This window comes from Tauraco erythrolophus, chromosome 7 (genome assembly GCF_009769465.1).
Source record: "Tauraco erythrolophus isolate bTauEry1 chromosome 7, bTauEry1.pri, whole genome shotgun sequence".
Classification (NCBI taxonomy): Eukaryota; Metazoa; Chordata; class Aves; order Musophagiformes; family Musophagidae; genus Tauraco; species Tauraco erythrolophus.
This window is the reverse complement of record NC_141471.1, coordinates 61,563,766-61,693,846: the sequence shown is the minus strand read 5'-3', so window position 1 is coordinate 61,693,846 and position 130,081 is coordinate 61,563,766. Positions and strand designations below refer to the sequence as shown.

Sequence of the window (130,081 nt, the reverse complement as noted above, 5' to 3'; positions counted from 1 at the left end):
GTATTTTTCAATACTCTTGAGGAATTTTCTTTTTTTTTAAATTATTATTATTATCCCCTCAAATCTCAGTGGGGATTCCTACAAAGTATAAGCTGTGCAGTCCTAGAAGGTCCAGCAAAAGCCTGTGCCTTTGTGTTGCTTGGGGAATGATGCTCCAATGGGATCACATTGCTGAGAACTTGAGATTTCGTAGCAAAGTGAAATCACACGCAGAAGGGAACATTCATAACACACATTCATTTTTAATGAAGACATTAAACACTCAGAGCTTTGTCTCTTCACTTCTGTGCCCAGCCTACTGCCTCTATAATGAGCCCCTCAGCCTTGGAAGAACAGAGATGCCTCAGGGTCTCTCTGCTAGAGAGATTTCAGGTTTTCAGTCTCTTCAACTAAGAAATTATTTGACAGTAATGGATAATAATGAAACTAAACTGCCTGGAAGATTTGAGAATAAATGTTTTTCTGAGTGGGGCTAATGACTATATGGCCTTGATGAGTTTTCTCACCGTACAGAAAGCCCCAAGAAGGACCTCTCGCAGGCTGTGGCAAGCAGGGCAGTGGCCAAGGAGCCGAGGCAAATGAAGCAAGGGATAATGGATCTCTGAAAATGGCCAGAGGGGTTAATACAGCATCACACAAAACATTTCATCTCCTCTCCTTTCTCCGAACAGCAAGGGTCAGAACTACTACATATGCCTCCTGTACTTCCAGGATAGGACATGCAGAGAGGAAACCCATTGGGAAAATAGCAGTGAAGGTATTTCCCTGAAGACTTCCCATGTTCCTAGGTCACAGAATAGAAAGCTCAGAGGCACTTGCTCTGCCATACTTTAAAAGGAGCAGGTCTGGAGAACTGAAAACTAACAATGTGGGATTGGAAGTTGTCTGCTGAGGTCCTGTCCCCAGTCCTTCTATTCGAATAGCCTCAAGAACATCGCAGAAATCTTTCCTCATAGCATCTTTGTTACAGCTGAAAGTGCCATTAACCTCTTTTTACAACTGAAAAACTAGGGAATAAAGTGAAATGCCTGAAATCCCAGAGCCTGATCTGTCCCAGGCTTTCCCCTTGCCCCTGGAACTGCTCCATCGCATATGCGACACACAGACAATCCTGTAAAGTCAAGCCAGACAGGACAGAAAATCGGGAGAGCAATTTGGTTTGAGAAACATCATCCAGACGCTGCATTTATCCTGCCTGAGTCAATGCAAATATTTTTTTCCTTCAGTACCCTCTCCTGCCAGCTCCTCAGTTTTCCAAGGCAATATTCACAGGCTGGAATTTCTGTATGGACATGAAAATGAAACATTACGCTGTGCTGTGATGGCTTTTGGCATAGGCATGCATTGTGTTTGAATCATTGTTTGTGATGTTATTATTTCTGAACTGTGAAATTTTGGTCACCTGACTCTCAGATTAATATATTAACAAGATAAAACTACATACCATAGGGCTTCCTAGATAAAAAGCTCAGCTATGCAAGGGCTTCCTATTATCTTTTTTATCCTTTCCTATGTCAGAGTGAATTGTATCATCTAACTCTTCAGCTAAAACCCCTATTCAATACTTAATGCTCAACAGATAGGATAATATTTATCTTATTTTGGAGTTTAATTTTAGATGAGGTGACATGCCACAGAATGGAGCACAGACACTGCAAAACGTCTCCTGCTGTGTGATAAATGACAGAGTACAACAGAGTAACACAAAGGCAATTAAAAACGGAATATACCCCTGGAAGCTGGCACCCTGTAACCCCATGACTAAGTAGCCAAGCAACCAAGTGAATGCCAATATCCTCAGCTACGTTTATGCAGTACGCTGCTGACATCTAACCATACTTCAGAGCGTGAAGGGGAGCAGTCCAAACGAGGAGAACTTTGGTCCAGTTCTGTGGCAGTGGCTATTTTCCTGTACAACGCAAAGGGACCCCCCCTACACCAGCCTTCCCTTCCTGTGCCATTATGCCACGAAGTCACTCAAGCTCATACGGTGCGGCTGAATAAGTTGAAAGATCTCATCTTAGATGAGATGTCACCCTCCATGCAATAAAGCTTTCAAGCAGCTGCTCATCTTGCAGCATGTGCATAGTCTCATTGGCTTTACTGCCGTAGTGGTGCTGCGTGTCCGCTCGTGCTTCTTTTGCTGGAAGAAGTCCTCTCCGGATATCTCCATTTGCCTGTCTCTTTAGAGGCTGCATGGCCTCAGCAACGTGACCTACTGAGTTCCAGGAGCTGGGACTTTCACCAGCGTGCTTTAAGCCAAGCAATGCACACAACTGTTGTTGGCACTGCCCTCTGGGAGAGATGGTCTATGCTGCAGCTACAGAAGGCAGTGAGATCTGGAGGGCAGATGGATTAAAATAAACCAAAAAAAATAATTTTTAAATGGCTGTGGTGACAGAGCAGGGAAAATGTGGTACCTCCTCCTAGCTTAGACTACGGGGTGGGAAAGACATTTGACAAAGTCCGTTTCAGAAAGACACAAAGAGCTGAGATAGGCCCAACCCCGAGTTTCGTGTCTGTTACCAAGGCATCGTATAGTCTGAACTGTCACAGCATCTAAGTTATCGTGCCAAGGCAGTGAAATTAGTCATAAACCAGAGCACTGTAATTCATGCTGTCAAAGCTATTTTTGTCCCCTTGGAGCTGTTTTTACAGGCTGACATAACTGGACAACAGGTATGACAAGCCTTCACTGCGATGTTATCTTCACCCAGCTAGAGACTTTGTTGTAGGAGAGGATGAAAAACAGGGCTCTGCCGAGCAACGCAGCGTGGAGAAAGCGCACCTAACCTGGGGAAATCAGGAGGCTGTGTTTTTCTTTCTCTGAAGTTAACACCAGTCCCACCAAAGTCACCTCACTGTAAGACTCAAGAACTGTAGTGATGTTTCATGCTGGCGATTTCCTGGAAGCCAGTTAGAAACAGATGACATGAGCAATAGCGGGGAAGAAAGAGAAGGGAGCGGGGGGAGAAGACATATTTCTGATCTGAAATATTCACTCTCAGCAAGCTCCTGCCCTAGACAGCTGGCTGCTGGTTCCACATTCCCCTTCACAATCCCACCTGCAGACCTGAGCACACACAGCTGCACATCTTCAGAGCCACACGGGGCATTAGGTATCAGCATGGTGGGATACATCCATCCCTTTCCCTTATCACCATAGCCCATTCAGCTCATCTTTAGTGAGCCAAGCAACACCCCAAAAGAAGAACAACTTGCCTGTATTGATCATTATTAGTATACTTTACTGGTAACTTTTTCATAGTGCTTCCCACTTTCCAGGCAGACTGACTTCTCATATTGCCTTCGTCATGGAAACGGTTAACATCCAGCCTCATCTCACCAAACGGGCAGCTCTGGCAGAGAAATTAAAACTCAAGCTGTGTGGCCACACAGGGCTACAAGCTCTGCTGCTTGGCACACTAGGCTCTGCCTCAGCAAAGCAGCACCTACATAGGCACAAGACAACCGAACCACATGAAATATTTACATCCTCCTGACTTCAGGCTGGTCTGTGCTAAAAAAGCCTCTGCGAGTCATTCCCAGCTTTGCTCTCAAAAGCAGCAGACAGCTGGGGCTTAAAAAACAAGTTGATTAGGGATGGCCTGTGCTGAGTTAAAAAGACCTGATGCTCAAAAAAGGCAGCAAGTGGTAGCATCCCATGTCATTAAGAGATGCTTTCACCATAGCACCTAACGAGCTGGCACAGCACTGGCTTTCAGTGGGAGCTCCTGGTCTCACTGCAGTTGTGTGATGAGCTTCTCCCAGCACAGGCTGCTGCTTTGTCATCCCTCCCACCGCGTTTAGCCCTGGCTGGGAATAACAGAGGCTGCTATAATATGAACAAGAAAAAAATACCAACCCACTGTGCTGCTGACACCGGGAGAGCTCATTGCCTTGTGGCAAACAAGGCAATAATAATTCTTCCAGTCCTGGTGGGGAGCACCGAAATGTCAAGGCTGGTGGCTGCCCTTTCCCTCTGACATGATAGTTAGCCCCTGGGAAGGAAATAAATTACCGAGCCACTTAGCACCTCATTAGGAGTTAAAACTATATATTCAGCATCTCCAAGTAGGTTTGTTTTTTTTTCCTTTAAAGCAGCTTGGGTGTTTAACAGCAAGAGGTGAAGTCAGCTCTGATGGTATACAGCACCATTTCCTTAAGGAAAGCTTTTCCTTCAAACAACTCCAAATCTCGGGCAAATAATTGTTTCCATTCTCCCTGCTTAGCCGTCCTGGTTTGGGTCTCATAGTCTGTCTGTATTTATAAATAACCTACTTTGTTTACCAATTATTTTAAGCATTTTCAGGAAAGGGAAGGAAGAAAACTCTGGGACTATTGCAATTGCCTGTCTGCCCTCGTTAGCCTAGTAATTATTTCTCTCTAATTCAATTGTTTCTTGTACTTAGTTCAAGATAAGATGACTGCAGCAGCAATAATAGCTTAAGAAGTTCCTCTTCTCTTTTTTTTTTTTTTTTTCCTCTTTTCTCCAAGGCTGTTTGTCCCTGCCTCTGCATCACTCCTCACTCCTAGTTATGATATCCGGGGGGCTTGCTGCTGCGCATCGAATCAGAGCTAAAAATACTTATCCTTTACTTTTTTTGTGGTTTTGATCATTTTTAAACCCAGATCGGTTGGCATTTGCATGGTGGGTGCTTTGTGAAAGCTAAATAAGATTTATCTTATTTTATTCAAGTTAATAAAATCTGCAAACGTGGTGTGACCTATCACTGAAAAAGAAGATACTTTGACATCCAAATCCATGAAGACTCAAAACTGCGTCAAAGCGAACGTTTTGAACTATACGCTGGCTTTTTATGCTCTTTACTGTAGCAATGGAAGTAGGAGGCAGAAACGTAGATCCCATGTGTATGAGTCTTCGTATCGGAGGTATAAATGGCACAAAACGTTCACGTAAGCCTGGAGTTTCTGGGTGGGGACCAGATTTCTTCTGCTTTGGGCTTGGACTTGTACGTGAGCTGAACAGACCACCTTGCCTGCCCTATGTTTTAGGTTGAACATAACCTGCTGTCTTCATGGATATGATGTGACCAGAGGTACAACCACAGCAGCCCCTGCAAGGGAGAGGGCTCAGAGCTCTTCTTCACTGTGGGTTCGCCACCATGTCTCAGCCATCTTCTCCCATAACCCCAAGGCTTTGGCTCGGTTATGAAAACACCGTTGTCATCCACAAAGGGTGTTTTTCTGTCACCTACAGCGTTGCCCAGCTTGAGAGGGTGGCCTTTGTTCTCTGTTCAGCTTCACTGGCACGTTGGATCATCTCCAAAGACTGAGATTCATCCCCCCAATCCATTTGCTAAGGGAGTCTCCGTTCACTGACGGATCCAAGAACAGATTTGGGTTGAAGAAAGGTGACTTTATCCTGCTACTAGGAAGGGATAGGGGGGTGTCTGTGTTTAAATACAGCTCCTCCTTTTTAGAAAAGCAAGTCTCAGTCTATACTTGGTTGATGCAATTGCCTCAGCCAGGGTACGTTGGACCAAACTATTTTAGAATTGTATCTTATCTCAAATATTTTTTTCCTTCAGTACCCTCTCCTGCCAGCTCCTGAGCCCATCAGAACAGCCAGGTGCTGAGATTTCACCTGCAAAGAGCGATGCACCACAGCGGATAGAGCATCAGGGTCCTCAGATCAGCTCCAAAATCGGGAAAACAGCTCTGGTTTCACCCAGACTAGCTGCGTGTAAGGAGCTGCGAACTTTGCTCGAGTTTCTCAAAACGTCCATTTGTTTATCTCGTCCATCAGTGTGACCCTTCTCAGAGAAGCCAGGATGTTTTGGGAACTGTGCAAGATGAAGAAACTTCCTATCTGGTCTCACTGATGTCTCCTGGATGGGATCAACGTGCATTTTGGTGTCCCATCAAGGTTTTCTGATTTGCCAAGTGGCATCTGCCTTACCTGTCATAAGCACTCAGAATCCAAAAAGCTGGAGGAAGAAGAGGAGGAGGAAAAGATAAGGAAAAATCAGGGAAAAAAGAGACTGAGAGGCCTCTCCAGCTCCCAAGAATGAATAAGAACTTGTTTACGAGGATCAGTCTCAGTGCCAAATCTCCCATTAGCCTGCCTCTCCCCAGAGGCTTTTCTGAGGGGCTATTTTTAACTGCCATCTCTGTTATGAATGGGTAACCCATGTCCTCCCGAGCAGTGTTACCAGCCCCACTGAGAGGGGTGTGTAGTGATAGGACAAGGGGCAATGGCTTTAAACTGAAAGAGGGGAGATTTAGATTAGAGATAAGGAAGAAATTTTTTACATTCAGGGTGGCGAGGCACTGGAACAGGTTGCCCAGAGAAGTTGTGGCTGCCTCATCCCTGGAAGTGTTCAAGGCCAGGTTGGATGAGGCTTTGGGCAACCTGGTGTAGTGGAGGGTGTCCCTGCCTGTGGCAGGGGGGTTGGAACTAGACAATATTGAAGGCCCCTTCCAACCCAAACCGTTCTATGATTCTTAAGGGAAGCACTGGACCTTGGTGACATATTGTCGTTGTCCTTCGACGCCACGTTTCCAGAAACAGTTAACATCCAGCATCACAAACGGGAACAGCTTATCTCACACAGGAACAAGAGGGGCAAGCGCCCGCCACTGCCCTTGGCTGGAGGGAGTCAGCACCGTTCAGCTCCTTCCCTTCCGTCCTGCCTTGGAAAACGAAGGAAATTATTCTTCATGTTCTGAAACAGCAAGCCTTGACTTAGATTGCAGGTTTTCCTTCATGCTTGGTGGCAAGCACCCAGGCCCGGCTTGAAGAAGGGAAACTAGCTCCAATGGCAGCAGCCTGTGCCTTTGGAACAGGGAGAGCTGCTTTTCCCCATCTGTCACTGGTGACTTTCTGAATGACCTTGGCATGCGGCGGTGTGACAACTGTTAAGACCTGGCTGATCCGTTTGCTACAGCGATGTCATTTCCAGATTTACTGCAAGGAAAGCAGAGAAGTCCCACATGGTGTCCTTCCCAGAGAGGCGACGACTAAAGCTTAGACCTCCCAAAAGTGGGATTCCTGCTGATTGTCCTGGGTGTGGACTATCTCTACTTAATACGTCCCCAGTTCTCTTTTCGGTGCTGTAGGTTTCATCCTCTCCAACAGCAGCCTGTAGCATCTATAGGACATCCAGCAACGTTGTAGGGCAGCAGGATTGTCCTGCTGGAATGGGTGAACTTGCCTGACCTAATTTCAGATGCCCTTGGGTACGATGGACTGGAAAGTTCGTCTCAGATTCACGCGTTTCTGGGGGCAGAGTAAAAAAAGTAAACAGGGAGAAAAGAACGCAGAGGGAAACGGTACTCGGCCTATGAAGCAAATAATATAAAAATTATTGTGAAACTAGAAGCCTAGAGGGGAAAGAGAGAGAGTCTAATAAAACTCTAACAACCTGTGCCTTGTGGAGAACAGGTCCTGGCTCTCAGATGGAAAAGGGAAGGTTATTTCATCCCTGGATCTTCAACTCTCCTCTAGCTAGAGCACGCTCTCATTCTAGATGAATGGACCAGCATAGAAACCATAAAACATCACAGTTTGAAAGCCAGGTAGGTTTGCAATCCTCTTCAAAAAGCATTTTGAGCAGTTTGTAAAGCCCCAGCTTCCTAAATATCTACTTCCAGTACTGGGATTCTGGTGATGAAACCACGCTGTCACCATCGGCAGCTTCCTCCTTTCTTTTGCTTTATATTTTTAATTAGTCTTCCTGAGACTATTCCCCAGCAACGTTTGCAGTCCTGGGCCAGCCTTCTTCCCCACGGCGTCCTGAGCCAGGGGAAGCTCTGGAGTCCGAGTGACTTCTGGGCTGTTCTTCACCCTCGCTGGGGGATGCAAAGCTCAGCCCGGCAGGTTGTACCGGTGGGAAACTCGGTTATGGGAAGGGAAACCACTTGCCTAAAGCTACATGGGTGACCAGGGACAGAACTGGGTACCAAATCCAGGGCTTTTCAAGTCCAGGTTGGTGCTCTGAAATGGAAGTCGCTTTGGGGAAGCCAGCTGCACGGATCCCTCTGCTTGGGACCCTTCAGCAACGCAGCCCTTCCCATCTCACACCCAGCCCTGGGTCAGCCAGCCCTCGTAGGGATGGAGAGCAACCTCAGAGCTGCTTCTCTCTCCCAAAGCCACAATGTAGCCTCTGGTGATATCTTGGCACAAAGACCTTCTCATTCTCTGGGGTGGAAAAGTAAAATGCTCGTTTACGTTCCTGGGTAGCAGGAAATTCACACGCTGCCAAAGCCACCAGCGTGGTATGGCACCGGGTAACTGGGCAGCCGGCTCCTCTGATGGGAGATGCTCTGGGGCCGTAGCGTGATGTGCCGCTCAGGATGACGTGGTGGCTTTTGGCGAGGCTACAGCGATGGGCTTTAGCAGTTCTCCAAAGCTCCTCCCCTCTGAGGACTGAAGCTGAGGAGAAGAAACCTACTTGTTCTGTTTGAAAACGTCCATTAAATTCCCATTTAAGAATTCCTTTGGAGGTAATTCAGCGTTGTCTGTAAATGTGGATTACTGACTTTGTGAATATTTTATGATTTCTATTAGTCATTTATATTTTTAGAAACATAGACCATAAAAAATTGAAGTCATTTTGCTTCAGTTCTGCCATGCCAGAGGTCTTTTTCTCCAAAATATATCTTGTTACAGCTTTGTATGTCTGATGAAAGAAATTGGAGTGAAGTTAAAAGGGAGATCGGTCCGGTCTCTAACGCTTCCCTGAAATATGAGTCTACCTGGGTGGACGGCAGTGTATAAAGTTTCATTAAGCAGGTAGGAAATTCTCCTCTCCAGATCCCCTCCCAGCACTGACTGTCCTAAAAACCTCCCTTTTCACCCAGTTAATTTCTCCCCGGTTTACCCTTTTCCTAGATAAAGAACTACCTTTCAATTTTAAAGCCATGCTTTGTGCTGCATTATATTTAAAGTCCTCCTAGCTTTTCCAATGACCCACAGTGCTCTGATGGCTAAACGTGTCCTCCTGCAGCCACCCGTAGCCTGGTGCTTGGCCCATGGACTCCTAATGCTGGTCCAGCCCTGGGGATGGAGCGGGACCGCAGCCTGTCTTCCTGCTATGTCGGTGTGATGCCCAGCAAGTCCTACGAGGAGTCCAAAAAGCCAACCTGACCTTAGCTGAGGGCCTGGAGGGGCTGGCTTGTGGCTTGAGGAGCTCAGCAAGGATCTGAAGAGCAGTACTAGGCTCGCTGGGGCCAACGTGATCCATTAGTACTTCTCTCTCCAGCACCTCATCACCCAGATTTTAATGATGAGAAGCTCTGAGCCAAAGGATGACCTGCAGCTGTCAGCTTTTGGGTCAGCTGTGGCTCCGTGAGGATAGCATGGTCCAATACTCAAATACTGTTTATCACATTTTAAAAGATTTTTTTTTTTAATGGGGAGTTATAAAATTCAGCACTGACTTTTTTGTTGTTGTTGTTGCTGCTGCCAAATGTGATTTTTTAAATTTATTGCCCACCCCAGAACCATTCCTGCGTAACTGGGGTTTGGCTGCCCAGAGGTCTTTGGCATCCCAGTGCTCACGATCATCTCAGGCACGGTCGGCGTCACGAGGTCACCGCAGACCTGGCCCCACTAAGTGCACCTCCAACTGCCAGGCTGGCATCCCCCCAAAACGGCACATCGCTCCTGTTCTTGTTAGTGCTTCACCTCCTGAACTTTTACCGTATGGCAGTTTGCAGTGGGAACTGAAAACATGCCTTCCAAGAAGGGAAATAAAAAGTCTCCAACAAACCACTGCTAAAATTGTCCTAAAATTCATTAATTGGAGACCTGAGAAAAGGCTCAGCACAGACCCACGGCAGCGGCAAACTCCATCCCTGCTCCGGCGGCGAATGGAGACCTTTCAGACAGTGACTTGCCAGGGAGGCAGTGGACACTTTTGGCAGGACGTGGCTGTACGTGACCAGTACGTCCTGCGAATTTCCAGCTGGTCTCCAGGTTGTAAATGGAATTTTGGAGCTGCCGTGATTCTCACCCTGAATGTTCCGAAGAGCGGTGCAGCCACGGGTGGGCTGGAACCCATTAAGTCATTTTTCCCCTTATAACACAATTACTCACAGCTGCTAGAAGAGCACATACTTCCAAACGCAGAAAGCTGTGTACCTTCCACCTCACTCCCGTTTTTCCACAGCTTTCTTTCTCTCTTCCAGACCCACATTCTTATTTGAGTTTTGCACAAGTTTCTAAAGCTGACTGAAAGAGCCAGGAGGCCCGTGATGGAAAGTCACCACTTCTTAAGCTCAGCATGTGTAAGGTGAAGGAAGACTCAAACCACTGCCCCTGGAGCACTCCTCTTCCTTTCGTTTGGCACCGGTAGCCCAGTGAAAGTGGCTGGAAGGGAAAATGTTTAACATAGGAAGAAAGGGAAATTAAAAAAAAAAAACATACTGGGTTATAAATTTTTTCTGGCTTTGCCCAATCTGACAGATTCTCTCCTTTTTTAAACTCTTTATGGCTCACACTGTTTTAAAGGGAACCTGATCTACAAACGGTGGAATCGCCATCGATTTTAAGGCTTGTTGTCAGCCCGTAGACCTTAACCTCATGGTGCAGCATGAAGGGATCAAAGACAGCCCAGAGCCAGAAGCAGGTTAAGATTTCCAGCCACACATCTCTCCCTGCTGCACCTCCAAGGACCAGACCCAGAGACATGGGAAGCCCCATGCCGCCGATGTCTTTGCGGTCCGTTTTCCATGAAGCCACATCAAGTGACCTCCCAAGGCAGATATTGGTCCTGTTGTACAACTGCTGCAGCCAGGCAAGAAGTGGGGGAAATAATTTGGTCATTTAACGTCGATGTTATGGGACAGATGCTGTGGGACCAGCCCCGCAGCCCTGAGCCTGTTTTTCAACTCTGTCCCTGCTCTCCTTTTCACATCTTTGTATTCACAAGAGCCAAAGGGCAAGAAAACTACTCTGGGTTTTTTGTTTTGAGTCTCCTTATGCATCCATGAACTAGATTTTACAAATTCTCATACATCTGACAGAAACTACACAAAAATATCTGTGCACTTAATGAGACATCTAAATGCTGCTTTCCCATCAAGGTGCTGAAAAGTATCTGCTGGCTCCCCTGCATTCAAGTTTACTTCCACAATTTGTGCCAAAAAAAAATCTAGTTTCAAGCTACTGAGGTTAGCTGATCAAAGCCACAGGGTCAGTCCTTCCACCCTCTGTCACCGAGATTCTCTGCCAGGAAAGGTCAGTCTGACAACAGAGTTTCTCCATGTTCTTCTTCTTTTCATCATAGTTTCACTGGTGGCCCAAAACATTTGTGTGTCAGCTTTGAATTTGAAAAAAAAACCCAACACAAAATACAAAATAAAACAACTGAAGGGCAACCTCAAGGAGGAACAAAGGCTCAGCTCTCTGGGAAAGTTTTGCCACTTGCATTAAATATGTTTAATTTTATGAATAAAAGTGGTATAACTGTGGAAGAACACTTATTCTATGTGTTTTAGAGCTGCCTAGTTATGGTTTATCTTAACTCCCATCCAAAACAACACAAATTGGAAAAAAGCAGTCCCAATCACATCCCAAAGTAAGCCTACCTAGGTACCTATGCAAGGATGCACGTTGCTTGCCTCTGAAGGTGGAACCTGAGAAACGTACTAAATAAGGTCTAGGAAGAAAGTGCAAAGCTTATGGAATACGGGTGGATGAAAAGGTTTGGATCATATAAGACTTGGGATGAAAGGACACAATAAATGCCCACTTCAGGTCCAAGTCATTGCTTGTGTAAAGTGGCAAAACTCCCCTGGAGCTCAAGCAGCAGCAGCAGCTGCATACACAAGAGGTTTGATCCCGTGGGTCAGCCAGGAAAATTTTAACAGTCATTTTCTAGTTGCAAAAACCAAGGTGTATTTTGTGATTCAGCTGGACATAAAGGCATCCCAGACCACCCTGGTGCTGGGGTGCTTTTCTCTCTCTCTTGGGATGAAGTGGGAGGAAGACGACTCAGCCTCCTGCGATGGTGGGTCTGGCACTGCCCAGGGCTGCAGGTGAACCTTCTCCTTAGGGCATGTTCATTTTGCCCACCTCACTCACCTATGCTTTTGGTTTTGTTTCTTTTTTTAAAGTAAACCAAAGACCTTTCTCATTTTTATCCAATGATTATTAATTCCTTGAATATTTAGTTTTAATTTTCCTTGTTGTTTTGTATTTCATTAAAACCTTCCTTTAATCTTTGAAGATTTTTGTAAAAAAAAAAAAAAAAAAAAAAAATAGCGCTCATCTTATTTTTTTTTGTTTTTAATTAAGCCTGCTCACCTATAGCAGCTCACTTTCCACCCTAGCAAACCCAAATCCTTCTCCTCAACCAGTCCACAATGGCTGTCAGAGATTACCCCGTTTAGGATGATGGAGTGCTCCTTCTCCCTGAGCTTTGGCAGCAAAAAGATCTCACCAGAAACTTTTAGCTCCATGAAGCAGAGACCTTTCTAAATCACTGGAGAGTAAGTTCAAGGACCAAGCCCGTGATGTGGCAAACTGCTGCTGTTACCAGGCTGAAATCTCAAAGCTTTTTCTCTCCAAATCTGTCCGTTGGCATATTTTGGTGTATACTGGATGCATCCCACGCCCCAAGCCCCCATGTGCCATGTGGGACCCCGTGTCCTGCCTGGCACAAGGCTCCGGTGGGACCTATATGCCCTGAAATGTTTGTCCCAAGGCTGTATTTTCCAGATGCATATTCTAACCTTTCCTGTGCCCATGGGACAGTCCTTATTTGCACCTTTCTTTCAATGTGCCTGAAACCTGCACAACGCAAGCAGGAAGCATCTAACGGAGCCGGAGCTGTGCTGACCCCACTAAAACCATCTGGAAAGCCTTGGTCCGGATTCATTGCCTTGCCCTGCTTCAAAGGAGAAAGTACCAGAGGGAACCACCTTCTGTTCCCAATTCCTACATCTGCTCAGCGACCTTAGCGAAGGCATTTCACCTTTTTACTGCCTCTACGTCCACATCTGCAAAGACAAACGATAAAGAAACGCGTGGCGTGGGAACGCGGAATGCTGTCGGAAACTCAAATATCGTGTCGGGGAGGCACAAGCGATATCCATCGGCAAACGAAGGCTGAACAAGAGCTGACTGTCTCTGCGGAACCGTTGTGCTTTGCTTTAGCAGGGAAGTTTGCAGCCCACCCCAGAAAGATATTACACGTCTCCAGTAATATCTGCTTTTCCCAGAAAGATATTACGCGTCTCCAGCAGCAGCCCGGAGCTGCCGCAGGCGGGATGCTCGTATTTCCCTCTCTGCCTGCGTGACCTTTAGAAATAGCACCTGCCAGTGATGGGAAATGGGTGAAGGAGAAACACGTTCAACTCGGAGCACAGGTTTTCATAGCAGCACCCGTAGGGTGACGGACCACGGAAGGGCGACCAGGACAAGCGATAAGAACAGCTGTGCTGTGCACCCACAGCTGGAGAGGCACCTCGAACCTGAGACACCCTCACTGCCTTCCCCGACACGTAGGTCACCGGTGGGGTCTGCCTTGGTTGACAGCTCGTTATAAAAGAGGGCCAGGAACTGGTGAGGGAGCGTTAGCCAGAAATTACCGAGCGGGAAGAGGGAACGTTCGATCACGTGCCAAAGCGGAGGCAGCCTGGGGAGCTGGATTTACAGCTAATAACATCACCTGCTATTAATCCCCTCGCTGCTCAGGGGAGGTTTTAATAGAGAAATCCACCGTGTTGTGGGACTTTCACCCGATGGCTTCTCCGCTGCATCCAACAGCGGCGGATAAAAATAGGAAGGAGGTGTGAGAAAGATAATTAGCACTGTTAACTTTTGCTACAGTCAGCTGGGATGAGTTGTGACTGTTTCCCTCATTTAAAACAACATCTTTCAGGAAAGAAACTTAACTCAAAGCCTGACTAGGGAGAAAAACCAAAAGGATAACCAAACCGTAATGCTTCTGATGTCCTCCAAGCCACGCTCGGGGAATTGCGATGAGCAGCCACGTGGCCCAACGCGTGATTCCCGGTGGTATGATGTGTTTCAGTAGAAGTTATAATGCTTTTGAGAATCCCAGCAGCTACTTTTTTTGCAAGTGAAAGGTCCTCAAGCCTTAGAAAAGCTGCTCTTTAATCACAGGCTCCAGGTTTTCTCTCTTCACCGTAGGGTGCTGTGAGAATTAATTTGGGAAAGTATCTGTCTGGACAGTGCTCAAGCTGCAATGGGCAGAGCAGCTGGATACTGACGGGCTATTTTATTCCAGTGCACCAGAGGAGAAGGATGTCAAGAAATTAATTCCATTTTGCTCTGGCTCAGTACATACCCTTTTAACCAGAAATGCTGGAGATGTTTTAATCCAACAAGAACAACATTTCCCACCAACCAAACAAATCCAATTTCACACTACATGAAAAATTTTGGAAGAAAACTTAAAACACCGTAAGTATTCTCACAAAATACTTTGGGGGGTTTTATTTTGAAAGGAGACATTTTTAAGAAGCAAGAGGTTGCGTGAAAAACTCACATCATCTGTAGTTATTGAATCCAGCAGCGGGTCTGATACAAAACCTTGGAAAAGAGCTTGCCAAATACGTGTATCCTATTATATTCTCAGTTTTCTTGCTAGCACGTTTGAGAAAAGGAAAGTAAGCAATTACTACAGTTGCATTTGACAAACAATACTCTTGAGATGGAAATCAAGCAAACCTGTTTCTGGGCTCTGCATCCTTCTGATGCCGTTTCATAATGCAGGGGAACCGCAGCTTGCGCAATGCTGGCCATGAAACATTAAGACGCACCCAGCGGAAGATTGACTTGTCTCATCTTTCAGCTTTGGCTTCGGGTTAGACGCTAGCAGGAGGAGCTAATTTTCCTGACAAGGCCAGTCTGGAGAGCAAAACTCACTCATTGACAGCAGAAGAAAGCATTGCATTGAAATCTAATCGAGCCACGTGAGCCACGCAGCCCCTTTGCTACTTTTTTTCTGGATGTTAAGTGAAGGCAGCAAGTTTAAAATGAAGAAAAAACAGCGGTCCTTCACGCAGAGCCTTGTCAAGCTGCGTCGCCTCTTGGTGCCTGATGGTGACAAGGTGATGCCCATCAGGTGACAAGGACTCAAGGGATGACTAGATAGCCCGTGAGACGTCAGCTGAGCAGAGCAAGGCAAACTCATCACCGAAACTCAGGCAGCAAGACATAAAGGGTTAAACAGATGACAAAACTGTGTGCACATCAGCCCTGAGTTTATCAGGGGGACAAGAGCTGCCAGGCAGCTGTGGCTCCAGGGGCTGTTCAGGCCGGAGTGACACTGACCGAAAAGACATTTGATTAAATTTTGCCTCGGTGACCTGATTACCTGGCTGCAGCTCAGCCTTTGGCGTCTTATCAGCCTTTCTCGAGCCAGAATGGGAATGCTGACCCGTTGCCAAAAAGCAAAACCGGAGGGGACAGATTGTTTTGGACCGGCATTAAAAAAAAGTTTTATATCTAAAAATGTATATAAATACAGATAATATATAAAAAAGGTATTTAAAATATATAAATAAATAAATGAATATAAAGTCTTAAGCTACCAGATTAAAGAGACCAGGGGGCTTTTGTATTTAATTGAAGCAGTTCTGTATTATGTCAGTGACAAACAGGCAGATGCTGGGTCAGGATTACCCTGTGATTTCCAGTCCAATTTCAATGTTTTACTGGTGCCTTTAGCTGGTAAAGAGATAAAAGCATCAGCCAGGCATTAGGATCCTTCTATGCAGAAGTAGGTATGGGATCAGAACCCAGGTTTGTGACAAAAAAAAAAAAAAAGGAAGGGGAAAAGTTCTCAATCAGAGGGTTTCTTCATAAAGAAATGAAGCTGAGAAAGCAAACGCAATTCAAATCGTAGTGCATACTCTGCTGCAGATACCTACACCCCAGCACAAGCTTCTCCCTCTGTGGGGGAGCCTGGCATGGGGCAGCCCCCGAGCCCCAACTTCAGGCATTGCTGTAAAACTGTTTGGTCAAAATCAAGAATCCAAGTCCCTGGGAAACATCATTTCCGTAGCCCAGAAAGTGAGACTTATGGAAAAACTTTCCGCTTCCTATAGCATCTTACTCTGCACACATCAGGATTAAACTTCCCCTGGGGCTGGCAGCTCTCTGCAGGTGACATTGCTCATACCAGTAAGTTTTTAACCCCAGAGCAGCTCTTAGAGGTATAGGTCATCTTTCTCTTCTGCGTGCTTAGAGCCCTGGCAAAGTTCCCACATCCTACTGTGACACGTGCAATAAATAATAAACCTTAGATTTTTTTTTGAGTAGTAATTTAGTACTGGCTTGGGAGTTTCCCTGGATCCTGTAAAAAGAATTCAAATCCTACTGAATTGGCTGTCCTTTAATTACAAGTGGCTGTCTGCTCCAGCACAGAGCACCCCCACCACGAGGGACAGCCTGGCCCCCACCGCAGGCATCTCTTTGCAGAGTACATGCCCCACGCTGATATTGGGGCCCCTTGTTTCACCTTTTTCTAATATAACTCCTTGTGAACCGACACCAGAGGACATCTGAAAAGCGTGTTCAGCCTGGCTAGTGCTTCCAGGCTTTTTTTCCTTTGCTGTGCTATTTCTTCTTCCCCACACAATGCTTTTAATTTCTCTAATCCCTGGGGATGCTCAGGTGAATGAGGTGTGCTGCCAGAGGACAGACGTCAGTGGGGAAGACTTAAAGCGCCCCACTAAAGTCCCAAATAGATCCTTCCCTCACAAAATGTTTAATGCAATTAGAGACGAGACCTCATCTTCAGAGGCTCCAGAGATAAAGACTTGCAAGTGCCCAGTTTCCTCCAGCACATGCCCTGCAGGGCATCATTCATCCCCAGCCCTGTGCCATTTACTTCACTTACCTACACTACGTTTCACCTCCTGATCTTTGCAAACGTTCTCCAGGATCAAGATAACAGGCTATTTAAAGAGTGACGGACCTGTGGTGCTGGATTTATGGATGCTTGTTTTGCTTGTATCGTTTGTGATCTCTCAAGAGACATTTATCTGTGCACGTCCATAGGTGTGTCTATATATAGCGCTCCGCGTACCTCTGTCTACTCGGCACCCCAATCAGCTGCCTCTTAGAAGCATGGTACACAGATTTGAGGTCCTCATTTTTTTATCCTTCCACCCACATCTTCTTCCTTTCCACTTCACCTACCTTATTCCCCAATTTCTCTCAACCCCTTCATCCCTGCCGAGGCTCCAGGCCATCACCTCTTGCACCCCTTTTCCGTACAACCCCTCGGTGATGATGTCTGCCCAAAAGCAGCTCCCTACACCTGTGGCAGATGCAGCAGCCACGGAAGGAAAGGAAAAACAAAGATATTGCCTCCTGCCAGTTTGCTGCTGCAGCAGCTGACCCACAGCACGGGTTCTTCTTGTGCGTCAGGCCAAGGCGCGGGCTCTCCAGCCTGGTGCAGAAAGCCTAGGGAAAACTACATTTTCCTATTAATTGTTCCCCTGGCGTGTACCAAGCATATATTCTCAGAGAGCCCAACAAAGCAGATCAGACAAGCATGAACTTTAAGCCAAGCCAAAAATACAGTTGAACCAAATAAACTCCCAAACCCAACAACAACATAAGGAACAGTTTGGAATTATTTTTTTTTCCAATTATAACTTTAAAATGCCTTCCCTGATTTTTAATAAAAAAAAACCCACAACACAGATCAACCTGTGTGGGTGGACTAAAGAGAAAGAACATGTTTATTATTGGCAGGCAGCTTTGACTTCGACTAGAGAAGAGCTTGTGTATCTTCTTAACATCTCCCAAAACAGTCCCCACGGGTGCAGAGAAGGGGGGTAGCGAAACAGCTTGGGATCATCTTGCACATGACTCACTCGCCGTTGAATTTCTCCCCTTCCTCCCATGCCAGCGGCGATGGGGACACATGGTCTCTCCTCCTGCCATCGCTTCCCCGTGAACCTCTTCAGGCACTTCCACAGCCACATCCCAGTGGGAAGCAGGGGGTGTAGGAGGGCCTCAGAGCTTCAGCCTTTGCTTCTAAAACTAAAACTTGGCAAGCTTTAAATATGACAGGCCCTCGCTGGCACAGTGCAGCCGGAGCCAGCTGTGCGCTAGAATGATGTCCTGGCACTTGACGGTAACAGATACCAATAAACCGTCCCAGTGGCTCGCTGGGAGAACCAGCATAGCTCGGCAGGGCAGGGGGGGAAAGGTCTGCCTCCTGGCTATAATTAGCGAGTAATTCAGCACCGTAGGAATGAGTCCATGGACCAAAGCAGCTGGTGCCCCCCACGCTATAAGCAGTTCAGAGGTTTTATTTCGGATGAGGTCTGGTCTGGTCCCCTAGACTGGGTGTCCCCACCACAAAGACCAAGAATTGGTCTGAGTCACCCCAGATGGGGCAGGCCTGGTTTTGATGTGCACGTGGGAGGTAGCTTCTGGTTTGGTTTCCTTCCCAGGCGCCTGGGTCACGTATGCCAAGGCACATCCAGTGCTCGCTTCCTGACACACAACTACTCCAGACCACAAAGACCATCTAGTTCCAAGCCCCCTGCCATGGGCAGGGACACCCTCCACTACACCAGGTTGCCCAAAGCCTCATCCAACCTGGCCTCGAACACTTCCAGGGATGGGGCAGCCACAACTTCTCTGGGCAACCTGTGCCAGTGCCTCACCACCCTCAATGTAAAAAATTTCTTCCTTATGCGTGAGGCCAGCTGACATCATTGGTCCAGAGATGGGGATTGTGACAGACCATCACATCCTTAAACTGGAAATGGGAGAAGGAAAAGGAAAAGGCAGGCAGATTGCACCGCTGCATTACAAACCTAGGGCCTGCGATTGACTTTTACCGCGGAAATGTCACGGCTCTGGACAGCCTCGCGCCCGAGGGGACAAACAGACACATCCATCACTGCTTGTGGTGTCGCTTGACCTTTAGGGAGGCTCAAGGGATTTTTATTTCCTTTTTTTTTTTTCTTTTCCCTTCTCCTTGCTTATCTGCATGGGAGAGTTTTAATTAGCTCTGAAATGCCATTAAGAAATAAAGCAGGCCAAGTTCGTCAACGGGGTAAATCTGGAGAGTCAGCAGTGTTGCTCAAGGGGTCAACACTCTCCTTCATGCTTTTTGTGCTCACGTTACGAAATATGTAGAGCAACAAGTAGATGTTTTGCCTGGAAATAGATTTCACCAAGGAAACATTCCCCAGTTTTAGCACCCGTTTGACCTTAGGACAAAACCAGCAGCAGCCGCGGCTTCCCGTCAGCCACAGAGCAAAGCAGAAGCCTGAGCAAATTCTTGTAGTGGTTCGCATAGCTGAGGCCCCAGATGGCCACCGCCATCCCTCTGCTATTAATAAGGACTATTTTGGAACAAACGACCATTTCACAAGCAACCAGTCTATTTATTAGCCTTATTATCGTTACCACCAGCCACAAGGTGTTTCGGGTCCCTCGTGCGTTGCAGATGTAGCCTGACCAAGAGGCACGATGGTGATGAGCTGGCCTCTTCGTGAGGTGTTAGCACTTGGAAAGCTGATGGCACCTGTCTGCCCGCTTGGCTCTGCACAGTGATGACCTGCAGCAGCTATTTTTTGTGCTGTTCAAATTATCTGGGCTAGTCCCCTCAGGTATTGCTGCTTTCCGTCCCGGCGCGCCGTCTGCACACGGAGTTTGATAACTCGGAGTGGCAGAGCTGTTCCCAGCTGAGGCACGCTTCCGTGTACTTGTTGCTTTTTATAGATTAAGCTCGTGCAAAATAATGTATTCTGCATGTTGGAGAATAGAACCACATTAAAAATTAAAAAAATAAAAAAAGAAAAGGGAAAGCAGGAAGGATGATGGGGCAGCATCAGCCTGATACAGTACCCTGAGGGGATTCCCTGCTTGGAAGCCATCCTGAAACTTTTACTCCTTCAACTTGCTGTCACATGAAAAGGAAGCAATGGGTTGTAAGTTTTTTTGCTATGTGCTTTTTTTGCTATATGTTTTTGATGAAATGCTAATGCTGTCATTGACTTCTATTCCCAATTGGGCACCTTCTACAAAAGGGTCTTTTGACCCACCTGCCTCTTTACCAGCATCAGGAGGACAAAGGTAGGACAAAAAGCTTTGGTAGGACAAAGCCCCATTTTCAGATGAGTTTTTCTCCCATCATGGTTCTGCACGGCGAGGGGTGTAACATGGGACAGGCAAAACACATCCCTCGTTCCAGCAACAAGCTCTTCCCAGCCAAGGCGGCCAGAAACGGTTGGTTCCTGGTCCAGTGGCCACTGAGAAGGCACACACCATGGCATGATGTTCCTAATAGCCAGGCTGCTCCAAGCACCCAGCTTCAAAATTTAGCTACAGAAAGCAAAGCAACTCACATACACCCATCTCTTTGTCCTAAAGTCTGCCTACCTATAGATTTTGCAGCATCTATGCAGCCTTTCAGAGTTTTGGGTAGAAGCCAAAATCAGACTTATAATGGAAACTCAACCACAACCTTCGGCGCAGTTTGGCAGCTGTAATCCTATAATAAAACCCAAGGCACACGTGAGTCTGCAGAACAGCACGGTGAATTCTCTATTCCTGTCCACAGTATTTTTAGCGAGCAGGGTAATTTTTAGCTTTTTTTTTTTTTTTTTTTCTTTCTTCCCCCTCCAGTATAAAGACTTTGTCAAAATACAGGCGTTGCTCGCGATGCAAGCAGCAGTCAGTCGATCCGGATAGACACGCTTGACATTTCAAAACAAGAAACGCTCAGCAATCGCACTGCTGGCATGTCGAAAAACCCAAAAATGTGAAACCATCACCCATGGCAAACATTTCCCCATTGGACGTATCACAGAACTGCAATGAGGAAACCGGCGGAGGAGGAGGGAAAAAGTCAGAGTTTATGTTTTGCAGATAGCTTAAGGGAAAGGAATCCTAAATCTTGAGCAAACGTTTGGTTTTGCATTGTGGCAAAACCGTTTGTTTCCTTAACACAGGGTGATTACAATGCGATCTGCATTTTTGTTTAAAAATACTTCTCCCACTGTCTGGGCTGCAGCGTAAACAGGATGCACTGAAATGTCAGCCCATCCGCAGGCTTCGCCGTGGCGGATGCACACAGGGAACCAACGCTCTCACACTCATAAATCTGACCTGCTGCCCCAGAATAGATCTCTGCTGTCCTTACAGAGTCATCGTCATCTAGTTTTTGGTTTGCCTGGCATGAGGGAACGTGGGGACGAGCGACTTGATGGTCAGAGTTAGCAAGACCGAGGACAACAGCTGGAGGATGAGTCTGGGGGATGCACAGCCAGAGCTGAGCTGTGCGGGAGGGGTCTTCAGCGAGGAGCCCAAATCTTGCTGCCCATGTTACCACCCCTCCCCATGCCATCGGATTAAACCCTTCCTGGCTGGCTCCCAGCAGTTACCAGTACCTGGCTGCCCGTTGCAGAGGTAGCTGACACGGGGCTGGTCCATGACTTAGGTGACTCATCACCACAAATGTCACCCAGAGACCAAGACGTTTGTCTTCAGCTGCTATTCATATCAGTACGAACTTAAGAAATTGCTAGGGACTGTCTTCTATGTTGATTTTTCTCCATTAAAAAAAGACAGACAGGAATCCTGCAAACGTCTCAGGCACAAGCACCGTCTATGCCAGCCTCCAGCCAACAGCTAAAACACTGGTAGTTTCCCAGGAATCAAGTAAATTAAAATTTACACAGTGAAATGCTGCTAGTGCTCAATCCAACCCTTTCTCTTCTGCTTTCCTCCATCAAAAGTTGCCCACATATAATCATAGAATGGCTTGGGTTGCAAGCGACCTTAAAGATCATCTAGTCCCATGGGCAGGGACACCCTCCACTAGATCAGGTTGCTCAAAGCCTCATCCAGCCTGGCCTTGAACACTTCCAGGGATGGGGCAGCCACAGCTTCTCTGGGCAACCTGTTCCAGTGCCTCACCACCCTCTGAGTGAAAAATTTCTTCCTTAGATCCAATCTAAATCTGCCCTCTTTCAGTTTAAAGCCATTGCCCCGTGTCCTGTCACTACATGCCCTTGTAAGAAAGCCCCGCTCCAGCTTTCTTGTAGCCCCTTTAGGTACTGGAAGGCTGGTAGAAAGCCTCCCTGGAGCCTTTTCTTCTCCAGACTGAACAACCCCAACTCTGTCAGCCTGTCTTCATAGGAGAGGTTCTTCAGCCCTCGCATCATCTTTGCAGCCTCCTCTGGACCCGCTCCAACAGCTCCATCTTAAAAGATAGACATCTGTGATCTACGAGAAGCCTGTGCTATTATACTATCAATATTCAACAGACTGCCTGTGACCAGGCCACTATCCCTTAGGTGTCACTGGTGTCTGGCCTGCAAGAACTAATGTTTTCCTTGCCATACCCATGAGCTTTGTACAACACATGTTGCACAGTGTAAGCATCTCCCTGTAAAAGCTACTGCAACAAGTCTTCAGTAATAACAATGTTCTCTCTTCCGAGAAAGATCCAGGACAGCCCTGACCCAACACAGCACTTAAGCACACGCTTGTCTTTGAGGGTGCCTGTGGTCACACCAAAAATCAAGAGGACTGCATCTTCTTCAAGGCCTGTCCTTTCAGAGCCACAAGACCTGAAAGTGCAGTGGCCTCCCTACTGATAGGAACTTCGGGATTCCAAAGGTTCCTAATGTGATTTCTTAGAAATAAACATTTCTTGGAGCCCACCTTGATATTAAACACAGCCATACATATACTGACTAATAAGACTTGGGTCAATGAATGCAGTCAAGTGCTGCAGCACTCCAAGACCTTATTGAGAGCATGTGTTACACACAGGTTATCAACCCCCAAACATTCTCCCACATCCCAAAGGTTTGACAAGAACAGCAATAGGTAGCTCTGGTGGGTGCAAGCACACCAAACTGAATTACTCGTTATCCCACAAGCTCATGTGTCTGCAGGGATTCTTAAAACTCTGATGAACAAATTTATTGTCTCCAGTGATGGTGTCCAACCAAGCTAAAACTGTAAAAAAGGTTTGGGAAAGCACATTTCACTCAACTGTCATCTCTTCACAAAAAAAAAAAAAGATTCCCAGAAAACCAGCTGGGGTTTTATGGAAAAGCCATTTGCCCTTACCTAGGCTGCTGGCAAATATTTGTCGACATATCACAACTACGAGGGCTGAGGATGAAACTAATTGCTTAGAAAATTACTCCACAAAATGAATAAAGACATTTGTCTCAACTCGCATATGATCATTCATTCAAGAAGCTTAAACAGCTTCTTGAATGAATGATCTTCTATTTCGTTTGCTTCTTTCTGGTTAATGAATTACCAAATTGGGTTGGTTTTCAGTATGGAGCCAACAACGTGGTCCTTTGAACCAAATCTTGCTCTCAGTATTTTAGAGCAGAAATCAATGGGGAACATAAGGCTACCACTGATTCTCTTACAAGCAGCTGCTTTACAAAATGGGTTTATCACAGAGAAATTCTCGGTGTCTCTCATCTCGAAAGCTGCCTTGCACTCCAGTGGTATGAATATCTGCGTAACAGATCTGTTACATCATCTGCAGCTCAGTTCTGCAGCAAAGGTGGTCTGTAACATACACACTCATCTGCTAAAAAACACAGCACGCGTTGAAGGAGGTGAAGAATTATCAAGGAAACCCTCTTCTCACAGTGGCCAACACGTTTTTGGGGTTTTCTGCCAATAATTTTAGCATGTGTCCTGTATAGATACAGACACCCTGTCATCACCAGAAAGAGATTTATCTGCTTCAGTAAGCCCTGGTGAAGGTTGAGGAAAGCCAGCTGGGATAGCTAGGATGTTTCGGGGTGGGCTGGCAGGTCAGGAAGTACGCTTGGACTTCTGCTGACAGATTTTGGCTGGGCTGGCAGGTGCTAGAAACATAAGATGAGTAGGAGGCAGAAGCGGGCAGGAACGGTTGACCAAGCACAGTGTTTATTTACTGCTTAGAAAAAAGTTACGACAGGGTAGGTAGGCCCAAACACATGAAAACCCCAATTCTCTTCTCTTTAGCTTTCATTAAGACCAAATAAAAATTTTATTACAAACCCCACAACCCAGTCAGAGCTTATGTTGGTGTTACAAGCCCAGGAGCGAGGCCACATTTCTCCCTTCAACCCATCTTGAAGTCTATCTGTACAAGACTTTCAAGATTTACTACATCAGACTGTTGGGTTGAGGCCATCCAAACCCAAGAAATCCAAAGGAAAAGGGAAGGTCTGGACACCAATGCTACACTTACTGCCTGAAACCTGTGCTGCCTCCCAGCAGCGAGGGCTTAGTCCCCACGACCACTCTGGAAGGGCACCAGCTCTTGCTCATCACCCCTGTGTTTCTACCCTCCTGCTTGTGGACCAGTGCTTGAAAATGTGTCCTAAGCCCCATCCCAGAAAGAGCCAGGCATTTACTACTGCTTTTTTTTTTTTCCTGAAGAGATGAGGATGTTTTTATGGTGCAAAAACATCTCGTGGTTTCAGGCAGAGGACAGGCTGCCTCACGACTTCGAGCGCTAGGAGCTGGCAAGGCGGCGAAGAAGAAGCAGTTGGCATCTAACTCGGAGAAATCAGGCTGCCTTTTTCCCTCCTCTCCTCCCACTCTTTCCCTGCACCAGATGTCAACTGGGACACGACGAAGTGCCTGCCACCCTCCCAACTCCCTGGGAAGTGCAGGAAGCTTTTCATCAGCTTCCCAGCACTACCTGCCAGCCGGTCCTCTCCAGCAGAGCCAGCCACCCCGTGCCTGCTGAAAAGGCATCTATGCTTCTACCTCTCCATCCTCCTCCTCCTCTCCCCTCTTTTACTCTCCTGTTTGTTATATATTGGAGAGGTGCCTTTTGGATATGGATAGCAGATATGCAAAGACTGCATTAAAAACATGCTGAATGAAAAATCAAGGCGAGGAGGAATAGCCCCAGAGGAGCTACACCAACAGGGGAATAATAATCATTCCTGATTAAATAAAGCCCAATGAATCTCAGCTTTCCTTTCAAGTAGGCAGGGTCTCCCCTTTTCTCCTTCCTGCTCCAGGCGTTGCGTTGTTGGGCTCGCTTGCTACCAACAGAAACACCATGTGGAAGGCCACCTTCAGAGCATCCCTATCCCACGTGAAAGTGGGCATGTTCAACAAGAGCATTGGGCAACCCACTGCCATGAGAGCCTGGTGTTTATTAGGAAGGTTTGGGCCATACAACGTGCTCTCCATGCTCTTCCAGACATGGAGAGCCTCAGCAGTGGCTCTGTGCAGAGCCCCTCCAGCCCCACACCATCCAGGGCTGAGCTCTTGCCACGCTGCATGGAGACAAGCACCTAAGCCCACCAACCTCAAGCATTCTCATGACCGTGGTGGCCACATATTGCTCGCCACTCTAAGACCAGAAAGGCTCGAATGACTTCCCATGATGACCAGAGATGCCCACAGTGAAGATGGTTTTAAAGGAGTGGTGTTTTTCATTGGCTGAACACCATTTCCATGAAGATCAGCTGGGGTTTTACACCTGACTTTAGTGGGACCAGAGTCGAGTCGACACTTTGTGCTTTCCAAACTCTTTCCTTGAATTTAGAAACGTGCTACCCTTCTGTCTTTACAACCCAAATATGGGGAGCTCTGCACAGCATGGCACTCAGAGGATGGGGTTTTATTCCCTCCCTCCGAGGCAGCACGAGGTTAAACTGCTGAAGTCCTCCGGGACCAAAGCCTAGATCGTAGCTTTGGCTTGTGAACCAGCCCAAACGCAGTACTGGAAACACCAGCAGGAGAAAAGCTGAGTTTGACAGACACTGTGTATGGTCTGTGCCTGAGGAACTTTAGTTTCTTTGTCCTTTTGTCTCAAGGGAACAAACCAGACTTTGTGCACAGCTCTGAAGAGACAAGGGAAGGAAGAATGCAAGCCGAGCACGATGCTGCTCTGCCCACAGGCAGTGCAAAAAAGCCCTAAAAGGCAGAGTGAGGGGAAAAAGTCCATCTCTGAGCTTGTCCAAGATAGGGGGTATGCTAAGAAGCCTCTCAGCGTTTTGTCTAGGTTCCCCACTCGCTCTGGACTAAGCCTGAAGTCCGAGCTTGGAAGGCAACACAGGCTGGGTGAAGAAATATCTTCCCCATCAGATGTCAGACAGCAACACAACTGCGCAGAAGACTCCAGCGCTTTCCCTCCAGGGAAAAACAAAGTTTCCCTGCACTCCACAAACAATTTTTGGAGTTATCTACTACCACACAACCAATCTCCATCTTCTTTGGTCTTTCTTGCCTCCTGGTTCCCACCAGGACGTTGCTGGGACTGAATTACTAAAGAGCACCTCCTGAATATATGGAGGCTGAACTTAGCCTAGGAGACCAAGGCAATGATTTATTCCTTCTTGTTAGAGATTATTCTTACTTTTAAAGATTGTAATTTGTGAAGAGGAAAAAGAAAAAAAAAAATCAGAGCATGATTTTGAGCAGGAATCATGTGCAGGAGGAACGCCTCTCCATCAGCTACAGAGGGGACCTGGGGATGCCCCGTGCCTGATGGCAGCCTGCGAGGAAAACAGTTGCTTGGGAAACATTTGCAGAGGATGGGCGACAGGTAGATTTGCTCATGCATGTAAGGTGTCAAGATCTACCAGCCACAAAACGTATCAGGGCCATCGTGCTGAAAAAAAAAAATCATATACTCTTTGCTCCCAAGAAATTAAAATCCCTGACGAGGAAAAACAGGGAAGGAGGGAGAAAGATGATGCCATTTTGGGGCACGCCCAGCGTAAACACTGCAAAAAGATCAAAGTTTCAGAGGTTGCTTCATGTTTTGAAAAAGCCTCCAGTCGGCTGCCAAATGGAAAACGTAATGCTTTTCCCTTTTCTTACTTTATCCTCACTCCCGGCTACGCTGCGAGATCAGGCGAGGAGCAGATGCACAGAAAAATGAAAACCAGTTGAGAAAACGCATACAAAAATAGCTGCGGCGACCGTTTTGCAATGCAGAGGGCACAGCTGTGTGAAGAAGACATTTCCAGGGCAGCAAAGAAACTCGGACAACTCTGTTAGTTAAGAAGCATCAATACCCTGCCCTACTCTCCTGCTCCTGCCACAGGCCCTCCCGTGGGGCCCGTCAGGCAGAGCAGAGGATGGGGACACGGGAGAGACGAGTTCCATGACCCTTGAACATCAGCCTTCCTGCTTGCTCAGCTTCCCCAGCTGTGAAACGCTCTGCTCCTCTTTTGTAGCGTTTTTGCGGCGTCTCCGAGCTCCACGTGGCTAGTGACTACGGAGGATAACGGTAGTAGCAGTGGTAATATAGGCGGGTCCTCCTTGCAAGAAGGAAGGTGTGTTCCTAAGGTGTGTTCCCATCCACTTCCAGGGATGGGGCATCTACAACTTCTCCGGGCAACTGGAACAGGTGCCCCATCCCTGGAAGCGTTCAAGGCCGGGTTGGATGAGGCTTTGGGCAACCTGGTGTAGTAGAGGGTGTCCCTGCCCATGGCAGGGGGGTTGGAACGAGATGATCTTTGAGGTCCCTTCCAACTCTAAGCATTCTAACTTACTGCTCAGGCAGGGTAGCGCAAGGTTTATGAAATAAGGACTCCTAGAACACTAGCTCCCTGAACCTTGCCATAACACGGGCATCTGGCTTCTCTCTTGCAGCTTTATTCAGCTCAGAAGGGCCTTTGCTCCCCCATGTCATGTTTCCAGATCCAGTATCTCACCACTTCTGATCCAGCCCTTTGGGAAGCACAAGCTGCCCGAACTCAGCCAGCTGCACTTGGAGCAAACCCTCCTGCAGCCAGAGCCAGCAGCCTGGCTTTTCGGGTCTGGCCATCCCCACGCTCTTGGTTATGCCAATCATGTGCCACCTTCTGCAGAGGTGGCACATTTATCTCCTGTACAGCTCATTCATCATCCGCAGCTGACCATTGACTCTGCTTCAGACCAAGGGCAGCAACCTTCCCGGGTCATTGCAAGGAGTCTCACTTCTGTTTGCTATAGGGGACCTCAAGCATGGGTACAAATGAGGTGGGAACTGTGCTCCCTGTGAGCCCGGAGGCCCTGATCATGGCCTGGGCAGCTGCCTCCACGCTCCCTGTCTCAGCCACTGATGGGAAACATGCCCTAACATCATGAGGCTTTGGTTCTGGAGAGAGGGGACATCACGGGCTGGCTCTTGCTGCTGTCTCTGTGGGCACCAGGCCCCCAGGCACATCATGTGTGCCTATCCCTGGAAGTGTTCAAGGCCAGGTTGGATGAGGCTTTGGTCAACCTGGTGTATTGGAGGGTGTCCCTGCCCATGGCAGGGGGGTTGGGACTAGATGATCTTTGAGGTCCCTTCCAACCCAAACCATTCTATGATTCTATGACTTATTTCCCTCCCCACCCTTCTTCTTTAAATCACATCAGTTTTCCCTCTCCAGGAGGCCAGAGGCACTGAAGCAGCACTTTGGGAAGCCACTCGCTTTCCTGCCCCGCTGAAGTAGCAAACCACACAGCGTAGCGCTAGCTGGGCATCGGCGGTTCTGCTCTCCTTGGATGGGGGGTTGCCACACCCGCTTGAGAAACACCCGATTCCTCTTCCCAAATTACATCATGGCTTGTTTTTGCCATAGGATTACACACAGGAAAACTCAACGGGCTGGAATGGCAGCTCCTTTCACCACCGCTGCCACGGAGGAGGTGGCGAGGGGGACAGGTGGGAGCAAAAGTAGAGGTTTGCCCTCAGCAGAGCATGCCCCGTGGTGCTTGCTAGTAAACCCCAACGAAAGCAAACCAGCCTCAGCCTCCCCAAAAGCCGTGCCAGCACGTCGCCCCGTGTGCCATCCCGCGCTCCCTGCCAGGACAGGCTGCGGGGTGGTGCGTGCGTGTCCCCCCGTGGGGCCGGAATTGGATGGATGCACCCCGGCTCCCTCGCTCTTTTCCTAGAAGGGTTTCTAGAAGCCCTTAAACTGGGTTTTGACTGGAATGATCCAGGGCATGATGCGAGAGAGTCAATGAATGGGAGTGAAAGGAGTAAACAAAATCTGCCAAGGCAAAGCCAAGGCAGGAAGACCCAGGCAAAGGGCTCTGTGGGACTTTGGGTGGAGGAAAGAGGAGGGAATAAAAGGAAATCCTCAGATCAGACAATAAAGTGGGATACAAGGCTAGCAAAAAAAATGATTAGCCCGTTGCTGCTAACCCAGCCACAGTTTTCAAAGCAGGAACATGAGTCACCAGCCCCACCAGAGCTGGAACAGAAACCCCAGCTTACCACTTGAGGGGGGGGGGGGGGAAGTGTGTTCTTTTTTTTGGCAAAGCCAAGGGCTCCCATTTGTGGCACACAGAAGGCTGGAGGTCTGGAGACAGGTGCTGCAGGTAGGTGTCTGTGGTTGGGAGGCTGGCAGTGCCATGCCCATGGGTGATAGCCATGCAGCTGCAGGAAGGGATGCTCATGGGGAGTGGGGCCCTCCTGCCAGCTCAGGGCTCACAAACACATCGCTGGGCAACGTGCCAGGCTGGGGCTGTGCTCTGCGTACTGGGGATTTGGTTTTGCTAAGGAAAAAAATAAATCTGGGACTTTTTCTGAGGGTTTTAATGAGGCGAGTGTTCGCGTCGTTTCCTTCTTGCCCCAGCAAGGCACTGCAATCAGAGCTCCCACCCAGCCAGAAGTTTGGGCTATTTCCACAGCTCCCAGTCACGCTGGAGGCTCTGACCCTGCTGCCGGTGGTGTGGGGAGCTCTGTGTGCCCCCTGATGCCCTCAGAGCTGTGCCACAAGAGCCGGCAACACCTCCCAAATTCCTCTTGGCCTATTATAGGCACCTCGAGGCACTTCCAAAGAGCAAAAGGGCCTGTGCAGCTGCTGCTGTGTTTTAGCACATCTGTTAACAAGGTCGTGCCTCTGCTTTTGTGCTGCTCCATGTGGGAATCCCAAAAACGCAGTAGGCGCAACTCTGCAGGTGGCACACAGCCCCGGAGAGGCATCCACGGAGATGCTGCCACCATCCTGCTTCACCGACCCAAAAGGAGCTGAACTGTAAGCAAAGAGTGTCAGGCAGTTGGGGGGGACTTCAGGGGCTTTGGGTTTGTTTCTCCCCTGCCCCTGATCCCGTTGGGATCCCCGAGCTGGAGAGCAGAGCGGTGCTACCTGACGTGGTGGAGAGCAGAAACATGGACTTGCCCCAGCAGGAAGCAAGAGCCTGAGTCCGTGTGTCGTGCAGCCTGGGCTGCTGGGGCGTTCGGTGGGAGATGCACGTGTGGGCGCAGCTTTATTCAAGTGAAGAAGCACGGGGCATCTGAGAAAGGTTTCGTTTCCCTGCGGCGGCTGCCGAGAGACGCACCAAAGGTATTTTTGGGAAGCCCAACATCCCCTTGGCATGCAAATCAGCTGAGCAGCCCAGCAGTGCTCAGAGCAGCCGGTCTTTCGCTTGCCAACCACAGAGTGTAACCCCCAAATCAGGCTGTGTGGCGGGGCTGGGGGGGTGCGGGAGCTGCCGACTCAGCAAGCACATCTCTCCCGGCCGGGGACGTAGGTGTATTGCACCATCACAGCTGCAGGGCTCACAGCCTGGCACAGCCTTCTGGCTTCAGGGGGTTCCCTCTTTAAGCCCAGAACTCATTATCATCAGGTCTCCACTGGTTATAAACCACAAACAAACAGGAGTCTTGTCTGCGTGCTCCCAGAGATGTTGTTCTTAGAATCATAGAATGGTTTGGGTTGGAAGGGACCCTCAAAGATCATCTAGTTCCAACCCCCCTGTCATGGGCAGGGACACCCTCCACTACACCAGGTTGCTCAAAGCCTCATCCAACCTGGCCTTGAACACTTCCAGGGATGGGGCAGCCACAACTTCTCTGGGCAACCTGTTCCAGTGCCTCACCACCCTCAATGTAAAGATTTCTTCCTTATCTCTAATCTAAATCTCCCCTTTTTCAGTTTAAAGCCATTGCCCCTTGTCCTGTCACTACATGCCCTTGTAAAAAGCCCCTCTCCAACTTTCCTGTAGGCCCTTCAGGTACTGGAAGGCTGCAACAAGATCACCCTGGAGCCTTCTCTTCTCCAGGCTGAACAGCCCCAACTCTCTCAGCCTGTCTCCATAGCAGAGGTGCTCCAGCCCTCGGATCATCTTCATGGCCTCCTCTGGACCCACTCCAGCAGCTCCATGTCCTTCTTGTGTTGGGGGACTCCAGAGCTGAACGCAGCACTGCAGGTGGGGTCTCATGAGAGCAGAGTAGAGGGGCAGAATCACCTCCCTGGACCCGCTGGCCACAATTCTTTGGATGCAGGTCAGGATTTTACAGGCTGCTGGGTGAGACAAGAAAGGTGGCAAGACCCAGAGGAAATCAGCCTTGACTTGGCAACAGGGAGAGATGCTCTGGTCCCAGCTCTAGCACAAGCTTGCCCTGCCTGCAAGCACCCAACAGCTCTGTTGCCATCTCTGAAGCAGCCTGATTTAGAATAAAAACGACTGTGCCAGGGCCCCTGGGGACAGGTCACCATTCAGCCTCGTCTCTCCCTGTGACCACAAGGCCAGGCTCTCCTTTTGCCCCACTGCTGCAGGAGGGGCATGGGCACATGGTCCCTGCTGCTGCCTGCACCCAGAGGACGGGCAGGCCAGGGAGACTGACCTTCTTCTTAAAGGTCACCCCAGAAGTCAGCAGAGATACGAAGTTCATTGACTCCTGAAGCAAACAGGATGAAGCTGAGCTCATCTCGCATCACCCCCGGGCGGCCAATGCCCAGGCGGAGGCGAGAGCCAAGAGGCCACCAGCTATTCCCCGACCACATGGCTGTTCAGGTTTGGACAAATGACCCTTCCCAAGGACATGACTGTAAATTGCTTAAACAAATGCAAAGTTCAGACAACTGTAAAGAACTTGTCCCGCTTGCCAAAAAAATTACAAAACGCCAGTGTTTTCCAAAAAACAAGCCTGTGCAGCTCACTTGTGAGAAAAGGTGGGAAGATGCCAGAAGCCAGCAAGCGGGTCAGATGAGGAAAGACTCTCTGGTTCTTGCCCAGACAAGATTTTATGTTTTTTTGGAGGGGAGGGCTGGTTTTGCTATTATTGCTCCTCAGGAAAGACGCGAGGTCACTCGAAGCCCTGTGCTTGTTTGCAGGGAGGGGGACAGCAGAGGCCTCCTGAGCATGGTGGGTGAGGCAATGTTTGGTCACAGCCTCCCCGAGCAGGCTCTGGAGCTGCTCATTTCATCACCCGCTCGGCCAGGAGGTGACTCACCTCAGCAAGGTGGCTTTTGAAGTCCCTTGTCCTCAAATCAGTAGCAACTTCCCATGTCGTGATCCCAAACAGCTTCAGGGAAAGGGAGTAACTTGACCAGCATGTGCCACCAAAACAACTCCTACGTGCCCTTGTCCCCCAGGAGGGTACAGGAGCATCACCTACCACAGCATTAAGCTTTTTGGCCAATGGCCATTGCCAGCTCTGAATAAAAGTCAAACTGCTGCTCCCTCTTCTCTCCTTGAAAGCTGGGCAAGGTGGGGGGCGTTCACTCTGCACAACACCAGAAGCATCTGGTAGTTGTTTCTATTCCAAAAGCAGCTTAAAACCATCACCCAAAACCAGCTTCTGGGAGCTGTACACAAGCCCAGCAAATGAAAACCTCAACAGTGGAGGGGACACAGCCATCAACGCCGACACAGCTCCTTGTCTCCAAAGGCTCAGACTGGTACGAGGATCTTTTGAGCTGAACGCTGCAGGAATACCCTGTGGTTTACTCAAGCACTGTGTAATTCATGGCACGAAGACACAGAAACACCTTCCCCATACAGTCTGTCCAGAGATGAGAGGCAAGGAGCACAGACCAAAACACTGGTGCAGATGACTTGCACCCCAAAATCCCATCTAGGACCCCCTACCCACCCTCAGCCATCCAAATCACTCTGATGGAAGCTGTTCCTTTACTGCTTTACTGGGCTTGGGGGAAGAAAGAAAGGAAGAAAGAAGGCTCCAGAGGACAGAAAGCCACCACAAGTTTGCACAGCCATATGGACCCGTTGAGCTAGGTCATCAGAGCAGACCAACCAGCAGCATCCTGAGTTGAGCCACACAGAAATACACATCCAGGTACACAGCTCCTCACACACCCCTCGCTCAGGAGCGCTGCCAAACACTCCTCCAGCCACGCTGCATTCCTGCGGGTGCTTTGACACATGAAGAAACTTCCCATCCATCCCTAGAAGCTGTTTTCTAAAAAATTATTGTCAGCCCCTCTCACAGTCAAAAAATTGTTGTACTTTACATCTGCCTGCAATGTTTTTTGGCAAGCCACCAAGCATCTCACCACACTTTCCCTCCATCCACCTCTCACCACAGCTGCCCAGACAAACCCTTTTGCTCCCACAGCCCAGGCATGGAGCTGCATGCCAGCTACCCCAAGGCAGGGGGATTTAAAACTTAAACTTACTTCTTCATTTTTCCACCAAGCCCCATAATCTGCTTGTGCTTTGGTTTCCATTGCAGAGGTAACAACCCCCAGGCACGTTTCAGCAGTAAAACATGCTGCATGAGGAGCCTTAACACAACACCTTAGATCCAAAATCCTTCACAAAGAAGCACTTAAAGCAAGAACACAAGCATCTAAAATTTTAGGGCTTAGACTACAGGAAATAAACATGAGAAGCAACAGTTTTGGTCTAAAACCTTCCTTTTCTTTCCCATCTCCATTTGCTGCAGCATGACTTACCTGTCATCCCTGCCTCACGATGGCAAAATACCTCTTCTGAGGTCCTCAGTACAACAGCATGCTGAACAAACTAGAACAACCTCCAACCCTCCCTCCTCACCTGGGAGAGGGTCTTCAGGTCCCTGTATAACCTGACCCCACAATCGGCAGCTGCTGGGGATTAAGTTCCAGCTGATGAGGATCAGCAGTAATTCACAATTACCGTCTCAGAAAGGTGCTGGGAGGGGACACCTGGAGCCAGAAAGCAGCAGGAGAGCACCTTGGCTCCAGAGGAGTGGGGTTGGGTTGGGTTCAATTGGATTGGATTGGATTGGGTTGGGTTGCATTGAGTTGGGTTCGATTGGGTTGGATTGGATTGGGTTGGGTTGGCTTGGATTTGGTTTCTCCTTGCCATAACTCTGCCCATCCCTTCTGCAGCACCTGGAGCAAAGCTCAGCAGGAGGCAAGGTGAGCCTACGCTGCTACATCAATAAAATCAGGTAGATGCCATGGGGAATCATGACTGGTGTTGTGCAGAGATCTGTGTGCTGGGCTGGGAGCAGGGCTGCCATGCTCCCTCCTTGCCCTGCCTGCATGCAGTGATTGCCCTGAGACCCCCCAACCTGCACCAGCCAGGGCTGTGGGTGTGTATCCAGAGCAGCCTTGTCCCCTGCTGAAGGGATGGTGCCCACCAGCTTTGAGGAGGGGCTCAAATGCCCTGTCATGCCAGGGATGGGTTTACGGGGGTTTTCTAACAGGGCAAGGCTCACCCAGGAAGAGAAGGGAGAGGGGAAGGAGACGGGTGCTGGCAGAGGGGGAGGGCAGGGCTTGCTATTGCCTGCCAACTTCTCTGGGCAACAACCTGGGCAGAGATGGCAGGTAGCGCTTTACGCACAGCTTATTCATTGACTGCTCGCCATCCGTAAGCAGCCTAGGTCTGAAGGGCCACCTGCACACCTCCTCCTTGGCAGGTGCCTCCTGGCCCAGCTCGGCCCCAGCCCGTTCGGTTTAACACGCAGGGGAATGGAGGGACATTGCTCGTTGGCTTTCTTGAGAGGCATCAAAATAAACCCAAGGTTCATGAAGCCCCTTGGGGTTTCAATGAGCTCAGACTCTTCCACGGCAAAGCGATGGTCATCTGAGGAAGAGGATGCAACCTGCTGCCTCTCCTTTGGAGAAAGATGAACACCGGCAAGGCCATGGTGGGAAAGATGGGGCTCAGTGTTTTGCTCTTCAGCCTTCGGGATATATTCATAAAGGTATCTCTATTTTTAAGACATCAAGGAGAGCCACTCGAAGCGCTCGGCTTGAACCAGTAGGGAGTTAACATCCCTGCCAAAAATCCCTTCTGTGGGAAAGCAGCCCTCGGCTAAACCCCAGCAGCAAATCGGCTCAGCGTTCCGAAACCCAAGCCGCGTGCCCATCCCACACCACGAGTGCCCGCTGCGAATTTGGGCACCGCTGCCCCGTGCAGACACAACGGGCACAGCGGTGCCTGGGGATGAGGTGCTCCGCAGGGACCCGAAGCTGGGGGTGGATGCTCCCGCCTCTGGCAGCTGCTGCTCCGGGGCACCGGCCCTCGAGATCCCGAATCAGGTCAGTGGAGTTGTAACATCTGGTGGCATCACTGCTTTTCCACGGGGATTAGCCCCAAGCACCGCTCCGACACCGTTGACGTCAATACCCCGAGATGCGGCTTGCGGATGCCAGTGGGTCCAAACATCTGCGCTCTCCCTGCAGCCCCAGGGGCTCGGCAGCTGCTCCGGGGGCCTGGAGAGGAGGATCCCTGCGGCCATCCACCCTGTGCTCCTCTGCCAGCCGTGGCCACAGCGTCCCGAAAGGGCATCGCCCTCCCCGGGGTTGGCTGCGGGGTTGGTCACCTGCGAGAGACAACGGCCGCGTGGGAGGAATCGCTGCAGTGAGTGTGAGCTCCGGGAAACCGGGAGAAACTGCCAGTAATGAGACAATCCCCCAAAAAGGCTGAGAGCTGCCCCAGGAGCTCAGGAATCCCAGCTCAGGCACGGGACGAGGCTGCGGCCAGCGGGGACACCAGCTGCAGAGGCACGTTCCCGTTCACCACGCAGAACCAGGGCCAGCTTTTTATATCCCGCAGAGAAGCACATGGGATCCCTACATAAGCTGCTGTAAGGACATACGGAACGACTTGCTGTTTTGGAGACATCGGACCCAATTAGTGCCTTAAGCAGCGTTAAAGCTCCTCGTTTCTGAGTCAGGAGATACTGATATAAGGCCATCGCGTTTTCCGTGTGGTTTTTATTTCTTTTACGCGCACACAGGGGCAGCGGTAACGCTGCCAGGTGGTCCCTTCTTGGCGTTTTGTGACGCTTTCACCAGTCTGGCTGTGGATTTCAGACCAGTTTAGTTCAGGGTTTTGTCTTTTCCATTGCCACTGGAGCTGCCTGATGGGTGCAGAATAATTCAGGTGGGACAGGACCGTGGGGGGGTGGGTGTCTTTGGTCCGACCTCCAGGTCAGAGCAGGGTGCTCAGGGCTGTATCCAGCTGGGTCTGTAGAACCTCCAGGGATGGAGCATGCACAGCCACTCTGGAGACCTCCCCTGAACTCGCTGCGGCTCATCGACATCCATCATGTACTGGGGGGGACGCAGCACCCACACGTGGTCTAACGAGCAGAGGGAGATAACCCCTTCCCTCCACCTACGGGCTGTGCTCCTGCCCGTAGCAGTGGTTGCTGTTGGCCTCCATCACTGCCAGGGCACGCTGGGGGCTCATCCAGCTCCTGTCCCACCACCCTCAGGCCTTTCCCAGCCAGTCCCTCCCCAGAATCGCTGTCAGGACTGAATCCTTCCCACTTGCAGCACTTGGCACTTGTCCTCGCTGAATTGCATAAGGATCATTCCAGCATTTCTGAAGCCGAGTGTGCCATTTGCCTTTCTCCAGTCACTGGGACCTCCCCCGATCTCCAGAACCTTCCAAAGGTGACCGACGGCACTTTTGCAAAGACACCGGCCAGCCCTCCCCACGCCCTTGGGGAGCTCCAGCTCCAGCTCCCGATCCAGCTCCTCCACATTCCCACCAAATGGGACCACAGCATCCAGCCAGGACTATGGATTACAAATTCTCATGCAGGAAGAGGACGTGGAAGAGGAGATGAAATCATTGAGTAGGAAGGAGCAGGTGTTAAACTCACATGTTTTCTGGCCTTGGAAAATTAAATTTCTAAATAAATGGGACTGTTTGCATGCTTTCTCCGTGCAAGCACGTTTCCATAGCTTCATGTGGATGGGGACTGCCCTTGTAGGTGGAAAGACGGGAAAACATGTCAACCTGGTATTTAGGAAAAACAATGTTAATGGTAAGGGCAGATTTTAAAAGGAAGAGGTTTGAGGCTAATGGAAAACTGATCAAAGAGTAACAGGAATCACATGCCAGGACAACGACCACAAGAAGAGAAGATGAAATAGAAGGTGGAATCATACCCATTGCCCATGACAAACCCCACTACTTGTAAGCACGTCGTGACCTAATAAACTGGCCTCCTCACCCGGATCAGATTAAATCCCCCAGGCTTGCAGGCGTCTGCTGTTGACCGTCTGTCTGTACGGATAGAAATATTTTAGTATCTTTTAAATTAGTGTCACATGTGTCCCTTCCACAATTTCCAGGAATTTCTGGGCTAGCCTTCACTGTCTGCAAGCTACAGAGCTGATCTTTTGTTGTACCAAAATCTTGTGATCTGACTTCATTTTCTGGCTGCTTCTTTCTCCATAATGGGCTTCCTTGGAGTGTTAGTTTCTCTGTGCTTAAAACAACGTGACCTTACCTCTGGCCCTCAATATTAGCCATCAAAGACCCAAACAAGATGACTTCACAGAATATATTTTTTACAGAATATTTTTCTGTTTTTTGTTTTTTTTTTTTTTGTTTTGGGTTTTGTTTTTGTTTGGTTTTTGGGTTTTTTTTAGAGTTCAACCTCACTACATAGATTTTTGCACCGTTCTATGCAGCAGCTCATCATCTTCATCATAAGCAGCTACTCACAGATTCAAAATCTGGAAGCGCTAGACAGAATTGCCCTACAGTCAGAAGGGGATTTGGTTTGGGTTTTTTTTTTTTTTTTTTTGTATGTTTGTTTAAAATCCTTGCGTTTTTGGACATTACCAGCTACCTCGTGCTTCACACCCATGACCGTTTTGCTTTTGCTAGCCAGAGGCATGGAAGAGCTGAACAGGAGAGACCGAGTGTGCCTCAGAAGAACAACAGATGTGAGCTGAAAGTAGAACATAAAAGAATTTAACTGGTGTTCTCTTTGATTAATTAGAAATCACACCATTAAACCACTCTGTCTGAACTCTGGGCCCAACGGCAGCAGCAACGTCCTTGAAATTGCCAACTTGACGCGTCGTTGAAGGCGGCACGAGCGAGGCACATGGAGTCAGGCTCGCTCAGGAGGGACACCCCGCGTGCAATCCGATGCATCCCAATGGCATGGGACCAGAGCTCTGCAACCCTCACCCCAGCAGCAGGACACCTCTCCATACAGGCCAGAGCAGGTCTCAGACGAGGGAGCTGGAGCAGTCCCTGTGCCCAAAGGCTGGAGAAAGCACACGGAGAGCCGAAACGCAGGAGGAACAGCCGTGACCAGGAGCGTGCGAGGGCGGAACGCTGCTCGCCCAGTGCAGCAACTGCCAACTGGCTTTGCCTTGTTATCCCGCTGACCACCAGAGCAACAAGAACCTCAGTATGAGGAGCTTTTGTAGGCACGGTGGGAAGTGGAGATGAGGTAACGGTGGGAAAGGACAGTGGGGAGGTGGAGAAGGGCAGGACAGCATCAGAGGGGCATGAGGCCATGGGGTCTTTTCCCACAGTTGCTGGAGGAAGAAGAGGAGAGACCAGGGCTGGGGAGCTGGGTGGGCTGTGGGGAAGCCAGGCAGGAGACTGGGGAAACAAGGGTGGGAGGAGGAAGAAGGTCCTGGAGGTGAGGTGTCACTAGGCTGCCCTGCAAGGACATGCTGGGATTGGGAAAGCGGAGATGTTTTGCTAAATTGTGCCTTTGAGAAGCCATTAAACCACACCCCCACACACCCTCTTTTGTTCAGGGAAAGCTGTTTTTTCTTGCATCTTTCCCAAACCTATTAAAGCCACCATGTAGGGAAGGTGTTTGTTGGTACACATGGAGGCATTCATGCACGTCCTCACACACCACCGACTCACTCCAGGTTGTGCTCATTGAAAGACATTGGGAAAAACCCACCTTCTCAGAACAGGAACCATAGCCCTAAATTCGAAGTACTTTCCCACTGTCCTTCTGAAGACTTTACTGGAGGCACTGGCGAGGTGTCCCTGAGGATGGCAGAGGATACAAACAGAGCCTGAGGTTTCTCCTGCTCCCAGAGGAGGAAAATAAACCCTTCACAAACCCATAAGTTGAATTTCATGAGGTGGAGGATGATGCCACCTGCTGCTTAAATACGAGCAGACATTAATTTTCCTGGGGTTTAGGTCATTTCTGGGTTTTAAACTGTCTTGTAGCCCAATAAGCCTGGTTGGGGGGGGGGGGGGGGGGGGGGGGGGGGGGGGGGTGTGAAAAGGGGGTTAGTACTGCACGTGCAGGGACGAACAGCTGGGGTTTTGTGCTTCTAACTCAGCAAATCCACGAGTTTTATCTTGACTTCTGGCACCAGAGATGCCGTGGAAGGCACCGGAGCCCGAAACCAGTCAATTGGTGCCCTCTTCTGGGAAAGACGGATCCTTGTTTTGCCAATTCAGAGCACCGCCACCGAAACCGGCTTTTCTAACAATTCCATTACGCAAAGACATCTTCTGTACCTTAAAAGAATTCCTTGGATAATCAAAGACTTGGGTCAATCCAGTCCAGAAGGAAGACAGAAGGTTCAAAGGTTTCCCCAAGGAAGTATTTGGCTGTTTCAACCCCTCTACAATTTCTGACACGGCAGGGTGTTACATCACAACATTGTTTATTATGTGACTTTTTACAATACAAACAAAAATACAGAAATGCAGTATATGAATACAGCTAAATGCGAAATGGTGATGTTTTTCTTGAGGCCATAATCCCATTTCTAGTAAAATAAAGTAAGACTGCACACAGGTAGAAACAGGTTGGTAGTTAACTCCACAATTTTGCCTAGAAATGACCTATAAATGCATTTTCCTGCTACTTACCATAAAATGTAAAAAGGGAGTTAAAGGAAAGTTTTACTCACTGGTTCCTACCATATGAAAGAAGCTATATTCTATTTAGGAGGGCCAATATATGGAAAAAATATCTAAATTAAATGTTATTACAAAAATGAAGCAGTAATGAGATCCTTTTGGCTAAAGAAGTTACTAAATGAGAATAGCATATATTTAAAGAACCCAAAACATAAAAGGGCTGTTATAAAAAGCTTAGGTGCACTGTAAGCCTACGACTTCTGTTTTTCCATGTGTACTTTTAAACAATGGAAGTGTCAAAAATAGGGTCAACTGTGTTAGACTAAATTACATTATTTTATACGCTGCACTGAATGGGATTCTTGTATTGTAATAATAGAGAAGCGTTGTTCGCATTGTATTATGGCAATTTATCCTCACTAAAAACCGTCTGGAGTCCTCGCGTTTTTCCATGTCCTGCAAACCCTCAAACCACCAGAACATGATTGTACAACAGTAAAAGGTTTCCTTTCGCATTAAAATGACATCTTTTTTTTCTTAAAAAAAAAAAAGGAAGAAAAAAAGGTACTCAGAGCTGTTATTTTCCAAGTACACAACACCCTAGACAATTCAAGGCATCTCATTCTCCATCAAAATTAACAAAAATTTGTCATGCTGTTAAATCCATTACTATGGATACAACTGGTGCAAAATTGGTCAAACGGATCCGACAAACACTGATGTCCAGGCTGGCATATTGGCAACTAATACATAACTGGTGGTCAAAGTGATGCATTTAAAATATCTTCCCTTTCTTCTTATTCTTTTCCAAGGTTCTAAACGATACAAAAAAACCACGTTTGTTAAATAAAGTGTATATGCTCTGATTTATTTCTTTTTTTTTTTAAATCACTAACGTACATCTTTTAAAATATGCATTTTATAAAGCTTTTTGGTTGTGATACAATGTATGAAACTCATTATGGACACAGTACTCGCACCCCACGAAGCCAAGCAATGCATTTATCACTAGACTTTCCCTTCCAAGGACTAGGAGAACCGAATGCTTTCACTCTCAAAGCTTTAACTCTTCATCTCTCTGAAGTCTGATGCCATCTAGCTTTCAAATACAAACATAATTTTTTTAGATAGATCTAGTTCTGTATGGAAACAGTGTTCTTGCAGATTAAAATCTGCTTTAGAAGCTAATAATCTTCCTAGTATTTCTGATATATGTTCATTTACAACTAAAAGAAGTTCAAGATTTTTCTTGGCTTTTAAGAGACCCTTCCATAGTGGTCAACCACCACTAACCATTATTACCACAGAAAACGCCTTTCAGCAGAAAGCTACAGAACATTTACTGTGAACTGCAGGACAAGACTCCAATTTACCTGGAAGAATTCTGTTGTTCCAAAATACGTTGTTGAGCTTCCCAGTTTGCTTTCTCGTCCTCAAACTGGCGACGCTTTTCCTCTAATTCTTTGTGTTGTGCCTCCAAATTCTTTTTCATTTGTTCGTGGCGCCGCTGCAGCTATAAAAAAAATTATGAACAGAGTCAGTAAGCGCAGAAAACACAGCGACTTTTGGAGCTGTGGTAACAAACATCAGCAATAATACTAAGGTGAGAAAACATAGCATTATGTTTTCTCTTCAGAGAAAGTAACTCTTAGACCAAAAACTCTTAAGGTTACAGGTATCATCAACGACAGAAACAAAAAGGTTATTATTAATCTCATAGCCTCATTTTACAGTTGGCAGAAAACACCCCAAATGCTGCCCAAGTTACTAACAGGAGTTTAGGCAGCTACATGTGGCAAATTAAAGGAAATTCAAGAATACTTTGATATTTGATGCAAATGTTAAGTAGTAAATTGCAAATGATACCAAAACACTGACCACAACATATCCCTGACTCTTTCTCAGTCTAGTAAAGCACATGAAAGAAAACAGGCGTAAGATACTCCAAAAAGGAGGGAGAAAAAGAGAGTTCCTAAGAAAGCCAAGGAGGATTTTAACACAATGCAACTGTGAAAATAAAGAGAATGCATGTGAACATTAAAATTACATTTTAAGTTTGGACTTACACCATTTCAGCAAAGAGAACAAGCTGAGAAAGAATAAGTGAGTTGTTTTTAAACATAAAATCGAACGTGGAATCGATTACTAGACAGAGGTTACGTCGCAAAGCCTTGGCAAAAAGAGCAATATCTCCACTTGTTCAGCCTCAAGCACATTGGTGTTTAAGATGCTTCCATTACCTCAGCTTCAGAGTCCTTCAGTTTCTGAACTTTTTCTTTGACTTTCATCTCAAACACTTGCTCCATTTCCATTTCCATTTTCTTCATTTTGGCTACATGCTCCCTCCTTTCTTCCTCCATCTGTGCCAATGGGCTCCTGCCATAAATCCAGAAGAAGCAGTTAGCTAATAAGAACTTTTTTTCCTATCTGTTACATTAGGGCATCTGTGAAAAACAAGACAGAAGTGCTGAAGCACTGAGATAAATAACACCGCTGTGTGCACTGCTAGCTTCAATTCAATTTGCATTATTATATTAACTGTTTAGTTAAGCTTTTCCCCAAAAAGACATTTCATACAGTATCTTTTCCTCTCCCACAAGTGATTTACATTACATTTGGATTAACAGAAACTCTTGACTTTCTATCTTTAGTAGAACCTGGTCATGGGAAGAGAGGAAATCAAAGTTACAACAAAAAAAATTAGCATCTTCCAAGTGATCTTCAGGCGTCTTTTCCTTTCCCGTTCAAATATATACAAAAATTAACGGACATAATAAAAATCTTAAGAGCGTTGCAGACAAAAGTCCTCTCTAAATCTTCACTGTTCAGAGTGAGCCCAAGGGTAAGTCAACGTTACAGTTGTGCGGAACGCTGTGGTCATGCTTCTGAAGAGACAGCAACTTCGCAAAAAAAGGTTCGGGCAACTAACATCAGTATTTTATGGAAGTGTTAGTTGGAAGATTTTCCTTCAGAAAGCTATTAATAAACTTGATGTATAAAAATAATGCACATTATTTCGATTTTTTCTGCACACTGTTACGGTAACTGCTTTCCTGGGTTCTGCTGAATTTTTAAAGCTGTATAAGTCTGATATCCATGTTACGGTGATACAGGTTTTAAATAGCAAGTTTCACATTAAATATCCAACAAAACAGGATGATTTTGAGTTAGTGATGATTGCTACATACAGCCTTTTAAGACTTTTCTGCTGTTCAACAAAGAGCAATTGAAACAAATCACTGGCCTCATTTCAGTTTTGAGTATTTATGTATGTATGGCTTGAAATGACAAAGTTTTAACTACTGTGTTGGTAAAAATGAAGAACTGAATATATTTGGAACTGCTACAATCAACTAGCAGAGGATATGTCCTGTAATGTATGCAAAAGTCACTCAGATCTGCAAATTGAAAAATAAAGGTGCCAAGCCTAAGCTCTATAAAAAAAAAAATAATATTTTTGTTTTCATTTCTTAAAAAAAACCCAAACCTGTTCTGATTCAAATCATGAAGCAAAAACATTCCAAAAGGAGAAAAGAATTTACTAACTTTCAGTGACGATTGAAACACAATTACAGCCTTTATTTTGATTGAGAATTTGCTACTCGTTCTTAAAGGAACGGAGATTATATACCAAAACCAGTTTAGATCTGGTTTGACTATTAATGGCTCATTTTATCCTTCCTGCTTGCCCATTTTCACCAACTAACCACACAGTGAAAGTAACCAATGTCATATGAACTCAAGGCCACAGGAACTTTTTCCTCAAATACCAGTATTTTATAGGTGACAATTGGTGGGAAGCAAGGAGGAAGAAAACAGCATTTCCATTTAAAAAAAATTAAAAATTAAATTGAATCTGAACTAACAGTTGCAAAGCTTGGACTGGTGAGTAAAATGCTGTGTGTAACACAGAACTGAAACTGATCCTCAGCCTAATGTGTACTTTAGCCTTCCAAAAGGCCAACTGCTACCAACTTTTGTCAAGAAAAAAAAAAAAGGTTAAACACAGGTGAGGTACCATAATACACAAAAATAAGAAGAAAATGGAAGAGGTGAGTAGCAGGACTTGTGGAAGCTAACCAGCTGCCAAAACAAGACTATTTTCTTGTTGTTACCTTTTAAAAGTGTAAAGTTCTCAAATGTGTCTGCTCTTCAAAAATTAACCTAGGAAGGAGATGGGAATATTGAGGAATCATTGCTGCAGTTTCTACAGACCCATCTAAAAGGGGAGCAGAACCATCTTTCTATTGACAACCCAGTCATCTAATGGGGGTGGCACGTGAGCTGTATTTGAAAAAGCAGTAAAAAAAAATCAGTCTGCACAGAAAATTTGATAAGCCAACAAGTGAGCATTTACAGCTGAGAACTTTACTGGTTTTGTTAGGTCTTAAGTATGTGACGTGGGTAAACACATGGCATCCTGTATTTCAGGATAAACTATACAAGGGACTTGAAATAAAGAAAAAAAAAAAAAGAAAGAGCTGAAGGAAAAAACCCAAACTACTAAACAAAGATGTAAAATGTTTAACTGATTTAACGGGATGTATGTTAAAACAGCCCTAAGTTAACCTGCAAAAATGAAAAATTATTCTAGATATGTGCAAAGTGGAACCTCTGTGAGCCAGTAATGAGATAAAATCATGGTCAGAAGAGATAAAAGTAACTAATTCCCCAATCCAACAAAGAGTTGTAAGTTTACAGGTAAGGATGAAAATTCCAATAATTTTTTATAAGCATCTATATAAACATGATGGAGCTACAGATAGGAACTGGGGGAATTTTGTACTTTACGCACTTTCACTCGCTGTTGAAATTTGACCAAATTTGTCTTGAAGCTTAGCAAAAAGTTACTAAAGAGGATGGGTTTTTGCAAAGATACTTGTCACTGAAAGTATTTATAACCTCTTAAAGTTTACATTAGCACAACTTTAGAACAAAAAAAAAAAAAAAAAAAGCTAGGGGTGGGGGGAACCAACAAAGCCAAGAGCTGGATAACAGGAAATTGTTTTAAGTTTGAAACATTAAACAGTGAAACCCTTTGTGTTTAAAGAATTTTTGTCTTTAAGTTTTTTGGAAAAATTTAAATGACCACTTACATGCCTTCAACTGTGTCAAATCTAAAAAACAAAAAATACAGAGGCTTAGCTTAGCATGCTTAAATAAAACCACAAAACCAAAAAGCAATAATTTAAAAAGTAAATTCATTATTAATAGATTCCTAAAGCTAGTTATGTGCTCCCCCAAAAGCAAATTTTTCACACTAAAAGGAAAGACTGTTAGTTAAAGCTCATTATATTTATTTCAAATTCAGTTAGTAAATCACTACACCATGTAAATATTAATGCAGGTTTGATGTGCAACTACTTTCAGGAATAGTTTCCCTAGAGTATGGCTGCTTTTCCAGCAATTTTAAATATTTTAGTGACTGAACACCAGTTGCTCAAAACAAGTTTTTGAAAAACCAATGCCATATCAAGGCTTATCTGTTCATTTAAAAACTGTCACCTAGAAAAGGACGTTACATTCAAACCTCACGAATGCTCCTGTGCTACAAAACGAGCACTTGACTTCAACGGCCAGCAGAGGGTCTCCCCAGAGCACTTAACTCGAGCATGCCTTGTGTTAGCACCTCACTAACGCCATAGGAAGGGGGGAAAAAAAAGCCTGAAAACAAGATTCGGATGTTAAGTCTCACCACACAGTACGATGGGCTGAATAACATTAGCCCCATTTCACAGAATTTGCGAGGAACACAAGCGAAAGGAGTTAGGTGCAGCCTAAGCTCAGCAGCGGGGAGCGATGTGTTGTGTATTTTGTTACCCTGTGTGACAGGTCATTGAACAGATCCAGCTCGTCTTTACAGTGTGCAATGCGACTTTCAATAAAATAAGGTTTTGCTTTTAAACTCACTGAAGATATCAGCTTCATACAGCGAACAGATTCCTCAAAAATTGAAAATTTCAGAGCAAATGTCAATTTTCGCACGTCACGTAGTGTACGTGTGAAATTACAATTACCACAGAGTTTGAAGAGACAAGCTATCCACATATGTGAAGACTACCTTTGACATTTGATTTTATATTTTTTTTAATGGCGTTGATGATGTTGAAAATGTGAAGACACTAAACCCAAACCACAAAAAAGCCACATAACCATGGGAAATATATGGTTTGGATTACTCTTAGTCAATGAGTTACTTGTTGAACAGTCAGAGTTTCACCAAATCAACAGACAAATCAGAGAGAAAACTATCAACTGGACAGAAGAAACTGCTTCAATTCATCAGCATAACATTCTTAAAACTTGTAGCACACACACATCCCTTTCTATTTCTTTTCACATTTGCATTTTTGTTTAAAGAAATATGTTAACAGTTGCATGAAAAGCAAAGATCTGGTAAGATCATAAAAAATACAGCTGTTTTAAAGGTACAAAAAGTCAATCCGGTCTCCAACAGCTGCCAGTAGGAGATACTTTTGGAAAAGCACAAGAACCAATGCATGTACATCTCCTCTTACACGTACCCTCCCAGATTACAAAAGAACAGCAGCTTAGGAGTTTCCAGAACCAGAGGTCATATCTGTGTTTAACTGTGTGCTTGCAATATCACCAGATAGCATCAGAGCACGTCTCCATCCTCAGAGAGAGATATGGGATCTGTCTCCAGTGAAAGAATCAGATTTCCAGAGGACAAGTCAAATATTGCTCCATTTTGAGACACAGACACTTCTTTCAAAAGGCAAGCAGGCAAGCGTAAAATTCCTAAGGGGAGGCACAGATAAACCATTAACATCTGTTCTTCCCTCTTTCGATTAATTTCCAGGAAGACCCACGGTTATTAGGAAAATTCCTTCTAAGCTGCTTCAACAAGAACACACTAAAGCCAAAAAAGCATGTTAAAGCTTAAAAAAAAATGCTGCAACTCAACACAGGGATAAGGTAACAAGACAAGAATAGCATCAGCTGCTTCATGACCTGTATATGCATTCAAGAATTTCATTTATTTTTTACTTAATAAAGTAAACGTTTGGAGGAACAAACTCGAAGGAAAAGTTCAAAATATTTCTTTACAAGTTTGCAACAGATTTTGCCATCGTTCAGATGGCTGAACCAAACAAACTGCAATAATCTATTTCTTCTCTTGGGAAAAAAAAAAAGAAAAACTGATGGCTAACAGCGACAGTTGTATTTTATTCACCCCCGAGCTGCGGTACTGCAGTGTTCTGAGCGACAGATTTCTTATGGAGAAAATTGTTCCAAAAGGCACTTCTACATAGAAATATTCAGGTGGGACAGCGAAGTGACAGATGGCAAGAGATGCAAAAGTATGCTTCAGAAAGCAGAGTCATTCCAGACCTTCTCAGAATAAATTCCAGCTATAAAGGAAACCTTAGCAATGCTATCAGCAACTGACTAGAGGGGAATAAACAACACAAAACCAGTTTTGAAACCTTCTGGTATATGCATTTACAGAAAAATGCATTTTATGTTTGCAACATAGGAATTAAAAAATAATAAAACCCCACTGCGTTCTTCTTTTTAGAAAGAACACAGAATAACCAATCCTTATTTCAATTAGGTAACAGACTAAGTCTGCAGGTGCAGGCTAACACAAATCTAAACAGGCACAAACCAAAAAATATCAAAAGTGTCATCACTAAAACTAAGATTTTTCTAAATCTAAAGCAAAACACATTAAGATTTGGAAAGAGATCAAAAATAGTATTGAACAACACACACACATAAAACATCAGAACAACTTCCTCTGATATCCAAAACTGCACTGAAAGAGTCTCACTTTTCAGTACAGTAATAGCAAATAATAGTATAGTAAAAAGTATAAAGTTAGAAATCCTAGAGGAAATGCAGAATTTTCTGTTCTCCACTACTAGTAGTACACTACCACCTCAAAGAGAAAGTTGCTCAAGTTCTTCCACTCAAGCACGTTTTTCTTCTCTGACCTGCCCACCTGTCCTGTTTCGTTCTCAAAAGCGCAAACTACCTTACAACGCCCCTCACCCCAATTTTTCCACAGTGACTGCACCATTTAGTAATTCCAGTTCTTAAAACTCCTCCTCTCCCTACTATCACCACTGCACTGTTAGGAGGACAACTGTAGCTTGAGAAGTATTTCTAACATACTTGCTACATGCACTCAGGAGATGTGAGCAGCCAGGGATAATAGGATGGCAAGAAATGTGACAGCGAGGAGTAACCACTGCTATGGACACACATATTTGAAAACTATTCTTTAGAAGACTCAACTTCACCACAAACTTTACCTAAATTTAAGTACACTTTCAAGGAGTTGACACAACTGACATACACTATTATGTTTTTTGTCAACGCTGAGCAGGGAAGTCTAGCAAAGGCTCACGCTAGATGAAATTAAATCATGTCTACTTAAATCATACCATTAGCTGAACAGAATAGTAGTATCTTCTATTTTGGTTGAGAATTTGTATTTAAATATAGTACAAATAAAAGAAATAAGAGTTATTGCTAATTCTTAGTTATTTAATCACTAATTATTGCTGATACATGCAGAGCAGGAAAAATACTTAAGTTTAAGAGTGTAGCTATTCTCAAACAGCACTAAATGATGCAGAATACAGTAGAGCCTACTTTTAAACCTTCCAGTAACTTCATCAGGTTGGCAAACAACTTGCTGTCAGAGGTAATTAAAGTGACATAAAAGGGTTAAAAAAAAAAAAAGTAATAAAATCCCAAAACCCTGCATTGCAACTCTCCTCTCACAAAAGATAAAGATGTTGCAATGATTTTCCTGCCATGAGAAACAACCAGAGAAGTAGCCGGGGCAACATTTCAAAGATGACAGTAGCGGGTCTGGATTTTCAAAGTTTTTAAACAAGTATTAACCCATTCTTCTCAAAACCAGCCCTGACACTAAGTATTGAGCATTCATGCCAAAAGAACCAATAATCCCAAAAGTAGTACATAAACCAAAATCGAAATCCTAATGCGCAAAGACTTTTTGGGAAATAGCAGTGAAACAAAACTAATGAATGGAAACAGTAAATGTAAGAATTCTCTTAAGAACTGAATCTAACTAAAACCCAGTTATTTAACATGTTCAGATAAACTAGCATAAACCTCAGTGAAATAGAAAAAAATCATAAGTAAATGAGAAGTATACAGTGTTCTGTTCTGAGACTGGAGGATCAGAACAAACAAAACCACCACCTCCCCAAAAAACACCCCAAACCAAAAATCCCACCACACTTAGACAAAACCAACCAACAAAAACCAGAGCAAAAAGACTGAAATGTCATACAACCTTGACGAGAACTTACTTTGTTAGCTGCCCTTTATTTTTGTTGTTGTCAACACCGTTATATGTCACAGCTGCCAGTTTCCGGCTTCTGTAGTTCTCGTAATGCACATTGTTAGTGACATCCTTCAGGTCCTGCATGTGAGTTCTGTCAATAAGTGTAATTGATCAGGTTAGTGCACAAATACAATATACTATCCGAAAAAACAGCCCATGTTCATTTTGCAGACTGACTTAAACGATATCTCATCCATTAACGCCCCATTCCCCACAGCGTTGTCGTTCTTCCATTTAAATTTGATCTGTGAAGGCAGCAAAGTCACACAAATATCAGGTTATTTTGCACTGAACTATCTCAAGTTTGCCATGTTCCAAACATTAACTTACAGGACTAATCTCTGGAAAATCTGAGTTCTGTGGATAAACTTACAAGTGTTTGGACAACGGATGAGAACTATTACTACTGTAGCAGGTGCACCAAAGCATGCCAGACAAGAAAGAAGCCAAAACTTCCTAGTTTCTGTCTTTCAGGTCTGCAAAAGCTAAACGTGAAGTTCAAGACTAAGGCAAAAACATTAGCTTCCTTTAAGAATTCTCCATTGTCAGTCTGGAGAAAGGCAAAGCTTAACAATCAAACTAACAGTTGTTACAGCAGATGTCACTGAACTGCTGTGAGTCCAGGACTCAGTGTCTAACACAGCAAAGCAAAGGCAATCTTGCTTTAGACAACTGCAGCACTGAATTTTTTTTTTTTTTTAAATATGCCTACAACTAAGTACACATCAGCACTAACAGACAACGTAGCTTCCTATGGTTTATCACAATTTTTAAGAACAAGTAATCAGAAAGTAAAGATAACTATTCAAAAGAGATCATCACCACCATGACTGCTTGCTAAATATACGGTTAAATAAGATATCAAAAAGGGTATATATGACATCATAAACAAGATATCATAAAATACTGTCTATAATTAAAAATATGGAGATTAATATGAACTCACTAGCTTAAATCCTTTTTTTCCAATACGTGACTTTCTAATCTCTCAGACATACTAGAAAACTTACTGTTACCTGTAAGTTACCCACCTTATCAACATGTTCCTCAGAATTGTGAAGTCACAGTGTTCACCGTTTTCAACTACAAAAAGAGGTAAATTTTTGTTGAGATGCCAACCAAAACGTGTCTTACACAGAGGTAAGGCTTTTAGAGGTCACCCATCTCCTACGTTCATTCCAACACCAGATTACTTCCCCTTTCCTTACTCAAACAGTACGTGTGTTACCAGTGGGACAGCACTAACACCACAAAAATATCAATATATCTTACCAGCCAAGTTCCTATGCTCCCCTAAGCCATGCTGGCAAGCTGTACTCCAAGTCAGTACAGCCCAAGCTACCAGAACAGAAACACAGTTTTGCCAGTTTAACTCATTTCATGATCCTTCGGTGGCCCTGCCAGGACAGCTGCGTAAGGATGAGACACTAACTGAAGACCTCAGTCTAGATCCAGCTACATCCAAAACCTTCAGAAGGCAGACATCATGCAAACTATCTCTCCACACCCCACCAACTGAGTTGCAAAAGTTTTCATTTTAATTTTAATGTGGATTTAGTTCTTCATTAACTAAGCTCAGGAAGGTCATATATTTAATTCAATGCACCTGCCTACAGACCCAAAGCAGGGGCTGGCAGCTGGCATTGGACACCAGCTATTCCAGCCATGCCTATCATCCAGTTCCTGTAGAGGAGGCTGATGCTGTGAGTGGCATTTTCCTGGCAGGTAATGAAATGACACTGGAGAAAAACGCACACCCCAGACCACTCCGGTGCGCAGACAGAGAAGGCAACACACAAAGCCCTCAGCACACTCAGAAGAAAGGCATGAAACAGGTTCTAATGCACCCCTGAGGTAGAGATGGACATCTTCATGGGAAGAGGGAAGAAAAACAGGATAAAGGAATTAAAATAACCCAAGTAACTTCAGTGAATTCTACAGAAAAATGAAGCATGTAGCCTCTTCACGTGTATCTGCACTCCTGCATTACTTTATTCCATGTTTTTAGACAAACTGGTAAATTCTGGTCAGATAGTACATGAAGACATACTCCCAAAAAAGTACTGTCTCCAAGTATTCTGTCCAAAGCCGACAGACTCAAAAGCCACTTGAAGAGGTTCCTTTCAGTTAGGCTGTAGTTCTTCCCTTCCACAAGTTGTACAATCACACAAGTGTGAAACATTTATCAAGTTTGGTTTAAAATAAAGAAAAGCAGCACCATTTTGTACGTTTCCAAATGTTAACACCAGAGTCTTAAAATAAAGCTTGAGTCTCTCTGGTGCAGCTGGTTTTCACTTTCTGCCAAACCTCATTTCCTGCCAGACACGCACTTCAAAGTGCTACAGCATTTCTCTTTAAAGTATTGGTCCATTCTCTGCTTGTTGGTTGGGGTTTTTTTGTCTATTTTACACTGCATCAAAACTATAGTCCTTTGCCCTTGGAAGGCAGAAATAATGAGGGAAAAAAAAGTCGTCTTCTTATTCAATACATGCACACTACAAGGGAAAAAGGTCAATGACCATACAAAACCAGTTTAATGGTGATTGTTTCACTATACAGCATGGTACAAGCCATGCCATGTGCCATTTGAAATAAGTGAACACCATTAAAGCAATGGTTGCCAGAAGAGCATGCAGTTATACTCAAGCCTCTGTAACAGCAGAAAGTAAGTTTTTAATTAATTAACGAACAAAAACTCCACTATCAAAAGTATTCAGTTCATTACCAGGTACCTTCCTGTTGCTACGCCCCAGCAATTAAGTCTCAGATGTTTTGGGAAAAAAACCCAAATTCTTCCAGAACTTTAAAGTGAATTTATGCTAGTCAAGCTGATCAAATTAACATTTATAATGTGTATTTCTTAAATTCTTCTTTCTAGAGTATTCACAATTTTTATATGAAGAAAATTAAAATAAGAACGCTAGCAAACGGTTGTAATCGATGTCTCATCAACTGCAGTAAGTTACTACAAGTTTCACAATTCCTCAGCGAGGCTTTGGCAGGAATCTGCTTGCAACGCTACAAGTTGCTGAATCCCCACCTCGTTCCAAGACTACGAGATTAATAAAGTGGTCTATTCGATAAATTTCCAGACCAAAGCACATTCAAATTAAGGATTTCAAACATTTGAAACACAGCCTCACGTCTAATAAACGGATAAAAAGCATGACAAAGCCTTACCTTCTGCAACACCCCACGGGTACTGCCTTCCTCTAACTCTCTTGCCATTGACTTCAATGATCGTATTGCTACCTACCACAGCAAGAGGTAAACGGTCCTACGAGAGAAAGCATTACTTAAAAAAAAAAAATTCAGTCAAATTTCTACTGCCAAAAGATACTGAAAGCATGCCCATGTATAAACTCAATATAAGCCAGTTTGGTCCTGTAAAACTGCAATGCAGCTTACCCAAAGTGCAAGAAGAGCTGTGTTTACTGGTCTCTGTCTAGTTCAAGGACATATTTACACACACACCCGCCTTTGAAGTCCCTTACATAAAAATCTAGCTAAGAAACAGGCATTACTGCTACTCAGTAAGCTAAGCAACAGGCAAACCATTTCCTATTTAATCGATTGCGCAGTAATTATTTATCAATTCATACTCCCACTGGCTACAAGGACTGTTACTTTGACTAGATCTTGTACCCAGTTTTCAAAGGTCTGGCAAAAAACTACTTCAAGTTCTTGTTTCCAGCTGAACCAAAAACCCCTCCGGTGTAACAAGCAACGAAGGAGCCAAGAGCAGCTTCCAGCAGCAGAAAGGAGCAGTGTACAAAGCAAAGTATTTTGGACTTTCGCCCTTGCTTTCATTCTGCTCTTCTCCTTTAGGCTTAGTCCCAGAATATCTTCGTTTGTGTTATTTGTGTTTATCTATCCGAGGTGATTCCTACAGCAACAAAAAACCTGAAAAGCTCTTACAGGCTGTTAAAGCTACTGAACAAACAGAAGCAAGGCTCAAGAAACATACAGAAGATGGACTCCAACATAAAAGAACAAACCAAAAAAGCACGAGAAAACAAAGAAAAAGCCTTTCAACAGTCCGACAGCCCTTTTGATTTTCTTTAGCCATTTGTCTCCATGAAGGTTTCAGTATATCAATTAGACAGCTGTTAACCGTAATGCACACACTCCGTGCACACCTCCATCTGAAAGACAACCCTTGCCTCCTTCAAAGCTCAGAATCAAACAAAACGTGGTAGGTGGATATAAGTTAAATAGGGATGGAAGAAAAAGAAAGTGATCTTTGAGGAGTTTATTAAATGGGCACATGATCTAGTGCTCTCATTCTGAATTGTGGCCATTAAAGGACTTAAGTCACCTAAGAGTGTCATCCATTGCCTCTGCTGAGGAACAGTAACTCTTACAACAGCTTTAGATCTGATTTTTATATTTTCTTAACATTTCAGTGGGCTCTTTATTAACAACAAAAGCTTTTTGCTTTCAGTAAGCAGTTTTTCAAGAGAAAATTACTTACCTTTATCTTTTTAACAATCTTATTCTCCTCTTCATCATCTGTTTCTGGAAATTCATATATTTTAATTTTGTGTTCTTGGATTTCTTTCATTATCTAAAAACAAAAACATGTTACTTGTTTGAGGAATTCGCACTTCGTAACAACTATTTCTTGCTGCAATCTGATTCTCCCTCCTTTTATTTCGGCTATGCAAGATCCTTGCACATTAAGGAGACTAACTTGCACGTTTAACACCATCAGGTGATCTCAAGGGATTATCAGCATGACCGTTTCTCCTTAGCCAGGAGAAGACAAGATCAGAGCTTCCCAGCTAAAATAATACTATCCATCAATATAAGGCAGAAAAAATGAATGTTGGTTTTCTACAACAGGGCAAACAGAGATTTACACTGACAGGAATTCTACCTGCACATGCAAAAATCTAACACAACACAACTCAAATTCTCAGACTAGTTTTGCAACTGAGTCCCTCAAAAAAAAAAAAAATTGAATAGATAACTGCAGGCATACTTCAGCCCTTTGAGTTCCCACAATAGCTACGGCTGTCACTCCTCTTCTTTTCTGTTCCTAGCTCACCTGAGCATCAGCTGCTCGAAGCAGGATCACCTGCCCATTTTAATAGAGCTTGTGACTGACAGACTGAATCTAGTGGTTAGCTGTGTTGAAAAATATTTGCAAGTGCTAATGAAAATTTAAGAATAACTGACAGCGTCATCAAAAACAAGACCGTACTGCTTTGGTGCTCGATTTGTCTGAAGGGTATTTTTAAAAACAAGCTGATTAGTTTTCCAGAATTTTAGAATGGAAAAAATATTAGACCATGTAGCTGAGAAGCTACACCGCAGAGCCCTGGGGAATATTTCTGGTTCCTGGCTTTGCAATCTTATAAGAACATAAGTTTGCAATTCATGCAAGGACTTATTTTCAAAGTTTGATTTGGCAAAGTCTCCTCTACTTAATATCAACTCCATCATAAAGCTGCTTTAATATTAAGAAATATTCTGCGTTCTACCATTTTCCCCCCTTTACATCAAAAAACCCCCATGAAATGCAACCAAAACAGGCTTCAGGACTGTAGCACCTTGCTCATGTTTCTCCAAGGCAGAAATGTCCTTCAATTTTTAGTCTTAAATCAAGAGTTTTGCACATAGCATCTCTTAATGCCAACTTCTTTTCAGAACCTGTGTTCTTCTAATCTGGATACAGTTCAAAAAACAAACTTCATGCCTTGGTCTTGTCCTGTTCTGGTCCTCCTTATCCTCCTCATATTACACAGCAAAGCCTAAGTGTCCTACTCTGATCATGTAGTTGAAATAAAACGTAAACCACTTGGAGACATTAATACCAACTTTATTCTACAAAGAAATTATATCCATTGTATCAATGTTAGAATTATCTCACCATCTTTAAAATGCATTACCACAGCCCAAGACTGAATAAGTGTATTGATTCTTGTCTAACACCTGAGGCATCTTTAATAAATATAGTGCATCAACACGGAGTAAATACCACAATACAATCAATAATACTATAATACTGTCAAATACCTTTTTTTTTTTTTTTCAAATGCACAACTTCTATTAGGCACCTAAATCTTGAAAGCTCCCTTCCTCCCTTACTGATTTTTATCTCAGCAGTGAATTATTTCACCTGCCAAGAATCATACTTGAAACCTCTTCCCCTGAGGATAGAAACAAGATTATTTCACCAAGAAATATAATTAAATCTAGAGATATAAATTACTTAGCTTTGCTGTCTCGAGTCATTGCTTCAGGGTTTAAACTTTGCATGTAAGAAGTTAAATCTCACCATTTCCATAGGGATCCACACACTAAATTATCCCATGTTGTAGATATTAATCTTTCAACTCACCTGTTTTTTAAACTGTTGGCATTCCTCAGGTGTAAGTGTGTCTGCTTTGGCAATAAGTGGAATGATATTCACTTTTTCATGCAGGCGCTTCATAAACTCTATATCCAAAGGCTTAAGTCTGAAAGACAGGATTAGAGCTTTGCAAATTATATTAATTAAACAAGCATGTACAAATGATTTGAGATTTGTCCTGACAACTGTTCTTAAGACACTGATTTATGAGTGACAGATGCTTGAATGAAACTCAAAAGGCTGCTATAGGCAATCCCCTAGAGTTGTCTAATATCAGAGGAATAAGTTCTACGTTAACATTACTAGTAGTCCTGAGACTTCTTACCATTTGCTAAACGAGTGTAATTCCAGCTAGCAGAACTCTCCTATGAAGGTAATAAAGCTCGTGTCACTAGCCAGAAGACAGTCCCATTTAAAGCCTGACTGGTAAGAGCTCACAGTTGTGAATCATGCTCTGTTCGCACACGCAGTTTCAGTTTCTGAAAGCCATGCTTCCTCCCAAGAGTGGGCAGTGAGATTTTTTTTCTCTATAAATTAGATAGCTGAAGATAGTAAACTCTGTGGCCTGTGTACAAACGAAGTAGAAATATCTCATCTTTAAATTGCTCTGTATAACAAAACGACTGTTATTAAAGTGGATGACAATATCACAAAACCTAAAACACCCACCATACGAGTACATAAAACCCTCGACATGAACCGAAGTGGTCAATATTTCCTGTTTGCTAAAGTAAAGCCACAGAGGTTTTGATGTATTAATGCTTCAGAATTATAGCAAGTTTAGTCAGGCTTAAAGGATTCACTCAAAGGATTTAACAAGATTATTTCTCATATAAAAGAAATTAGGATTAGGAACATTAAAAACAGATTCATTTGCTACTCAAATTTAGCTTCTTCTCCAAACCACGTATAAAAGAATAAATAAAACATTAAAGAACACAAACTTAACATCACCTTAACATTTTCTACCTGCCACTGAATTTCTCAGCTTCTCAACACGTTTCTATTAAATAGCTAACACGAATGTACGTCCAGATTGAGAGCACTGGTTTGCCCATCCGTTCACCTTAACGTGCTTTCCCTCTCTTCCCTTCAGAAAGCTGCCTAGGGCAACACCAGGTGGAAGGGCTGTTGCCAAAGCAGAACAGTTCAAAACGACAACAGTGCTCACCTCAAGGTCTTCAGTCTACAGTGGAGACTGAAGCAGAAAGCCCTTACATAAAGATCCTAGGATTGCAGGAAGAGAGAGTCTGCAGTCCCATTACCACCTCATTCACGTACTCGGAAGGCACTCCCACCTCTTCCCTCTCTCCCCCTATCCCCACACAAACCCATCAGTTCAGCTGCTTGTGGGGATACCACCTGAAACTGGTGGGATGTGGTACATCATAGAATCATAGTATCATTTAGGTTGGAAAAGACCTTTAAGATCATCGAGTCCAACAGTAAACCCAGCACTGCCAAGTCCACCACTAGACCACATTCCTCAGCACCACATCTACATGTCTTTTAAATACCTCCAGGGTATTAAATACCACCTCCCTGGGCAGCCTGTTCCAATGCTTGGCAACCCTTTTGGTGAAGAAATTTTTCCTAATACTAAAGCTAAATCTCCCCCGGCACAGCTTGAGGCCATTTCCTCTTACTCTATTGCTTGTAACTTGGGAGAAGATACCAACACCCACCTCGCTACAACCTCCTTTCAGGTAGTTGTAGAAGTTGTAGAGAGCGACAAGGTCTCCCCTCAGCCTCCCCTTCTCCAGGCTAAACAACCCCAGTTCCCTCAGCCACTCCTCACAGGACTTGTGCTCCAGACCCTTCTCCAGCTTTGCTGCTCTTCTCTGGACACGCTCCAGCACCTCAATGTCTTTCTCGTAGTGAGGGGCCCGAAACTGGACACAGTATTTGCGATGCAGCCCCACCAGTGCTGAGTACAGGGGCATGATCACTTCCCCAGTCCTGCTGGTCACACTGTTTCTGATACAAGCCAGGATGCTGTTGGCCTTCTTGGCCACCTGGGCTCACATTCAGCCAGCTGTCAACCAGCATCCCCAGGTCCTTTTCTGCGGGGCAGCTTTCCAGCCACTCTCCCTCAAGCCTGTGGTGTTGCATGGGGTTGCTGTGAGCCAAACAGCAGGACCTAACCTGCATTATATTTTTTTTCTTTATAAATTGTAACAAGCTGGCTTTTACAAATGTATTAAGTTGTAAGGCCAAACAGAAGTAAGTCTACAAATGCTTTAATTCAACGTAAATACAACCATGCAGGAAGATTAAAGAGTATGCTACTTGATGGGTGACACGGAAACACGAGCACCCCCACAAAAACCAGGCAGGAAGCGAGCAATGTCCTCTTCAGAGAAGACAGTATCTTAAAAGAGAAAATGAATGCTAGCAGCAGCACCAATTTGCTCTGTGCTCCATTCATTTCCTTAATTAGATGACAACTCCAAGCATTTACTCTAGTAATTGAAAGACACCACACAAACCTAGCTCAACTTTACACTTTCTTTTTACCTCAAGAATAACATGAAATGCCTGTACAAATAACATAACTTTTCCAGCTTTTAGCCTCACAAATTTAGTGACTAAAACTTAATTTATCTTAAGCATTACCTTTATTTTTCCTTAGGATTTGCATCTCCCACTGCTTTAGAAAGTTTTAACAGGTAACAAGGGGGTGTGGAGGGAAGACAAATTGTTTTTGAAGAATCTGAAAGTTACGCTTAAGAAAGAGTAACACAAGGAATGGATCCTTTTCCCTTTATTTCAATGACATTTTGATTTTGCACAGTAGCAAAACAGTATATGCTAAGGACTCAAGTGTCTCCATTTAAAATCAATATGCACGTTGAGCAAAACTGTCATTACAAACATGCATGGTGAACAACAACAACAAAACATTCAGTTAAGACAAGTCTGCACAAGAAAAAAATCTCTTCCCCACCCCTAGTATTTCTTTCCAAATTTGAGGAGTCTGTCTAGTTCAAAACAATTAGAACCATTCTAACGCTAGCTACAGAATCTGAGTGTAATAGCTGGCATTTTTCACTGCCTGAGGAATATTCCTCAGAATTCCTTCATTACTCCCTTCAACAAGTTTTACTACTTTTGACTCATACAATAGGATAGGTGCTTATCTTGTCCTCCTTCTGGTTTTGAAGGCTTAAGTTAAGAGTCTCCAACAAATTTATGCAGTTCTAATACACTGATAAAAGCTAAGCAATCAACTTCAGACATAGTCCATCTGCATTTACTCCACCCTGGAAATGCAGTTCTCCCTCTCTGCCACTAGATAGAAGCCTGATCAAGTTAAAAACTAAGCAGGGATGGAAGATTGTATAATAATTGAAAAAAAATCCAGAATGCCTATATTAGAATTGTCACTAGACAAAGGATTACACCCTAGGTGGACTAAAGCGCGCTTGTAAGGGTGCATGAAACTTCTCATCTTGAATTTATCATTAAAACCAAAGGGAGGAAAGGAAATCAAAGTGGAAAGGAAAAATCCTATTGCTTGAAGCGTGAATCAGTTTCTCCTTCTAAACAGGAGTGTGTGAACAAAAGATACAGACCACCCATAGACCTGGCAGCTGTGAACACCTGTGCATTTTTAATTGTTCTAATACTAATTTTCTTGTTATGTGATTAATCTGCAATCATGTTTTCTGGTGTTCTAACTTACTACTTGTCTGGTTTGCTGATGTTTGACGAGTCAAAGTAAGCCCATCTGGAAGTCAAGCGTGATCTGCAGGCCATTAAGAAAATCCTATTTGGAACTTTACATAACTAATAATGCCAAATTTGGATGCTTATCTGAGATAAAAGGCAGAGAAAGGAAACATAAAACACACAGATACGAACCCATGTCCTGAAGGAGCAATGAAGTATAAACAACACTGCACTCTGTTGTCTGGCATCTGACGTCTGTTCACTCGAGATTCTGCATTCAGGTAGTCCTCAAATTTACTGTCAATGTAGTCGATAACTGGCTGCCAACTGCAGAGGTTACATTAATAAAAACCTGTAAGTTACATCACTTATGTAAAAAAGTCTGTCTTTGCTAAGAAACAGATGTACACTCTTTCCCCATGGCTTTAAAAAAAAAAAAAAAATAAAAAATTAAGAGACTTCAAGACAGCACATTTTAAGTGCCCAGCTCCTCAACATACAACCGAGTTACACAGCTCAGAAGATACAATCTACGAGTTCACTGAAAAAAAACCTTTCAAACACAATTACAATTATTGTAATAGCATTAAAGAGAACACTTCAGAACAGTAGCCAAAGGAATACGCTTTACTGGTCACATCTTGCGACAGCACCGCAGTGGGTTCTGCACACTGCTCATGTGGAAAAAGAGCCAAATGCTCCATCTGCTTTAAAGGGAAAAGCTGGTAGCATTTCAACAGTTATAAAGGTACTGGGAACTAAAAGTAGCTAAAGTCTTCCACTAACTGAAAAGTTTAAAAGCATTAATATTTTAACTGAAGATAAAAGTGGGCATTTTGAAAGAACGTCACAAGGTATTGTATCTCACACGCACAAAAAATACAATTCAGAACTATTGCAGGAGAACATACAAAGAATGTCTTACCAATTACTATTATCCACAGCATCTCCAAATCCTGGAGTGTCAACTATTGTAAGGAGTAACTGAACACCACCCTCTTTGATTAAAACTTTTGACTGCTCAACCTGCAAAATGAATAAGGTAAGATTAAACTTTTAGCAATGTAGTCGTCACTCATCTTAAACACTGGGAGAAGCATTCAATGACTAAGAAGCCTGACAAAGAATTACTTAATTTTCTGCTTCAGCGTGATACTAGGTCTGTGTTTTGCTTACAAAAATCCCAATGATTTGGTAATAATTAATTCTTTTTTTTTTTTAAAGAAAAAGAGGGCTCATAATTTTACTGAAGTCGCTAATAAAAGAACCCATTGAAGTATATAGGATATCTTAATATTTTAGCTCCTGTTGAAAGAGGAAAAAACCCGTAACCAACAATCCTAATGCCAGAATTAAATAAATAAATAAATAAAATAAATAAGAGGATGTACTGAGATATCCGTACATTCTGATAAACCAGGCATTATACTTCATGAAATTGATCACTTGAAAGAAAAATCAAACTTTTAAAAACTAATCCTCCCCCCAAGCACCTTAGACTCTACATTTTTAGTCCTGTTAATGTGTTTTTAAGAATACTTTTCTTCTTCAGCTAGTATAATGCTTGGGAAAGGAAACACAGAAAGTGATGGTTTCCAGTTACAACCAGATTGATATTGGAAAGTAACGCGATCTGGCTGCAATCTGCTGAGCTAGACCTCACGTGACCGTAAGGGCTTGGTTCCTGTTTGCTCAGGTCACTGATGGAAACCTGGCTCAGAAGGCAGCTGCACCAGCACAAGGCATGATGCAAGATCTGGGCGTGGGAACGCGTGCCTGGAGTCGTGACCACCCATCTGCAGCACAGCTCAGCCAGCTTGCAGTAAACATGTCAAACAGATCCAGCGTGTCACGACACGGAAAACCCAGGCTAAGCAGCAAACGAGCTGCTACCTCCTCCTTTCTACTAATATCTCGGTAATTATTGATAATCGTAGAATGGTTAGAGTTGGAAAGGACCTCAAAGATCATCTTGTTCCAACCCCCCTGCCATGGACAGGGACACCCTCCACTACACCAGGTTGCTCAAAGCCTCATCCAACCTGGCCTTGAACACTTCCAGGGATGGGGCAGCCGCAACTTCTCTGGGCAACCTGGTCCAGTGCCTCACCACCCTCCGAGTGAAAATTTATTCTTTATATCCAATCTAAATCTCCCCTCTTTCAGTTTAAATCCATTTCCCCTTGTCCTATCACTACACATCTGCCTAAGACAGTGCTGTGCACCACTGTCCGTATCAGTTATCCCCAACAGGAAGAAACAACAAACTCATCCTAGCGTGTTGGCTCCTTCCAATCGCTCACGCATTTAATGGCAGTTATTTTTCCCCTGATATTAAGACAATTTCTATTAAATTACTAGCGACGTCGTTTTCTAGATATGGATTCAAGAAACCAACCGTGCATGCCATTCCTTCAGAGCCCCACACAACCTGGCAGACACTGGTGCCACCTTGCTGCTCACTGCTTAACGTTTCTTAAGCCTCCTGAACCCTAACTGGGGGAGAAGAGGTCTATTTAACTGGGTGAACACCTGCGAGAACATTTGGTAATGAACTTTCAGAGAGAGTGGAAGCTTGGATAACAAATCCTATCTGGATGCCCACTTCCCCAGCTCAAGATTTGAAAGATGGAACTAACGTTGTTGAGTGAAACAGCCTTTCTCACAGCCGCACCTGAACATTGTTGCTGCAAACACTTTGCAATCCCTAGTTGTACGACGCAATGTAAATCCACAAGATAAATTAACACTGCAGGAAGTCAAACTAAATCTCTCTTGCACAAGTAAAACGTTCTAATTCAGAAAAGAATAATACAGAAAACACTAACTAACTGCAAAGAAAGCTCCATATCTAACCTCTGAGTAGGCAGGATACTATTTTTATCGACTCATCAGTAGGGATCCTGCCCGAGCCAGTTCAATTCCTTTTGCTGGTAAGTCTCAAAAAGTTAACCTAGCTACACTATGGCTGCCTACAGCACGTGATTGCCATGAGCTGGTTCCTCTCCCAACAAAAAGGTAAGGCAGCTTTCCAAAATGCCAGTTGCCAGCACTGGGCTACCTGGATGCTAGTCACAGGAGAATCCACGCTGGGGTGGACTTCAAGGACACCCAATTCACTTTCCCCACTTGAGCAGGCACGGTTAGGAAGGTTTAGAAAAAGGAAATAAAAGAATAAAAAAACCCAAACAATCCACACCCACCAGCCTAAGACACCATCAAGTTACCCTTTCACTAACTGTACAACTCCTATCCTTCCAAAAGCATCCAGTCTAAAGCCACGAGAACCTAGGAATCCACGTAGTGCCTTGAAAATCTACATTTTAATTGTGGTTAATGAATTTTCACCCCCCTTAAAAGTTCTATGGAGCAATTTTACTGCACACAATTGATGCCAGAACTCAAGAGAGTAATCCCCAGCCACACAGTCAACTCAGCCAAGAGTTTACTACTCACAAGCTTCAGCACTCAGGAGATTAACTTCTGATTCCTCGCATTCTTTTTGCTATCTTGCACACAGAAGCCAGAGCACCCTTCCATAACCAAGCTATCTGCAAGCACCAGAAACCTGCAACACTTTGAAAATCCTAGAGATGAGAAGGTTAAGAGCTGTACTCTTGCCAAGTGCTACAAGGTATCAGCTTTGTTCTCCAGCACAAAAATTCCCAGCAATAATCATTAAATTATTAAGCATTCGCAGTGGAATGCTTTTACAAAAGAAGCAATTAATAAAACATTATCTTGAACGTGTGTTTATAACAAAGGAAAAGGAAGGTCAGGAGATCCTCAGAAATGCCACGCCAAACGTTTTTCCTGATTCTGTATGCTTGTGAAATGGAAGTGTGGCTGAATTTGTGAAGTCACCTTCTGACAACCAGCAACTCAATCTCTAGAGGCAGGCAGTGCCAATGCCTTGCTGGGTGGTGAGGATTTAACTTTATTCTGACTTTTCATAAATTTGTGTAGGTATCTTGCTATCAGAGCAGGGCTTACAAAAACCTACAGAACAAGAAACACTTGTTTCCAACGTTTCATTTAATCAAACTGAATGTCCTGTGCTTGTGTCGTGGACAATCAGACCATATCCACCACCCACTGTAAGCAGTAGAGACCGCCCACAAAGCCTCTGTGAAGTTGCATTTTTCTAACCCAAATGGATGTGTCCATACATGGTCAAAGGCACAGAAAGCAGCAACATCTGGAAAAGATCCAGACAATCCCTGTAAACTACTGTCACTCACAGTTAAGCATCCAACTGCATCCTATCATCTGATTTACAAGTATTCCCAAGGGAACCGTGGAAAACATTAGTTCAAGTCTTGGAATTTCAAACTTTTTTTTAATAAAAGTCTCCACCAAACAGCCGTTTTCCCATGCACTCCAGTCAACTGGGACACACAGGTCTCCTTGGCTGTTACTACACAGCGTTAGTGACGTGGTGCGTGTTACAGCTTGACTCCATTTAATGGATGAAACAAGCATTTACCATACTCCATTTATGACAGTGAAGTGATGATCAAACACATTCCATTTCCCATCACTTCTGAAAAAGCATCCTTTGAATTCATCTGACACCACTTCTTATTAACTGGTTTTCCATGTTTTCCACTAAGTTACTAAAAAAGACCTGCCTCACAACACAACTCCACACTGCAATTGTTTTCAAGCCCAAACCACAGCTTGCATTTCCCTCTGCGAGACGCTCTTACACAATTCCTGATCAATAAGTCATTCCCACCACGTAAGAGCAAGAGATTATCACCACCGAGATCTTAGGATGCTCTGGAGGTCTGTCTCATCTCCACCCTACAAACCCCTTGACATACTCGACTTCGAAAGGTTTACACAGGCAAAGTGTACAAACCCCATGGCTCCAAATGGCAGCTCCCACTGTTAACTCCAACATTTGACTGGAATCGCCTCTACATCATACATATAGTTGCCAGCACCCACAATTTTCAAGGTTGTAGGAGGAAAAAATTTTGTTCTCACACAGAAACTGAAGACAGACAGTTTCAGGTTCCTTTTTAAAATGCTACACTTACTGATTTTTCATTCATCACAACAAGTAACTGAAAGCAAAGCGATGTTGCACTGCAAGGATACTCAAAAAAAAAGCTCATTAGATGAGGTAAGCAATAGTTGCTAAGCATGAAGGTGGTCTTTAAATATATTTTATTCCAATCACATTATTTGCTAAGTCATGACAGACCCCAATTCACTATTGAAAATAGTTTTGGCTAGTGCTTGGCCACCCTCAGGCTTTAGCCCACTCAGTGGAAGTAGGAACAAATGCAATGGCTTTTCAGCCAGGGCTTTGTTCAAGACCTTTTTCTTTTTTTTTTTTTTTTTTTTTTTTTTTGGGGGGGGGGGGGTTGTAGTTGTTGTTGGTTTCCCCCCCCCCAGCTTTACATGACTAACAAATAAATAAATGCAGTTAATCTTGAAAATATGGGGTATTTTTCTTCAACCAGTTAATTAATAAAAATCAAACCATCTCTGAAGGACTCAAAAGGTCAGGATGAACATTTAATCTTTGATAAAATCATTTAATCTTGCCACCTAAGAGATAAAAGTACCTAACTCAGACTCCAGAAGCTACGCACACAGTTTTAGTGTAGTTTTTCTTACACTGATCCACCTTTAGCCAGTGGGACTGAGTTATCTTTGAAAGATGTCTTGTTGGATTTTTTTTTTTATTTGTGTGTAAATTCTTCCCATGATTTTCCCAATTTAAAAAAAAAAAAAATCTTCCACTGACAGGGAATCCTGTCATTAATCCTTGTATTAATTTAGCTTCAGCTAAACCAATGTGTAATCAACTGTAATGAAATCACACTAAGTCTCTCTTCCAATAAAAAAAGAGGTCACCCTTGAATTGTTTTCCAACATTCACTGATTATTTCATTAATATTATACCAGAGCTTGACTGTTTGTACACCTTTTCCATCCTACTTAACATCTTTTTGAAGCAGGTGCATAAATTCAACCCTTCTATTTCAAATAATGGTCTGCTGTCCCTGCTAACAAGCTTTTAAGTCCATTTTGTCAGTTACCATGGTTTTAGATTAAACTGACAAAATAGCCTAATAGACTGAAGCTTAGAAAAAATAAATACATTCATTGTTAATCAAACTCAGGACATTCAAAACCTTTCTTCCAAATTAAAAAATTTATATTCTGCAACAAATACATTTTGTATTAGTATCCAAGACTTTGATGCTGAACTCACTGACAAGCAATGTCATTTTAACCCTCTTAGTACGAGCATAACTAACTTTTTCCTGGCCTTCTGGTAATTATTCAGTGTTCTGAGATTAAAAAACAAACACCCACACCACACAACCACCCTACCCAAAATCTCAAACAAAAACAAACCAAAACCCCCACAAAACACTAAGGTCAGCAGATCACAGTATTGGAGCACAGTTATTCAATTCCACTGAATTAAAAAAAAAAATATTCAATTTTACAGCTTCTGTTTAGCACCTTGTGTACCCCCCTAACTCAACACACGGCTTAATCACTTTCTGAGAACTCTGTAAGGGCACAATCACTTCATCCACAGCTGAGGTGGGCTGAGACTGTCATATTTTGCAGCTGGAGGAACTCTGCTGGACCACAGCAGCAACGGTGAGCACCCCCAGTCCTCATCTGTGCAAAGTTAGATTATCACAAGCTATTTACACTCAAAATATTTAGTGTTGCCCAACCGCCAAGAGAGCTCACTCATCCTTATTCAGCTGCTCAACCGCGGACGCAGAAAATATCCCACTAAAACGTAACAATTTCCTAAACCACCCGCACCATTCTTTAATTATTTCTTAGTATACTGTGGGGTTTTTTTTCTTAGTAACTCTTTTATACTACAAAAAGGATGCTCCTTTCCTTGAGAGAAAATATAATTGATCAGTAGCAAATTATTACGCAAAACAAACAGATCAAGTTCAGTTTTTCAGTCTTTGACTAAATATTTCAGTTGTATCATGCACTTGCAGGAACTTCTTTGCCTATATAAGTCTAGTGCTTAAAGTCAGCCAGGATCACCCTAGTCCCAAATATGTTTCATAATAACAACTTACAACAGGGAAAAAAAAAAAAAAAGGACCACAAAGGATACAGGTTGCAGAAGATAGTCGGATACTTTTACTCATTAGGACCTCGCACTTACATCAAATCCTTTAATACATGGTTCCTAAGAGACTTCAATGAACAGTCAGGGGGTTTAGTGCACACCTATGTCTTTAGAATCATAGAATAATAGAATAGTTTGGGTCGGAAGGGACCTCTAAAGGTCATCTAGTCCAACCTCTCTGCAGTGAGCAGGGACATCTTCAACTAGATTAGGTTGCTCAGAGCCCCGTCCAACCTGACCTTGAATGTTTCCAGGGATGGAGCAGATATACTCAATATCTGAACTGATAACAGAACATTCCCTTTCTGAACAGGACTGCATCCATATGATACTTCTGGAGTACAGATAGCACACAAAGTACAGCACTTTAGGGCTCCCAACCTTCCACATGCTACAAGCTTCATAACCTGGAAGTTTTGTGTACCTAATGTATGCTGAAACACACACCGAATATTTGTTAGTGGTTCACATTCTGGTTAAACTTACTTGAAACATAGGTGTTTGTAACAACTGTACCCCCTTACATTACCAAATTGCAAGTTGCATTGTTCAAGCTGCAGTTTTTTCACCCAGACATACCTGTACAGTCTTTTTAATTCTGTGTGAAGGACCTGGATACTCTGGAGAATACAATTCTGTTAAGAATAATGAGTTGATTAATGTTGACTTTCCCAGTCCAGATTCACCTAGAAGAAAACAGAACAGTTTCAGTAAAACCAGGAATATCACACTGAGTGTAAACATTTAGATCTACATTTCATACACTCTTGAAACCTACTACCTGAAAACATGCACTGCACTCTAAGGCTTTACGAATTTATCATCTCTTCCAATTTCGAGGAATCATAGAATCATAGAATGGTTAGGGCTGGAAGGGACCTTCAAAGGTCATCTAGTCCAACCCCCCTGCAAGGAACAGGGATATCTCCAACTAGATCAGGTTGCTCAGGGCCTCGTCCAACCTGGCCTTGAACGTCTCCAGGGATGGAGCATCCACCACCTCTCTGGGCAACCTGTTCCAGTGTTCTACCACTCTCATGGTAAAAAATTTTTTCCTAATATCCAACCTGAACCTACCTCCCTCTATTTTAAAACCGTTACCCCTTGTCCTATCACAACTGGCCGTCCTGAATAGCCTCTCCCCATCTTTCTTGTAGGCCCCCTTGAGGTACTGGAAGACCGCTATAAGGTCACCCCAGAGCCTCCTCTTCTCCAGGCTGAACAGCCCCAACTCTTTCAGCCTGTCCTCATAGGAAAGGTGCTCCAGCCCTCTTATCATCTTCGTGGCCCTCCTCTGGACCCTCTCCAACTGGTCCATGTCCTTCTTATGCTGGGGACTCCAGAACTGGACACAATACTCCAAGTGAGGTCTCACGAGGGCAGAGTAGAGGGGGAGAATCACCTCCTTCGACCTGCTGGCCACGCTCCTCTTGATGCAGCCCAGGATGCGGTTGGCCTTCTGGGCCGCAAGAGCACATTGCCGGCTCATATTGAGCTTCTCGTCCACCAGTACTCCCAAGTCCTTCTCCTCAGGGCTGCTCTCGATCCATTCTCCGCCCAGTCTGTATTTGTGCCTGGGATTGCCATGACCCAGATGTAGGACCTTGCATTTGGCCTGGTTGAACTTCATGAGGTTGGTACGGGCCCACCTCTCCAGCCTGTCGAGGTCCCTCTGGATGGCATCCCTCCCTTCCAGCGTGTCGACGGCACCACACAGCTTGGTGTCGTCGGCGAACTTGCTGAGGGTGCACTCCATGCCACTGTCCACGTCACCGACAAAGATGTTGAAGAGGGCCAGGCCCAACACGGACCCCTGAGGGACGCCACTCGTGACCGGTCTCCACTTGGACATCGAGCCGTTGACCACTACTCTCTGAGTGCGGCCATTGAGCCAATTCCTTATCCACCGAGTGGTCCATCCATCAAACCCATGCCTCTCTAGTTTAGAGAGAAGAATGTCGTGCGGGACAGTGTCAAAAGCTTTGCACAAGTCCAGGTAGATGACATCCGTTGGTTGACCCTTGTCCACCGATGTTGTCACCCCATCGTAAAAGGCCACCAAGTTGGTCAGGCACGATCTGCCTTTGGTGAAGCCATGTTGGCTGTCACCAACCACCTCCTTGCTCTCCATGTGCCTTAGCATGGTTCCCAGGAGAATCTGCTCCATGACCTTGCCAGGCACAGAGGTGAGGCTGACCGGCCTGCAGTGCGAGGAAAGCCTTGCAAATCCAACTGTCACCGTTGGATTCTACAGACGCTCAATTTTCCTGATCTCATAAGTTCTGAATGCACTTAGCACTTCTCCATCACTCCCACTACAACACACAAAGATTATATTGTCCCACATTAAAGGTTATAAACAAAATATCTTCCTGGTATTACTTCCCATCATGATGCCAAAGTAGCCTAAGCTATCTCCTTTATTTCAAGTATTACTTGAGAGGCTTATTGTCAGGGAGATGACAAAAAACCTAGATTAAAAAATAATAAAAAAAAGAGACAGATTATTTTGGTCTAACCCCTAAAGCCACAAGAGCTGAACTGAAGATCCAGAACTACGTGGTTTGCCTGGGAATTTTGTTGTTGTTGGGGCAGGGAATGGGGATTACATTTTGTTTGGTTTTGGTAATTTCTTCATGAGCAACAATAAGTCAGCCTTGCTGAAGAATCTGGAGACTCTACTGCCATGACAGTCCAAGTAAATACAGTTACAATTCCCGCAGCAAAAAATACCTCCATTTAGAGCTCTACAGAGACAGAAGCAAGAATTTTAGATCAACTACTTATATTACAGTATTTAAAAATACAAATCTTTTGTGTTTTCTGTTGTAAAGAAACTACCCCATCACGACGACTCACGCTGGCAAGAGAAGGAAGGAGAAAAGTACATGCAAACAATGCTTTCTGTTTAAGTTTTCATATGCAGTGCTGTTGGTACCTTGATCTAAACAGGAACAGTCACACAAATGTGCTCTTAAGCTAACGAATTTGGGTGCAAACTGCCCCCACACTTTGAAAAGAAAAAACCTAACCCACCAATCCTCCCCATGCCCAAACAAATACCGGCTGACTTCAAGACAAAATTCAGAAAGCTTCACAACTCATCTTCAGCTAAACGTCCCGCGTTAAGGCAAGTAACCAAGAGTTGGAGAACAGAAAGCAGTTACCAGACTCAGCAGACAGGCCCTTATCTCCACCATGATGGCCACCTCAATTCCACACACAGCAGCCATCTCGGTTGCGCTGCTGTAGCTCAAAGCCTCCGCAGCACCCACAGAGCAACCTGATCAGGTCTACTGTAAACGGATCAGCAGCTGATGAAACACGGCAGCCGGAGCTCCCGCAGGCTGCGGCGTTATTCCAGACCCCCTCCTGCCCAACAGCTGAGCCAACCCACGCTGCAGACAGGGCTGGCTGCGGCCGGCACGAGGGGCTGCAGCAGCCAAGCAACAGGAAAACGCTCAAGTGATAACCTCAAGGTAGCACTAACCCCAACACAATGAGTGAGCCAGAAGGGACGGGTTTGCTGACAAGCGTTTCGTCACCATCACAGAATGGTTTGGGTTGGAAGGGACCTCAAAGATCATCTAGTTCCAACCCCCCTGCCATGGGCAGGGACACCCTCCACTACACCAGGTTGCCCAAAGCCTCATCCAACCTGGCCTTGAACACCTCCAGGGATGGGGCAGCCACAACTTCTCTGGGCAACCTGGTCCAGTGCCTCACCACCCTCACAGTGAAGAATTTCTGACTTGTATCTAATCTAAATCTCCCCTCTTTCAGTTTAAATCCATTGCCCCTTGTCCTGTCACTACATGCCCTTGTAAAAAGTCCCTCTCCAGCTTTCCTGTAGGCCCCCTTTAAGTACTGGAAGGCTGCAATAAGATCACCCGGGAACCTTCTCTTCTCCAGGCTGAACAGCCCCAACTCTCTCAGCTTGTCTTCGTAGCAGAGGTGCTCCAGCCCTCAGATCACCTTCAAGGCCTCCTCTGGACTCCCTCCAGCAGCTCCATGTCCTTCTTGTGCTGGGGACTCCAGAGCTGAATGCAGTATTCCAGGTGAATATTCCAGGTGAACATCATTGCAAAGTCTGCCTTTTTCTGTGGTCAGATGCATGAGACATTTCAGAACTACCACCTAAAAGCGCAACTGGAAGATCTTTAGGTCAGGGTTAGGTGCAGCTGAGAGGCTTCCCTACCGTGTTTGCAATAGAAGGAAGTTTCTGAAAAGCACAGCTTTCGAGTCTCATAGCTGCAGCCAGTTTGAAGCTTAATCTCCATCTCACAACTCTGCTCAAGACACACGTATCATCCCAGTTAAACTACAGTTTTTCATCCACCCTACTGAACGCCTCAAGAGGAGGGTTCTGATTTTGCAACGTGCAATTCATATTCTTTCAGTGAATATCGCCTTTTTAGTTGACTGTAATCTTACAAAAGGCTCTCTACTGCACTACTGAAGAAAGATTTGTGTTATCAGATTCTACTTCAATGTACAAAAAGGGGTTGTCCTTTCTCCCTTCTATAAGGGTGACTGCTGGTCTCAACACGCTACAGAATTTAAAGTGGAAAACACTCGGAACAACCACTTCCCCTGAAAAATCACAGTGCTTGTCAAGTTGCTGTTGAAATACAACATATGGAAATAAGATTTTCAGCTTTGAAAGAACGTGATGGAAAACCAGCAGTTCTCCCTAGATGGTTTCTGCAGCTGTGGCACTCCATACCAAGTGGCTCCTGAACTGGGGAAGTATTATGCATGGATGGATGGATAGATGGATGGATAGATGGATGGACAGATGGATGGACAGATGGATGGACAGATGGATGGACAGATGGATGGACAGATGGATGGACAGATGGATGGACAGATGGATGGACAGATGGATGGACAGATGGATGGACAGATGGATGGACAGATGGATGGACAGATGGATGGACAGATGGATGGACAGATGGATGGACAGATGGATGGACAGATGGATGGATAGATGGATGGATAGATGGATGTGAGGTTTGTTTTCCTCACTCCTTGCAGTAGCAAGGATAAGAAGGCAGTTTTGAGCTGAAACTAGTGAAAAGACAAGTATGCTAAGGATATTTACGCACCACCTTATTCTCAAAGGTGGCCGAGCCTCCTAGATACCCGTGATAACTTTAACCAGGCAGTGCTTAACTGCTACCAGTAATCGAGGTACCAGTATAATATACCAATATCCTGACCCTGGGGGCAGCTGTGCCTGAGACCATCTGACAGCCAACACCGGTGATGGTAGTAAAAGGCTAATACCAAACAAAACAAATCACACTGAAACTGCAGGTAAAAACCATAACTGGAACATTCAGTATTGTACTATGGGGAGTCACGCTGCTTCCACTGTAACCAAACAGGAAATTCTCTGCTGAACTACAGTGGAAGCAGAATTAGGAAAACCAAGCATATACGAACAATTCCAGCAATGTTTTTGGACACATTAATATATTCTGATCTTAGCTAGAAACATATTAAGAAAAAAAAAAAAAAAGACAAAAAACCCAACCCAAACCAAAAAACCCCCCCCCCCCCCCCCCCAAAAATATCAAACAAACAAACCATCACCACCACCCCACTCCCCCCCAAAAACACAAGAACCACCCTCTGTTTTTCCAAAGTAGAAGCTTGATCAATCCAAATTCACCTGAAAAGATTCCCTACAGGAAAGGCTGGGAATGCAGCTACTGAGGATGTAACCGGCTATGAATACGACAAACAAAACACAAGGGAACACGGAAAACAAGTGGAATTTACTTTGCCTTAACATGACAAAACGACACATCCATGATAAACCACATCTTCCCACTCTCAACAAGCATTTCTGATGAGGTTTTGCCCCTTCACCATAACATGAAGTGTCACAAGGATGAACCATTTCAGCAGCAGTAACTTCCAATCACTCAAAGCACTGTGATGCATAGTTAGAAACAGCTGCCTAATTTAGAGTAAGCGTTTATAGAAATATCCTATGTTTTCTGTTTTCAGCATGAAGTGTTTTGTTTCAAAAAGAAAAGAAAAAATACTTTGACTTTGCAGGGTAATCCTGAATCCAAGAGTCTAATGATTTTTGGTATCCAGCTCCTGCTTTTACCTTGCCCTCACTGTCCCACTCAAATGTTTCATTTATGCTTCAAGTCCTGAGTAAATAATCATTCCTTTTCTTCATTACTTTGTGTCTCATGTTTCTCAGCAAATTAGTGTTTCTCTCAAGCTATTTTTCCTCCATAATCACATTCAAATACTTGGAGCTGGCCACTCTCCTGTCGGTGGAAATAAGCACGTACTTTTACTAACACACTCCTGTCAGTTTTGCCAAGACAGAATCTTTTGTCAGTCCTTACAGGACTAGTAGAAGTTCCAACTCTTCAAATGGCTGTACAGATATTCGAGCTTCTCTTATACACTTGGGTTAGCAATTACCTGTCAACAATTAGCATCTTTATACAAAGGACCCATGGCACATTATTTAAAATTAACCTCAGATAGCAAAATTTCTTCTTCTGTGAACAGAACACTGATCAAGTACTTCCCTTTCTCTCTACACAGATGAGACACTCTACTAGAGAGGGGAGACAAAAAAAAAAAAACAAACACCACAAACCCAAACAAAAAAAAACCAACACATTCAGCTTTTTCTTTTATATCTCAAAAATATTTTTGAGGGTCAGAAGAGACCACTGGAATGGTTTGCAAAACAAGGTGAATAGACTCCAGAATAATATTAATGCAGGTAAGTACACAGAATTAACAATTAAAAAACTGGAACAATGACGTGCAATCCATGGGAACAGGAGAAAAGCAGCACTCCAGAGATAAAAAGAAAACAAGTAACTAACTCAGATTGTTCTCAACCGAACTACATAAATCTTTCACCTTCATTTCCAAATCACGCCCTGTAAACGAACCAGAAATCCGAAATCTGTGATAACCAGTTAGAGGATCCACCCACAGCCAAGTCACAAGTGTATTGGAACACTCTTTTTTTAGTTCCACTTCAATCCATCAGCTCTTGTTACGACTTTATTACTACCAAGACACACTGTAAGCATCTCCTCCCTATGGTAAGTGAATCGTTATCCTTAAATCTTAATGATGCTGCTTTCTTCACCGTTCATTGTCGTGGCACGTTGAGAACGCAGCATATTTCCAGCCTCCTCCAACTTTTCAGCCTCCATCATTCTTACTCAAACACCTACAACAGAAATGGACAAGCAGCCCAGTACAACCCAGTTTCCAGCTTTCTGTGCAACTCCTATTAGAGACCGATATTTTCTCATTCGTGTATTACATCTCCTGATAAGGCACCACACTACATCTACCACCTACCACATCACTCTGAAAATCCAGGACCGGTTTTCTACTGTATTTTCAGGATCCTGTTTTCTAAAATCCAAGCCTTGAACTGAAAAGCATGGCTTACATTCTTCGATTTATGACTCAACATGAGAGAGAGTTCATTAAACATATCAAGTGATCAAGATCACTAACCAACATCGAACATTCTCAGCGTGCTCTCTGCATGTTTAATGTTCATAAATATGGAAAGGGTGACTGCCATGAGGATGGAGCCAGGCTCTTCTCAGTGGCATCCAATGACAGGACAAGGGGAAATGGATATATAAGCTGGAACACAGGAGATGCCACTTAAACATGAGGAAGAACTTCTTCCCAGCAAGGGGAACAGAACACTGGAACAGGCTGCCCAGAGAGGTTGTGGAGTCTCCTTCTCTGGAGATGTTCCAAACCTGTCTGGATGTGTTCTTGTGTGATCTGATCTAGGTGGTCCTGCTCCGGCAGAGGGACTGGACTAGATGATCCTTTGAGGTCCCTTCCAATCCCTAACATTCTGGGATTCTGTGTGTGATTCTGTGTTTATTTAATGAGAAGGTAGGAAATAAGAAATTACTCTTGCAAGAATCATTAAAAGTCTTTCTGTTCTTCACCAATAATTACTTGGCTACCTACCAGTCAAACAGTATCTCATGCTGACGGCCTGTGACTGTCAACTGCACTGCTGGGAACGCGATTGCATGTGCTACTCGCACTTTGGAATTTCAAGTTGCCTTCCCAAGCTCGGGGTGGGACTACACGGCTGCCTAAGAACCACCTACCTGCAAGGAAAACGCTTTTGGCAATCACAGCATCACATTGTCACCAAGAAGATGACTCAAGTCTCCAGCGCTGTATCCATTAATTGATACCAGGAGGAACCGCAGAAGGTGCATCAACTGTGAACAACGCTGGTAGGTGAGAGAAGGTAACTCATCCCAGCAGGGCTTGTAGCTTATTAGAGACAAGCCACCAACGCTGAATGTTCCAAGGCAAACGGGTTTTCTACAAATCACACAATTTTTCCAAAGCTTCCATTGCATTCTAAGTAGAAGCCTGTATTTAGAGCTACTTGACACACAGAGTAGAACACAAAGCAGTAAAGCAGCTTATCAGAACAAAGACACTCAACATCATCTCTGATGTGAAGGGGCCGAGATTTTTAGTGCGTTTGATAACCCCAAAGGGATCAAATTCAACAGGACAACGCTGTACTTCTCCACAGCTTACATATAAAGAATGTTTACAAAGTATTTTTTCTTTCAGCAGGTGCGCTAGTTTTGGTGGGTTTTTTTTTTTCCACCGAATTTTTTCCATTTTATCAATTCTAATTATCATGACAGTTTTTGCTTAAAATATAATCCCACCAGTTTGATGCTGGTGACTCAAAGAGGGGTAAGAAGCTTGTCAGAAGACATAAAAAATTACGCATTTTATCTTCTTTCATCCCTGTACAATTCACAGGATACGTGCACAACAGCACAACGTGCGATGGCTTTGATGGCACTGTCACACATGGTTATTTGCTTCTATGCAGAAGAGAAGCTCCATGAATAATCAAAGAGCCTGAACTACACTGAATGGTACCATGGAACCGTTCGTTCTCTCACCAAGGGGAAACGATGCTCTGCCATGTCATTATGGATGACCACAAAAATGGAGACTACAAGATGCTTTTCATTTGAAGTCTGATTTTAGAAGCTCTCGTAAAGGCTAGTTCCTGTCTTCAGCACTCTACACAACGCCAACCAACATTTCAATAAACATCCAAGAACATCCAAATGAAACCCACCAGGAGGAGGGGTGGGAGCAGCACCATGCTGCACAGCTGCTCCCACGTATCTACAACTCCACGCAGGACGGTGTCACATGCAATCTTAAAAAAAGTTCAACTTTGTATTTTATGGACATTTATTAAGGAAGGAAAGCCAAAGCTCCACCGTTTCACAACTTTTATTTGGAGCATAAATTATGGAAGTAACATCTGTTCGAACCACAAAGCTGATCTTAGCAAAACAGAGTAACAAGGAACTCTACCAGGGATAAATGTATTCTTGCCTATCAGCAACCACATCAACAGCAACAAAATTTCAGCATTCAGGATACAATAAGACAATTTTATCAATTTTCTTAGAGCAAAATTTAAATTTTGAAGCGTAATAACTGAAGACAGACTCTTGACACATCATTCTTGTCACAGATGCCATTTAAATAATTCAGAAAAGCCATTAAAAGCAGGAAAGAGAAGTACTTCAGAAGAACACCACAGCAGATCCTAGATAGCATTTTTCAGGTAATATTATTTCCCCTTAAAGCACCAGTTCTAGCTTTCTACAACTGACACGATTAAAATGGCCATGAAACAATGGCTAAACTTTACAGGTGAAATTTTGGCTGCTGCCAAAATACATGGTCCCCTATTCCCAGTCTGTCACTTGCACCAGAATTCACAATGCAGCATGGTGAGGCAAACCAGGGCATTAGGGGCTTGAGAGTGGGAAAATGAAGGAAAAAAGACACCAGACTGATGTGGTAAGTGAAATCTACAGGTTTCCAAAAGGGAAAGGTAAGTGTAAAAATCTGCTTTTAAAACCAGACCTCTTCTCTGCAAGAAAACCACCATGACAATTCACAAGTAAAAGAATTTTGGGCACTTCATGAAGAAAGTCACGTTTGCTTTAATTACATATATAGGCTTTGCTCCTGATAAACAGCATGTCTGTGAAACAGCCATTTAAAACAGGATATGCCACTTAAACATGAGGTAAAGGAAGCAAGTTTACAGCACTTAAAAAAAAGTTCTAGTCCAGTAAAACCAAGGAACTGAAGTCATGAGTTTCTCTTCATTTTTAGTTCAACGTGACTATAGATGACAAAAACACCCATAGCATTAGTCCACCCATACCTAGTACCAACAACAGCTGAAATGTGACAACCTGGGCTTCCGCATCCAAGCTTGCATGGAATTACAGGTATGCAGCCAGCAGCTGCATCCCAGGCTTACCAAAGCTTACCTTGCCTTGTTTTCTATATCAGCTGAAAGAAAACTCCTATGTCTGATCACAGAATCATGGAATGGTTTGGGTTGGAAGGGACCTCAAAGATCATCTAGTTCCAACCCCCTGCCATGGGCAGGGACACCCTCCACTACACCAGGTTGCCCAAAGCCTCATCCAACCTGGCCTTGAACACTTCCAGAGATGGGGCAGCCACAACTTCTCTGGGCAACCTGTGCCAGTGCCTCACCATCCTCTGAGTGAAAAATTTCTTCCTTATATCTAAATGAAATCTCCCCTCTTTCAGTTTAAATCCATTGCTTCTTGTCCTACCACTACACACCTTTGTAAAAGTCCCTCTCCAGCTTTCCTGTAGCCCCTTTAAGTACTGGAAGGCTGCAATAAGATCACCCCGGAGCCTTCTCTTCTCCAGGCTGAACAGATCAAGCTGAAGCCACATTGTAGTGCAGTTTCAAAGACATTACAAGCAACAATAAGTTGTCAAAACTAACCTACATGGAAAATATAAATGCACAAGCTCTCTGTGAAATAACTAGGTTAAGGGATTCAACTGGAAATGACAGAAGCTGCAGAGCTCCAGGACAACAAATCTTCCATAGTTAAACCCCACAACCAGCATATACCTTGAATTTTCACACGCTTTGAAGAAGTCAAAATAAAGAGCCTTCACAAGAGAAGGAGAAAAAAAAAAAAAAAAAAGATCTCACTTCATAATGAAAGAAAGAGAAACAGAAAGAGTTGTGGAAGACGCTAAAGGAGAGTGCTCTCTAAGGCTAGGAAAGCATACAGCTGAGACCACCAGTGCTTGGTCTGGAAGAATTATCTGCCTACAGAAAGCTGCCGAGCGGGACTTACTCTCTGGAGACACACACAGTGGCAAATATAATTGATTAAATTCTCCAATTATATGAATTTTAAAAAGGAAGAAGAGGAGGAAGGTGATAGGAACACGAAATTTGTCATCTATGCATTACTATTGACAACTAATTGTACGGCATTTCCAGTATTAATTTCTAACAGTTGCTGACTCAAGAATGAAAAGTACATTAATCAACAGATCACAGATTAATTAGTCACAGTAGGATCTTTCATTACCTGGGCAGAAATAAAACCCACACAGCTATCTACATGCTGATGAGAAAATAACAAGAGTTATAAGATCAGGTTTACTTCATCTTTAAGACTAAAATACTTGGTACAGACACAGGGTCAACACCTTAAAGACAGTATAGCTTGCATGACACGTCTTCTACTTAACAACAAGTAGCACCACAGATCAACTCAAGCAAAAGGAAAGAAAGCTGAAGCACATTAGGCAGGATGTTACTCAAAAAAAACCCACCCAACTGATACATCAAAGCAAGAGTATCACAGAAAATTCCAACAGGACAAAAAAGAAAATTATTTTTATTTACATGGAAACTAATGAGTCTCTACATGACTCTACTAAGAGCACCTAGATTGACTTACTCAACACTGTATCACTTCTTCCATTGAAAATTTACCCGTGAACACAATAAAACCTGTATTGTTTTAAGTGTTGAGCACTCTCAAAATATCCCAGGTGGCACATTCTGCTAGTAAACCAGTCCACAAAAGTCTGTCTGAGGACTGAACTTAAAAGACTTCTAGCACTAGTCAAAATTTCTTTCAACACCTTCTATGTTGTCTCTTGATGCCTTCTCTCCTTAATGTCTTTGGAAGCACTTGTTATTGCAGGCAGCACAAAGGAAACACTTAACTGGCACAGTTGGCAAGAGAAAGTTATAGATAGCTTACCAGAATTCTGTAAATTTACCCCAGTGATCTTATTTTGGGGCAGTAAGGAACGAGAAGTTAGAGGACAATGCCATTTCCAGCTTAGGATAATTCTGCTTTTCAATATTTGGTCTAGTGTTAGTCGAACAAGGAGCAAAAAGATCACAGAGATGTGCTCTGCAGGACACGCTGCTGCCCCTTCTGAGCAACCTTGGCAAAATATATAAATTTGATACCTCAGTTACTTGGGGTTGCTTACCTGCTTTTGTTTTCATAAAACAGCTTCCACTGTAGTAAAAATCGGTATTTTATTTCTAACAAAGGCTGAGGTAGGCTGGAACAAGCTTGTGCTGTCAAAACTATATCCTTTTTTATATGGTGAGAACTGTTTTACTCAAGTGCTAAGCCATTGCTTCCAAATTGCTGCCACCATTCTTTAGTTTTCTATTAATTACTCGGAGGAAAATTGAGCCCCTTTTGTAATCAACAACAGAAGCACATATTTACAAAGCTGGTAGGAAAATGGACAGGTCTGGTGATAAGGTGATAGCCGAAGACCTGTTTAGTGAGCTCGCCATGTATCGCAGCGGATAAGCATCAAGGACAGACATGGGAGGTGGACCAGGACTCCTGGAATTCCTGCCAGCTAGGGAGGACACAGCCCAGAGCCAAGGACACAGAACTGGGTAAACCACAGGCTTGCCCTTTACAGAAAGTGGGGATGACATACAATGAGTTTAGGCTAAAAAATTATAAATACAAAAAACATAATTCTTCAAATATTTTCTCATATAAATTCTTACAGTCAAATGCAATGTGGGAAAAAAAAAACCCACAACACAAAAACAAACAACAAACAAACCAAAACCAACCCACACACATACTGCACCCAAATCCTGACTTGATAAATTAGTGAAACTCTGACATCCTTTTCCCTGTCAACATCTCCTGAGCAGTCAGCTATTGGTTTCTGCTGTGCCTGGCACGGATGTAGCAGAAAAGCAGTGAATAAATACCTGCCAATAGTCAGTTTCCACTATATTAGCAACCTTATATATATTCCACATTTTTCTCAGCAATGTATGCTTCCAAGACCTAAAAAACCCCAAAGAAATCTTGCAACTGCTCCTCCACTACAGTGTAACGGTATCGCATTAAATCAGCCTTTTTAATACAAAACATCACAAAATCTCACCTCATCTCCTACTCAACATCTGTGCTACTCTAAGGTTCTGACTTTCACTGTGGATTTTAAAGTTACTTGCTTCTGTAGGGTTAGGAGCATACAAAACAGTCCAGTAATTTCTACATTCCATAAGTTAGAATATGAGGATTCCACCTTTGCAGTCCTACAGATTTTCATTTTCTCTGAACTTCAAAATCTGAATTGAAAAAGCCTCACGTTGCTCTCCCACAGCAAAAAGCTTCCCACTCCTCCTGGGCCATCTTTCAGAATTTGCTCGAGTAACTGCCAGATTCCTATTCGAGACTGTTCTTGAAAGTGGGATGCCATGTGCTTGCTCATAATGAAATAATAACTCTACTGAGACTTCACAAAAAAATTAAGAAAAGCTTCAGTGATGCACGGAAGTCCAAATAAGATATTTTTGATTAACATGTTATTTATTTACAGTTTTACATTTGTGAAAGCTCCCCATTTAATAAAACCTTGAGGAGTCATCACACACAAACAGGATTTCCATACCCCACAGATACATTGTTTGAAACACACACCTGATTTAAAGCCAAGACTGCATGTATGCTAAATGACGTGTCGTTTATGAAACTTTAAGCTGTTCTTTTTAAGGTGAGGAATAAAGACCTGTGTTCATCCTACACCACAATGGGCAGCTGCAACAAGCAGTGCTTCCAAACAACACCAACTCCAAAAAAAAAAGCATGTTGCAGAAGAGTTACGCAAGGATAACACCAGCTGATCTGAAACTGAGCAGTGCTACAGGTTGAGCTCTTCCCCTGAGCTCTGAAAAATTCCAGACGCATACAGAATCCACAAAACACAATTTTTAAACATCTACCTAGGTATGTTTTTCAATCGCATCCTATGAGACTGGCTTGTGCATAGCTTCGTTTAGGATTTTTACTATGGAGGTATCCATAGGATAAGCCACTCTTCCAATTATAGAAGTCTTAAAATTCTTCAATGAAAAAAAATCTCAGACATAAACATGGATCCTTCATTACAACCACAATACAGTCAGTAATTATAATGCTGAAGATTTTTAGCCAAAAGTAAGTATTATTTCAATGCTCATTTTGACAAGTTTCTGAAACAAATGCCTAATCACTGTCATATCAAACAGTCCTGTCGCCAAAAAAAAAAAAAAAAAAAGAAATCCCAGCCTCCATGTCACCCCTTCTTTGTGCTGACACAAGATTTTCCTTTTGCCATGCTGCAAACAGACTGCAGTGCCCTTCCTTGCAGCTCCCAGAAAACTCTCCAGCTGGATTCGCACAGCACAGACTTATGCCAGGTTAAAATCCCAACTTCAGCCTAGAGGAACAGCTGCTATTGTTGGATCACGGTTTTTCCTAATTAAACCAGAACAACACTTCATAAATGCCACCAAGGCCAGTGCACCTCTTCAAACACTTAAAAATTATGGAGACTCATTTCTGTGCTCTTAATTATGCAACTGACACCCTCTACATCAACCCAACTTCCCATCCAAGCGTCTTCAAAAGGTTGCCTGCTACATTAAGAAACAGTGTGAAAAGAGAATTCTAGAATCTGTTTAAAAAAAAAAGAAAAGTCAGTAAAATAAAGCTCTACAGAACAACTAGACAAAAAGAGGCTGACCACATATGGAATGCACAGTTTAATTTCCCCCCCCTTTTCTTTGTTCTGTTTTTCATTAAGCAAGAAAACCCTTCAAGTTTTTTGTGGGATTTTTTTTTGAGTGGGTTTTTTGTTTGTTTGTTTGTTCAGGGTTTTTTTGGAGGTTTTCTTTTTCTTCTCCAGCAAAAAGTACCCAAGTCTCATTTTCCTAAAAGTCACCATAACCTGGTTGAGGAAAATAAGCTGACAAGCGCACAACACTGAAATGAAAATACTCATTTAAATCTCACAGTTTTTAAAGGCACGCACTTAGTGAAAAGCTAGGAAAAATGAGGAAGCATGTCTAACACTGACTCCAGTGCCACATGAAAAAGTGGATTTCTGTACAGTGTTTTACCCATTAACATCTGTGACGCCAATTGTCCCTGCCATGTTCAGATGGGAAACTTCTCGAAGGAACCAGCACTCTTGGAGACAGCAGCTCTGGTTATTTTCCAGTAGTAGGATTATGCTGGTCACATTACAGACCTAACAACTTTACAACCATCGAAGGAGGACTAGAAAAAGAGTCTGCCACACCAGAGCAGTTGGTGGAAAAAGAGCCGTGTCAAAGAAATCTACTGGTGTTGATATGAAAAAGAGCAGCCAGATGAGTAAAGAACTGCAGGACAGAGTCATGGCTAAGGCAGCGACTGCCCAGGCATTTGCATCTATCCTAATATTTTTTGAAAAGGAAGATGCCCCACCTGGAATACTGCGTTCAGCGCTGGAGTCCCCAACACAAGAAGGACATGGAGCTGCTGGAGCGAGTCCAGAGGAGGCCACGAAGATGATCCGAGGGCTGGAGCACCTCTGCTATGGAGACAGGCTGAGAGAGTTGGGGCTGTTCAGCCTGGAGAAGAGAAGGCTCCGGGTGATCTTATTGCAGCCTTCCAGTACTTAAAGGGCCTACAGGAAAGCTGGAGAGGGACTTTTGACAAGGGCATGTAGTGACAGGACAAGGGGCAATGGCTTTAAACTGAAAGAGGGGAGATTTAAATTAGATATAAGGAAGAAATTTTTCACTCTGAGGGTAGTGAGGCACTGGCACAGGTTGCCCAGAGAAGTTGTGGCTGCCCCATCCCTGGAAGTGTTCAAGGCCGGGTTGGATGAGGCTTTGGGCAACCTGCTATAGTGGAGGGTGTCCCTGCCCATGGCAGGGGGGTTGGAACTAGATGATCTTTGAGGTCCCTTTCAAGCCAAACCATTCCGTGATTCTATGATTCTATGCCAGTCTGGGTTCTTCCCAGCTGTTTCCAAATGCTATGGCTAAAACAGGTCACTGTGGAGAACAACATCCTTGTAAAAGGTGGGGAGGGGACGAATTTTTACAGTTTCAATAATGTCAGTTGCTGTTCAAACTTACTAGGATGAAAAAACAGGGCAAGTTTTTGTACTTGAATATTCGTAGTGTTACCAGGAACTTGGTTCTCAAAAGCAAAGGCAAGACAACAGCCAAGTCAACGTCACCAAAAACAAAGGCCCAAATGAAGCAGCCTAAAAGATAGGGAATGAAAAGGAATGAGCCATCAGATTCAGCAGTTATGTTGCACTATATGATGTCTCAAACATCAATACTCACCAGAAGGTAAACCAGCATGTAAGCACACACCAGAATCAACAGAAAACCTGGAGCTGGGATGAGGGGTATTGTGAGAAAAGTTGTAAAGTCCTCAAAAAGTACAAGGAAGCTTGAATAAAATTGAGAAATAAACTGCTAAGTATAGCTGAAAATAATAACTATACACAGACAACCCAAATCTACACTGCTTCTGAACAAAACTTCTCAACAGCGAAGCACTTAAGCCGCACAGACTAGTCAGAAAGCAAAGACAAGAGTCCTAAATCAAGAATCACACTGGGAGAGCAGTACTAGCCACCCCAGCACCCACTTACACTGGAGTGCAGTAGTTCTGCAGAAAAAAAAAAAAAAAAAAAAAAACCATCAGAAAGCTGTGGAAAATGGTTTTAGGCAAGATTCAGACTGCAGCAAAAACCTCTGCTGCACTGAGCTGTGTTACAGTGCACATCAATAAGCCCGCTGCTCTCCCAAGTATATTCCTTCCAAAAATAACCTCACCACAGACAACCACAACAAACTTCCTCTTTACAGTATGTGTTTCATGGCAGTTACTTTTTACACTTTGATCTAAACTCACCTATACTGTAAAATAAAAAGATCAAGGTTGTCACTACCACCTCTCCAAAACATCATCATTCCTTCCTAATTTCCATGAAGGTTTGGTGGTGGTTGGTTGGGGTTTTTTTGCCTCTTCCCACTCATGTCTAACAATCCTTCATTTGAATTATGGGCCTGAATTGCTCCAGAGATAATGTGGGTGCTGAAATGACCAACAGACTTGTTCATAACTGGACATAACTTACTACTTTTACCACCAGTTATGTTTCACAACATCCTCCACCCCCTCAGTTGGAGATGCAGCACTGCAATCCCTATCAGGATGCTGTACTTTTTCTTTCAACTATACAGATAAGTTCAAAAATTTAAAAAATTCCTGGGAAAAATTACTGAAAAGGAGCGTCTTCCTGCCTCCAGCCCCCTGCAAAAAGACTATGAGCTGCATACTCTGGTCTTTTCTAGGATTTAAGGGCTTCCTAACACCCCATCATGACCACGAGCTGCTGCTTAAAACAATCCTGAAGGACTGGACATAATGTTAGCATACTTCTGGGTCAATGTTTTTCCCAAAACATGCTAGCTATGATTCTGGAAGGAGTCATTTAAAGCCTAGTCAATAAACGTTGCTCACCAGTCTGGGCTGCGGCTCCAAGGATGCCGTTGCATCTTCCACAGCCAGGAGGAAATAGACTACCTTTTGTAGGCAGGGTCTCAACCTTAGTTAATTAGTTAATTACATTCAGTTTCAATTCAAGCCAGCTGGGTAATAATAATTGGATGATGCCACAAATAAAGATTTAAACAGAAACACTTCCTTAGAAGTAAAGTATTTCAACCTGCCGCTCCTGAAGTCCTTGTACCAGGTCTACTGAAGGCACTTCAGCAAAAACCATATGCCAAGGTTGGAGAGTTTTTTGGTTTGGGTTGGTCTGTTGGTTTTTTTGCTTGTTTCTTGGGGGTTTTGAGTTTTTTTGGGGGGGAGTGGTGGCATTTTTAAATTTGAAAAGCTTCATTGCAACGATTAAAAGGGCTAGCTACCATAAATGCAGGAGACCAGATAAAGTGACCTGGACAGCTTCTTCCAGTCCAAAATTGTAGATTTTTTTTTTAAAAAAATTATTATTTACTTGTTTAAACATAAATAGCCCATAAAGAGCTACATTAAGATCTTCAAATGATCAGACAACGTAATGTCTGCAGCACAGGAAGAAATATAAAGGTCACTTTCAGCTATAGTGCCTCTGATAGCAGACACAAGATACTCTTTAGCATTAGATTTGTTATTTTAAATCAGGACAGATTTGCACAAAGCTACATTGATTTCACAGCATTTATACAAAGCACAAAAAAAACCCTGGTCACATCTTTATTACTGACCAGATTTTAACGAGATTTCACTGTTTTTCTTTTGCTGTTGGGATTAATTTCCTGATCTTGAAGGTTACTACAACTATCGACCTTTACTCAGCAAGCGTTTGGAAGTCCCTCCAGTCTACTACAGATATTCCATACCTACATTCCTGTGTGCTTCTGCACGCTTAACTGACCACCTTCAAACATCACAAATGGGAACTAAGAGGGGGGGGGAGAGTAGAAATCATAAAAAAAACCCATCATTTGTCAAAGAAGCAGAACTACCTGCTAATTTCCTCATTAGGAAAAGAAAACACAGCAAGACCACTGCAGATCCTCAAGTGCTACCTGTCTACGCTGAACACCTCGACAGTCATGGAACTAAGATGAACAAGCTTGAAGGTTTTACCACTGATGAGTTTGCAACAGTTGACGAAGCAATCTATCAGTAAAAAGTGGTCAGGAATACTCTGGCTAATTCAATTTAACTGGAAATGTTTAAGTACAGCCTGCACATTAAATACGTCACGTGCTTTTATGGATTCTCAGAGTTTCTACACACACACAAAAAAAACAGACTTCTAAAACATGCTGCTAGGCACCTTGCTTCTTTTTGTCCTTTTAAAGAAATCAGCACCACTTCACAGAAAGTATCAACTACTTCCCACGTACAAGAAAAGCCAAACACGGCAAAATTTGACCAAAAAGTTACAGACTACAGGAACTAAGACCTGACAACACCTAAGGCCACATTTACACTTTTAATGGGACAGCTACGCTCAGAGAAATTGTCTTCATTTGTGAACAGTTAATACAGGCTTAATTCCAAGTATATACTTACAAAAATGTTTATAAATTTTGTGTATTATCATTGTACAAGTTGTTCCATAACTGGCAGAAACAGGTTTGGTTTTCTAGACACCGGTGGCCATCACTCCTCCCTACCACGCAGCTGGCACAGGTTCCTCTTGCCTCTCTGTCTTCCCGAAAAGCGCGCTCAGAACAAGCCTCAGGCAGACAGACTGAATGCTAACTAACAAATGGACCCTAATAGATGTCATCCTAGACAGAATCTTCTGATGCAATTATTCTTTCTGAAAGAAATCAGGTTCCCGTGCTGCCAGACTGTCCTACAATATGAGTGAAAGCCCACTAAATGGGAGCAACTGGAAGATGCACTTCAAAAATGGAATTAAGAGCAGATCTAAAACTCCTTGTGGATGCAACCATCTAGCACACTGTTTCGCCAGACCAGAAACAAAGTGAGACTTGCCAGCAAGCAACACTTGTGCTAACTAATCAGCTAACACCAACTGTAGAACAGAAAAAAGCTTATTTATATTGTCCCCCAGGGAAAGTTAAACAATCCCATAAAAATTTCGCAAAAACAGCATCTATATGATTACATGAGATGTCTAGTCTTGGGCATCTTTTAAAATTCTTCCAGAGGCCCCAGTGCCACCTAGTGAGATGGCAGAGTACAAGGGATCTGACAACAGGCAGCATGACCACTGTGCAAGGAAGAACAAGCGTTCTGGTGCCAGAGAAAAGGTTTGGGGAAAAAAGAGCACGGACACTTTACAGACATCTACAGTTCTGAATTAGGCTGTAAAAGCACTAATTTCAAAATGTGAACGCAGAATACTTCCCAGTCTCAAGGGGCTCTTTCACATGATCGCTTCTGGCCTTAGTTATCTAAAAGCTTTTTCTTAGATAAGCTATCTGATTATAGGGGTATAATCTATATTCAGTCTAGAAAGGAAACAAACCTCCCTTCTCCCTCAAAACTTAAGGGTCTGTCTTCCTACACCCAAGGATGGGAGCAAGGAAATAAGCTTTTATTCAACCAGGAGAGGAACACACCCAAAACAGTTTTTTCCTTATATTATATTTCATATACATCTGTATTAATGCTTTGGGACTCCAGCTTCCTTTCACAGAGCTTTGCTGTTGGTCTGTTTACTCCTTTTCTTTTCAAGTGCAGAAGCACTGTTTCCTCTCCAGCAGAGCAGTACTTTCTCGTCCTCATCCCCTCAGACTACCTAAAGCAGCCCCCATTGATTCAAGAGCCACTTGCACCAACCCCACCAAAACACACTGGTGGTTTGCCAACCAAGGCAGCAGGATTCCCGTCGAACAGCAGAGATGCTTCCCCTTCCAGAGCCAATGCCAAAAATTCTAATAATGTTGGTGCCTTGGAAATGGAGTATAATTACTGGGAGCAACCAGTTGACTCTACTATCAAAGAGGGACTAGAAATCAGTTCTCTGAACCTTCTATTCAGGAATCCTGCCCAAGAAAACAAACCTGAAATAGCCTATGTAAGACTACGTCATTTTTACAACCACACTGCTACTTCTGAGATTTCGTAACCCACTGAATACAATTTATTTACAATTGTAACATTAGTCCATTGACTCAGGCAGCAACAAGCTGCAGAATATGGTTAGGCTATTTTGAGTAGGATTTTGGCAGGTACATATGAGTGTCTTACAAGAAAATGGATTTAGCACCTTTGGATCACAGAGGAGGAAACTTAACGCAATCTCTGTCCTCACAGTGCTGAAAACAAAGGATGGTACAGCATGTAGCAAACATACTCCTACCTGGAACATGTTATTATGTACCACGTCTCATAAGACTTTATAAAAACCAACATATTTGAGAACCTTTTTGCATGCAAGCTTTATGTAAAAGTAAATAAATCAGTATTACTGAAAAACAAACCCAAAAAACCCCACACCACTGCAGCTTTAAAGTTGTCCTCCTCTTTCACTCGCTTCTTTCCAAAAGCACTATTGGAACCAAAGCACAGATAAAACACTATTTTAGAAGTTCACAACATTTACCTGAGAAGGATCAACACTAAACAACTCCATTTAACATACCCTCAAACAAAAAGTGCCAAGAAAAACATACACGTAACAAGACAGAAAGATCTATTAACTCACCCTGTTCATAGCAAACACAAACAGTGCTGAGTTTTGATTCACGACCAGTGCTAACTACTAATTAGCAGGATTAAAACTGAGATATTAAGAAGCCCATTCTGAAAAGCAAGCCAGTTTTGGTAAGCTTGAGTAATGCTATGTTGATAATTTAATGAGTCAGTTACTATGCATAAACTCAAATATGGTCAATAGGGCCATAAAAAACCCCCAACAATACACCTCACCAAAAATCCTGCATCATCTTGCAAAAACATTACACAATGACTTATATATACAAATAAAAAAGGTAAAATTTTACTGCATTTTAGTGAAACTTATACTTCATTAGGGACATTTTTTTAAAAAAAAAAAAGTATTCAAAGTTTTCTTTGCTACTTTGCAAGACTCTTCAAAAAAACACCCAAAATACAGAACCATAATTTCCATATACAGGTTTTGTTTATGAAAAAATATAAAATACATATTCCTATACTGAAGGTCTCTACAACTAGCTTAGAGTGAAATTAAACATCTCAAAATAGCTGAGGAAGGTAAAGAGCTTAGGAATAGCTTCCATTTATTCTTTTGCATTCTTTACAATCATACTGGACTCTGAAAGGAAAACCAGTATGTTCTGCTGTTCTGGATCTAGCTGATTTATGATGATCTATAGTTTGAGAGGGAGACTTAGGATTAAAGTGTTATGTCAAACATCCTTCTTTGAAACCAGTAAACTGACCCAGCTTCTCACAATCCTTGTGGGCAGCAGAGTACCATCTGACAACCTCCTGTGGCATATTGCAAGAGGCTGAACAGAAATCCACCTTTATTTGCAGATCTGACCAAGGAAACCTCACTATGAACCACAGCTCTCTTCTGTCTCTGCCCACCTTAGCACCAGTCAGCCATGCAGCTTCCACTTCTTCAGCAGCACCCAGTGCTAAATCTCAATCGCAGGATTCGAACGGAGGGCAGCACACAGCAGGAATACCTGTCCCAGTCATTTTCCCACCTTTTTATCCATGGAGATTCAATTACTAATGATTTTTGCAAATCGAAATTTACATCTCAAGACTAAGCAGCAACACAGGAAGCCTCCTTTGTCTTCTGTTTCCACCTTCCCTTTCAGTACTTTCCCATCTTCTCCCACAACAGCTTCAAGAACCACGGCTTTTGCTTGCTTCCAGAAGCACATAACTCTGAAGCTATAAGCATGTTTTGACACACGCAGTCATTTTGTTAGAATATGTGGAAAGAGCTAAAGATGTTTTTCAACAGTAAGAAATAAAAAGCCTTCCGGAAAGGGTTCAAAGTACATCAGCAAAAAAAGCTGCAGCCAGAAACATCAGAAACAAGATCTCTACAATTTACTGGACGTGAAAGGACGCTAAATATACTCGACAGTACTGCTATGACACAGCAGCTTCAACAAAACAGGTAGAAAGGCATGTTAGATATGGCCCTTGATCTTCCATTCTCAGAAGCACAAACATAATTAAGGCACAATTGAACTAAAAAGTCAGACGTGATCATCCATAGAAACAAATAGTCTTTTTAGTTATTTTAGTCAGCTTGGCAATAAAAGTTTCTCAGTTGCTTATTTCTCCCGTGCTTTTCGAAAAAGACACTTCATTTAAAAGCTTCTCACTGTACCAAGAAAAGTCAGCTGAGTTTTTTTTAAGTCCTTTTGCTCTATATGTAACAAAACATATCGTAAGACTTCAGCTATGAAGAGGTTTTATAGAAAAAGCCAAAAAGGGGGGCGGGAGGGAGAGTCTTGCACAGCAAATTGAGGCTGCAGTTCATCCCAAGTAAGAGAAGTTGCATATTTATGCCTCTTCATAATAAATAGGTAACATTTATTGAGGTATTCATGCCACTCAGGCAATACTGTCAGTACTAGTCAATGCACCAGAAATATCTTATGGGAAAAAAACCACGTATTTTAAAAAGAGGAATACTTCATGGGGGAAGTTCTCAGGAGAGGAAACATACAGCAATTACCGCCAACCTAAATTGGGCATATACACCCGCCTCTCTAAAAGACACCACAATCCACAATATTTCTATCTTTTCTGTGGAGTTAAAAGCGCTGGATACTTTCAAACTCTTATCCGGTAACAGCCAGCATCAAGCTTCATCTAAAGTGCATCAACAGTGGGTGGTGTTAGAACAATGTGTCTACCTGAAGAAAACAAACTGCTTTTCAGGTGTGATGCTTTTTCTAGGAAATCCTGACTCTTCCAGTACACCTCCAAAGGTCTGGTTCTCAGTAGCTGGACAATTAGCAAGCAGCTTTCTCCTCCTTATGAAAAAACTACAAAAAACACGACCAAAAAAATCCCACTACTTTATTATTGATTGGATAGGAAAGGCGATTCTGGGGAATGAAAAGTTTTACAGCTGAGGATATGGATGAAAATGCAAATTAAGTCTTGAACCACTTACCCAGGGAGAGAGAGCATTCCATAAAAGCATGAATATGACCAGCACATAGAACGAGTTATGAAATGTCTACCTAAGCCACAAAACGCAGTCAGTAAATGATTCATCATCATTAGTGCTCGTTTTTGCATTTGGCAAGTCGAGGATAACCTAACTTTAGAAAGATGTATCTAAATTAAACCACTTAGAAACATGGAAACAAGTAAAGAACACTATCTTTGGTGAAGCACAGTTGTTAGGCTTTTACTATCTCATTGTAATAAACTATTTATTGAAATATTAATTACATTCAACACATGAAATTATTTTTACTTTTTTTTTTTAAGCTGACAGCAGCAGTCAGTTAAGGAAACTGGTAAATACACAGTGTTGACAAACAATCTTACTTGAATAAGCAGGAAAAATTCTCTGCATCTGTCACCAGCTCATCTTGCTAGTAACAGGGAAGCCTTTCTTGCCCTGCTTTCCAATGGCACAAAAAGCTGATGCAATAACACATCAGTTTTAAAATACTAAAGGAATAAGATAATCAACTACAGGTTTACTCATTAATGTATGATCTTTAACAGTTTTTTAATAAAAGACATACATCAACAAAAGTCTTCAGATTTTGCATTTCAAATCAGCGTCATTCAGGCAAGAACTATCATTACATGCATTTTAATCAAATGCTAGTTTCTATCTGAGGCAATTATTTAACTTTTGGTTTAAAAACTATTTTTTAATCAAATAGTCACAGTATTTGCTTAATGTGAAACTGAAAACGGCCTGACTTCAGCTCATTGGCAACTGCAAAGCACATCAGGATACAAATTTAGCCAGAGAAAAACTGTAAAGGGTATTAGATTCACAAAGATTTCAGAGTCCTTTCAAACTATCAACAAGGTCTTCCATTTTCCTGAACTCTACTTCTGGTTGAAATGGTATAAAACTTTTTTTTTTGAGGAAAAATGAAACCATCTAAATGTTAAAATGAGAAAGCTGAATGGTAAAAACGTCTATGCAGCATCTCATCCATATGAATCTCTACATCATTAGCAGGAGTGCTAGCTTGAAGTTTATTAAAAAAGCTCTACAGATGCATGCTTCCTGCAGTTACTCGACTGTGCAACTGGAGACCTGTAAAGACCCATCCTTACAGATACCTGCTTTCTCCAAATTAGTGCCGTGTCACCATTTGAGCTACTGTCATCATGCTGATGCTCGTGATTTCCCTGTATTTTCTACTTATCCTGCTGTCTGTATCCTTGCTTGGTCTCAGTCAGCCACTTAACACAATTTAACAGGTACTGGAAAATACAATTACCTGGTTCTACACTGTCTCCCAAAAGCAAATTGCTTCTAAGAAATTAAGGTTATTTTTAGGAAAAAAAAAAAAAAAAAAAAAAAAAAAACCAACACAGACAGAAAACTTCAGAAGAGTGCCAAACCCGAGGGACAAGAAGATAGACAGATACTGTCTAGAAGTTTGTTGATTACATAGTAGAGTTGATGTTTGAACTTTTAGGTCTCAACTCCTTTCTAATTAGATCAGTGTATAAAAATGTTTTGCAATTAGTTGTAGAATAAATGTTTTTGTTGTTAAAGCAGAAGCTGCTTTTTGAGTAGAACCTCCAACAGTCCAAGTATCTGCAAAGTTCATAAAATACCTCCTCTGAGTCGCTTTTGTTTTATTCAGTTACCTGAATGCTTGCCATTTGACATAAATCAACCAAAGCAGAGAAATTCATAGTCATATAAAAGTTTGGACACCGCCCTCAGTTCAAACCACAGCCCAACTGTATAAAAATCCCATCTTTTACTTACTGCACAGACTGAAATAGTTGTGATGATTCAAGCCAAACTGTTCCAACTCAAGGAATACTGAAGGCTAAAATCTGGCCTGATCATTCAATTCTCGACTCATTTCTTTGCATTCAGTCACTAAAAATCTTTGATCATAAAGTGACCTCACTATTAGACAGTTCGACAACAGCAGGTAAAAGGACCAACCTGTACAGAGCAAGAACTGTATTTCAGAAACACAGTGTGTATTTCCTCATAAAAGTAGTGCATGGATTTAGTTTTCCAACTGCTAGACCACATCAGCCTATTAAGTGAATTAATAAGTAACATCCATTATTGGATTAAGCTCTACCTGTACTGAAGCAGAAGCAGGTATTGATTTTGCAAAATCACTGACAGAAGACATTTCCCTGCAGTGGCAATTCGTTTAGTGTTTTAGCCTCAGTTACTCAGGAAGAAGCCGGAGCCAAAATACACTCTCGAAATAATCATTCAAATAAGAATTTTGTGTACTGTAAACACTCCAGACCATAAAAGAATAAAAACGGGACAATTCCACTTTAAAGAGCTGCTTCTGTATTTACTCGTGCCATCCTACATGAATCACAGAATGTTAGGGATTGGAAGGGACCTCAAAGGATCATCTAGTCCAATCCCCCTGCCAGAGCAGGACCACCTAGATCAGATCACACAAGAACAATGGTATTTTTACTTCAGGGTATTACATTAATTGCTCAAAGGCCTCCTTGACAGACCATGCCACTTGTCATGTAAAGCATTTTCTGGGAGGAAAAAAAAGAAAACAAACCAAATCCTCTTCATCAATGGCAGATGTAAATAATAAGCTAATAAGGAAAACAGTGAAGCAAAAATAACAGGAAACTGGCAATAAACTTTCTCATACCTTAAACCAAGGAAGAACAGATGGTAAAAGAGAATCGCTGACTTAGAATACAAACAAAAAAGTTTACACTCAGAAAACTCTTTTATCTCTGCAGCGTGGGACAAACTTTAACAGTATCTCCTTGTCAGAAAATCACGTAGATGTGGAGGCAAATTAATGGATCATAGTTTAATACAGACACAAAGTAAATGTTTTATAGATTAATATCACAGGGGTTGAGGATATATTATAGATGAAAGCTCAACTTAGCTCCTTACTGGAATATTGTATCCCAGGCGAACGATTCAGATCTTTCATGAGACAACTTCAGAATATTCCTGAGATTACATTTGTAACAAAGATCAGATTATTCCAAAAGAATCTACATTTGGTGCAATAGTTCAAAATCTTCTAATTTAGTAAACTGTTAGTCTGACTGGCAAGAACCAGAGCCTTGATAACTGCTATTTCCATCACAGTAGAACAATGTAACATTTAAGGGCCAAAAATACAGGTCTTCCATGAGAACAAATCAAGGACAGTAAATTCCAAAGCATTGCAACAAACCGAAGATCAACGTCACTTGCTTCTGAAACACGTGGTTCCTTACCATGCTTTTGAACACAAAGCATGGCATTTTCATCCTGAAACAGAAGACATGGTCAATGTGGACCAAGGCAGTAACAATGACAGATACCTGTGTGCCATGAATTCCTTTTGTTGCTCAACTCCACACCATTCAAGCTTATCAAGTATCACCAACTCCTTATCTGATAACAGATGTTCTTCAGCAGTGGTTTGTTCCACAGTTCCCCATTTTAACACCATGTTTGTAAGCCTCTTCTGCCCAGTGCTCTGCAGACATCCAGCCACTGCTTTCAGGCCACTGATTCACCACTTTTTAAATGACTTAGCAGTAGAAAACGGGCCTAAGATTCAGGATTAACTCATAAATTCAGAATGTAACGCATCATGACTTCAGATTGCAAAAGTGTTATTTTAAAAAGCACTGCTGCTTGCAGGTAGATATATGAGATTCTTTTCAAATAAGCCAGCTGTCACCTTACACAACCAGCAGCACCACTTCAGGCAGCCCAAGAAAGAGAACATCAGAGCCAGGTGCTGCTAGAACTGACATTTGCTGTCCTCACCCAGCCCACATTTATTTGTGGCCTTCCAGTGCAACACTGTTCATTCTGCAGGAAGGAGTTTAATTCCCTTAAATATCAGACTATTTCTTGCCCTTCTAGAGAAGCATCTGTCCCATGAAAAACACTTGTTGAGCCTTCACAGCAGAAGTTTCATGAACAGAAGCATCTGAATGACGTGCTTTGCATTAGCTTTGACACACCTGTAGGTTTTTTTTATAAGACATCAGCATAATTTTGAGCTTAAAGCCTCATCAGTGAGGGAAGTAAACACTCCAGTGATACAAAGCCAGAACTGTCTGTGAAATTAGGAAGCTAAGACCCTCCAAAAAAACTTTCACTTCAAGCTCAGAGGAAATTGAATGGCATCATTACACACTTAATACAGATTATATCGACACTTAGACAGAAACTTAGCACCATTCCATGACAGAGTGTAAGAGTTCTTCCATTTGTGCTCTTGATACACGTAACAAAACTACCTACAGAAAAATCAGGACGGAAGTAAAGTCTGACAAGAACTCAAATAGAAAAACCAACCTGATGAAGCAGTCAGCTTCAGCAGCCCTTCGCACCTCCAACCACTGGTAAGTCTAAATATTCTGCCTTAAGTATTACATTGTGATAAGTAACTGGGAAAAACACCACACTACAACACCAGATTACAAGTGAGAAAAAATTATTCTAAGACAACGTTTGTTCTCTTTAGTAAATTCTAGACAAGAGTATGGTGTAAACTGATTTGTCAGTAAGTGCTCAAAAGCTGAACAGAACAACATCCAAAACCAAAATTAAACAGTTGCATACAATAGCCGTACTACGTACAGAAAAACACTGGAAAAAGGAACAAAATGTAACGGCTTCAAAATTCCCAGTGAAGATCTGAACTGACCCTTGCAAAATCCACCAGAGGGACAACACGCATATTGAATCAGAAGAGTCACATTTCCTGGGTCACTGTGGCTTTACTACAATTGGAAGTTTAGACCACAAATACTCCATCCAAGAACATCCCTCTGGCTACAAAAATTTTGACAATTCACGAAATTGTCAGCATTTCTTGATACAGCAGGCAAGCCTAACATTTAGAGAGGGTTGTGAAGTATTGGAACAGGCTGCCCAGGGAGGTGGTGGAGTCCCCATCCCTGGACGTGTTTAAAAACCGTGTGGATTTGGTGTTGAGCAACATGGTTTAGGGACCCTGACAGTGCAGGGTGAACGGTTGGACTCGATGATCTCGAGGGTCTCTTCCAACCAGATGATTCTATGATTTTCAGCCACAGGAAGAGACAAGCAGTTTTCAACTCATACAACATGTTTATCCATATTAAAAAAAAAAAATATATATATAAAAGCGATTTCTATTTTCTTTCTATTTTGAATCTAGCTCCAGGCTTGCAGCAAAGATGGGCCCAAAAGCAGTCCTGCAGTAAACTGGCACCTGACTATCCAGAGCTAAGGAACTGGAAAGGGTGCAGTAGCACAATTTCTAACAGGTCATTGCTTAGATGACGTGCAACATATAACTCACACCCTACCAATGCACCACGACGGCTCAGGACAATCTGCTGACTTTTGAAAGCAGAATCAACCAACTGTTGGCCATCTGATAACCAATGTAAGCAGCAGAAGGTCTTCATTAGTTAGGTGCCTTCTTTAAGATGTGTTTAGTTTACACATTGCATTAAACACTGTTACATCTGAGCAGCTACAAAAGCGTAACTAGAACATCATGTAGAGACTAATCAGTATCAAAACCACAGATGCATTCATTTTGGTTAAATTGCGACCTACAAACCTGTCACCAACACAGAGAAGGCAAGTTCAAACGCCAATCTCACCATAAGGAGCAAGTACAACATACGAAATACCAGCAGAGTAACTGTGTGGTTGTATGCATGTGCACACATATTCAGATGAGTAAAATCAGCAAGGACATTTTTATTTAGAAATAAAAGGAAAAACTGGTAAGCTAGGACGAGAAAAACCACCTAGAGCAAAAATACTTATGTAGTTAGAAACACAGCAAAAGTTACAACTGGCCTGAAGACAGCTAATACCATGACAGGATTAATTATCTAGGTAAGGACTGAACAGTAGGTAGGTTCTGAAAGACTCCAAAAAGCTGAAAAATAAGAAGACAGTGGAGATGACACCTACACAATGCTAAGCACAGTATCTCATTAGACAGTTTTTCATCATATATGGAAATAGAAACAAGAAAATGTTTCCAACAGGATCATCACTTGTTTAAAGAAATAAAAGCCAATTAGGTTACAGGCAGATTTTTGCCAAATTACGGGTTCACATCCACGCACTTAGAGAGAAGTCTCTTCCCTCAAAAACCTCTGCCAGGAAACAAAGAAAGAATTTTAAAAGAGAAATTGGGCTCTGATCAAAATGCTGCCACGTAAGAAACAGTTGGGTTTAGTTTAAATACAATCACCACAGCTTTACAAAACCTTTCCTTAATTTTTCAAAGCTATATTTTAATATAATAACACCTGGTAGTTAGGGTTAGTTGTCAGAACTCAACGTTCCTATGACACCAAGCATCCATTAAGAGATACCAACCATACTGAAGTCGGCTTTCACATAATCTACTTGAGAAGCTTTGCATCCAAACAGTTAATAAGGAAAATAAAAATCTAAAGGCTTTTTAAAAGTTGTCTAGTAAGCACTATAATTCCAATTAATGTTGTAGTTGCAAACTATGAAAAATTCTGAATTGAAGAGCAATCATTTTAAATATCAGCTTCAGTTCTGGCCACTAGAATCTTTAAGCATCCTTCAGTAGACTAAGCCAATGCACAGTGAGGAAAATGTTTAAAATGAGCTTAGAAAAATTAATTTTTTTTTTCTTACTGAGTGATTAGAAACCACTACGTTATGAGCAACTTGTGAGAGTTTTTTAAGTGCTAAGATTTCTAGATAAGCTCCAGCAGGTAGGCTAATTGACTTTCCCCTACGCTAAGTTTCAACGACAATACACTTTAAAAAGTTTCTCTTCCTCCATCAGGTTTTAGACTTGGTGCAGGTTTCTCTCCCAAACACTAGAAAAAGGCACAGGAAAACACCACGAAAGCGGCAAGAGCAGCAAGCATGATCCAAACTGTATTTCATTGCATCACTAAAGAAAGAGGAAAAAAAAAGCCATAAAAAACCCACCCATACGAAGAAGTATGAGATAAAATTTTCTAACTGAAGTCAAGTAGTCCCATGAATTTGTACTTCAAGGCCTCACCTGAAAGTAACTCAGTGGGAAACGATGCATTGCAGGCCAGTAAACTCATGGTTAGATTACTGACCTTCCGCATCTTGAAGAGACAGTCACTTGTTTACATGGAAAGATCTTCAGTTATCTATTCTGCCTTCTTAAAAAACCTACATCAACTTCTTTCCACAAAAAGGAGGGATATGCTATTGGTAAGGCATTACTCCATCAGTAGGGATTACTCCAGAGGAACATGTCCTCTTAGGAATACCCTGGCTCCATTCGGAGTTCTACCGGTTTTCTATTCCTTTGATTTTCCTCTCTGCCAGTTCTCCTGAATTAACATATTTTGCTTTGAATCCTGTCAGGTACATGTAAGTGGTAAGCTATCAATTTTCATGCTTGGAAGGCATCATTACTGGAACACATATCCACAGAACCAGTACATGAAAGGCAGTAATTTTTTTTTTTTTTTTTAAGGTTACAAAATTCTTCAAAGGACCTTTCTTATTTCTGTACTTCACTGAAACCTTGTAATCCTGTCAACAGACTACCTGCAACTTGAAATCTCTTTTTTGTTGTTTTTTAAATCTAGTTTCCTAAGGGAGCTGTATCTGCTACACAACAGTTGCACCCAGACTACTACTTTTCCTTGCAGAAAGATTTCAAAGAAGTGAAGTTACAGGAGAAAAGGAGGCAGGACGTATTCAAGAAATAAAAAAAAGCTTTGCTAGTTATTTTCCATAATATGTTTTTTTTTTTTTCTTTCTAAGATACATATGCCAGTGTACACCCCTGACTGCATACACAAGGAAAAGCTCCATAACTGATAATCATAGAATCATCTGGTTGGAAGAGACCCTCAAGATCATCGAGTCCAACCATTCACCCTGCACTGTCAGGGTCCCTAAACCATGTTGCTCAACACCAAATCCACACGGTCTTTAAACATGTCCAGGGATGGGGACTCCACCACCCCCCTGAGCAGCCTGTTCCAATACTTCACAACCCTTTCTATAAAGAAATTCTTCCTGCTATCTAACCTAAATTTCCCCTGGTGTAACTTGAGGCCATTCCTTCTCGTCCTGTCATTCATAACATGGGAGAAGAGACCGCAACACCCTAGCCCAGGGAAGCTAAGAACTGACTGGAAAGGTCAAAACTCACTCTTTTTTGCTTCCAGTATGTCTAAAAGAAAGCATGTTTTAATTTAAGCTATATTTGTAAGGTAGCAGAGTCTAGTGGCCTCCAACATACCAGCGAGGTTAGACAATGGACACTTAGTCATGACACTTCACTGACCCTAAGCAGCCAAGTATGAGGGTCACACCAAAGGCCAAACAAACTCAGATACTGTGGTAGCAGGGACACTACCAAAACCTTAATTAAGAGGATTTCAAATCACAGTGGGTGAGCAAGAACTGGGAACATCCCAAAATGGTTTCTGCTAAATTGTACTGCCCATCCACATGTTAATCTTCACTTAGTTATTCTTCCTGTCCTGCCACATGCTTAATGGTTTTGTTCCTGGCTTTAAATTGGGGGAGAGGAGAGCAGCCTAGCAAAGAACAAGTAGCTGTGAGCACCTGAGGCTCTTGGTGCCACTGGTTGAGTTGATAAATAAACTGCCCCAGGAAGTGAACAAATGAAAGAGAGAATTCCAATCAGAACATGATCCATCACCAGAAGATACCTGGATTAACCCAGCTAAGGTTTTCTTCAGCAAACACTAAAAGCATTTTAAAATCACAGTGTGCTTTTTCTTCATCATCACTTCAAGTCTTGCAAAATACAGCCCTGCCCATTCTGTCCATGCCAGAAAGCCATGTTTAAACCAGAACATTTGAACATGCATATAATTACAAATGAAACACTATGACAACACTGCATGACATTTTCCTTTAAACTGTAATCTACAGGTGATCTACAAGGCTAAAGCGACAATTAGAAAACAAAACGGACAATTTACTATAGGAGAGGTTTCAAAACAGCTTTTGGAGTCCAAGCTACCAACAGCTGTTCAAGAAACAGGGACTGTGTAGAAAGGTCCTCTGGAAAGTCACTTAACTCTAAGTACTCTGCACTTTGCAAATCAGGTGATTTTAAAAAAATAAAAATAAAAATTAAGAGTCCAACCTCTAATAAGGCTCATGAAGCCTGAATACCTTAAAGTATATAGCTCTAGGAAAAGCCATACCAAATAATTATTCTTAAGTATGTAAAGTCTATAGGAGAAAAGAATTTTTAAAAATTATGACTTTGTGTTACTTGGGTGTTGGTGAAAATCATGTTGCTAGCATAATTTCAATATAAGAACAACAAAAGAGGAATTTCCTGATTCAGTGCTTCGAAAAAAGCAACTCCCTGTTCCACACCTCATGACACTAAACCACAGAACAAGCATAATCCTATTAATAAACAGACATAAATACAATTTCACAATTAAGATTTTCTTTACCTGTGAGCTACTAACCATGGCAGTATAACTTCTGGAACTTTACTTTTCTTAAGCACCTGCCTTAAGCACATATTTTCCTCCAAAAAAAAAAATCTACACAGCAGAGAAACACAGAGAACAGGCTCTGGATTCCAAACAGACCAAATATTTATGTCGGGTTCTCAAGTGTTTCCGCAGCGATCTCACACTTGAAGAGATTACACAAGACGTTGAAGGAAGCAGCCTACTGAGGCAAACTTGATGAGCTTTAACATTGCAGATGTAGAATTAGATGCTTTCCAGCACTATTTAAACGCAGTCTTTTAAAAGCATTAAGAATGAAGCTCAGTTCAATACATATTTCTGCCTGCTTTACCCTCAGAGGAGGCACTTGTTAGTTTTTATTGTACAAAACCAAGTAATTTTAGAAGTAGCAGGATTTAAATTACTGATTAGCCTTTTAGAATATGACTAGTATGAAATTCATCGTCTCCTGAAGATTTTAAAGGCAAATCAATGCCCAATTCCAGCTGCTCAATAAGGAAAACAAAGGGCTATCTCAGTCTTCAGTTTCTTAAAAGTTTAGAAACACCACCAAAAGAAACAATACAACTTAGAGAAAACACACACACAGTTAATGAGATAGAAAGTGTTTATAACAGCTAAATATTATAGAGCAACCCCAGTTCCTATTAAGGTTAACTTTTCACTGATTCTTAAAACATTCAACACGAAAAGGTTACTTTAACACCAACTTTTTATATTTGTTTGTAGTTCATATTTCACCCTTTAGTTACATTTAATGTAAACACCAGAACACCTGGAAATTATCAATCGTATTTACAGAGAAGACTTCACAGGCATTCTAAGCCTCAAATAAAGTAATTTCAATTTTACTTCCTCAGTGACAATTAACGTCCATAGTGAAACTGAAAACAGCTGTACAGTCATACTGGGGAGTCCCCCCAAAACACAGAGCCAGAGACTTTCTATACTACACATTTCAAGACAAAGAAGCCTTCCAGTACCTAAAGGCGCCTACAGGAAAGCTGGAGAGGGACTTTTGACAAGGGCGTGTAGTGACAGGACAAGGGGAAACGGATTTAAACTGAAAGAGGGGAGATTTAGATTAGAGATAAGGAAGAAATTTTTCACTCAGAGGGTGGTGAGGCACTGGAACAGGTTGCCCAGAGAAGCTGTGGATGCCCCATCCCTGGAAGTGTTCAAGGCCAGGTTGGATGAGGCTTTGGGCAACCTGGTGTAGTGGAGGGTGTCCCTGCCCACGGCAGGGGGGTTGGAACTAGATGATCTTTGAGGTCCCTTCCAACCCAACCCATTCTGTGATTCTATGAAAGAAGCCAGGTACCATGCTACGCACATCTATTAAGTTTAACTGATAATTCCAGACTCAGTGGACAACTGGAAAATAATTTCTATGCAAATGCATTAGCTGCAATATCAAGCCTCACAGACACCTGAAAATAGTCACAGAGATCATCGATCCCAAACACGATTTTTTTTCCTTCCTTGCACCTCTTTAGCAACTACAAGCACCTTTTTTCTCATTTTTCCTTTCAGAACAAGCAGGTAACATACTGACACTGAAGTACCTACAAAGAAAGAATAGCCAGCAGACTAGGAACTGTGCAAGCTACAGTAAAAGGCACACAGCATTTTTTTTCATAGAAAGAGCAAGAAAATATTTTAGATTATCTCCAAGAGATGATATATACAGCATTCTTACTCAGTCAGCACTGATCATATACAGATTAGCACTACATTCCACAACTTTTAACTTGCAGTAAGTAGATTGTAGACATTTAGTATTTCAGACCTGTATCATAACGTCAGCTAAAGAGCTCAAACCAAGTCAGAGGACACCATTTCAACAGATGAACACACACATAAATAATTACAATTCTAAGAACCTAATTGCACATTACAATGTTTACCAACAAAAGTGATCAGTAGTACACAAACTATTTCACCTTCATATATTAAAACAGACTTTTTTTTTTTAGGGCATACTATTACCTGACACATCACCCTCCTCTCCCCGGGTGTTAAGACTACTAAAAGATCAACCATCATTTTGTTTAAACACTCACTTTCAAGTATCTGATTTCTATACTTGAGGGTTGGAAAGAGAGAATTAGATGTATTTTTAATTTAGAAAACTACCATGAATTCCCCCAGTAAACTTCCAGACAATGACTTAAGTCTCAGCAGTAAGTACAAAAACATTAAAGCTAAAACTAGTAACAAAATCTTCTGATCAACACCTCATTTTCCATCTAATTTTGGACCAACTTTTCTTCAACACCCACAACTTTATACAGTTCTAAGTGCAATTGCCAAATAATGAATTATGCACTTGGATGCTAGATTACAAAGGAACCTGTAATCAAGTTCCAAAAGAAAAAAAGCAACCTTCAAATTTTAAAATTCTAACTCACTTTGTAATCAAAAGAAAGCTGTGATATACAATGAGTTTTCACCAATTTGCCCTTGATTTCTAACTCTGTCAACAGTACTATTATTTAACACGCTACACGTACATAATCACTGCACTAGATATCCCCTGTATTGATGAGAAAACACCAAAGCATTATCCAGCTAGCCAAATTACAAAAGATAACGGTGGACATCAACAAAGAGACAGCTGGCTATTGTCGAACACTTCTTTTATTATTATTTTAACCATTAGCATGTCAAAACTGAATCCCATATCTGGAATGTACGTATCAGTTACACACAAACATACCCAACCTTAACAATGGTCTACCATCATGCAAGTACTCAAAAGAGGAGGGGAGGGGAAAGGAAATCGGATGTCCTAGCAGGAGAAAGGGCAACCTGGGCCATCACTGAAGCCTAAAGGAAGCGTTCTGCATGGTATTATTCTTCCATACTAACTACAGTTTCCCATTCTCCGTAGTCCATAGGGAACGCACTGTTTACATTTGGTTTTCTTTGCAACCATACAAACTAGAAAGGTTTGTTCAAATTAAAGCTTGCATTTTGTAGCACAGTTTTGTGGCCACAGAAGTGCAAGATACACAGGATCCTGCTGCCCGCTTCTGTGCAAGGAAAGATTCCAACTTTACTTTTTTATGCCGGTTTGTCATGTTGCACTCAACCGTAAATGCAGTTCAATTTTTTTATTCAAATGAAAATCCATGTTTGAATTCCTATTCTGTCATACTTGCAAGTCACATTTTAGACTAGATCCACAACAAACTTCTTTCTTAGATGGTATGAACTACATAGCTCTCATTCTTTATTCTCCTCCTCATCTACTTGCATATCAGACAACACGCTCTTTTTAAACACTCCAGATTGAACAGTCTAGAAGATACGCATTTTCTCATGAGATCGTGCAAAACATACTACTTCAAATCTATGATGATGATGTAAATATGTCAATATGCTTCTAAGCATCACCACTGAATACAAAGAAAGAAACTTACCTACTACCATGAGCGTGAATTCAAATCCTCTCTTCACAGACTTCCGGTAAACTTGATTTGGAAGATTTGCAAACCCCACATATCCTTCAAGGTTCTTCTGTTGCTGAGGCAAGAGATATTTTGAAAAAAAAGTTAAAAGAAAAGCTTGTAACTTCTGACTTTGTTTGTACTTTTATTATTTATTTAAATGTTCACTCCATTTTCACGTTTGTAGAAAGGTGCTATCTACCCAACCTCTCAACAACCTAAGCTGGCCACATCGAAGACAGCACAGAATTGCAACAAAAAAAAAAAAAAGATTTTTCTTTTTAACTGCATAGTTTGATATTACTTCAATTTCAGAGCTTAAGAAAGTTGTATGCATCCACAAAGCTGAAGCGCTGCCTACAATTTTCAATTCCCCTCCCTAAGATTATCTTCTAGAGGATAGAGGAATTCTGAAAGATAACTTAAAAAAAGAAATCTATTCTACTACAGGCACTAGTGCCTCAGAACTCTGTATGGACGAGAGTACAGTTAATTTAAGTTTGGTATGTGGCTGAATCATGCTTATTTGGATGTTTTTTCTAAAATTGACAGAATAAGTTTATTACAGTAGTAACTCCTAGAGTTTAAATTTTTTTTTTTTAATTAAAGCCAACATTCCTTGCAAAGATATGAAAATACTATCCCTTTTAAAAGGATATGAATGCACTGAATGCAAGAACTACCTGCTTTGCAATCCAACAGTGCTAGTTAATGAATTAACTCTCTGCTTTAAGTCACATAACTGATTTCTCTGTTTGGAAAACAAACCAATTGTCCAGCAATGCTGTACCACTACAAAGACATACTATACTGGTGCCATCATCAAACTTAAATAAGTCCGAAAAGCCCAAATTTAGCAGGACTACTTTGAAAAAAAGACAGATTTAATCCTACTCCAACACAGTACCAGCTCTCATCTAGTGATTAATACACTGCATCACTTCTCGTTTAAGTTCTAAAAAAGGCAGTATCTTTGAACTTATTAACTCATACAGAGTATGAGAGGAACATCTAATGACAGCCCACTAAAGCTACGTGTTACAGCTTCAAGTTCAAATACAAACCATGCAACACACGTTATCACTTCTCTAAATGTAGGAATATTTGCCTTGTGTCACCAAGCAGCTTTTTCTAAGATGCCTTTTGTTCCAATTCAGCCTTTGGTGCAGCAATAGCCTCATCTGAAAGGTTTCAAAAGATTCAAAAAAAAGTCACCTAGGAATTTAAAAACTCAAAGGCCGGTTTACTTTTTCCAGTTTATTACTACAACTACACGTGAGAAATTTAAAACCCTGAACAGGAGCCAATGCTTCAGAGATACTGCACAATGTGCAGGTGGGTGCTCTTTTAAGATACTAAAGAGCTCCTCAGCAGTGCAGGTCCTTAGTAACTCTTAAGGACCTGCAATTGCTATTCATCCTACCAGATGTAAAATACCTAATCAGAGTCAGACACTCCTTATAGTTCTACCTGTCAACCACCTGCATCTTTTAATCTCTACATACCTTCTAACATACATCACGCTTCCCAGAAACAGCTCACCCCCTGGTTAAATCCAGGTAATACTTCTTTTGCTGAAAAGTATGGGTTTACACGCACTCCCCTTCACACAGAGCTCCACATCTAGATGGTTTTACTACTAAGAACTTTAAGAACACCGAGTATGAAAGGCTAAACAAGAATAGATGGCAGCTTCTAGGTTGTTTTCTCTGTTAAGTGGGTCTATAGCATTTACACCCACGATTTTAGGTAACGAAATAAAAACGCTACTAATCAGAAAGATGTGTGAAGTGTTACGCTTGGCACTAATGCCGTATTTAATGTGAGTGTTTATATTCCGTAGGAAAGAGATTTTTAAAAAAACGAGTCGGATGCCAGATTCAGATTTCTGGTACACCAATACTAATTAAAACTGAAGCATTCAGTTGCACTAGTTCATAACTTGCTACTTCTAAACAGATCAAAACAAACTAGGAATTGAGTTCCTTAAACTCCTGCAACAGTTTTTAAAAGAAGTTACTCATTACTTTTTATTTTGTTTTAGCACTGACTTCCACTGTATTGATCATTGAGTCAGGTGAGATCTCATGTTTCTAACACAACAGCTCCCTCTTAACTTTTATCCCTTCCTGATTTTCAACCAGCTGCTGCCTAAGCTCAGTTTCAGTTCACCTACTAAAACCCTAATGCTTCCATCTCCACACTAGCTGTGACACATCTTCATCAAATACTTACAGCTACTTTGTAAACAACACGTTTCCATCATTTCCAGCGTTGGAGGTACCGACAGAATACATCCAAAGGTAGTCCAGTAAAATGATGAATTTGAACCATTGCAGCAACGAGTCCATGCAGGTGCAGCAGCAATCCAGAAAGAAACAGGGGCAGCATGAGGAGAGAAAAAAAAGGAAAGAAAAAGTTACTTACATTTGACCAACAAAGTTACCCGTAATACTTTCAATCTCGGATGCTCACCGTACAGTGGTTTATGTAACCTTAATTCAGTTTGCTTTACACGTGTGACAGTTTCACTTCACAATAATCATTTAATGATCAACACAGGTAATTATCCCATAGTTCTTTTTGCTCTAGCTATTCAGCATGCTTTTTGTTCACCATGTGCTATCTGAACCTGTCATAGGTTCGAGGGCGTTTATTTTCTTCAGAGGTACTCACAGAACGTGTCATCTCATTTCACCACACTGCTGCACCGTGTTTTTATTTCAGAGTGGAAAAGGCACAAAGATGAAAGCAGCATCGTCGTAAATGTTTCTCAGGATTTTGTGTTTCTGTATCACCTAATACATCCAGTGAACAGCACACTGATTCACTTTATCTGAAATGCTGAGCATTAGAGCACTGCTGAAAATTTGGGCATAACTGTCTTTAATGAACAGCAAGAAAATAAAAAACAAATCAGGGGGCACAAGTTGAGCGTCTATTCAGCACCACCTAATGCTGTGGATGACAAGAGACCTATGCTAGTTCTCCCACATGGCACTTAAAATACTTTAACTACAAACTCCTATCAAAAAGACCTTTTAAATGTATGGTTTTGGCTAAAGATCTTCCTGTGCTTGAGTATTTCAAGACATCAATACAAAAAAAGAGAAAAAAAATAATTTCAATATCAAGTTCTAAGCCAGCAGTCAATGATGCTTCTGAGTCTTAACATCCAATTTTTTTAATCAATCCCATATTCCCAGAGGCCCAGAGCCTATTTTTAGAAAGTTTACGCTGTGATGGAATCTACAGTTCAAACTGGCACTGAAGTTCCCTTCTCCTTTATTACCTAATGGGACATGAGCCTTCTGTTCTTACAGTCATGGAATCATAGAATGGTTTCGGTTGGAAAGGACCTCAAAGATCATCTAGTTCTAACCCCCCTGCCATGGACAGGGAAACCCTCCAATACACCAGGTTGCCCAAAGCCTCATCCAGCATGGCCTTGAACACTTCCAGGGATGGGGCAGCCACAACTTCTCTGGGCAACCTGTTCCAGTGCCTCACCACTCTCTGAGGGAAAAATTTCTTCCTTATCTCTAATCTAAATCTGCCCTCTTTCAGTTGAAAGCCATTGCCCCATGTCCTGTCACTACATGCCCTTGTAAAAAGTCCCTCTCCAGCTTTCCTGTAGCCCCTTTAAGTACTGGGAGGCTGCAATAAGATCACCCCAGAGCCTTCTCTTCTCCAGGCTGAGCAGCCCCAACTCTCTCAGCCTGTCTTCATAGCAGAGGTGCTCCGGACCTCAGATCATCTTCGTGGCCTCCTCTAGACCCGCTCCTTAAGCACTATATTACTTATATTACATCTATCACGCTGCACGTGAACTTTGAAACCAGGTAGTACGGAGGACTACTACATCGGTTCACCAAGTACGCAGGAGGGCCTGATCCCCCAGTTGAAAACAGTATTATTGTACTAAACAGCACTGTTTTCAAACCACCACCCAGCAAGAACAGCTCTATGGATCAGACCAAAGTTCCTGCCTTCAAGAGTGGCCAAAACCACACATCTAAGGTAGCACGTACCACTGAGTAAGCAGACAGACAGCAGCACTTTCTCAAAACACTTCTGTAGCCACCAAAAATCTACCTCCCAGGAATTTGTTAAGACGGGGGAATTTTTCCACTTAAATAGCATGTGACTGATTCCTCTTCCATGCACTTCTTAGCATCACACACACGGAGCACCCACAAAAGCCACTGTACCAAGGACTCCCTTTGACTACTCGCACGTTGTTAAAAGGAGGACTTTTATAATTTCAAAATCACTACCTGTTAGCTTAATTGCTGCACAATACTGCCTGTGTTGGAAAGAGCCTTAATAATCTAGCATACTTCATTGAAAAGAAGCTGTTTCGAGCCTCTGATCACCTCTGCTGCTCTTCCACAACTCTCTTCTAGCTCTGCAGTCTTCCGGAGAGACCAGGGTGAGAGCTATCCGAGAGGCAGAAGAGTCACAAATCCACAGTCTGATCACCTAGCATCTTGTTCTCTGTTCCTATCTTACAGATTCCCGACACGCAGCTTGGTTTTCTGACTGCTCCCGAGTACTGAGCTGATGGCACTGTGAACTGTACACAGGCACAAAGCCTCGCTCCTGAGCTTTAACAGATGCTCACAGCCTATAGCACAAAAACAGTCCACAAATATGGCACTTTACATCCACTTACAACACATTTTAGCTATTGTTTTTCATCAAGTCTTCTGAGTCCTCGTAGTTGTCCACCTCTCTGCTCTAACTTAGCATAGCCACACAAAAAATACATAAATAAATAGATACATACATAAATAGCCATACAAGCAATTATCCTTTTGGCCTTGGCTGACTTTTGATGCATCCACTCTGTGGACTCAATGTTACTTTAATGCAGTTTTCCCCCAAGCAAAATGCCAAAGTCCACATAAAGCAGCTGCGGAAGTGGCATTTTTAGATTCCTCATCTGAACTGAGGGATTAATAGCCAGCAGCAAGCTGCTGTAACGATGCAAATGAGCAAAAAGAGAGGAAGGAGGCACCATTAGTGCCTTTCCAAGGAGTTTTTCTGAAAAACACTGACAATCAAAAAAACCTCTTTTCGTTGTTTCCTGTCAAGTATGTCTATCATCTTTGTTACTGCCCAGACATCACGATTTACATCTCTCCTTTATTCAGTTCTGCGTCCAGGAACAATAAACCTAAAGTTATTCTTCGGTTAATACCATCTGGGCCAAAAGACGACAGTCTCTGGCACAGAATCACAGAATGGTTTGGGTTGCAAGGGAGCTCAAAGATCATCTAATTCCAACCCCCCTGCCGTGGACAGGGACACCCTCCACTACACCAGGTTGCCCAAAGCCTCATCCAACCTGGCCTTGAACACTTCCACGGATGGGGCAGCCACAACTTCTCTGGGCAACCTGTTCCAGTGCTCCACTGCCTGACAAAACAGCATACCTTAACTCCCTTACCATGAGGGGATGCAAATCCAAGGTGAGCTAAAGCCATTTTTACCTCTACTACATGCAACTTGAGAGTTCAGCTCACGCTCTACACCAGTAAGTGCAGCTGCTGTACACTGGTAGTAACCAGCAGCCTGTTACATGATGTTATGAAACCTCTTCAAGGATTTATGACCTAATCAAACTAGCAGTAAATATTAACAAAGATGGCTAAAGAGAAAAAAGACAAAACAGAAAAGCAGTTTGACATCGGGGCAGTCTCTCTCCTTTCCAATTAAAGTTGGCTTTGGCGCGTTCTCAATCAAACTTATTCTGAGAGAAAGAAATACAATACGTTTTTCCTTAGCGTCCTTCTAGGATCCATTATTCGAAAAAGCCTCCAGAAGCATGACAGAAAACCCAAGAATTGTTGAAACTGGACCACAACTATAAGCAACACAAAACAGTCTTAGAAAGGGTAGAGATACCCATAGCATTAGGCACGTGACAGCGATGTTACCTGTCACCAACAATGAAAATAAAAGGTGAGCATTTTTAACTTACTTCACACATTTGGAGCAGGGAGCACATTCTAAACAGAATATTTTTTCCAAGATTTACATTCACTACGGAGTCTTGTTTGTTCTTGTAACATATCTAGACATAGGGCAAGTTTCCTTTATACACAGTTTACTTCGAAATGATGTCAGAGCTGCCAAAACATAAGAATTTGCATCTGCTCTAACACTGATTTCAATAAAGCTAAAACCAGCTTTTTAGAGCTTTTAGCTAATTTCCACATATTCTTTAGCCACAGTATTTCTACTCAATTTGCTACCATCATCCTATGAGTAAGATCAGTTTAACAGAGTTTCTAGTTTTAGGTAGAAAGACTAGTCTATAAAACACCATGTACTTATATTTCCTCCAATATACCTGACATGGCAACTTTTTTACTTTCTTCTTTCTAACAGTGCTGGTTGTTTAAAGTGTCCACATTAGTATCTAGAAGCCTTCGAAACCCGTGAGAAGGGCTAGGGATTTACCTTACCAACATCTTCAAAATACCCAAAAGCTTCCTACAGTTTAACAAAGCCTGCATTTTTTCCAATTTTCAATATGGAGGCAATACATAAAACATACAGATAACACACATCCCCATCTCATCCTGCCACATCCCAGGGGCAGACGGTAACTGCACATCTTACAACTGACACTTTGTTCCTCCATTCTAAAATACGAGCTTTAGGTAGCAGCATGCAGTGGAGCAATGCTTCTACAAGTCCTGAGCACTTGTTAATATAACAGATTGAGATATATGCAATCCACTTTAAAAAAAAAACAACACACTGAATTTATAAAGCATGGAAATAACAATACAAATGGGGAAAAGTCATCAGCTCTAGCTGTAAAGTTCAACTTATGCTGAACATCTACAAACATATTTCTCCTTTCACTATTCGAAGTAAAGTGAAAACATCTGTCAGGTCAATAACATCTGCTATAATCGGTATGGTAGAAGTCTAGTACTGATGGAAGGGAAATCAAAACTTTTATTCCCTCAAACAGGCATCAACTGCAGGCAGCAGTACCTGTTAAAAGCCTTCTTGCAGAGCATGGTGACTTGGCTTCCAAGTGCAAACCTAGGGTCTTGCCTACATTAGAAAAAATTAAAATTATCCTCGAAAAGGAGCCAAAAAAAAGAAAATTGTTTCAATGTGTAACCATGGTTAAGAAGTAAGGATCTCCTTCAGTCTCTAGGAGCAAGCTGATTAAGACAATAATCAATAATCTTGATTGCTGATCCAGTGGCTGCACTTTCAATTCAGCTGTTCCTCAAAATCTCACCGGACAGTGTGAGTCAGTGTAGGTGCAGAGTGAGCTTTAGACTCTCTCCCTTTTCCTGTGCCAGACACTATCATCTGGTTTATGAACAGACAGTGTTGAAACACATGTGATGTCTAAGAGCAAAGAGATTCTGCAAGAAGGATTCTGCACTGTAAAAAGATCAGGAAGAGCAGACAGCACAGTCCATCTGCTGAGCTACAGGCAGCATGTCCAGAAGGAAAGTAGAAAACTGAAGAGAAGCAAAAGGGATGTAGCAGGCACACTAGTAAACCTTAACCTGTCTGTTAAAAAAAAATTGCCAGCCTTTAGAGCCAGCTTAGGGTGTATGAGGACATGCCTGAGCAAACTGTCCACAGACTGCAGCAGCTACAGCCAACACAGCAGTTCTTACGGTGGCCAAAGAAGTGCAAGAAAGACAACTACAGGAAAACAAAGTCAGTTAGCTATTTAGAAAAACAAAATTAATTCTAGATAGATGGGGGAGGAAAGGAGAAAATTAAAAAAAAAAAAAAAAAAGGCTGTCAAACTACCAAAGTAGGCCTATATAACCACAGCATACAATATTAAAAGAAATTCTACCCTACGAAACATTCAGGCCAGCCACAGATATTGACAGTGTTTTATGTAATAGCTCATCTTCCACTAGAATTAGCTAGACTACTAATTCCTTGAAGAAAATAAACCTTTTTTGTGCATTTTAAATACAATTTAAAAGTACAGGAATACAAGTTTGAAGCTTTTTGTGCATTTCCCCCCTTATTCTGGCTTTAAAAGCAGGCCTGGTCTGCCTGCAGCAAGCAGCACACAAACCACCATCACACGGCAACTTGCATCCAACTGAAATGACCAATTCAAAATGAAATTTGACAGTAAGGTGACCGATTACCTTCCACTCCATAAAGCAGGGGTCGAAATGACTACAGAAAGAAATGGCACAAGAAACAGGGAAGCTTACAGAAAGAGGTCACCACAACAGCACACGGGTAACGAGTGTCAGGAGCGGCAGCAGATCAAGCATCAACGACACATCACTTGGGGTGTCCGTCACCACTTTCAACCTTCCTTCCTGTCTCCTCCTTCTCATTTTTGCTATCATTGAATGCTTATTACAATACAAACGCTGAGATGAGGGTTGAATATGAAAGATGCAAAGGAAAAAGATTTTGGAAGAAACTATGGAAGATTCCTGGATACAAAACCTCCAAGGGAAAGAAAGAAAAAAAAAAAAAGAAAATAAAAACACACACCCAAAAAAAGAATCTGATTTAACATGTCTCTTCTCAATTTCATAGAATCACAGAATGGTTGGTTTGGGTTGGAAGGGACCTCAAAGATCATCTAGTTCCAATCCCCCTGCCATGGGCAGGGACACCTTCCACTACAGGGAAACCCTCCACTAACTATTTAGTTTGTGGAAGTTTCCCAAAGAGATGGTACTAAAAGATGTAAATAAATAAAAAACACCCTGGTGGGAACCTTCAGGTAGTTTCATCTCACACTATTCTTGTGTCCTATGAAATCAATTAAACCATGGGTTTGAAAAGAGCTGTTTGTAAGGACATAGAAACTGTCCACAAAACAGGTTAGTGTCTCAACCTGGAAACCATTTCAAGAGCCTTACTTAGCACTGGAAACACAGTAGAAAGAAGCAACAAAGCCCAGTAAGTGTTAAGAGACACATTCAAGTATCATGCTGCAATGTACCATTCAGTTCCTTTGCCATTTCCTTTTCATCTAAGTTACTGTTGAGCATTTTTCAGTTCCTTCGGGTTCGCCCTAACATTGCCTTTTCCTTTAAAATTTGCATACAGATTGGGCAGTTAACACAGACTCGGCAGGTGGTGATAAATCATGGTTTATAAGTTTAGAGCTGTTTAAAAAACAAACAACCAACCCACAATACCAAACCGATTCCCTCCCTCTCCCACCCCAAATCTCTCGGTGAAGCAGCGGCAATTTTTCAGCAGAAAAATTCAGCAGTGAATTTTTCAGGAGGAGTAGATTCCTGCGATCCAACTGGCAATGCTTCAACCCAGGGACTCGGAAAAAGGAACTCGCAGGTGTGCACTCTGCACTCCCTTCTGTTCCATGCCTTCAATACCAACGGAAGTGAAGTTCCCAGCAATATATCCCGTTCTCCCCATCAAGCAGCTGTGTGGATGGCAATACAATAAAACTGTGTTGTTGCATTTCTAGCCTAAAGGGCTACTCTCAGATCTAGTAAAACTTCTGGAACATGTAGGTGCAGAAATGCTCAGGAGAGGTGAATCACTCACGCAGAGTACCCAAGAATATTCAACACACTCTAAGTGAAGTGTGCTCCCCTTAAAATCATGAAAGAAATTTCAGTATTTCACCTCTGGTGCTCCTGTTAACATGAGGAATCCTCAGTTAAAGTAACTGGGGTGAAAGGCTTTTACCATACATTTCTGTATGGTGGATGCAACTCGATCCCAGATGGAAGCCATCTGTTTTTCTGTATATTCTCTTGTTTTCCTACACCAGTTTCTATACTGAGCACCTCAAGCTGCACCGAGACAGACATTTTCAGCTAAAATTCTGTAAGAGACACGTCCCTGTCACTTGCCTCTTAACATTTATCATATTTTTGTGCTGTAGCAAACCAGCTGCCCGAAATAGTGAAACCCAAGTACTTCTGGAAGCACCAATCCTTTTGTCTCAAAGAGTTTCTTCGGAAAAATTAAAATATGTCTTGAGCCCACCTCATTGTTGACAAGCGGTTACCAACTAATCATTTAAAACACATTTGTATGAAAAAAGCACACTTCAAAGTTAAGCTACTGTATTTTTTATCGCTTGAAGCGGGTCACGTATTTTTCCACGGCGTTCATTTCCCTCCATGACAGTAATTTTAACGACGCAAAAAGACAGAAGTTCGACTTTTAATTAGAAAATGAACTTTCAAGATACTCTGAAATCATGTTTATTTTTATGTTTCAATACTTCTACTACAAGGCTCATCAGACACTACCAGGAGAGGTCCTTAAGGATATTACTAAATTACTAATACTTTGAGGATTTTACTTTTTAACTATTTCCACACTGAGTAGTTCTGTATTTATAAAATAAAGAACTGTAACAAGAGTCTCTAAAAAGAGAGCCAGGTACTATTTTTAAGAATTATGCCAACTAATATAAACCTCTCCATGTGTTAAACTTAGATGTTTTGAAACACCACTGCCTGGCTGTATTATTTTTAATTGTCTTTATTTTAAAGCTGTAGAGATACCACAGAAAGATAGCTCCCAGTATAATTACTGTGTAAGAAAGATAGTAAGTAACACTTGAGATTGTTTCCCCGTGGGTTGCAATGGCAACTGAACAAAAGAATGGTCCATACTGATAATAAAATGTATCACCCAGATTTAATATTAAGACTATTAAAACATATAATGGGTATAATTACCACTCATCTGTAGCATAAGCTGGCAGTTGGAAACCCTAAGTTTTTATTTCATTTATTATTATTTTTATTTATTTCATCCATAACTGGGAACACGATGCAAAAGAACGAGAAACCCAGAAACATTTTTGCCACCCACAGCAACAAAGACTTGAACATACAGAGAGAGTCACCTTTTCCTAAGGGGATACTGGCTGTCTTGCAAGCTCCTTGCTAGGCAAGGAGCCACAGACACAAAGCTAAGGCCAAGTGAAATTCAGGGACCAGGTTAGAGGCCATCCATTGAGCATTTATTTGGAGAAGCTGTGTCTTAATCACTTCCAAAGCCTTCCCCAAAATCAACTCTTGCATCTGTTTGCACAAACGAGATGTCAGTCTCCCTTCATCACTAAGGTATTAATCAAATAACTTCAAAAAGTCTGCATAAAATACTGAGTACTGATGTAACTCTGAACTCACCTGCTGAAAATTTCAGCTGTTCAAGGACTCAGAACATGATAAATCTTAAAGACCTTTTTACAGAGGCCCTGTTAAACACCTACAAAGGAACAAACATCAACCAGCACAAAAATTAACTTGATAATTAAATTTGAAACTGCTGGTAAGGAAAAACTCCCAGCTTTCCCTGCAAATTTTTACAGGATGGGGGCTTATTACCCCTACCTTCTCCTTCTTTCAAGCATCTAGTCTTCAGTATTGTTTTGAACTTGTAACATTAAGACATTTCTCCTTTAACTGACTAAAAAGGAGATTCCTTTTATTCGCAATACACAGCTTTAAAACATCTGAAAAAGAACCGAACGACCATATCCTCTAGTTTTTGCCCCAATCTCTTTAAGGTCTTGCTCCCCATTGCTTCGGTGTGTCACTTACAAACTGCAGGTTCCTTCCTCTGCTCTCAAAACGTACAGGTTTGCAGACACCCGCAGAATTGCAAGTAAGAGCACTGGAGGTCAACACTTGGCACAGCCGGAGATGACCGCAAGCTTCACGAACTAACACCGCAGCCGTCTGCAGACTATTCTCCTCTGAAAGTTATCCCTCAACTAAGTGCTAAAAAAAATTAAGAACACAGAAGGTGGCAACAGGACGGTTCCCCTTTACCTACCATCAAGAGATTACTCAGACCTTGATTTCACACCACCTGGCAAAGCCTCCCCAGAGGAAACTAATTTAATCTCGAATCTCTTGCTTTCTTAGTATACCTGTACTGACTACAATCGGGAAGCGTTTGCTTCCGGAAGCGAGGAGTGGAGGGAAGAAGTAAGAAGACGGGTTTCTTGGCCTTATTCTACTTTGGAAACTTTCACTGTCCCAAACTTGAAACCATTTAATTACACTGAAGCCAGCATCTGGAACTCAGATTTTGAGTCATGTACTCTTGAGTTTGTATTCTTGTTTGAAAAAGCTACAGTAAGTATTGGTAAGATTGTAGAGCCAGAAAAAATTTTGCTGCCAGCAAGCTTCCAGAAAAATTACATTTCTCCAGCAACAGCTTTTAATGCCTCCTCACAACTGCTTTGTTTATGACAAGTCAGCTACAACTGGTATCTCAGCTTACTTAAGCTATCACCACCGTTAGGATTTGGCCAGGACGACAAAACTCTCTGCACTGCCAAATTTCTGCAGCCATCACTAGCCAGGGCTTTAGTTTTGCACATGGCTCAAGAAAGCCCTAGTGCTGATACTAGCATTAACATAAACATCTTGGGTAATGATGCAACAGCAGATAATAAAAAGCAAGAAACCTCACCCATTCAGCGCTCACAGAGCAAACGACAGTGGCTGAAACAAGAGTCATTAAACTTTGCCCATTTGTGTTTGTCCTCAGCTAAGTCACCAGCTCAGTGCCCAGGGGAGAGTACTGCCTTCTTAACCTCAAGGGTTCATTCCTCCAGCAGGATAGGGTTCTCCTCTTTCCCTATCTTAGAAATAAACAAGTTGTACAACTAGATCAACCACCACACATGTCTTCTGCCTTGGGCACACTACCACAACTTTCAGCTCATGTGAAGATTCAGCGTGAGGGTAGGAACAGAAAAATCAAGCTCGCTTCATGTTACACCAGCCTAAACCAGGCCCTAAACCAGGATTACGTGTACCTGCCTACTGCCAAAACAGTCAGCTGAAGTTCCATCTCTTGCCTGGAGCACAGTTGCAGTTCTTTTTTTCATGCCAACGCTTCTGTGATTCCATGATATGGAAGGTTCAGGGACCTCAACTGCTCAAAAGAAAAACAATCTTGAAGAAAAGCCAGGCAGCTCCTGTGAGCTGAGCTCCATGAACTGACTGTTAGGTCAAAGAGGCACCACTGCAAGGGTGGTAAGAGCAGCAGAACTGCCCTCCTTGCAAGCAGCTGCCCAGCTTAGGCTTCCCTCGTACCAGTTCTGGGAACCATACGGTGAGAGAACAAGCCAGATGAGCTCACATATCCAGCTGAAAACTACCCTAAGGTTAACTTTCCATTACATCAGCAAGCTCATCTAATCGTATCAATATATGAACCCTAGAGGTAGCACAAAGGAGAAGAGAAAAAAAACACACAATCGAGACAGCATTTTTTCAGCTGCCGCCCAGTCATACCAGCATAAGCTATAAAATCACATGATAAGGCACTTAAGAAAGAACAAAAAGGAAAGCAGAGGATATTGTTTGAAGATACTGCTAGGCATACCAAAAACTCCCTGCAAACTGAAGGAATTACACGTAAATGAGATTAAAACCCTCCAACTGGCCAACACTGGAGAAGGTTTCATTTAAGCTTTATGTTAATGTTAACTTAAGCATTCTTGGCAATGTTGACCCCCTTACTAGTTCAAATTTAATTTTATTTAAAGTTCAACTGGAATCATTACCTGAATGGTCTTTTAATGTACGAGATACAAAATGAGGTAATATTTCATACATTATTCTTCTAATAATCTGCCTGCCCGTAACACAGCGACAACCACTGGCACCAGGACCAGCATTCTTGCATTTTTGCAGCCGTCTTGCACTTTTCTCAGCATCAACTGCAATGACCCACAATGCTTTTTCAGCCAAATGTCACACCCGAAATTCTGCCATCAATGACTCCAGCCACCATTCTGAAAGGTCTCTGTAAAAACTTCACTGTATGATAGACTGATTTCTACATATAGTAAGACTATTTTGATTGGAATTTGATAAACTGCTACTTAGTAGCTCAACACTCACCAACAAGGTTGAAGTGCATGCCTTAGATACCTAGTTTGCATTTCCCTTTTCCTGGTCATTGCTCCTGTCATGCTTTACCCCAAAGCACTGGAAAAAGCTTATTATGTGATGCTCTCTCCTTTTGAGAGCATCCTTCTAAGACCACTGTCACCTCTTGGTCTTTTTTTTGTGGTCAAATGAAAGATGAGTCTAAAGTCAATTTTACTTTTTTTTTTTCCTCCTTTCTCCAGGTCTCACATCTTTTGTGATTATGATGCAACTTCCTCGTTTAAAAAGCTCTATTTTAAAAACGCTGACACCGAAACTAGGTGCTGTATCTTAATATCGATCTCCCTAAAGCCACAGTGGGTCAAAGGAGGCAGACATCTCCCTAATGTTTTAATCAGCCCTCTCCCTGCTTGTAAGTCCTAATGTCTTTACTCTTCAGGTTAAGAAAACAAATAAACAAAAAGAACGGAATTGTTAAGTGTAAAACAGGGGGGAAAAAAAGCTATTAAAACCCCAACATCTCAAGATGCAATTGTCAATGTTGACAAAAAACCCTTGTAAATCTTCTGTGCTACTAAGAAATAATTCCATTCTATTTTAGTTCCTTAAGTGCTTCTGTATGTAACACCCATAGTGTTATTGTTCCGTAATACTGCTTCCAAGATTATTTGCAAACGCCTTCCGAACTATCATTGCGTTAAAGGACACAAAACTGTCATGCAAACGGCCACACGGATAGCAATTCAAAATCAAGATACGGAGCCACTGAAGAACAGATTCCCCACAGGTGGCTTTAAGAGGGGCAGCGCATGGCTCTGTGCAGCAGCACGACCACCCCAGACACCGAAGCGGGCACGCAACTGGTGGGTTCTCTGTACGGCACATCCAGGAGCGTGGAACAGCTGATGCACAAAAAGCAGAAGTAAGATGAAGGAGCTTTTGCGGGAAGGAAGTCCAGGACATCCATCAGAACAAGGTTTAGTCAGGCATGTGTTTCACACACCTCTAGCTCAAACTCTGTCAAAAAGAAAGCGGGTACACATTGTCTTCTGAAGTGCTTACAAGCCTACCAGTCACTTTTTGATTTTCAAACATAGCCCAAAGAACGCCATCACTTACAGCAGCTTCACAGCCGTGCTAGTGCAATGCAGCAAATACCTGGTTTGGCAGCGCAGCTGCACTAAACTAAAGCAGAAGGCAAAACTACAAGTTACGTAAGTAAATATTGATTTGATTCTTTCCTATTAAAAAAAAAACCCCACAACAACAAACCCTAAAAACACAAATAGAAAAGAGCTACCCGATGACATCGCAGAGCTATCATGATGCTACCATTAAACCAGGGCTGGAAAAAGGTGCAATTTGACTCACTCCTGAGATACGTGAAACTCACTCTGGCAAGGTGAACAGGAAGTCACTGGTTTCTGCGAACCGAGTTTCTCAAACGTCCTCACCTCACCTATGCCACCATCCCCACCTCTGTAAGACACCTACTCCATAAACATCAGTTCCAGACGTTCAGACCCTCCCAGGGAATAGCTTGTGTCCGCCTACAGTTTAACACTACTCCGAATTTGAATTACTAATTTAAACCAGACTTAACTAAACTACTTAAACGGTGACTAAATGCCATTCTAATTACAGAGAACACATTTGCAATTAACTAGCTTATTTCAGGAGCTAGAGCACCAACTTACAGCAAACAGGACGTCACTCATACATAGGCATCTCTGGTCTAGACAGGTTAAGTGAATACTCCGGCAATAAAGCTAAAAATGTATGTCACACCACAGTTCTGAGCAGAAACCTCTCTCCTACAGCTTCTCCGAGGCAAATTTTCCCTCACTGACTTTGCATTTAAAGTGAGGTTTTGAATCTGTAGCCACTGTATTTTATAACTATTTGCTGTCTTAATGGGTATTTTAAGATACCCATGTATGTGTTTAAAAACACCACTACAGCAGCATTAGATTAAGCCACCAGAACTGAAGAAATACAAGCACAAGAAGTATGAGCCTGACCCATGGAAGAGAGTAATGAAAGCACCACGAAGTTGCCAGCCAGCTACAGAAAAAAAAGAAGAGTTCTACTGTGCACATTTAGACATTTTTATGCAAAAACAAAGCAAAATCTATTGTATTTTTCCTTAAAAGAAAACAAATCTGGTCCTTTATTTCTGTAGAAGACAAACAACCAAGTTTTTATGCCTATATACACAAACAGACGTTTGTTTGTCACGCTGAGCATACATCTTAAGCACCATTTTAACTGAGAGCAGTCGCTTGTCCTTGTGGGTGAACTGAAGGAAATGCTGCGAGTTATTATCAGCACACAGGATGATATGCATAATTCTGGGGGCATTTGCTTCAATTTCAGAATGACTAAGTCACAACCCTTTCTTCCACAGTAGCAAACACGGAACAGGTGATGTTCTTTCATTTCAACTCAGGTTTCAACACAGACAAGGCAGTAAGTGACCTTTAAAGCAATGGCTTTTTGAAACCTGCTCTCCTAAGTAAAATTTCTATTTATTGGTTTTCATTATTCATGTGTCAGCTTGAAAAAAAAAATTAAAACGCAGTCATTTGAAGCCAGGACGAAACAATGCTCTTACATTCACAAGTCACCAGGCAAAGATGCCAGTAATCTCATAGAGCAAACAAGATGCAAACGTTACTAACTAAGCAGGTATCGAGTGAAAGATGATAAATGCTACAAAAACACATCTTCTCCAATTTCCTAACGTTTCGGCAGGCAAAAACTTTAAAATACACACAGACAGAATTACAAAGGAGAAATACTTTACAATAATACTAGTTTGATATCTCAGTGAAAGTTCTAGTCAGAAAGTTATTCACTTAGCACTGAAAAGCTACGACTACAACAACCCTGCCCATGGCAGGGGGGTTGGAACTAGATGATCTTTGAGGTCCCTTCCAACCCAAACCATTCTGTGATTCTAACATCTTGCATAAGAAGGTACAGTCTACCTTTTATCCGAGATATACAGCAGTGACCCATCTAACTTTCAAGAGAGCTGAGCCTGCACATTCACACACGCTGACATTTTTTTGGGTCCCAATATTAACACAGAACATAAGTATTTCTACATATGGAAGTATTTCTTTCACTGAACATAACTGAAAGCCCTTGTCAATCACAGGGAGATTCTTATGGCCAAGAAAAAAAAAAAAAAAAAAAAATCAGTGAATGAGTACTTCCGACAGCCTTCTGCTCAATGATTTTTCATCTGCAGGAGGCGGCACACAAACTGCACACAGAAGATTCCTGAACGTTGTCTTTCACAGAATTACGTTTGCACATAGCTGGTTCAGTGTGAAGCCAACAACTTCACCCCAAAATAAGTTTAACTGCTCTTCCCGAAGTTCCCTATTAAAAAGCCGCGTACATAACCGCGCCTTTTCCCAGTCATCCTCCCGAAACACCAAGCAACCTTCCAATGCGTTTTGCAGGACCGGTTGGCTAAGCGAGGTGATCGGGCAGAAACTGCTCAGAAAGCGTTTCGTACAGATTTCCGGGGGAGCTATTCGTAAACTGTAATTTTTAATATTTTTCAGTTTTGTCTCCAAAACGACGGGCCGTGGCCCCGGCCCCAGCCCCAGTCCGCCACAGGGGCAGGAGCAGGAGCCGGCCGGGCAGAAAATAAAAGCCAGACCCGAGCGGCATAAAACCCTCCAAAAAAGTCATAAAAAAAAAAAAAAAAAAAAAAAAGCTGGAGAGGCGGGTAGGCGGCTGAGGGGCACGCACGGCGCGGTGCCTTCGGCCCTCTCCCGCGGCCACCCGCGCACCGGCTCCCCCTTCTTCCTCCCCTTCTTCCTCCTCCTCCTCCTCTCCCCTCGGCGCCGCGATTTCAGTCCCACCCGCTCCTCTCCCGCATATTTGAAGGCTGCTTTAATTCCTGCAGCGAATTCCTTCCCTCCCAAATTTGGGCGCAAAAGGAGAAAAAGGGGAGGAGGGATGGGATTGGGGGGGGGGGGGGGAGGGAAGGAAGGAAAGGGGAGAAAGCGAGGGAGAAGAAATATCTCCGGCATTTTCGCCGCCTGGCTCCCCAGCTCCGCGCAGGCATTATACAATTTCGGCGAGGCAGGAAGTGACTGGGGGGGGGGGGGGGGGGGGGAAGGCGGCGGCGAGGGGGCCCGGAGCTGCATCTGAGGAGGAGGAAGGCGAGGGGCGGCGAGAGGGACGGGGGGGCCTGGCGGCAGGGCCGCCGCTCCGCTCCGCCTGGCAGCCGGTCGCCGCCGCCGGGATGGGGGGCACGGCGGGGCCCGCTGCTTCCTCCCCGCCCCCGCGTCCCGCGCTGCCTCCCAGCCCACCCATCATGGAGACCCGCGGCCGCAGACTCCCGCCTCGCACTGTCACGGTCCGCCCACGCCTCAGCCCGGGCTGGAGACTCACCCATGGCGCTGGCGGGCGGTGTGGCTGCCGCTGCAGACGCTGGGCTCCGGCTGGCTGCCCGCGCTCCCTCCCTCCCTCAGCCGCGGCGGCACCGAGCGGGCCGCCCCCTCCTCCTCCTCCTCCTCGCGCGCCTCCCGCCAGCCAACCCGGCGGCCGCCGCGGCGATTCTCCAACGCCCCCTACGCCGATTCCGCCGAGGGGCCGCGGCCCTTCCGCACAGCGCCTACGCACGCCCGCTCTGGCGGCCGGACGGACTTAGCGGCTCGGCGCGGCGCGGCTCCGCTCCCCCTGCTGCCGCCGCCGCCGCCGCCGCCTGCGCTGCTCCCGCTCCGCCTCCCTCGCCGCCTCCGCCCCGCTCCTCACACGCTCGCTCCTTGCCCGCCTCCCCGACCACGCAGCGGCGGCTTCCGGCTCGGCCCCTCCGCTCGTCGCGGTCCCCGCGTCTTTCCCCCCGCCCCTTCCAGCCCGGGTAGTTGACTGTTATTTCTTCCCGCTCCGTGTCAGAGAAAAAAGGCGCCGCTCGGCGGCCATTTTGAAACCGGGCACGCTCGGCAGCGCGAAAGCCCCACGGCGGCCGCGGGGCTCTGCCCGAAACAAAGATGGCCGCAGACTTTGACGGGCTGGGCGAGGCGCTTACAACGCCCCCTCCTTGCGCCGGGGCTATTCTCGGAGCGTCACTAGTCCGTACGCGCCTTGCGGAGCCCAATGAGCACTGCGGCGCCTTACGCTCCCTCCGCTCGCGCTCTCACGCAGTTGGCGTGCGAGGGGCCAGCGGGAGAGGGAGGCGCGGGGCGAGGGTGCGGGCTACCAGCGGCAGACCCTGGGCCACCACCAGGCGGGGGGCGCTGGGGCGAGGGTTCGCCAGGCGCCCATGTCCCCTGGGAGAGCTCAGGGCTCCGTCCCGCTCTCCCGTTACGCCTTCCCGCAGCCACGCACGGCTGAGCGGGCCCCGCTGCGGCGGCTTCACGCCGGGCTTTCCCCCCACCGCTCATTTTTGGAAAAAAAAAAAAAAATATTGAACGCAGCTGGTGGCAAACACCAGATAAAATGCTTCTGGGAGGCCAAAGGGGTTCTCGTGTGCCCTGGGAATCACGCTAACAAGCCCTGCTGCTTGGGATGGCCGAGCACGTCCCCTGGGAATCACGCTAACAAGCCTAGCACATCCCGACACCCTGAATCGGCTCCTCCGAAACGCTCCGATGAGTCGGGGCAGACCTGTGCTGCAGTCAAGAAGTGACAGTGGGAAAGGACGAACTCCAAGAGAGGCAGAAAAATGACTTTTTTCTTCCCTATTCCAACACAGCTCTCAACGTTGTATTTCCTTCTCATGTTCAGGACAAGTAGCTTTGGAGCCCTTTAAACTCTGGGATATTTTATACCCAAACTGAAATACTGGCGACCTGTATTTATAACGTGTGATTTGAAACTTAACATACTTTTGTGTTAGCAGTGCAGTGCAGTTGTTAGTAGCACAATGTACTTCTCTAATAGGGAAAGGTACTTGGCAAAAAGGTAAAAATGTATGAATTGATTTTCGTTATATAATTTGTTTCTGCCGTTATTAAAAGAACATTTTAAGAGCAGGCTCTGGTGCTAGAAGGATGAAAATAGCAATTTTCATTCCAGCAGCAGAAGAGAAACTTTCGATAATGCAGCATTTCTGTAGGTAGAGTCATAGCAAGGCAAAGAGAAGCAACAATGAAGATGCTAAGGTTGTCCTTGTTTCTCATCAGTTTCCATCCAGTTCTTTCTTGTCTAATGTCTTTTTTTTTTTTTGGGTGCATTTGATAAACACATACTTTTTATGACAACAAGGAAAATGAATCATCTTTTCAGAAAGGTATGCAGGCCTGCACAATGTGGTTCGGCACTGGTTAAGAACTGGAAGTGTTACAATATGCTGTGGTTCTCGGATGCCCAAGGGAAAGAGATTTTTATTATCGTTGGTCACAGGACTGCCAAATGTTATCTCGTAAATCTATGTCTTTCACAATGGATGAGGTAAGAAATAACCTTTTTTTTCCCATTCTGGTTGGTTTAGGTGGTAATGTCCATGGCAATGAGATATAGCTACATTACTTTCGTGGTTATTTGAATACCAAAAAGAGACATTTTTACACCGCAGAAGTTGTTCACTGAATACAAAATATGGTCCCCGCAGCTCTGTCATAAAAATACATTGTGGGAAAGCAAACAAAACAAATAATACTTGTTTTCTCTCTTGTAGTAAAGGCTTCAAATTGCTCAAAAACATTTATCCTGATTTTCAGATGTGCAATGTTGAGAAAATAGTATGTAACTAATGGGGATATCTTCAGAAAGGGAATGATGCTTTTTAAGTCATTTCCTTTTAGGTAAGACATTACTTCGTGGATTGATCACTGGAAAAACAAAAGGGAGCTTGCACCTTTGAAATCTACTGCGAAAGTGGCACAGGCTTAATGAGGAAACAAGATGCAAGCCAGTGGGTTTTATGTGAGGTTAACGTCCCATTTTTCTGCGTTGTGAATAGCAGGGGGGGTTCTCTTTTCATACGGTAATTTACAGGCTTAGGAAGATTCTGCAAAATTGTATTCGTTTTGAGAAAGAATAAAGCAAATGGAAATGGATCCCTGAGATCTGAAGAATACTGTGTTCTGTGTATAATATAACAAATCCAAACTTTTCCCTTCCTGTAGCGATCTGCTGTTCTTCCTTCAAAAGGAAAAGACTTCACTAAATCTGTCACTAAACTTAAAAAAACTGGACTCGACAAGTGAATTTCAAGACTCTTTCAATTCTATTTATTTGATTCCTTTGAAAGAAGATACAATTTTGTGACTGCCTTTTGTGAAATTAATAAAAAGCTTTGCAAACTTAGATGTAGAACGCTACCGGCCATAACTCAGAACCCGTCTCTGTCCTTCTTGTCTTCAGACACAGAAACAAAACCCACTCACCTTATTTACAAATTCTGCTAACTAGGGTTGCCGCCAGGTTGGTTCCCAACCAGCCCAGCCAGTTTCAGTGTCTTCTTGCCAGTGAGACATAGGAAGACTATTTTGTTTTCGTTTTTCTTTAATGCAAGCAGACGTGACTCACTAGGTGAATTTGCACATAGCATTAGCTCCAGCATGGGATGAGGTGGAATTACTGTGCTTGTACTCTGTTGACTGGCTCCTGCATGGCAACTCCAATGCCTCCTGGGTTTGTAAGGCACGTGGTGCATCTCCAGACCAAATGGCGCTTGCTCAGTCAGTCCAATGCACGCAGCATCCTTTTCAGCTGCTGCGAGAGTGTAATAGATCTTTGCATACCAAGCGGTCGCTTGCCAAAACAACCAGTTTCGTTATACCAACTGGATGAAGTCCTAAACTCCCACTCCTGTAAACAATCTAGCTCTTGCAAGATGGGAGGCTGAGGATGCTCTGCAGTGAATAATAAGCACAGTATCCTCCTTGGAACCCACCCTTAAATCAGCTTTGCACTAATGCCTACCAGCGTCTTGACCACTCTTTGACCGCTGCTTGTGATGCTGACCAGTAAGGTCTCCTGTCCTGTACCTCGTTGCCTCTTTGGCGTCTGTTGCTCTTTACATTGGATGATCTTTTTGTAAATGCTGCCATTTTGCTTTGTTCACTAGCACGAGAAACCACCCAACACAGTGGTAACACAAACGCTAACAATAGTATGAAGCATCTGGTATCACATCTAATTGGGCCCTGGTGTCTTGTCTACCAACCCTTTCCTGTTTTGAGACACGCCGAGTCAGTAGGGCCACTTGTCTGCATTAAAGTCTCCAGAATCAGGCCTGTATTTGTGACACTTTTCTGTACTCGGAGGAGGGCTGTCACGAAACAGAAGACCCTCGCAAGCTCATGAGCAGCACAGTAACCAACTATCTGAACCGTCGGCGTTGCTGCCATCATGGTTGCTGTCTTTGGCTGCCACCTACAAGTATGCAAAGGAAGCGATGTAAAACGTACACCTCTTGGCCCCTTTTAAAGCCTCGCCGTTTACTGTTAAAAAAAATGCTCTGCAACAATAAGAAAGAGCTGTATTCATCAGAAAGGCTTCTAAAATGCTGTAAAAGTTATGAACACAGGCCTCTATTGAACAATCGCTATGGGAAAAATACAGCATCTCTTGTTTTGTAGTGTGTTTACTGTATCGTCCTGGTGTACATCCATGACTTCAATTATCGAAAGAAAGAGGCTTTGATAGATTACGACCCAATGATGTGATCCTAGTGAGAGGCACACACATGCACTGATTGTTTAAGGTGGAAAATGGTTGCTTTGTGCAGCTACAGTTGTGTAGCGGGGGATATAGACCAGGAGGAGCAGGAAGGCAGCCTAACCCTTAGTCGTGTGCTCACACCAAGAACGATCACTTCCTTAAGTGAGGTGAGATACAACCTTCATGGTGGTTTCCTTCATCCTCATTGAAGGACTCGTGGAGGATACTCACGAGGATGAAGGTGGTTTCCTTCATCCTCGTGAAGCACAACAGATTTCCAGGAACGTTAAACTATTTGAAAAACGCGCCATCGGATACGTTGTTCGTACAACACTCATGGATGCAATAGCTGATAGCTTGCAAGACGTGCTTCCTGCACCAGGGAGTTCCCAGAGCCTTAAGCAGAGGCCCCTCTCGCCGTTCTGCCCCTCCGCTTGCCGGCAGCAGCGGCGACCGCTGGGATGACCTGGAGCAAGGCGATGGCGTGCGGCGCGCGTCCTGTAATTCCAGTTCTCCGTTTGTTGATTTGTTAATGAGTAAACCCCGCTGAGGTTGGGCAGGTCTCTGTAAGTCCTTACGAGGCTTTCTGCGTCCCCTGATGTGTAATCATTAATAACGGGTGCTGCAGCCCAACGTGTACTGGTGAACCCTCGTGTCCGAGCAGAGTCCCAGGGGCACAAAGGAGCTTCTCCTATGGCCACCGCCATGACAGAAAGGCCTTCTGAGAGTTGGGTTTCCTGCCTGTTTGCACCAGCCAGTGCTTCCTATCATACCATGAGGTGCTGCTGGCACACTTTGCATATTACATTAGGAAAAAAAAATAGTGGGCCTTTAATGCAATGTGGCATTTTATTACTTTTTTATTATTATTTAGTTAAGGAAAGGAGTTAGGCCCTCCAAAAGAAATTTTTTTTTTTTTCTTAAAATGAATTAATGAGCTTAAAATGAATTTCCTGCATAAATACTAGGCAGTTGTGTTTTTTCATTCCAGAAATAAAATATTATAGAATAAATAATAGTAAAATATTGCAGAATGAAAACAGATTAATTCCGTAGGTACAGTCGTCAGCTCTTTATTCTCTTTACTCATATCAGAGCATAGTTTCTACAAAAGGGAATGTCAATGACGAGTTCTGATAGGAAAGAAGTACTGTGTACCCAGTGCCACTGTGGTCCCACAGCAGTCTGGCTTTGCATTTTCCAGTTGTCCCCTTTCGATACATCACCCCAGGAACACTGAATGGGGCTTTGTCCTTGCAAACACTAAAGTGACAGTATGCCTAGTACTTGACGTTAGACTTGAGGTAGCAGCATCTCACATCCAGGCCTTGGGTTCAAATGTTGAACAACTGAAGCAAAGCATTGCAGGTTGTGCTACTTACTGGCATTTTAATCACTTTGTCACTTTGTTCCATTTCCCTTAACTGCAAAAATGTGATTCTAGCTTCTGATGGGGTTACTGGGCTACCTACAATCTGGAGTCCTCTGCAAACTCACCCCAAAGCAACAGGTCTCTCCCTCCGTACTGCAATTTGGACCAGCCTGGACCCTGCTCCCTCTGAGTCAGCAGGTCCCGAGGCCACCACTGTGCTTACTCTTCTGACCTGGCTCCCACATCCACCCTTTGAGGCTGCAACTGGCAGTTACATGAATCAATTAAGCAAAATGAATTGCTCATGGCAACCACCAGGAGCTCAGCACGACACAGAAAGGAGGACTTAAAACCTCCACAGCTGTCCAAGCTACCATGCCTACACATGTCCCTTGCCCAAGGAAAGAAGTTCAGCATGGTAGTCAGACCAACCTTCCCGTTCTTTCTGACCAGCTGCTCTTCTGTACAAACAAAATTATTGGTGCCTTGGCACCAGAATACCTACCCTACGCTTCCTGAAAGCCACTTTTCAGATATTCGATTGCACTTTGCAATTTCAGATATTCCATGTGCTTTTGATCTTTAGGTTCCAGCTTAAAACCAGTTGTTGAACCCTTGGGCTATAATCAACGAATACAAACTTTACACTTCACTGCTTGGCTTTATCTCCTGCTTTTGCCAGAGGATGACTTATTTGTACCTGTCTTTTGGGCTTTGGTGGTAGTTTATCTAGCAGCAGCCATTAAGCTGAACACACCTATGCATGTAGCTCTATTTAATCCAATAGAGGTACTCACTTGTCCCTTGGAACAAAAGGTAACACTTAGAAAACACTTATCAATAAGTAAAAAAAAAAAAAAAATAAATTTTTTTAAGCCTTTAAGTGTAAGGATTGATGTCTGTTTACACATGGAGCTGACTGAAGCCTACTGCCACTGATGACAGTGGAAATTTTGCAATTGGTTATACAGCATCCTACAAGTCAAATCTTGTCTATTATCAGGAAAAAAAAAATAAGAAAAAAACAAATCTCAAACCTATGTTTTCTAAGAAAACTGTGAACAGCTAAAATATGAATGTAACAGCACAGAAATACTCAAAACACATTATAGTTCAATCCAGTTAGTTAAATTATAGGTGCATGATGTGGAAAATGCTGAAACTTAATTCAGATTATTTCTTCATGTTTGTACTCTGAATTACATCATGCCAAACTGCTTTTTTACATAAGGAGAACAGTACTTAGTAATTTTGCTATGATGACTGAAACAGAAACAGAAACAGAGCACAGTTCTGAAAGAATCTGTTATGTAGACGTTTGGGATTCATAATGGAAGATAATGGGTTTTTTGATGATGAATCCACTATATAAGCCAAGAATATTTCAAGAGCTTATTTCAAAGTAGATCCATTAGCACAACCCGAGATATATCGTTGGTCTTCCAGATAAGAAAAGTTCTTATATTGTTATAATAACAGGAAGTTAGAGTGTTAGATTTTGAAGAAATTAGGTGCTTGTTACACAGCCAAAATTCAGGCTCAGTTCTTCCAGTGTATACATTTTAATGCAACATACATAATCTGTGTTAGTGTGGAAAAATTAAGGTCGGGGTTCTTTGCATAATATCATGAATATGACTTATGAAACAACATTTTTTTCCCACTTCTGGATCATGGGGTCATTAAATGTCCTTGGGCTAACTGGCAGCATGGACTCTTCCTACCCAGGATGTTCTCCTTGCCAACATTTCTTTTTTTCCCTAACGGTCTAATGTGGTGCCTGATGTTCTGTAAAAACCATGGTTAAAAACTGTGGCTGAATATATGTGAAGCACGTGCTGTTTGGTTGCACATTGATAGCACTTTTTGATAGTTAATCTTGCGCACCACAGAGCGCATGGGAACACCTCTGTTATATAATATGCTAAATAAAACCACATTTTTTTTTTTTATATATACCTGGAATGCCTAGTTGCATGACTTCATGTTGCATTAATACAGTTGTATTTGTAATGCCCATGCCTGTTTTCAGATATTACTCATCTCCACCAAAGACACTGGGATAGAAGTAGTCTATCGGACATGACAGTTGCAGAGACTAGTTGCATTCTTTATTTCCTTGAAATATCCAGCTCAAGAATTGAACATTACTGAAAGAGGGTTCAGTTGTGTAGGATGCAAATATTTGCCTGTGTTATCCTTCTTTTAAAAGTGTTTTGACTACTTTTATTGCAAAAAGAATCATAGTATTGTTCTACCTGTAGCATATTATTACACAGCTCATGCAGTTACTGCCGTGTTGACTAGCTGATCCAAAAATTCAGTGTATTTAATTCCAATTTTGCAAGCTAGTGATCTCTTATTTTATATCTATTTATTTCTTGGTGTTTTTCTAGTTTATTGTATTTATCTCAGCTATTTAAAATGTCTGCAAATATCCCCATGGTAATGGAATTCACTTGGCAGCAATATATAGTTATATGAATCATAACTAGACAGTAAATATATGGTTTAAGGTAGATCTAAATACCAAATGGAAACTGATACGTTTGATTATAGCAGAAGGTGTTTATTGTGAATATACCTCATTCTTCCCTGGAAAACCCTAGTTCTCGAAAAAGTTGGTTTGAGCATGTTTGGGAGTTTGGTCCTGATGTTTTGGAGGACGTCCTCCAAAAGAAACCCTCTCCCTGCAGGTAGGTGAGTCATCCCATAACTCTGTTGTAGCTGAGTCCAGACAGCAAAGGCAGCTCTTGGAATTCCATATGAAAGAACTGAGGATCATTGAATTTTTATGGTTATGGATCTGTTAGTGCTACGGGCAGTCCATAGGAGATAAATGGAGAATTGACTCTTTAGAAAGGTTCTTATCTTGACCCTCTGCCTTTGACAGAAAGCAGGCTAAAGCAGCATTTATGAACCTTCAAAAGATCTAGTGTATATGTATACAACTTGAAATGAATAAACAAGTCGCTGGTTTTTATACTGGCATGTAATGCAATAAGATGGCTGAATACTTGCAGAGTATTTTTTACAAGAGAACAGTATTCGATTTTCTTGGGCCACAATTGGCAAAAAGAGGCCTTTTTCAGAGTATCCATAATTACCACAGCTATGAAAAAGTGTCCATTCAACTCAATGTCTTAGATGGACCC

At 43.0% G+C, this 130,081-nt stretch overlaps 1 protein-coding gene across 2 annotated transcripts; it reads right to left on the bottom strand.

Annotated features, from left to right (window-relative positions):
* Positions 1–39,506: 39,506 nt before the first annotated feature.
* Positions 39,507–103,130, bottom strand: SEPTIN7 (septin 7). 2 transcript variants are annotated; one of them, XM_086615203.1, is made up of 13 exons: positions 103,017–103,130; positions 66,818–66,924; positions 60,029–60,129; positions 59,296–59,430; positions 55,420–55,537; positions 53,548–53,640; positions 52,254–52,350; positions 50,105–50,156; positions 49,039–49,164; positions 44,821–44,841; positions 41,965–42,100; positions 41,098–41,237; positions 39,507–40,539 (listed from the first exon to the last, which is right to left on the bottom strand). In XM_086615203.1, exons 1-13 carry the CDS (start codon positions 103,024–103,026, stop codon positions 40,500–40,502), a joined length of 1,176 nt encoding a protein of 391 aa, XP_086471329.1. In that variant the 5' UTR covers positions 103,027–103,130; the 3' UTR covers positions 39,507–40,499. The 2 variants fall into 2 exon arrangements, with proteins under 2 accessions (XP_086471329.1, XP_086471330.1); XM_086615204.1 differs by lacking the exon at positions 44,821–44,841.
* Between the last annotated feature and the right edge of the window lie 26,951 nt (positions 103,131–130,081).

Bases quoted from the DNA above. Each gene is read 5' to 3' on its own strand.
- SEPTIN7 (XM_086615203.1), bottom strand. The intron at 55,538-59,295 runs GTTCGTATCTGT...CCTGTCTTTCAG, and splicing joins ATTGCTCCTTCAGGACATGG to ACTTAAGCCTTTGGATATAG. The intron at 40,540-41,097 runs GTAAATTGGAGT...TGTATCGTTTAG, and splicing joins GAACAACAGAATTCTTCCAG to AACCTTGGAAAAGAATAAGA.